At 38.1% G+C, this 144,179-nt stretch overlaps 2 protein-coding genes across 5 annotated transcripts in view; both read right to left on the bottom strand.

The window, feature by feature from the left end:
• Window positions 1-53,062: 53,062 nt before the first annotated feature.
• BEND2 (BEN domain containing 2) lies at window positions 53,063-101,049 on the bottom strand. The gene is made up of 11 exons (XM_007500833.3): window positions 100,749-101,049; window positions 92,308-92,459; window positions 90,851-90,922; window positions 90,593-90,667; window positions 87,687-87,791; window positions 85,026-85,545; window positions 83,914-84,114; window positions 82,934-83,055; window positions 72,987-73,209; window positions 70,328-70,531; window positions 53,063-57,609 (listed from the first exon to the last, which is right to left on the bottom strand). The coding sequence occupies exons 1-11, from the start codon at window positions 101,047-101,049 to the stop codon at window positions 57,398-57,400; spliced, it is 2,187 nt and encodes a 728-aa protein (XP_007500895.1). The 3' UTR covers window positions 53,063-57,397.
• Window positions 101,050-109,283: 8,234 nt separating this feature from the next.
• The window catches only part of NHS (NHS actin remodeling regulator), a 440,898-nt gene continuing 406,002 nt past the window's right edge, over window positions 109,284-144,179 (bottom strand). For 2 of the 4 annotated variants that reach the window (XM_007500834.3, XM_007500836.3), the window contains exons 4-9: window positions 127,503-127,565; window positions 125,442-125,634; window positions 122,420-122,551; window positions 118,384-121,353; window positions 117,946-118,069; window positions 109,284-113,363 (exon numbers count right to left, since the gene is read on the bottom strand). In XM_007500834.3, the coding sequence (XP_007500896.1) occupies window positions 112,742-113,363; window positions 117,946-118,069; window positions 118,384-121,353; window positions 122,420-122,551; window positions 125,442-125,634; window positions 127,503-127,565 (4,104 nt within the window). In that variant the 3' untranslated portion in view covers window positions 109,284-112,741. The remainder of the gene's footprint in view (window positions 113,364-117,945; window positions 118,070-118,383; window positions 121,354-122,419; window positions 122,552-125,441; window positions 125,635-127,502; window positions 127,566-144,179) is intronic. The other 2 variants (XM_007500835.3, XM_056808656.1) reach the window with 1 other exon arrangement.

The raw sequence follows: 144,179 nt of genomic DNA, 5'->3' as shown, positions 1-144,179 counted from the left end.
TTATTTTGCATGCATTTATATGTAATAATAATAAATATAAATAATATATAAATATAATAATATAATATAAATAATCTTCCTTATTCTTTTGAATTCCAACTACTATATATGATTAGATGGCAAGCTCCCTGAAATTAAGATCTGTGTTTTATAATTAAAGAAGCTTATTTATTTTGTATGCACTGAAAATGTATAAATGTACTTATTCTAATCTGGTCCCAGAAAGAGTTAAGCTATTGCACTCCACCTACTATATGATCCAATGGTAAGCTACCTGAAGGTACTGTCAGGGTTTTATAAATAAATCAGCTTATTTGTTCTGTATCCATTTTTAAAGTATAAACTTACTTATTCTTCTGACCCCAGGAAGAGGCAACCTATTGCCCTCCATCTACTATGTGATTAGATTATAAACTACCCGAAGGTAAAGACTGTGGTTTATAAATAAACAGGTTTATTTATTTTGTGTGTGTTTATAATATATAAACTTACTTATTCTTCTGGTCCCAGGAAAAATAAAACTATGATATTCCACCAACTATCTGATTGGATGTTAAACTACCTGAAGAAATACCTGTGTTTTATTCTTTTATTTTCTTTTATGTTCCATCTTTATTTTATTTTAATAATTAATTTCCACATAAGTTTTCCCAAGTTGTGTGATTCGTGTTGTCTCCTTCCTCTCTTTCCTCCTCCCTCCCAGAGTTGACAAGCAATTCAATCTGGGTTATCTATGTAGTATCATGCAAAGCATATTTCCTTATTATTCATTTTTATAAGTGACTGATGTTATAAAAATCAAAGCCCCCCAGTTATATACCCAAATAAAAGGCCTGTGTTTTGTAAGTAAATAAGATGATTGATTTTTTTAAATAAAAAATTAAATTTAAATTTAAAAAGATTATTGATTTTGCATGCATTCATTATATGTAAATTTATAAATAAGCTTATTTTGTATGCATTTACAATCTGTCCTCACTAGCCCCTCAACTGGACAACAAGGAAAATAAAGACTTTATCATAAACATACAAGGTATAGCACAGAAAATTCCCATAATGGCCATGCCCCCAAATGGATGTCTCTGCATTTTCCATTTATCTCTGGAATGGAGTGGTGTGATTCAGCTTCAGTCCTCTAGATTCTTGGTTTATCTTGGCATTAATCAGAGTTCTGAACTTGTAAAATTGTTTTTCTCTATTATTCTGTCCCTGCATACATTGTTCTCCTTATTGCCCTCTCGTTCTCCATCAGTTTATGGAGACGTTCGCCATTTCCTCGGACGTGGTCCCTTTTGTTCTTTGGCACAATATTCCATTATGCTCATGCACCCTTTTTTGTGTATCCATCTCCTAGTAGGAGGACATCCCCTTGGCTTCCCATTTGGGGATATTATTAAAAGAATCACAATCAATAGATTTCTACAAGGAAAACCTTGTCACGTCAAGCACTACGAGAGAGAGTAAGCTCCCTGTTGCTGAAAGGTGGATGAGCTTATTCAGGGAGCTGGATGGCATCACTGCTCAGATCTTTCCATTCTCCAGGATGCTGATTCCAGGAATGACATTCTTGGTGCCGTGGAAGTTGTTTGCTTCATGCAAGGTTTCCTGTGATATATCACTTCCCACATCCAGAGGTTTATTGAAGGCAAGAACTAATGCTTTAAATTAAATCTCCAAAATCTTCTAAAAACTCTCTCTGTTGCTTCTGCTTCCTTTGGCTCTGTTCTCGTCCTCTCTCCTTGTGTTGTCTCTTTAAATATGGCTTTCCAAGGGCTTGAGGATCATGTTCTTTGGAGTTTTAAGTGATGATATGAAAGAAGGCTCAGCAAACTAAGCCTTGAAAATCCACCCTATCAATTATATCATGCAAAGTCTACAAAATGAAGTATCTTCTTGGCTTCTCTTTGTGGGTGCTTTTTTGTCCCGAAACATTTCCATCTTTCATTGGCCTGGAAGTTTGCTCTATGTGAAGCTGGAGAGATTGTGCATTTGTTTACTGACTCTATAATTAGCAAGTGCTTATTAAGCACTGTTCCCTGCCTCTTCCTACTCTATGTAGTATCACAAAATGGTCTCACCAGCTGCCAGAGTGATAATAAGACCCACTCCAAGAGCAACCAAAATGCTTTCTAACACTAAAAAAATTATTAATAGGAGCACAATAAACATGTTGTAGACATCCTCATCGCCATAGCCAAGAACGTTTTCTCAATCATCTTCATCGTTTATTTTCCAGCAATATTTGACACAGCCCTCTCCTCCATCATGAAACTCTTTCCTCTCTTACTTAAAAAAAATCCTTGGGACAGCTGGGTAGCTCAGTGGATTGAGAGCCAGATCTAGAGACAGGAAAACCTGGATTCAAATCTGGCCTCAGAAGCTTCCCAGCTGTATGATGTATGACCCTGGGCAAGTCACTTACCCCATTGCCTAGTCCTGACCACTCTTCTACCTTGGAACCAAAACACAGTATTGATTCTAAGATGGAAGGTAAGGGTTTAAAAATAAATAAATAAAATTCTTACTTTACTACTAAGTATTAATTCTAGGGCAGAAGAGTAGTAAGGGTTGAACAATTGGGGTTAAGTGACTTGCCCAGGGTCACACAGCTGGGAAGTATCTGAGGTCAGATTTGAACCCAAGACCTCTTGACTCTAGGTCCAGCATTCTTTCTACAGTGTTGCTAGCTGCTCCTTCTCCTCTCTTATTTTCCATGAACTATACCCTCCTAGTTCTTCTCTTACCTCTCTGATTCCATTCCTGGCTTCACTTACACGTTCCACCCCTAAGATAGTCCTCATTTCAGATTTCTTCTTTTGTATTCATTCCTATGGGTTCTATTATCACCTCTATGAGGATAACTTCCAAATCTGTGCTTCTAGCCCTCACTGCTCTCCCGGACATCATCTTTGTGTTTCTGGCTGCCCAATGGACATTTCCATTTGGATGTAACACTGTCAGCCGCGGCTCAACATATCTGAAACAAAATTTCATTTCCACCCCTCCAAACATCTTCCCCCGGCAAATTCTCCAAGATTGTGTCTTTTGCTTTTACTCCTGTCCGATGCCACCAATTTCTGTCAATCCCTCCTCAAAATGGCCCTTGTAATTAAGAGCATAGCTTAGATAAGCAAGATGTAGAAGGTAAGCTGTGCACTAGCTCCCCTTCCACTCAACTGTGGCTCCAAGAAGCCATTCTCCAGTGAAATCATCCTGGAAGACGGGCTAAAGAAACCAGGTTGAGGGCAATGCATGGGCTGCAAATCCATCGATGAGTTAGAGGAATGTCTACTCCAAGCCTGTGCCCATTTCACCTATAGGCCATTCTAATTATTCTAAGGAATTTTTTCCCCATTAAAAAACCCTGAAATATTTCCCATTTAATTCTAATCCATTCATCCTTGTTCTGCTTGTCCTCTGAAGACAGAATGAATCAAATCCCTTTTCCTATGACAGCCATTATGCCCTCTTTTAGTTTTCTCTTCTCTAAGCTAAATACACTAAATTCCTTCAATTGATCTTTATGAAATATATTTCAATATACTACAGATTAGCGCTAGATATTCTGGCTAATATGTCACACTCGTGATTTATTTCAAGTCCAGCCAAAGCTCCTGGATCTTTTGCTGAGGAATGATGAAAAACCAGGAAACATCCTCACATTCTGTGCTCAAATGAGATAATGTATGTAAAGTACTTTGCAAACCTCCAAGTACTATATAAATGTCAGCTCTGATAATGATGATGATAATGATTACTTGTGAAGTTGATTATTTGAACCCAAGTGTAGAACATATTTTATTCCTATCAAATTCTCTCTTACTCAATCTGGCCTTATTATTCTATTCTCTCAAGATTTTTTTCAACCCTAAGAATTTTATTCCTTGTATTAGAGAGCTTTATATTAAAAATGAAGAAGAAAAGTTTGTAGACAATGCCTTCATCATATGTCAGAGGGACTTTCGAAGGGACTTTCCAAAGCATTTTGGCCAATGCTCTCTTTTCATTCATGAGGAACCAAAGCTCCAAGAATGGAAATGATTTGCTGAAATTAGGTCACGCAACAAATTAGTGGCGAGTCTGAGGTTAAAAGCCTGGTATGCAATAAATATTCAGTTCATCGGAAATGGCTGCCAAACAGAGAAGTCTATACTGTGAGTCTCTATACAAATGGCAAAGCTGAACACGATGATTACAGCAATACAAGGAAAACATTCTTAAAACACAAAAAATTCAGATCACAGCAGTGTGCCTGACCAGAGATCTAATGGTGAAATCTTACCCTTCTTTTCAGCAGAATGTGACACACACTGTCAGACATTGTAGTTGTGTTGGTTTGTTTTGCTTAAATATGTTTTTCTACAACAAAACGTCATGGGCAGCTATGTGGGACAGTAGATAGAGTGTCAGGAAGATTCATCTTCCTGAGTTCAAATCTGGTCTCAGACATTTACTAACTCACTGACCTTGGGCTTAACATTTAACCTTATTTGCCTCAGTTTCCCCATCTGAAAATGAGTTATAGAAGGCAGTGGCAAACCACGCCAGGATCTCTGCTAAGAAAACCCTAAACAGGATACAAAGAATGAGGCATACTGAAAATGACTGAAAATAATAAGACAGCAATAGGTTATTTATTTTTTCACTTTATTTTTATTACATGGTTAATATGGAATTGTATTTTACATGATTTTACATATGTAATTGATATCATATTGCTTCTCATCTGAATGGGAGCAGGAGGGATTGAAGGAGGGAGAGAACTCAGAACTCAATTTTTTTTAAAAAGATACTCAAAAAATAATTTTCTAAAATTAAAGAGATGGCTATATTCAGAGGTGTGCTGGCAAATATCTATCAACCAGCTCTCCAAAAGAAATAATGCATACATTTAATCTACATTGTTAAAATTTCTCCATGACTCTCTTAGGGTAAGATAAGCAACAAAACAATAAGTCAACTCTGATTTGTAGTATTTACCAATTTCCAAGGTGTAAATGGTCACACTGAAAATTTAACCATAAGCTCTCCTGAGATGATTTAAGCTAGTTCCAATAAATCCCTTATTATATTGATGATGTGCTTATTGGAAGTTAAAGGCAATATAAATAAGATTGTAAATGTGAATAAAATAATAAAAATTATCTCTAAAAAGTGATGTGGAAAATCTACCTTCTTTCCTTCAATTTTGATTTTTTAATTAAATGTCAAAAATTGGTTCCTCAACAAACTAGTATCATGTTTGACTTAGTTGAATAAATAAATTGGTGAGTTTAAGAAAGGCTATTGAAATACTCATAACAAGAAAAATAATATCCTCCACAAATACGATATTTTCAAGTTTTCAGAGTATATGTTTGTGTTTCACTGAGGTCTTTGAATCAATCATACAATGTTTGAACTGGAAAAGACCTTCGAGATTACTTGAGAAGATTGAACTATTAAATTCTGTCATTCTACAAGAGTTCAATCTGTTCATTTTACAGATGAAGAAGCAGATTCAAAGACGTTGAGGCCCACCCAAGGTCACTCATATATATAGTGAATGGTGGATCTTGGAGTCAGAATAAAGTCCCTTGCCTCCCAGGCTCTCATTCTTCCTTCCATTCCCTTCTGCCTCATTGGATTGCCTCTTGAGTTGTGGTGTCAGTGATTCTGAAGGCCAATTTAGGAGAAATCTAAAAAGGGTATATGAAATAGACCACCAGAAATGTCCTTTTAAGACAGCAGCAAATTGCTACAGTGATGGAAATTGTAGGATAGTCTTTATTTTCCAACTTATGGATTTTCTTTTGTTCATCTTTCTTTCTTCCTCTGAAATAAAATGCAAAAAAAAAAATGAACAAAAGTAGGACTGGGTCAGTTGCATAACATATCCATCACAAAAAATGCAAACTTGGGTAATAAGACAGTCATATTATTTTGAAAGATGCTTGTGTAATGTGAAAACTAAAGGGCATTCATGGGGGATTTGCCTTGGAGTCAGGAAAACTTAAGTCCAAGCCTTGTCTGCCTCTGACACCTTCTATCCCAGAGACCCTGGTCAAGACTCTTCATCATTCCGTGCCCCCAGCAACTTCGAATACTGTAGCAGAATAGTCACTGTTGTTGTTCATCCTTCATTTTCAAAGAGAACCAATGACATGAGTTGGATTTAAGTGAGGCAGAGCTGCATAAAGTCATCAGCCTCGGCTTCCGGGTAAACATGGTTGCAATCTAGATGCAAATCGCTTCCTCTCCCTGGCACCGAACGAAATAGACTACCTCAAAAGAGCATAAAAATCATCTTTGGAAGAACGGAGGGACTCTCCAGTACCCCACAGAAACGAAGCTATGTGGGGTTTGAACATTGCCACACTATAAGAAGGAGGAAAAGCTTGCACAAAAATGTGAACTGAGCTGCCCTTCCCACTCTTCCCCCACGGAACCAGAGTAGGGGATCGGAGCACTCACCAGGACCCCAGGACAGCGAGTGAGTGAGGAATGTCTCTGTCTGGGGGGCACACCAGGGTCCTTGGGATCTAAAGAATGCTAGGGAACTACCTATCAGGGCTGTTTCAAAGGAGAACCATGTACACTGCAGAGTGCGCAGACCGCAGGGCCCCTGCAAACTGCGAACAGTGTGGAGTCTCGAGAATCTGTAAAAACTGCCTAAAGCCGAAGCATCGCCCCTCGCTGTAGTGGGGGGGGGCACACCAGGCTCCCTGGAAACTGACAGGGACTACCAGAGATTCACCCCTCAGAACAGTTTTACAGGAGATTCCTGCACACCTGTGAGAAGAGACCACAGAGCATGGGGGCGGGCGAGCTAACAAACCGTGGAGGCTGGGAAGAACTAGTCTGAGGCAACCTAAATCCACAGAAAATCCGCCCATATCACCCAGAGCTCAGACCAAAAAGAAAAGGGGAAAAAACAACCGAAGGGATGGCTCACATGGCCCAAAATCAAGCCTCCAAGAAGAAAGGGAAAAAAGTGACTATTGAAAACTTTTATGTCGGGAATATGCAAGGAAAAGAAGAGAAAGAGGATGAAATTCAAATAAAATAAAAACATGCCCCCCAAAATGGAAATTATCCACAAGGTCTGGAAGAATTCAAATTGGAGCTTATCCAAAAGATGGAAACCTTCTGGCAAGAAAAATGGGGAAAAATTCAGAAAGGGGTCAGCAGCCTGACAGACAAGACCTCACAATTGGAGAAAGAGCTGTAAGCCTCTAACAGAAGGGCAGACCAAGCTGAAAAGCAAAACCAGGCCCTAAAGACCAGAATTAAGCAATTGGAAGACAGTGAGCTTGCAAAACAGCAAGAATTAATAAAGCAAAACCAAGAAATTAATGAATTAGAAGAAAACATAAAATATCTCACTGACAAGGAGACAGACCAGGAAAACAGAGGAAGGAGAGACAACTTGAGAATCATTGGTCTGCCCAAAAACCCAGAGATAAACAAAAACCTCGAGGCCATACTACAAGAAATTATAGAAGAGAATTTCCCCAATGTTCTCAAGCAAGGGGGCAAAATAGAAATAGAAAGGGTTCATAGAACACTCATTATACTAAATCCCAAAAAAACAATACCCAGGAATGTAATTGCCAAATTCAAGAGCTTCCAAGCTAAGGAGAAAAATCTTACAAGAAGCCAAGAAGAGAAGCTAGGATCACACATGACTTAGCAGCAAATACGCTAAGAGACCACAAAGCATGGAACATGATATTTAGAAAGGCAAGAGAGCTGGGTCTCCAACCAAGAATCAACTACCCATCAAAACTGACTATATACTTCCAGGGGAAAGTATGGGCATTCAACAAAATAGAATATTTCCAAGTATTTGCTAAGAAAAGACCAGAACTTAGTGGAAAATTTGACATCCAATCACAGAGAGCAAGAGAAACATGAAAAGGGAAATATGAAAGAAAGGGAAAAGGAGAAAAATCTTATCTTTTCTTTTAATTCAAACTCTCTTTTATAATGACTACATTTATATCAAATTATATATATTAATATGTGGGGAAAATGTAATGTGTAACTCTCAAAAATTGTATACATCATAAGAGTAGTTAGAAGAATCACGCATAGGGAAAGATTGGGGCATCAAGAAGATTTGGTGAAAGGGGGGTAAAGAAAGAAAAAGGGAGAGGGGAATCACTGATGATACTAAGATTTACTTCAAGAAATAGAGGGGGAAAATTAAAAAGAATAATCTTTCCCACACAAAGATACACATGGGAAGGGGAGAGGAAGAATTCTCATATGAGAAGGAGAGGAAGAGAGCACGAAGTGGTATTACTTAAACCTTACTCTCAGTGAAATCAACTCTGAGAGGGAAGAACATCTAGATCCATTGGGATCCTGAATTCTATCTTATCCAAAAGGGTAAGAGAGAAGGGGAAATTAAGGAGGGGGATGGGGGAGGGAGTATAAAAAGGGAGGGAAGGAGAGGGGGGGAGGGAAAGGGAACAAAAAAGGGAGGGGAAAGAAAGGGAAGCATATCAAGGGAGGGGACTAGGGGGACTGCTCCTAAAGTAAATCACTGGTTTAAAAGGTTATAGCTAAAGAAGAAAGGTCAGAATTGGGGAGGGGATATCAAAATGCCAGGGAATCCAAAAGTGACAATCATAACTTTGAATGTGAATGGGATGAACTTACCCATAAAACGTAGACAAATAGCAGGTTGGATTAGAACCCCAAACCCTACCATATGTTGTCTTCAAGAAACACATATGAGGTGGGTTGATACTCACAAGGTTAGAATTAAAGGATGGAGTAAGACCTTCTGGGCCTCAACTGATAGAAAGAAGGCAGGAGTTGCAATCATGATATTTGACAAAGCCAAAGCAAAAATAGACCAGATCAAAAGGGATAGGGAAGATAAATATACTCTGTTAAAAGGGAGTATATAGACAATGAGGAATTATCACTAATCAACATGTATGCACCAAATGGTATAGCACCCAAATTTCTAATGGAGAAACTAGGAGAATTGAAGGAGGAAATAGACAGTAAAACCATATTAGTGGGAGACTTGAACCAACCATTATCAAATTTAGATAAATCAAACCAAAAAATAAATAAGAAAGAGGTAAAAGATGTGAATGAAATCTTACAAAAATTGGAGTTAATAGACATATGGAGAAAAATAAATAGGGACAAAAAGGAATACACCTTCTCAGCACCACATGGCACATTCACAAAGATAGATCATACACTAGGTCACAGAAACATGGCATACAAATGCAAAAAAGCAGAAATAATAAATGCAACCTTTCCAGATCATAAGGCAATAATGATCAGTAAGGGAACATGGAGAGCCAAATCAAAAATTAATTAAAAATTAAATAATATGATACTGAAAAATTGGTTAGAGAAGAAATCATAGAAACAATTAATAATTTCATTGAGGAAAATGACAATGGTGAGACATCCTTTCAAACCTTATGGGATGCAGCCAAAGTAGTACTCAGAGGAAGATTCATATCCCTGAGTGCATATATTAACAAATTAGGGAGAGCAGAGATAAATGAATTGGAAATGCAAATCAAAAAACTTGAAAGTGAACAAATTAAAAACCCCAAGAAGAAAACCAAACTAGAGATCCTAAACATTAAGGGAGAAATTAATAAAATCGAAAGTGATAGAACTATTAGACTAATAAACAAGACTAAAAGCTGGTATTTTGAAAAAACAGACAAAATAGACAAAATACTAGTCAATCTACTTTTTAAAAGGAAAGAAGAAAGGGAAATTAACAGCATCAAAGATGAAAAGGGGGACCTCACCTCCAGTGAAGAGGAAATTAAGGCAATCATTAAAAACTACTTTGCCCAAATATATGGCAATATATATACCAACCTAGGTGATATGGATGAATACTTACAAAAATATAAATTGCCTAGACTAACAGAAGACGAAATAGAATTCTTAAATAATCCCATATCAGAAAAAGAAATCCAACAGGCCATCAAAGAACTCCCTAAGAAAAAATCCCCAGGGCCTGATGGATTCACAAGTGAATTCTACCAAACATTGACAGAACAGCTAATCCCAATACTATACAAACTATTTGACATAATAAGCAAAGAAGGAGTTCTACCAAATTCCTTTTATGACACAAACATGGTACTGATTCCAAAGCCAGGCAGGTAAAAAATGGAGAAAGAAAACTATAGACCAATCTCCCTAATGAATATAGATGCAAAAATCTTAACTAGGATACTAGCAAAAAGACTCCAGCAAGTGATCAGGAGGGTCATTCACTATGATCAAGTAGGATTTATACCAGGAATGCAGGGCTGGTTCAATATTAGGAAAACCATCCACATAATTGACTATATCAACAAACAAACAGACAAAAATCACATGATTATCTCAATCAATGCAGAAAAAGCCTTTGATAAAATACAACACTCATTCCTATTAAAAACACTAGAAAGCATAGGAATAGAAGAGTCATTTCTAAAAATGATAAACAGTATATATCTAAAACCATCAACTAACATCATCTGCAATGGGGATAAACTAGAAGCCTTCCCAATGAGATCATGAGTGAAACAAGGATGCCCATTATCACCTCTATTATTTAACATTGTACTAGAAACACTAGCAGTAGCAATTAGAGAAGAAAAAGAAATTGAAGGCATCAAAATAGGCAAGGAGGAGACCAAGTTATCGCTCTTTGCGGATGATATGATGGTCTACTTAAAGAAGCCTAGAGAATCAACCAAAAAGCTAGTCAAAATAATCAACAACTTTAGCAAAGTTGCAGGATACAAAATAAACCCACATAAGTCATCAGCATTTCTATATATTTCCAACACAACTCAGCAGCAAGAACTAGAAAGAGAAATCCCATTCAAAATCACCTTAGCAAAATAAAATACTTAGGAATCTATCTCCCGAGACAAACACAGGAACTATATGAACACAACTACAAAACACTCTCCACACAACTAAAACTAGACTTGAGCAATTGGGAAAATATTGCTCATGGGTAGAACGAGCCAATATAATAAAAATGGCCATCCTACCCAAGCTTATTTATCTATTTAGTGATATACCCATTGAAATTCCAAAAATATTTTTTACTGACTTAGAAAAAACCATAACAAAGTTCATTTGGAAGAACAAAGGGTCATCCTTTGTTATATCCAGGGAAATAATGAAAAAAATTACAAAGGAAGGGGGCCTTGCAGTCCCAGATCTCAAACTCTATTATAAAGCAGTGGTCATCAAAACAATTTGGTACTGGCTAAGAGACAGAAAGGAGAATCAGTGGAATAGACTTGGGGTAAGTTTCCCTAGTAAGACAATATATGACAAACACAAAGAGCCCAGCTTCTGGGACAAAAACTCACTATTCAACAAAAACTGCTGGGAAAACTGGAAGACAGTGTCGGAGAGATTAGGTTTGGATCTACACCTCACACCCTACACCAAGATAAACTCAGAATATGTATGTTAATGACTTGAACATAAAGAAGGAAACTATAAGTAAACTAGGTGAACACAGAATACTATACATGTCAGAACTATGGGAAGGGAAAGACTTTAAAACCAAGAAAGACATAGAAAGAGTCACAAAATGAAAAATAAACAATTTTGATTACATCAAATTAAAAAGGGTTTGTACAAACAAAACCAATGTAATCAAATTGAGAAGGGAAGCAACAAATTGGGAAACAATTTTCATAACAAAATCCTCTGACAAAGGTCTAATTACTCAAATTTATAAAGGGCTAAATCAATTGTACAAAAAATCAAGACATTCTCCAATTGAAAAATGGGCAAGGGACATGAACAAGCAGTTTTCAGCTAAAGAAATCAAAACTATTAATAAGCACATGAAAAAGTGCTCTAAATCTCTTATAATCAGAGAGATGCAAATCAAAACCACTCTGAGGTATCACCTCACACCTAGCAGATTGGCTAATATGACAGCAAAGGAAAGTAATGAATGCTGGAGGGGATGTGGCAAAGCCGGGACATTAATTCATTTCTGGTGGAGTTGTGAACTGATCCAACCATTCTGGAGGGCAATTTGGAATTATGCCCAAAGGATGATAAAAGACTGTCTGCCCTTTGATCCAGCCATAGCACTGCTAGGTTTGTACCCAAAAGAGATAACAAGGAAAAAGACTTGTACAAGAATATTCATAGCTGCGCTCTTTGTGGTGACCAAAAATTGGAAAATGAGGGGATGCCCTTTGATTGGGGAATGGCTGAACAAATTGTGGTATATGTTGGTGATGGAATACTATTGTGCTCAAAGGAATAATAAAGTGGAGGAATTCCATGGAGACTGGAACGACCTCCAGGAAGTGATGCAGAGCGAGAGGAGCAGAACCAGGAGAACATTGTACACAGAGACTGATACACTGTAGTACACTAGAACGTAATGGACTTCTCCATTAGTGTCAATGCAATGTCCCTGAACATTCTTCAGGGATCTAGGAGAAAAAAACACTATCCACAAGCAAAGGACAAATTGTGGGAGTAAAAACACCAAAGAAAAGCAACTGACTACAGGGATTGAGGGGACATGAATGAGGAGAGACTCTAAATGAGCACCCTAATGCAAATACCAACAACACGGAAATGGGTTTGAATCAAGGACACATGTGATACCCAGTGGACTCGTGCGTTGGCTGGGGGAGGGGTGGGAGGAACAAATTGTGGTATATGTTGGTGATGGAATACTATTGTGCTAAAAGGAATAATAAAGTGGAGGAATTCCATGGGGACTGGAACAACCTCTAGGAAGTGATGCAGAGCGAGAAGAGCAGAACCAGGAGAACATTGTACACAGAGACTGGTACACTGTAGTACCAAATGTAATGGACTTCTCTACTAGCAGCAATGCAATGATCCAGGTCAATTCTGAGGGACTTATAAGAAAGAATACTATCCACATCCAGAGGAAGAACTGTGGGAGTAGAAACACAGAAGAAAAACAATTTTTTGATCACATGGTTCAATGAGGACATGAATGGGGATGTAGACTCCAAGTGATCACCCTAGTATAAATATTATTAATATGGAAATAGGTCTTGATCAATGATGTACATAAAACCCAGTGGAATTGCTCATTGGCTATGGGAGGGGGGATTGGAGGAGGGGAGGGAAAGCACATGAATCATGTAACCATGGAAAAATATTCTAAAATAATTAATTAAATTAATACATAACAACAACAACAACAACAAAAACCAAAGTCATCAGCCTCATGATCTCTTCCAGAGTCATCCAAGTCCATTGGCAAGACAAAGGCTGGGTGGATGCAGGAATAGGATGTGGTGGGTGACCTTGGCATCTTCAATGTCAGATCAAACTCCATGTGTTCCATAGTAGCTGCTTTAGCTGCCTTCATGCCCACTGCAGCAGATTGTTGTCACCCACTCATTTCACCAGGGGAAGTCCTCACGATGTTGGGTGTAGAGATCCCCCCAATTCCCTGATGGTTTGGAAGCCCAGGGGTTCCCTCAGTCCGGTGTAACCTGTATGCTAGCATAGTTTGACCAGAATGAGGATATAGCAAATTCTACAGCTTCTGAGAGCCACAGGTGGGAGTTCGGTGAAAAGTGGAGGCTCAGCAAATCTTTGGCGATACTGGAAGTGCTAGTCCTCCCAGAATACCTCACACCAATGGGGGGGGGGAGTTTCTATCCTGGGAGTTCTCTACACCATTAAAATAGTGTCTGAAAAAAAACTGTAAGTTATTGAATGAATGGTTTGTGAAGATAAAACAAAAATTGAGGCATAGTTTATGGATTTTCTTATTATGTCGTGGATAAATTATGAATCTTTCCTTATTGCTCCTGACATACAACTCTCTTCAGGGTATCAAATCACTAGACTTTTATATAATGTATTAAGTACATTATTTAAAATAAAAATCTCAGAGCCGATGCTGGGTGATCCTGTAGCAGGAAATGGGAAGAACTCTACATATCCTGTACAAAAAAAAAATCATCTATTTAAAACTAGAAAAGACTGTAGGGACCATTTTGTTGTTGTTGAGTCATTTTCAGTTGTGTTGGACTCTTTGTGACCCCATTTGGAGTTTTCTTGGCAAAGAGTAGGTTGCCATTTCCTTCTCTGGTTCATTTTACAGATGAGGAAACTGAGGTAAATAGGGTTAAGGGACTTTCCCAGGGTCACACAGCTAGGAAATGTCTGAGACCAGGCTGAACAATGAAAGATCAGTCTTCCTGACTCCAGGACTGGCACCCTATTATGTTGCAGATGAGTAATAGAGATCTAGAAAGGTCACACAGTGAGCCAATATTCAAACAAAGATCCCCAGGCTCCATATTCAGCATGCTCCTCCCCTACCCTGCTGCCTTCAGCACCCTTTACTTTAGCATGAATATTCAAACTGGAATCTGGTGCCCGAGTCCTTTTTCTCTCAATAAATGGAAGGTTTTACTATTTTCAATCCATCTTGGCCATTTGGAGAGTATTTCCAGAAGCTCTGATGCTCTCCAAAGTTTAGATCCAGTGGTGATTCAGAGGGGAAAAGGACACCATCTAAATCACTGCCTGCTCTCTCCGGAGAACCTGGGTTTTCTCCCTGAGAACTCCCGTGACCTTGCCTGAAAGAGGCTGCCCACAAGATCAGAGGGAGGCACTGATCCAGGCCTCCAGCTGCACAGCTATCCCGACTTCTGGTGGAAATTATTATGAAACATTTATTCAGGGCTTTTGGCTTCTGGAGGTGATTTACAATCATTAATTGCATGCTTTTCACAATGGCCCTGTGAGGAAATGCAGAAAAAGCAAAGAGATTTGCAGATGGATTATGCTGTTAAAGTTATTTCTTCCACTCTTCCCCCCTCCTCCTTTCCCCTCTCTCTTCCCCTCCTCCTTCCCTTCTCCCATGGCAAGGAGCAATTCACTAAAAATAAAGCTAAATCTTCCTTTGAAGTGACAGGTCAAGAAATGGGGACATGGTTGAAGAAGAATCTTTATTTTCTTAAAAAAGTTCAGATCCTGCATCTTCTATCTCAGTTTTAAATGACTTTACAGATTGGGATTAGATTTATTCTCTTCCACCTGCTTTGTATCAGCCTTTTTTTTTTTAAGTAAAAGCTGCTTTAAGACAAATAAATATCTATTCCTAGGAAACTGGTTTCCAAGGTCCTTTTGGTGGAAAGGCTCAGCCTGTGTAACTATAATTTTTCTTCATTCTCTAAATATGACTCCACTTACCTTGCACATAAACTCAAAATATACAAGCTGCTTTGCAGCTGGAGGGAAAAGGGAGAAATATTGGAGGAGGAGAAGTGCTTTAAATAAAATTTTTTAAAAAAATTTCCTTTCACATGAACTTTCCCCTTCTTTTGGAAAGTATTCATTGCAGAAAGGAACAACATAGCCTTCTAGGCCAGCCAGTCAGGAGGCAGTAATACCTAGATCATAGTTTGTTTTTGAATAAATAGTCATTAAAAGTCACACTTCTTCATCTAGGTCCATGCTGGTGAACCTATGGCACGCTTGCTGTACAGGCTGTTCCCCTTCCCCTTTCCTCAGTGCCTGAGGACATTTCTCCCATCCCTCGTTCTCTAAAAGGTTCACCATCACTAGGTTGTTCAGTGCAATCTGACATTTTGGGGACATGGATGAACCACAGCAGCATATGTACAGAAATGTGACCAGGTGGTGAGCAGAATCAAAACTCTGTCCTTTGAGGACCTGGGGAAGATACTTAAAAGATTTTGGCATAGTGGAAAATTATGATATTGGAAGAACCATTATAACAGCCAGGCTTATTTATCCCAGCTTCAATAGGTGGTTCCAAATGGACAGCTGAGGCAAAGACAAATTTTGCCTCAGTTTTAGGGAGAACTTCTTCACAATGAGAGCTGTCCAAAACCAGAATGAATAGGTTGCTTCATAAGGGTAATGAGTTCTTCAGTCTTTCAGCAAAGACCAAGATTTTTTTAGCTTGAAAAGGGTTAATTTTTATGATTTAATTCATTTTTTCCAGTTTATGTTGATATAATTTTCTATAATCATTTTCTGACATTAAAAAAAAAAACTTACCTCCTGTCTTAGAATCAGTACTGTGTACTGGTTCCAAGGCAGAAGAGTAGTCAGGGCTAGGCAACGAGTTAAGTGACTTGCCCAGGATCACACAGCCAGGAAGTGTCTGAGGCCAGATTTAAGCCCAGGACCTCTAGTCTCCAGGCCTCGCTGTCAATACACTGAGCCTGCCCTTTTTTGGAATTTTTTGATGCATATATTTTTAGTTCTATGAAATAATTTTTGGGTAATTTGGTATGGCATGACTGTAAGGAGTAAATTTTATGGTTGCACTGAATATATATATATATATATATATATATATATATATATATATATATATATATATATATATATATATATATTTAAGTTGGTCACCAGGGATTTTAATTCTAAATCCCAATGAAATACTCAAGTCAGAATAGAATTTTACAGTGGTTTATTTACAATAGAAGGAAGAAATCAAGAAGAGAGAGAGAGAGAGAGAGAGAGAGAGAGAGAGAGAGAGAGAGAGAGAGAGAGAGAGAGAGAGAGAGAGAGAGAGAGAGAGAGAGGAAAAAGGGAAGGATAGCTGCCCCAACCTGGTCTGAACCAGGCAGGAGTTCAGAGACCTCAGCCAAGGGATCTCTCCAGAGGCTAGTGACTCCAGAAATCCAAAGGAAAAGAGTCCCAAGAGATGGGCCTTTCTAGAGGCTGGTGCCTCCAGAAAAGCCGAGGAAAAGGGAGTCATCCTTATCACTCATCACATGATTGTCTAAGGGAAGCAGTCTGAGGTCTCATGCTTGAGGTCCTCCATGGTTGAGTTCCACGGCCAAGTTCCTCTCACAGGAAGTGACGAGAAATATAAAGGCAGTTCTTTACATCACTTCCTGTGTCTTATATGTACCAATGGTAGCTTAAACTTGGCTTTGGATGGCCCAGGGGGTCAGTCAGTTGTTTCTGATTTGTCACTTGCTAGCACCTTCCTCCCCCACACTTAATCCTTAAGTGGGGGTGTATATATTCCTGGTGGCTAAAATTCTAAAGACTAAGCAGGTTGGAATGAATCTAAAATTCACACTGCAGAGGTAAATTAATTTAAGTAGAATTGTCATTGTTATTATATTGGCTCAGTCTATCCATAAGCAATTTATGTTTGTCCAATTGTTTAGATCTGTCTTTATTGTGTGAAAAGTGTTTTGTAGTTGCTGTCTTATAGTTCCCGGGTTTGTCTTGGCAGGTGGACAGACCGAAGAATTTTCTATTAACCACAATTATTTTAAATGGGATTTCTCTGTCTATCTCTTGCTATTGGACATTATTGATGATATAGAGAGATGTTGATGATTTATGTGGGTTTATCTTATACCCTGTTAATTTTGCTAAAATCTCTAATTGTTTTGATAATTTTTTGATTGATTCTCTAAGTATACCATCATATCATCTGTGAAAAGTGATAGCTTTATTTCCTCGTTGCCTATTGTCATTGCTTCAATTTCGTCTTCTCTTATTGCTAGAGCTAGCTAGCATTTCTAGTACGATGTTGAACAGCAGTGGTGATACTGGGCCTCCTTCCTTCACTCCTGGCCTAATTGAGAATCTTATCCCTATTACAGATCGTGTTTGCCAATGATTTTATCTATCTGTGGATTTATCATTTTGAGGAACGTTCTTTTCATTTTGGTGTTCTGTAGTATTTTTAATAGGAATGTCTGTTGAATTTTGTCAAAAGCTTTTTTCCACCTCTATTGAGATAATCTTATAGTTTCTGTTGGTTTTGTCTCTGACATGGTCAATTATGCTGGTGGTTTTCCTCAAAGGTTAAGTGTTAATGATGCTGTCAACAGGATTCCTGTTCGGGCAGGGATCGGGCTATATACACCCAATGAGGTCCCTTTTAGCACAGTTCCAGGCACAAGTGCTAAACAAATGCTAGTTGACCATGACCCATAGGGCGTACACCATCAGGCAATTATTAGGGAGGTCAAACTCGAATTTCCTCCCCTCTAACTTCCTTACAATCCCAGGTCAAATATTACCCCTTACCTGAGGCTTTTGCTGATTTACCTGTCCCTTATTCAACTAATAATAATACTGTTCAGCATTTACATGGTATTTGAAGATTTGCAAAACATGTAACACAATTCATTTTATCATCACAACCACCCCGGGGGAGATAGATCTGTTTTACAGATGAGAGAAGCGAGGCAAATTGAGATGAAGCAACTTGCCCAGGGAATAATATAAATATAATAAAAATAATAATAAATAAAATAAATATAAAGAATAGCAAATGTCAAAGGCTGGATCTGAACCTGTGACTCCATGCCGAGCCCTCAACCTAATGAGTGCCCTTCCTGCCTCTTCCTCCAGAAACTCCTTAATGTGCATAGTGTCATTGCTTATCTGTCTGTGCTGTGTCCTCCTCTTGGAATGTAGGGCCCTTGGAGGAAGGCTGTTTCATTTTCCTACTTGTATTTCTTTTTGTTTAGAACTACACAAGTGTTTACTAAGGGTTCGCATCCATTTGTCTTTGAACTGGTCCCCAGCACAGGAAGCACAATGTAATAAGATTGGCCCCCAGGACAGTAAGTTCTCTGGGCCCCAGTTTCTTTGTCTGGCATCCCAGACCCTCCATATTTTGTCCTCCAGCTAATGTCTAGTCTTTTCTGTTTTACTTTTACTCTCCAGTCTCCATTCCCTTTTGTAAACCACTTAGCCCAGTTAGCGTATTCTAAGCGTTCTCATGTCTGTGCCTTTGCTCAGATGAATTCCATAGTCTAGAATTATGCCTTTCCCTGTTTGATCTTGCTTAGCCAATGCTTGTCCACTTCTCTTTTCAAAAAAATGTTTAACCCATTTCTTCTCTTTTCATCAATTCAAAGACAGAAGAGCAGCAAGGGCCAGGCAATGGGAATTCAGTGACTTGCCCAGGGTCACCCAGCTAGTAAGTGTCTGAGGCCACATTTGAATTCCTGAAGATGAATCTTCCCAACTCCAGGCCTGGCACCCTCTCCGCTGTGCCACCTAGTTGTCTTGGCACATGGTCAAATGCGAAGATGTAACAAGGGCTGTTCAAATGCTATTGGAATGCAGAGAGAGAAAAGATGACTTTTGGCTAAGGGAGAGGAGAAGGAAAACTTCATGGAGAGGTTTCAACATTGAGCTCACTCACTCAATCTTCATTAAGCATTCACTACGTGCCAGGCACTGTTCTAAGCGCTGGAACACAGCGAGGACACAACTGCCCATGGCGGAATGGGTAAGGGATTAGATCAGGCAGATCATCGGGGAAAAGCATGTGTGCCAGGTCGAGGAAATTATGAGGAAAGATCTAGAGATGGGACAATGTCGAATGTGTACGGTAAGTAAAAGGGATGCGAGGGTTCAAAACGCGAAGGTTTTCGGATGCAAAACTAGAGTCTTGTGGTGAACTAACATGGCCCCATCAAGAGTTTCCCAACCGCAGGATGTTAGCTAGGTTCTGGGACTGGGGTCAGGAAGCCTTGGATTAAATTCCACTTCCGTCATTTATTAGCTGTGTGGCCCTGGGCAAAGCAGCCAGCTCCTCTTTACCTTGATTTCCTCATCCCTCAAATGAGGGCAATACTAACACCTGCCTCTCAGGGTTGTTGTGAGGATCAAATGAATGAATACCAACTTGTAAAGTATTTTGGAAACCTTAATGGGCTTTGTCGAATTGTTTTAGCTGTGCCCGACTCTTTGTGACCCCATTTGGTTTTCTGGACAAAGACAGGGGAATGTTTTGGCGCATTTTTCCTTTTCCAGCTCATTTTACAGGTGAGGAAACTGAGGCAAACAGGGTGAAGGGACTTGCCCAGAGTCCCATTGTTAGTGTCTGAGACCATATTGGAACTTAGGGAGATGAGTGCTCCTGACTCCAGATCTGGCAGCTCTATCCACTGCACCCTCTAGATGCCCACCACCCTGGTCTAGGTGCTCCTTATATCATGTTTGGATTTATAAAAGTCTTCTAATTGGTCTGCCTGCCTCAGATCTCTCCCTGCTCCAATCCATCCTCCGTGTAGCTGCCCAAGTGACGTTTCCTAAAGGATATTCTACTTCATGGTACTCCAGTGGTTTTCTATTGCCTCAGGATCAAATAGGAAGATCACTGGAATTTGAAGCTCTTCAAAACCTGGCCTCTCCTACTTTTCCACTCATGCTTTAATCTCCTCCAAGCACTTCATACCCCAGGTTTACTGATCTATTTGTTATTCCTTCCACAGGGCATTCCATCTGCCTGAAATGTTCTCTCCTTCCCTCCACTTCTTAGAATTGGCTTTTGCGAAACTCAAATTCTATCTTTTGTAGCTGACCTTTCCCAGCACTCCAGCTCCCGGAGCCATGTCCTCAGATTAGCTTCCACCCAATCTGTGTGCTTCTGGTTTGTAACCACTTTTTCTTAAGACCCTCACCTTCCATCTCAGAATTAACACTGCCTATTGGTTCCAAGGCAGAAGAGCAATAAGGGTTAGGCATCAGGGGATAAGTGATTTTCCCAGGGTCTCAGAGCTAGGGAGTATCTGAGGCCAGATTTGAATCCAGGACCTACATTCTCTAGGTCTGGTTCTCAATCCATGGAGCCCCCTAGCTGCGTAACGTATGTGACTATTTCTTTTCATGTTGCCTCCTCCATTAGAATGTAAGCTCTTTGAAGGCAGGAATTGCTTTTTCTTTTCTTTGTGTTCCCAGGACTAACAAGCACTTTGGCCAGCATAGAGTAAAGTTTTCCAAACATATGTAGATGGATTCATGTTTTCCCTAGAGCTAACACTGAGAACAAAATTAGAGGCTTAAGGAGGAAAGGAGAATCTCTTGCGCTACACGGGAAGTTCCATTTATTACAGTTAAAGACCTACTAGACAGTTCTTTTTCAAATCCATATTCTCACTTGGCCACCATCTTTTCAGACTGGCAACTCTGGACGTGCTCTGTTTAGCTCACTGTGGTTACTTAGAGCACGATGTAAAGGGTATAATGAAGGCTGGTTCTTTCTTGCTCTTTAATTTGGAGAGATACTTGCTGCCTTCCATGGGAACATGAGTCACTTCCCCTCTGGCTACAGACACATCACTAGCTTCTTTGGAGTTGGAGCTATAAAATGATCCCTTAGTGATTACAATGTCTCATCTGGGTCCGATGTGGTAAGTAGCAAGGCTGAACCAAAGTCAGCGGTGCTCAGTGGAACGAGCTAGCCTGTCCTAACACTCCACCCCGTCATCTGACCCTTACGACCTGGAGCTTAGAGCTCTACTTATCACTAAATTCCTTATTTCCATAAGCAAACACTATTTGCAATGACTCTGGAAAGTAAACATTAGCCTTCGCATCTTAAGTAATGCCTACAGTGTTTAACTATGAATTTTATTTTTACCTTGGATTGAATAAATCATAGGACCCTAGAACAAAAAATGGAAAGGGAGAGAAGAACTCTGCTAATTCAATTCCCACAATTACAGAGAGGAAACTGAGGTTTAGACGAAGTTAATTACTTGCCCAAGATCACACAAGGAGTAAGGAACAGAATGGAATAGAACAGAACAGTAACAGCAATATTAACAGTAACAGTAACAGAAGATTCATCCAAGTACTCTGATTCTGCAGAGAGCATTCTTTCCAAGGCACCACATTTCCCTTTACTAGACTATAAGCTTTTTGAGGGCAGGGACCCTGCCTTATTTGGCAATTCTATGCACATAGTAGTTGCTTACTATTTGACAAATGTCTCTCTACCTAACCCACACAGACTCATTCAGTTGTGTCAGTTGTGTCCCACTCTTCATGATCCCATTAAGGATTTCCTTTGGCAAAAGATACTGAAGTGGTCTACCATTTCCTTCTCCAGCTTATTTTATAGACAAGGAAACTGAAGCCAACATTTTTTGAGTTAAGTGACTTGCCTGGGGTCCCAAAGCTGATAAGTGTCTGAAGCAGGATTTGAACTCAGGTCTTCCTGACTCCGGGCTCTCTCTGTCTGACTGTCTCTGAATCTGTCTCTCACTCTCTGTGTATGTATGCATACATGTATATATACACACATATACATGTCAATAATAATATGCCATTGTAATTTAATAAAAATATTTATTGAACCAAACCCTATCCTCAAAGGGCTTACCATCTATTATGAGAGATAAACAAAGTCTACCAACAAACAAAGTAAGATAGAATACGAAAATGTCCAGTTCTCTGAAATTTCAAAAGAAGAAAAAAATACTTCCATCAGGTAAGGGAATAAGAGAAGGCTCCTGAATCAATCGATTCATCAATGAAATGCTTTTAGTAAGTACCTACTATGTGCTAGGCTTTGTGCAACTACGAGGAAGGGAACAATCCTTACTTTGAAGTGTAATGGTTATTATTAAACTTGGAGATTGTATACAAAATTATAATTATTTATTAGTAAAAGTGAGAGAGAAAGAAAAATCACCAGGCCACCTTCCCTAAAGAAACCACTCCCACACTTCCCCACACTTCCCAAGATTCAGCAGCCAGCTGAGGGAGGAGTTAAGGGCTCCAGCTCCAGTTTGGGAAAAAGCCTATCCTTGGTCCCGCCGAGAGAGAGAGAGAGAGAGAGAGAGAGAGAGAGAGAGAGAGAGAGAGAGAGAGAGAGAGAGAGAGAGGAAGGGAGGGAGGGAGGAAGGAAGGGAGGGAGGAAGGAAGGAAGGAAGGAAGGAAGGAAGGAAGGAAGGAAGGAAGGAAGGAAGGAAGGAAGGAAGGAAGGAAGGAAGGAAGAAGGAAGGAAGGAAGGAAGGAAGGAAGGAAGGAAGGAAGGAAGGAAGGAAGGAAGGAAGGAAGGAAGGAAGGAAGGAAGGAAGGAAGGAAGGAAGGAAGGAAGGAAGGAAGGAAGAAGGAAGGAAGGAAGGAAGGAACTTGTGTATTCTCTGTAATCGTTGCTGGGTTGGACCAAGTAGACCAATTGATAGAGCATGCAGAATGAGTAGGGCTTCGCGTTGGGGTTGGGGTTGGGGCTTGTTTTTATGAACTTTGAGTTGGGCATAAGAATGTTGCTGATTCCCTTACTTACCCCTTGGACCCTTTCATTGGCCCCAATGAAGACGTGCTCTCGATGACAGGAAGGCAATATTAGCCCATTCCAATTTCAAACAGGATTTGTTCTTTATGTGAAAAGAGTTTGAATGCATTGAGGAGGGTTTTCCACTGAAGACGATTGGTAGAATTATTATCTGAGATTACTACTGAGCCAAATTCTGACAAGCATTTGATGGTAATGCCACTGAAGTGATTAAAGCATTAGAGATCTCTTAATTAGACTGACCCCTCCCCCATCCCCTCTTTTCCCCCCTTTAACACATGGCACCGGCTTTGGCATCATCCCCAGCCAGATGCTTCAGTATTTTTTTTTCCCTGAAAGTGGTTATGTACATAGATATCTATGGCAATGCATTCTGGGAATTTGGATTTTTCAAAGGAATTATACCAGAAATTATTTTCCAGTGAAGGGGGAAATGAATGGTAAAATATTCTAAGCTGAAGAATTTTTTTAGGTTATTATCCTTTGAATGAATACAATTTGCAATGTTTGATTTCCATTTTGCAGGCAAGAAAACAAAGACTGAGCATACTGAAAACCATTTTCATATCCAAGCAAAGATGAGTTTGAGTCCAAATGTTCTAAGCTCTTGTACAAATGAAGACTGAACTTGAAAGTTTGGGGTGACTGGAATTCTAGGTAATGACAGCAAATGAATATTTGATTTTTTTTTTTAAGAGCAAAATGCCTTTGATCTTATGGTGGGCTTGGAATTTGGAAAAGACATGAGGCCATCACTAGATGGTGCTATGAGACCTCTGAGTCAGGATAGGAATCTCACTGGATAAATGCTATAGAATTTCCCCTGCTGAAAGCCTTCAACACGGAGAAATGGCCCCCACTTCAAATTCTTGGGAGGGCACTTTAATCTTCCAAATTAGCAATTCTCATCCCAGTCACAGGAAATGTTTGATCAAAACAGCTAAGATTTTACAATGGGAATCCAAAGATATTTATATTACTATCTGCTCTAGCTCTCATTCTATGTATCACATACATACTCATTCTAAATGAGAGAGAAATTATGAAAGAAATGTCAAGTAACCAATTCCCCAGGCATTTGGGGGAAGGAAGGAAGACTTTCTTGACTCTTGACATGATTTTTCCTACTTTTTGTTGTTCTTCATTCAAACATTTATTGAGTATCTGTTATCTTCTTTTTTTTTAAACCTCCTATTTTAGAATTGATAATAACTGTTGGTTCCAAGGCAGAAGAACAATAAGGGCTAGGCAACTGGAGTTAAGTGACTTGCCCAGGGTCACCCAGCTAGAAAGTAGCTGGGGCCAGATTTGAGCCCTGGTCCTCCTAACTCCAGGGAGCACCTCTTCTTTTCAAGTGGTTGTCCAAACTTCTTTCCTCCTGGTGCCTCACATGCCTGATGTGATAGACTTCATGATTTGAGGTGCTTCCATCGGACAACCTTTTCCTTGTAGAATAATAAGGGATGGTTCAATTCTTTGTGTGAGATTGGATACTTTTAGCACTTTCTTTCATTGAGCCAGAATGTATTAAGTACCTACTATCAACCAGGCAATTGGATGGTGCAGTGGCTAGAGCACTAGACCTGGAGTCAGAAGGACTTGAATTCAAATGTGAGCTCAGGCACTTACTAGTTATGCGATGCTGGGCAAGTCACCTAATCCTGTTTACCTCAATTTCCTCCTCTGTAAAATGAACTGGAGAGGAAACCGCAAACGACTCCAGCCAAAGAAATCCCCATGTGGAGTCAAAGAGTGACTAAAATGACTGAATAACAAATAGACCAGGCATTGTGCCAGCACAGGAATAATATGAAGATATACATGAAAAAGTTCCTGACCTCAAGTAGCTTCTGTTCTTTTGTCTTCTCTGCATGCAGATAAGACAAAATTCATACAAATAATTGTGAAGGTGGAGTAGGCAACTAATAAATAAATAATAAATGAGGAAGGGTGGGTGGGATAACTCCTATAGGTGGTGGCATTTGAGCTGAATCTTTTCAAGAACTTGGGAATTTTAAGAGATGTTAGGGAAATGGGAGAGCATTTCAGATACGAGGGATAGTCTGTGAAATGATGAATTTGGTTGGAATGATCAATAACCCTGGAAAAGTAGGCTAGAGCCAGACCATTGAGGACTCTACGTGCCAGACAGAAACATTTGATTTCAGAAGCAACAGGAACCCCTGAAAATGTTTTTAGTGAAGAAAAATCCATTTTTCTCCCTTTTTCCACATTTTGGGGGGCATTGTAAAAATATGCATAGTAAAGGCAGGTCAAATTTCCACATTGACCTAGTCAAATATGTATATTTATTTGTTCATATTAAACTTTTATTATAAAAATATGTGTGAATATTTCATTCTGCGTCTTGAGCCTATCACTTCTGTGTGCCAAACTACATGACCAGGTCTTGGAAGTTATAACTGGTCATTGCATTTGTTTTGATAGTGTAGTTATTGTATAGATTGTTCTTGTTCTGCTCACTTTATTCAGCACCGGATTAAGCAAGCATTCCCAAGTTTCATCAAATCTTCCTTTTCATCATCTTTTATGGCACAATATTATTCCATTATTTTCAACTGCCACAATTTGTTTAGCCATTCCCCAAATGATAGGTATCCCTTTATTTTCCAATTCTTTATAATTATAAAAGAGCTACTATAAATACTTTTGTACACATGGGTCCTCTTCCTCTTTCTTTGATCTCTGTGGGTATAGGCCTCCTAGAGAGATGACATCACTGGGTTAGAGGGTAGACAAAGGCTAGTGACTTTGGGGAATTATTGACGTTTCTTGAGCAGAGGAGTAGCATGATCACATTGACTCTCTCATTGGCCACCGTGTCCTGGGTAGATTGGAGAGGGGAAAGACAGGGTAATCAAATAGGAGGCTACTGGAATAATATAGGCAAAAAGGTGATATAGGATTTGGTCTAGGGTGGTCGCCTTTGAAGAGGAGAGATGGGGATGCATGACACAGAGATGTACATCAAATTAGTTAGACTTAATAAATGGCTAGCTATAAGGAGTGAGGGAGAATAAAGAGTAGAGGATAACTTTAAGGTTGTGAACATAAGGAACTAAAAGGATAGCAGTGCCCTATTAGAAAAGGGGAAGCTCAGAAAAAGAGGGGTCTTTTTTGTTTTGTTTTGGGGGGTTGAAGAGATTTGTTACACACTGCCTAAAAGGAGTCATCACCCAGTTGTAGATGTCCAATAGGCATCTACAGTTTGGTGATACAAGATTAGAGTTCCAAAGAATGGAAGGTGAAGAGCTGTATAAGAAGATAGTGGCTGGGTACAGGATATGTCTTTCTGGACCATAACTTAAAATAAGCAAGAAGTCTACTGGTGAGTGATGAAAGTACCTATTAAAGGCTGGAAAACAAAAAACCCAACAACTCTTTGTGTGTGTGTGTGTGTGTGTGTGTGTGTGTGTGATTTATTGTTTACTTAAAAACCTAACAACATGTATATAATTTATTATTTATAATTATAATTATTTTTGTTTTTTATTTTATTAATTTTTATTAATGTTATATTACATTATATTTATATTAGGTATACTATATAAAATTTTATTTATTATTTTATATTATTTATTGTTATTTTATCAATTTTATAAATATTTTCTAAATTAATTATTGTTTATTGGTTATTAAATGGACAATTTATGTTTTATAAGTATATATATTTATCTGGTGTCCTTCAAATATAATCAAAAGAGGTCTACACTAAAAAGCACATAGGAAGAAGACTATATATATAATAGAAGTGTGTATATATATGCATATGCATATATATATATATATCCATAAAGTTAGATACCATAAAGAGTATCTTCAATAAAGGAAGTGTGACAGGTGAAACACGTCAAAGGAGACAAGACGAAAGAAAAGAGCCAGTATTTAAATCAGTCATCTCAAAAGTCTTATCTACAAATGCCCCAGATTTAGGGAATAAACAAGATGAAGTCGAGATCCCAATGCATGGAAACAAATCTGACCTTGCTGGTGGGATACAATAAATCTGTACCTTGAGTGTGGCTCTGGTTGGGCATACCTTATTCAGTAGAAGTAGACTAGGTGAAAGTGGGTGGGAGAAGGTAGTATTATATATTAAGAAGATCTATTTGTGTGAAGATATTCAGAAACCAGAAGGGGAAATATGGTGGTGAACATTTGGATGAAGATCAACAGAGAAAAGGAAAAGGAATTTTGTCTTCCAAGAGTACTATTAAACATATGGATAGAAAAAGGTAATACCGAAGATTAAACCTCAGCCCTGGCATGAAAGCATGATATAATGGAGACGGGAGACTTCAATTATCCAGACATCTGTTAGAACTGTCTCTCTGCCAAAAGCAGAGCAGCTAATAACTTCTTGACTTGTTTTAATGATAAATGTCATCCTTCTAAACACAAGGGGGAATTCCACCCTAGATTTCATTTCCCTAATAAGGAGAAACTGGTTGTTGGGAAGGGAACAAGGGACCTTTGGGCATAGAGCAACCACTGTCTTCTAGAAACGGTGATAGAAGAAAGGAAAGTCGGGCATAAGCTGACATACATCTGAGATTTAGGGAGGGTAGACTTCAAAGGCTTTCCCGGAGGATACATAGGATCCTATAGACTAAAGATTTACATGGAGACCCAGCCCCGAAGGATTTTATTCCCTAGGATGAAACCTGAAGACTTAGAAGGAAACAATCGCACTGAGTAGGAAAAAAGTGAGTTGCCTACAGAGATGGATGGGGATGAACTAGAAACTATCCAACCAGCTTCAGCTTTTAAAAGATATGTAGATGGGTAACATGACAGCAAAGGAAAGTAATGAATGCTGGAGGGGATGTGGCAAAGTAGGGACATTAATTCATTGCTGGTGGAGTTGTGAATTGATCCAACCATTCTGTAGGGCAATTTGGAACTATGCCCAAAGGATGATAAAAGACTGTCTGCCCTTTGATCCAGCCATAGCACTGCTGGGTTTGTACCCCAAAGAGATAATAAGGAAAAAGACTTGTACAAAAATATTCATAGCTGCGCTCTTTGTTGTTGAAAAACATTGAAAAATGAGGGGATGCCCTTCAATTGGGGAATGGCTGAGCAAATTGTGGTATATGTTGGTGATGGAATACTATTGTGCTCAAAGGAATAATAAAGTGGAGGAATTCCATGGAGACTGGAACAACCTCCAGGAAGTGATGCAGAGTGAGAGGAGCAGAACCAGGAGAACATTGTACACAGAGACTGATACACTGTGGTACAATTGAATGTAATGGACTTCTCCATTAGTGGCAATGCAGTGATCCTGAACAGCCTGGAGGAATCTATGAGAAGAACCGCTATCCACATCCAGAGGAAACACTGTGGGAGTAAATACACCAAAAAAAACCAAACAACTGCTTGAATACATGAGTCGAGGGGATATGGTTGGGGATGGAGACTCTAAATGAACATCCTAGTGCAAACAACAACATGGAAATAGGTTCTGATCAAGGACACAAGTAATACCCAATGGAATTGTGCTTTGGCTGCAGGATCGGTGGGTGGAGGGAAGGAGGGAAACAATGTGATTATTGTAACCAAGAAATAATGTTCTAAATTGACTAAATAAACTAATTCAAATGGGAAAAATTATTATTAAAAAATAAAAGCTATGTACAAAAAGATGGAAACCAGGGTGTAAAGGGTGAAATTATGGTTGAGACTGAAAAAATCTAAATTTAAGTGGTCACCAAGGGAAATCCCAAATAATAAAATACCCAAGTCAGCTGTCAAATTTTATGGTGATTTAATTGATAGTGGAGAAGATTAAAAAGAAGAAGGAGTAGGTTTTTTCTCTCCCCGCCCCACCCACCCACCCATCTGATTAGTATTGAGCGGGAAGATCAGGAGATAAGGGAATAAAGGTCTGGAGTATGAAGGAGGAAGGAATCAGCCTGACTTCCAAAGGGGCTCAGCTAAGATGCCTGAACCTGAAATCAGCTCCAGGGCAAAACTTACCACCCAACTCTCCAAGATGTCAGAACACTTAGCATGCTACCAGAGTCGTCTTTCCAGGGAAAGATGAGGGGCCAGGAAGTGCCGTGCCTTATATGGAAGTTTTTACATCATTTTTCTGCATCTTATCTATACCAATGAGGACTTAGCTTGACTTAGCACAGCCCAGAGGTCTGTCCTTTTTTTTGCACATATCTGTTGAAGGCCATCTCCTCAGATAATTAAATCTTGAGTTTGATGCAGACCTTCAAAATCTTGTTAAACTGAGTAGGGTAAAGAGTGTAGAGTTTCCAAGACCTGATTCTGTTATTCCAAGTATCTCCATTGTTACTGATCAGGAAATAGCTAAATCACATCTTCTAAAGAATGGTCTGATAAGGGTGGAATAGTTTTGAAATTCACAAGGGCAAATGACAGGATAAATGCAAGAATGTGCCATGGTCCTATAAAAATTTCCAGAGGGATGAATGAGTTCAGAATGAGTTAACACTAGTAGATGTAACTAAAGACAATAAAAGATATGCTTTTGTTTAATAATAAGGATTAAAGAAGGTTTGGGGAGAGATACCTAGGTGTGTCAGTGGATTGAAAGCCAGACCTAGAGAGGGGAGGTCTTGGGTTCAAATCCAACTTTTGGCACTTTCTAGCTGTGTGACTCTAGGCAAGTCACTTAATCCCCATTGCCTGGAACCAATATACAATATAGATTCTAAGATGAAAGGAAAGGTGTTTGTTTTTTTTAAAGAAGAAGGCGGCTTAGGACTATTGATAGGTGGCTCAGTGGATACAGCACTAGGCATAGAATCAAAAAGACTCATTTTCATGAGTTCACATCTGGCTTTAGACACTAGCTACATGACCCTGGGCAAGCCATCTATCCCTGTTTGCCTCAGTTTCCTCATCTGCAAAATGAGTGGGAAAATAAAATGGTAATCCATTCCAGTATCTTTGTCCAGAAGACCCCAAATGGGGTCATAGAGAATTGGAAATGACTCAATAACAAAGGACAACATCCTGGAGAAGAGAGGATGATAACTGAGAAGACCAAAATGCTCAGTTTTTATTTTGTTTTTTTTTTCTTTGCCAAGGAGAATGGCCTTTGCACTTAGAATAGCAGAAGAAAAATTAGTAAGAGGAGTTAAAAACTAAGAAAAATAAGGAGATAGAAAGAGAGCACCTAATTGCCTTTGCATTCAAGTCAACATTCCCAGAAAAACTACATCCTCAGATGCTGAAAGAACTAATGGATGAGTTGTGATCTGCAATGAGAAATATCTGAAACATCATGGAAAGCAGGAGACATGGTTCAGGGCTAGAAAAGGGGGGGGGGAAGTCTCAGTTTTAAAAATGAGATAATGGAATCTTCCAACTATGAGCTAATGAGCTAGACCACTTTCTGGGAGAATTCTAGAATCAATCATTAAGGAGATGGTTGGTGAATATCTAGAAAAAGAGATAGTGATTACAAAGGCCCCATTTGGTTTCAGCAGGAATGGGTCATGTCATCCTCACCTTGTTTCCTTTTTTGACAATTAATAAACTAGACTGGTGGTCTTGGCAGACAGGCTTAATCAGGTTGGGGGTAACTGATAGGTCTCAAATGCTTAGGTGAGTGAAGATTTCATTCCAAGAGGCACAAAAGCTGCTTGAAGCAGGTGCGTGGAGCACTTGGAACTTGGTCAGATACTGAAGAAGCCAAGGTCATTGACTGCAGCCCAGGCCATTGCCAGGCATCCTGAGTTTTGAATTCGACTTGGATGACTCTGGAAGAGGGTGAGGCTGGTGACTTTGTGCAACTCTGCCTCATTTAAATCCAATTCACAAACAATTCAAGATATCATTCTATGGGATGCCCTTCAATTGGGGATGGCTGAACAAATTGGGGTATTTGATGGTGATGGAATACTATTGTGCTATAAGGAATGAACAGGATGGTTTCAGAAAGAGCTGGAGAAACCTCCATGGACTGATGTGGAGTGAAATGAGCAGAACCAGGAGAATAATAAACACTTTGCTACTTAAAATAAAGAAAAAAATTTGTTTTTAAGAAATCATCTAAGAAATATGAACACTCTAATGCAAATACCAACAGCATGGAAATGGGTTCGAATCAAGAACACATGTGATACCCAGTGGAATCGCACATCAGCTATGGGAGGGGTGGGGGGAGGAAAAGAAAAGGATCTTTGTCTCCAGTGAATAATGTTTGGCGTTAGGATTAGAGACACAAACATTTTCTTCAAGTATTTGAAAGCTAAAATATGAAAAGATTAGGTTTGTTCTATGTTGTCACAGAGGGCAGAACCAATAGGTGGAAGATGTAAAGTCACGGGTAGACAGAGCTGCTATTGTTCAGTCATTGGGTGGAGTCTGACGCCGCTGGCCCTCCTTTCTCCGCTATCTCCAGAATCTGTTCAAGCTCATGATCAATGCTCCCATAACACTATCTATGCGTCTAATACTCCTCTGGCCCCTTCTCCTTTTGCCTTCAATCTTTCCCAGCATTAGAGTCTTTTCCTACAAGTCTTGTCTTCTCATCATGTGGCTGAATATTTGAGTTTCAGCCTCAATATTTGTCCTTACAATGAATAGTCAGAGTTAATAAGTATTGACTGGTTTGATCTCTCTGCTATCCAAGGGACTCTCAAAACTCTTCCTTCAGTATGACAATTTGAAAGCATTGATTCAATTTTCTTTATAGTTCAATGCTCACAGTGATACATAACCACTTAAAGAAGCAAATTTCAGCCAGATAATTAGAGCTGTCCCAAATGGGGAAAAGGGGCTATCATAAAAGGGTAGAAGATTATCCCTTCTTGGAAGTCTTCAAGCAGAATGACCTCTTGTCAAGTATACCATAATGGGAAATGGCTTCCAATTCTCAAATTCTAATTCTGAATATTGAGCGCTGGGACAAGTTCAAAAAGGAAAAGGATTTATAAGAGGATTTGTCAGTTCAGGATCACTGGTCTTCTTAGAGAGAGCAGATTCAGTTGGCAAGAAATTAAGAAGTGAGGTGAGAGAAATTAGAGGAAAACCCAGAGATTTGACTGAGAAAGGAAAGAAAAATAGAGGAAAACCACTTGGAGACATGGTAGTATCAAATAATTTAAAAAAACATTTAGATTTAGATATATTTTGTTAATATCACGAAGTTTTTTTGCCATTGTCCCTCTGCATCCCAGGAGAACTATTGCCCACACAATATTTTAAAGAGAAAAAAAAGACTTAAAAATCAAAATAGAAAAAGAATTAATGGAAATAATATAAAGGAAGGAGGTCTACCAGCACCAGATTTTAAATTGTATTAAAAAATAGTAATTATCAAAACAATCTAGTACTGGCTAAAAAATAGTAAGATAGATCAGTGGAATAGAGCAGACATACAACAAACAGAAGTAAAAGATTATCGTAACCTTGTATTTGACAAGGAAAAAATATAGATCCAGGATTTGGGTATAAGAAATCACTATTTGGTAAAAATTACCGGGACAATTGAAGAGTAGTTTGGCAGAAATTAAGTATAAACAACTAGCTTAAAGATAAGATCAAAATAGATACAAGATCTAGACATAAAAGGAGATAGCAAAAGCAAATTAGAACAGATTAGAAATTAATTCATTAATCAAATTAGAAACCTGATATATTACCTATCAGATTTATGGATAGGAGAAGAATTTATGATCATCATTAGAGATGAAGAGAATTGTAAGATATAAAATGGATAATTTTGAGTACATTAAATTAAAATTTTTGTACAAATAAAATACATATTGCCAAGATTAGAAGGAACTAGAAAATTGGAGTCTCTGGATTAAAGTACATAGAGAACTTTGTCAAATAATGGGAATAAGAACCATCCCCAATTGATAAATGGGAAAAACATATGAAGAGACAGTTTTTGGATGAAGAAATCAAAAGGATGTAAATGGGGGAAAATGCTTTAAGTCACTACTGATTAGGGAAATGCAAATCAAAATAATTCTGAGATATCTTGTCATATCAATCAGATTGCCTAAAATGACATGAGCAAAATAACAAATGTTGGAGGGGAGGTGGAAAGGGGGGGACATGATCCACTGTTGGTAGAACTGTGAACTGATCCAACTATTTTGGAGAGCAATTTAGAATAATGCCCAGAGAAGTATAAAACTAAATATATCCTTAGATCTAGAGATATTGTTGCTGGATCTATTACCCAAGGAGATCAGGTAAAAAGGAAAATAATCTGTATGTTCTAAAATATTTATAGCAGCTCTCTTTGTGCTGGCAAAGAATTGGAAATCAAGGTAATGACCATCAATTGGGAAATGGCTAAACAAATTGTGGTATATGTTTGTAATGGAATACTACTACATACTAAGAAAAGATGAAAAACTTGGAAAGAACTACATGAGATAATGAAAAGTGAAGCAAGTAGAATCAAGAGAATATTATATAGAGCTATAGATTTAATAGTTGAAGAATAACTCATGAATATTCATCTCCAGAGAATGAAATGAGAAGTGGAAACACAAAAGACTTAATTTATATGTACATATCTATTTGCTAGATAATGTCTTTTATGGTGTGGGGAGGGGAGAGGAGCTAAATTTAAAAAAAAAAAACAATTTTTAAAAAAGCAAAAGGAATTAGAAAATTAATACATAAAAAAGTCTAAAAATATGTGTTCTGTATTACCAAAGGTGTAGGGTGGGAGTATCTTCCCATATCTTGTCTTTGGAACTAGTATTTGTTCTTTGTAATTTTGCAACATTCACTTTTGATTATTTGTGGGGTTTTTTAAATTTACTTTGTGGTAAGCATTCTGTATATTGTTTCCTTGACTCTGCTAACTTCACTCTGCATCATTTCAAGTAAAAGTTTCCATGATTCTCTGAATTCACAATATTCATTGTTTCCTTCACTATAGTACTATTCCATTAATTCATGTACCACAATGTTAGTCATTCCCTAATCAATGAGTATCCACAAAAAATGCCGCTGTGTATATTTTGGTTTATGAAAGGACTTTCATCTTCTTCACCGCCCCTTTGGAGCATAAGGCTCATAAGGGAATCCCTGAGGAAAAGGCGATGGGTATTTGAGTGGCATTACTCTCCCAAAATTCTTTCTAAAATGATTTCATGGACTCACAGTTAGACCAGCCATACTTTATCGTGCTTATCTTCCCACAACACTACCAATATGGACTCTTCCCATATGTTGTCATTTTTGCCAAATTTACAGGCTTTGAAGTAACACCTCAGGGTTTAGTAACTCAATGAGTTACTAGGTTACAAGTCTTTGAAAACTGTTTCTTCTCATCCTTTGACAACTTACGTATTGGGAATGGCTTTCAGTTATCTATACATGTGTCTACATATCTATTGTTTAATATAATTTATGCCCATTAACTTTTTTAAATCCAAAGATTTCCCCCCATAGAGCAGTTCTTCTCTCCTTCTCCTGTTTGTGCAGGAGCTGTTCAGTTTCATGTAATTAGTTACTTATTTAAGCCTTTGTAGTTGCTGCAATGTTTTAAGAATACATCTATTACCCATCGCTGTGAAAAGCATACAATTTCCTTCTCTTCTGGGTTGTTGTTGTTGTTGTTTTTATGGTATTACCTTATATTAAGATTATCCCTTCCACACAGCACAGGAGTTAGGAGCAGTGAGTGTCACAGTGATCTTTTTGGCCTTCCCTTTGTATCAGAGAAGTAGTCTGATTTTTTTTTTTGCTTTCTTTTGTAGAGCATTTACAGTTCCTTATTGTAAAATTTGGGTTAAGTATTTGGTTAGAGCTTATATAGTTTCTAAAATTTTTCTGTGTCATCTGCTGGCCTTCAAGGATCATATGAGATTTCTGCAAAACTACCCCAAAATTCCCATTGAATTTCTTATGCTGTTAGAGAAATGTAAGTCAAAACAATCCTGATATCACTTCATATCAGTCAGATTGCCTCAAAGGACAGAAGGGCGAAACGATAAAGGTTGGAAGGGATATGGAAAAGTGGGACACTTCTCCACTGTTAGTGGAGCTCCGAACTGAGAACAATCTTGGAGAACAATTTGCAATTACACCGAGTTATAAAACTGTGGATACCCTTAAAGCCCGCAAAACTATTGGTGGGTCTGTTTCCCAAGGAGATCAGGGGAAATGAAAAGAACCTCTATATTCCAAAATAGTCACAGCAGCTCTCTTTGTGCTGGCAGAGAACTGGGAATCTAGGGAAGCCCATCAATTGAGGAATGGCTAAACAAATTGTGGGGTATGATTGTAGTGGAGAACTACTGAGCCATAAGAAATGATGAGCAGCTTAATTTTTTTAAAACTTGGAAAGAACTACATGGGATAATGAATAGAAAAATGAGTAGAAACATGAAAACACGATACACAACTAGAGATTTAATATTTGAAGAATAAATTGTGAAGGATACTTTTAGAGAATGAACTGAAAAATGGAAACAAGAAAAACATATACACATCTGTTTTCCAGATAATGCTTTCTATGCTGTAGGGAGGGGAAAGAGGGACTGTGATACTTGCAAACCAACTCCATTAATTAAAAAAAAACTTTTTAATTTAAATTAAATAATTTTAAAATAAATTTTAAATTAATTTAATTAAATGTATTTTATTAATTAATTATTATTTTAATTATTTTTATTTAATAATAATATAACATATGTTATATATATAATATAATTAAATTTATTTAATTATAATTAAATAATAATTAATTAAAAATTAATTTAATTTAAATTTTTTAAATTTTCTTTAAATAAAATTTAAAAATAAATTAAAAATTAAAAAAATTAATTTAAAATATTTTCTTATGCCATCCCATAATATAGTGAAACCCTGATGGGGAAAGTAGCATTATGGAAGCAAGATGCCTATATATTATGGAATAGTCTAAGGGTAAATTTTGCCAGACTATTTCCCAGTTTTCTCAGTTTTTTATTGTTTCCCCCCTAAGAAATTTCTGTTTTCTGGCTTATAAAAAATGAGTTGTTACATTGTTTCTGATTTTCCCATCTAATCTATTTAGTTGATCTATCTCTGTGTTTTTGAACCAATATTAAATAATTTTAATTAATATTTTAAAAGTTAGAGGTCTGGAAGTTCTGTATCTTTTTATTCCCCTGATACTTATTTTTCCAAATGGATTTTTATTACATTTTCTAATTCTGTTAAATACCACTTTGATAATTTTATTGGTAGAGCATCAAAACTGTACATTAAATTAGGTCTAGCATTATCATTTTTATTATATTGTCCTGGCCCAGTCACAACTACCATATTTTTCCAGCTATTTAAGTTATTCTATAAGAAAGCACTTTGCAAGGGCAGCTATTTTAGATTTAATCACCAGAAGCGTATACACCCCACTTATCCTTAAGTGGGGGAAGTCTGTGACCCACATATGCGATAGTGGGTGATGAATCAGAACCCACTGACTACCCCCTGGGCAGTCCTAAACAAAACTTTAGCTACAATTGGTCCACATAAAATGGAAGGAAGTCACAGGAAGTCACAAAAAGAAATGGTCTTTAAAAATGCCAAGAACTTCCTGTGATGTCTTTTGCCATGAACTTGATTCCTGGAGGAGCTCTGGATGAGGACTGCTTCTATTAGGACTACCATATGGATGAGAAAGGCTGACTCCCTTCCCTGGCTTTCCTGAAGGTACTAGCCTCTGGAAGGGCCTCTCATTTGGGAGGAGGGCTCTTGGGTAAAGCCTTTGTTAATTGACCCTTGGGTCCTCCAGCTGGAGCTTCTGGAGCCCTGCTAGAGTAAAGCCAGCTCCTTAAGCTATATTTATTACTCTGCCCTCTTTCTCATTTCTCTATTTTATAAATAAATTGCTAAAAATAATTTGAAATTAATTTCTGGTAACCATACTCTTAAACAATTTAATCCAACCTTTTCATTTTAAATCCATACATTCTGGCCCTTACAGTTCCAAATTTTCATTTTTTTGCACTTTGTATTTCTTATTATTTATTTGGATTTCCCTTTCTATTATTGCATTTGGACTTGTTATATAAATGATCTGTTGATTTTTGAGGGCTTATTTTGAAGACTGTAATTTTTCTAGTTATTTTTTAAATTAGCATCTTTGATGATTCCCTAGAATTTTCTCAGAAACTATCATGTTATTAACAAATAAATATAGCTTTATCTTTTATTTATCTATCTCTATTACTTCCATTTTTCTTATCATAGCTAAGGCTTGTATTTCCAGAACTGTATTAAATAATTATGGAGCATCTTGCTTTATTCTTTCATGTATTGTGTTCACTTATAATTACATATATAAAGATTTAAATTAATATTCAATACTCCCAAGTATTATTTTAATACTATTTATTAAAACCCACTTAGAGCAAAGAGCAATTAAAAAAAAAAAAGCAGAGTCAGGAAAAAACCGCTCCTTCCTTCACACTGGTACAAGCCAGAGGCTGCGTGGGCAGTAATAGAAACTCCAAAACCCAATCCATGTAAGGAGATGCACAAACAGAAAAAGGAAAAGGGGATTGTGGGAAATGTAGTCTAGGGTTCAAGATGCTAAATCACTACATTCATCCCTGTGATCTTTTGGGAGACCAGTCTCCCCAGTGGATCATGAAAACATATCTAACTTATAACTTGAACTAGAGGTATATACAAATATTACAGTTTTTAAAGGGAAATTATAGTAGTTTTGGAAAAGGAACAAAACCAATAATAGGTGCATTAACAAAAAGCCAATTGGGGCAGTCCCCTTTGGCATAAGAGTGTACATTCAAAACAAAAGCACTCAACACCCCCAAAGTTCAAATTTGCCATATCTCAAAGTTCAATCTGGATCTTCTGATGCAGTGTGAGGTCTCTGCAGGCATCTTCATGGCACCTTCTAGATTCTGGGAGGTAGTCTATTATTCTAAATTACGCGCAAATTCAAGTCAAAGTTCATAATGATAATATAGTCCCCCCTGAGGAAAATAATAATACATTCCTCCCCTGCGGAAGATACAAGGATACATTTCACAGAGATACATGGTTGAGTTGTAAGGCATATGAATCAAGTATCAAAAATATCAAGGAATAAAAGAAATTTTAACAACTAACCTCTGAGTCAGATATACAATATAAAAAAAAAGAAAACTTGAAAAAATTCTGGGAAGAAAGAAAAAAAAGAAAGAAGAAGAAAAACATCACAACTTACAACAGGTTCTTGTAGTGATCCATGTCTCATAAGCGTACAACAACAATCAATCATTATCCAAGTTAACAGTCTGGACTACAGTAAGCTGTCATATCATAAGAGAAAATAGAAAAAGAGACTAGATCTTGAGACAAATGGGAAATAGAATTCCCTGGTTCAACCCTTTTATTCACTTTTTTGGGATAATGGAGCCAGAACAATCGATGCTATGTTCTTGATATAGAGTGTGGTACTAGGAAGTCCTGCATGAACACATGTTAAACAGCCACAACCTCCAGTCTCACACATGATCAAGTCATCGTGCTTTTTGTGCATAATGTCATCAATTCCTGTAGGATTGGCTTGGTTTCTTTCACTTCTTTGTGCTCATTTGGCACTTTGCAAGTCAAGTTCTGTGCTCCTTTGTGGTCCATTTGTCCTTAGTGTAGACATAGTCATCAAGCAAAAGTCTCATAATAGTTAAATGACTAGTGGCAGGTTGCCGTAGTCCAAAGCTTTTGGGGTATACTTTTTATATGCTAGGTAAATGGACATCTTAGCTTATTGTATTGCAAAAAGTAAAAATAGTTTTAAAAAATCTTTTCAATACTAATGATGTGTGTCAAAAGCAAAAAGATGAAAAAAGAAAGGGAAAAAATCAAATACTGTATGACACATGTAGGAAGAAAACAAAATATTAAAATTGTGTATATTTCATAATTACAGAGGTAAAGTATAGTGATAAATAAGATTCATTTCCTCTTAGGCTTAACATGATCAGCAGTGCAAGTGCAAATAAGGTAAACAAAACAATGTGAGTGCAAATGAGTTAGATAAAGTAATGTGAGTGCAAATGAGGTAGATAAAGCAATAATACATTAAAGAAAATTAAAAAATAGTAAAGGCACAAAATGTTACAAAAGGCACATCAGGTCAATATAGGTCACTAATATAGATTTTCTTCTATGAGGTAGTACTTGTGTTGCCCTACAAGGCAATTTGTCCAAATACAAGGATCAACCAAATAAAGTACAACAAAACAATACAAATCCAGCAACAAAGAAGTCCAAACACCATCAATAGTCAAATTCAATCAGTGTAAGCAATTTTTCATCAACAACATAAAGTACTCCTTTTACATGGCTACAGTGAATTCATGAGTCCCTCTCTCCAATTATTATGGCTGTTGGTGTAGTTAGTAGGAATGGTCCATCATAAGCAGGACCAGTTGACCCAGGACATTTGAAATTCTTTATGTATGCACTATCACCTGGGTTTAAATCATGAAGCAAGAAATCAATGGGGCCTGCTTGAATAGCAGCTCTAAAGTTGTGGAGTTCTCACAATTTTGTTTGTAATTGTCTGATATATGTAGCAATGGTTGTATCCCCTCCTAACAGTGAGGTATAGGCAGGGGTAAATGGTTGTGTCTGAATAGGTGGATGTCCAAATCTGTCCAAAGCATCTCAAAAAATGAGATGTGCAAATCACCTCTGGATCTGTTTCTGTTTCTGAGATAAAATAGGGCCAAAGGTATAATGGCAGGCCACTTTAAATGCATCTCTGTGCACAATTTGCCAATCATGGTCTTAAGTTCTTTATTCATTTGTTCAACTTGGCCAGAGGTCTGGGAATGATATGGTGTTTTAAATTTAGGAATAATCCGGAAACATTAATAAATTTGAGATAAGACTGAATCAGTAAAATGAGTTCCTTTATCTGAATCAATATGTGCTGGCAGACCAAAACAAGGAAAAATTTCTTTCAAAAGGATTTTTAGCAACAAAAGCCTCTTTAGCATGAGCAGTAGGAAATGTTTCAGGCTACCAGGTCAGTTGATCAACTATGACCAGACAAAATTTATACTGTCCAACTTTTGGCATAGAAACAAAGTCAATTTGTAGGTACTCAAATGGTGTGTAAGCAAGGGGATGTCCACCAAAGGCTCTTCCTTGAAAGACATGTTGATTAAAGACCTGGCAGGTAGGAAAGCTGTATATTCTTTGGAGATAATTGTAGTTATTCCAGGCACTATCCATACTCTTTTAACAGAGTCTACAATACCTTGGGGGCCAAAATGGCCATGTTTATGAATGGAGTGACAAATGTGGTTATAGAAAACTCTAGGGAGCAAGGGTTTGCCATCTGATGATACCCATACTCCATTAATCTGTTTTACTTGAACTCTCTACTTCCATTTTTCCACATCCTTGTCATTATAAGAAAGGGATAGATCCAAATTATCAGTAATTGTTAGTGGCATAGTTAGTTCAGGTCCTTCTAAAGCTGCTAGTTTGGCTGCCATATATGCTTGGCTACTTCCCCTGGAGTCTGTGTAAATTGTGAGCCTTTTATCCTTTGCAATGATATAGGCATGTTTCAAATCTGTGAGTTCCGTACACTGTGCACTTACATTTGAGGGTAAAGAAACTGATCACAGAGTATCAAATTCAGTAACCACCACAGCTCCTGTATAGCACACAACATCCCTCATAAATGAAGAACCATCTGTAAATAATATTAAATCTGAATTATCCAAAGGGGTGTCCAGTAAGTAAATCATGTAAAGTTTCTCCAGAAATTGGTAAGTCAGGGAGCAAGGTTACAGGATTAAGAACTCCACAGCATTTTAGTGTGATATGTTCATTATTCAAAAAGGTTATATCATACCTAGTAATCCTTTGGTCAATAAATGCCTGTGTCCTATGTCTTAATAACAATGTCTCAACCTTTTGTGGGCACATTATGGTCAGAGGACATCCCAATACCAGATCGGCAGATTTGGCTACCAATGAAGTCATGGAAGTCACTCCTCTAAGGCATGGTGGTGCCCCAGCAGCTAGTGGGTCAAGCTGAATAATGTGCTACTGGGTATTGAGCATGTCCAAAAAGTTGAGTTAGAACACCTGAAGCTACCCCTTTTCGTTCATGGACATATAAGGTAATTGATTTATGATAATTTGGTATGCCTAGAGCAGGGGCAGATGGTATAGCTCGTTTTAAATTTGAAAGAGCTGTTAGGTGGTTTTTTTTCCAATTTAAGTAGTTCAGGGACTGAGTTTTTCATGAGAACAAGGGGCTTAATGATTTCCCCATAGCAAGGGATCCACAGCTGACAAAATCCTGTTGCTCCAAGAATCACATTCAATTGCTTTTTAGTGGTAAGAGTGCTTAACTTTTGGATATTTTCAATACACTTAGGAGAAATTAAACAGGACCCAGCAGTCAGAATGAAGCCTAAATATTGTACCTTGAGGAGATACCACTGAACTACATCTTTGGAACATTGTGGCCTCTCTTATGTAGCTCTAAGAGGAGATGCTTGCTATCCTCTTGGCATGCTTCAGTGTTTGGTGAATCCAAGAGTAAATCATCCATATACTGAATTAAACAACTGTGTTTAAATTTTATGGCATCTGTATCAGCAGTTAAGAATTGTGTGAACAGGGTGTGGCTGTCCACGAATCCCTGAGGCAAATGAGTCCAGGTGAAATCAAAGATATGCCTGGAGTTCTCATGTATGGTTATAGGAAAGAAAGTAGAGTGCAATTCTACTACTGTAAAGTAGCTGTGCTAGGAATAGAAGAAATAACAGTATTTATGTTAGAAACAACAGAATATATCTTTATAATTTGATTGTTCACAGCTCTCAGATCCTGGACAAATTGATAAGATGCTTGCCATCAGGCCCCATTTGGCTTCTTAACATGCAGGATGGGCATATTGTATTCAAATTTTCAAGGAATTATGATGCCTTGGTTAATCAATGAATTTATTACAGGTGTAATGCCATCAATTGCCTCCTTCAAAAGAGAGTACTGAGGAGGCAATTGATGGCATTACTTCCTTTGTTGGGCTAGATTTTGTTTGAATTTGTACTGCGACAGCCACTTTAAATAGGCCAATATCAGAAGATGATGTAGCCCAGAGAGACTCAGGTATATCAGTTGGGATCTCAAAAATAGGAGTCTCTTTCATCTCATGAGCATCTGAAAGAAGTACAGGGAGTAAAGTTGAGGGTTCCTCAGGCAGTTCCAGTGTCATAGAGCCATCTGAAGAAGAAGAAGTTATTGTGACTCTAAGCTTGCATAAAAAGTTTCTCCTCAGCAAATTTATGTGGCAGCCAGGCATTAAGAGGAAAGAGTATTCTACACTAAGGGGTCCTATGGGCACTATTCTAGGGAAAAGGTTGGGAACCTTTAGGGGTGTCCCTGATACTCCCATGACATCAATTGAACCAATGGAACTGCAATCCAAATCAGTTGTACTCTTCAATAGAGACCAGGAAGCTCCAGTGTCCAAAAGACAATGTTAATAGGTGTTACTAACCTTTAATGTTACATGGGGCTCATCAGTACGGGGTGGGGGGGGGCAGTAAGTAGATAGGGACCACGGGCAGTAAGATGTCAGGATCTGTAAAATCAGAAGTTGTATCCTCTGATTCCTGTGCCCCAAATCCCCACCACCAGCCCTTAAACCTTCATAATCTTTGGATAGTTCCTTGGGCTCCCCCCGAGGGGCAGTAGCACCCTGGGTGGTTCAGGGATGAGCTCCATGAGCTCCACTAAAGATATACTTCCGTGGGATCATTTGATATGAGCCATCAGGTACCTGATTTATGTCCCTAGAATTATGATCAGTTCTAAAATTTTGATTCCTGAAATTACCATTGTGGTTATTATTTCTATAATTTTCTTTGATAAATTTTCCAGTGGACATTTTTCTTACTGCCTGGAACAAAGTCCTACATTCCATAATTTCATGGCCCTTCCTCTGACAGAAGCAGTGGTAGGGGGCTGATAGTTAAGATTCTTGGAGAGGGGCTAGTGCCACTGGTTGAGCATCATGCCCTTTGTCATGTTTATCAAGCCTATCCTTTAATGATTTGATTTCTTTTTTTCAAGGTTTCTATGACATTATTAGCCTCTTCCTGATATTTGCTTTTGGTTTTAGATAGATATTTTTTATGATCTGAAAAAAGTTCCTTCTATGCATATACATTACAGGACTTTTTGCATAAAAGTATGTTACTCTTTGTCAAAGGCTTTCCTGCATTGATAGTATCATGTGGTTTTTGATGTTTTATTATTGATATTACTATGCTGATTGTTTCCCTACTGCTGAACCATCACACACCTGATATAAATTCAACTTAGTAAATAAATAATACCTCGAACTTAAAAACTTAAGAACTTAAAAACTAAGATGTCATCTGGAAACAGAGGCACATGAACTAAAACTAGAAAATAGTGTCTTGAAAGCCAAAATCAACCAGCTTGAAAATGAGGCAAAGGAGATGAAAGATGAGGCAAAGAAGATGAAAGATGAGACAAAAGAGATAAAAGATGAGGTAAAGAGGATGAAAGATGACCTCCATAGAAAATCAGACTAGAAAGATAAGGATGACCAAAAAGCCAGGGTTGAAATCCAGTCTTTAAGAAACAGAATACAACTACTAGAATTAAGTGACCTCACAAGGCAGCAAGACACTATAAAACAAAACCAAAAGAATGAAAAAATTGAGGAAAATATGAAGTACCTCATTCACAAAACAGAAGATTTAGAAAAATTGTTCCAGGAGAGTGTGAATCTTAAAATTTCTCAGACTCTACCTTGGAACATTTGGTTAAGACTATTCTCCATTTTAAACAATGGAGGTAATTAGTGAGGAATGTATGTGAGAACTTTACATTACTCCACCCATACTTAGGTATACTTTAGGGGAAGATAAAGTTGTAAACTCCTGATGGAACAATGAGAAAAAGTCCCCAACCCATACTTATAGTGAGGCAAAATCCCTTAAGCTAGGTCTGTTTTTAGATCTAATACAAAAGGGTGCTAAGTACCTATGAAGGTCAAATTAATCACTAAAAGATCAAGCAACTTACAAGGGGCAAGCTTAGCAAAGAAGTGAGAAGTACTCAGAAGATATAATCTAACCAGAGAAGGTGAGAACTAAAAACTAAGAATGGACTGTCCTAGGAAAAGCATCTACTGTGATTGGTAGATGTAAAAATTTAGAGGAGGTGACACAAGAGAAATTTCTCTTTAAAAGGAGCTGTCTGAACCAATTCAAGGAGTTTGATTTAGTTCAGCTTTGGTAGCTGAATTGGAGGTCAGGAGTCAGAGGAGGATGTTGGGACTCTCTGAACACTAGAGTTTTGCTTGGAAAAATCTTGTGGTGAGTGATTAAAGACTGACTTAGTTTCTCTATTAAAGAGAAAGGCCTAGGCCGTTGGCCTAGGCCCTAGCATTTTCCTACTATTTCCTCTTACTCTGTCTCTTACCCTTTCCTTAATTCCTTCATTTATATTAATTAAAATCTCCATAAAACCCATCTGATTTGAGTATTTTATATTTGGGAATTTTTCCCATGGCAACCACTTATTTTTTATATAAAATCAAGAGGCTAAAAATTATCTTTACAGTTTGGGCAATTCACAGTTTTGAACCCCATATTTTTGCGGTCACAGTTTATGGCAACCACAAAGGGATGATGAAAAATCCTCAAAATTTCTGTAAAATCTTTCCTTTCTCTCTTTATTACTTGTTCTGTCAGTCAGTCTTTTTAAACATTGCTAACTTGACTTCAAAACACAGCTGCAAGAGCAGGTGAGTAAAAAACATTTTGATTTCTCCTTAAATAGAACACAGCTGTTTTAAATCTTAGCAACAGAGCCCTAAGGTCCTGGCTAGGAAAGCTATTACTAAATCTCCTTCCTTTAGGGAACAACTGCCTAAATTAGGATTAAGGGAAACCTGGGAAAAGCTTTTGGCCTTGCCCTGCTCCCCATGTGTTTACTTTAGAAATATGTGGTTATAGCCAGTTCACAACATACTTAACAACTGGCTATTCAGCTCCATGACCAACCTTGTAAAATTTGTATTCGTTGCCTCTCTGAAATTTCTCATAACATGGGGCTTATGGCAAAGTATAATCAACATGCTACTCCCCCTTGGGATTTTGATTGTTATAGCTATAATATTGTATTTCCTTACAAAACCCACTTCTCAGTCAAACCAACCAAGTGTTCCTTCTACTACTCAACAAAATACAGAAATAAATACTTGGCTTGAGCTTATAGAGGAAAGTCAGGGGGAGATCGTAGCTTTTATGAGAAACACTAAAAGAGTTAAGAACATTATCAGAATCTCTGTCCCAACTTGCTCTGGACACTAACCCTCCCAGCCAACCCATTGCTCCTCCTGCCAACTCGGCCTTAGAACCCCCTGCTTCTAACCAACCCACCCCTCCCCCTGCCTCCTCAGCCTCAGAAAACCCTACTCATGCTTCAGATCCTACAACCTCCCCTCTAAGTTCACACCCCACCCATGCTTTTGACCCTACCACCTCCACTCTAAGTTCACACCCCACCCATGCTTCCAACCCTACCACTTCCACCCTGAGTTCATACCACACCCATACTGACCATCCTAATGCTTCCACTCTAAGTTCACACCTGCCAGTTAAAAAAACCAAAAAGGGGGCCCAATGGCAAACACTTCTATAGATTTGTACAGGATCTGAGGGCGGTGAATAATCATGTTATAAAGAGACACTCCGTAGTTTCCAACATAAATACTATTATTTCCTCTATTCCTAGCATAGCTACATACTTTACAGTAGTAGACTTGGGCTAAGCTTTCTTTTCCATTCCTATACATGAGAACTCCTGGCATATTTTTGCTTTCACCTGGAAGGACTCAAATTATACATGGAGTCATCTGCCCCAGGGTTATGTGGAAAGCCCAAGTTTATTTGTGCAAATTTTAAGCCAAGACACAGATAATATAACATTTAAAAATCAAATATGAATCAAATATGTGGATGATCTACTCTTGGCTTCAACAGACGCAGAAACATGTCAGGAAGATAGCAAACACCTTCTTTTGGAATTGTACAAAAGAGGACATAAAATCTCAAAGGATAAAGTTCAGTGGTGTCTCCCTAAAATAGAATATTTGTGGTTCATCCTGACTGCTGGTGCTTGTTATATTTCTCCAAAACGAATTGAGAATATTCAAAATTTAAGTGCTCCTACTACTAAGAAACAGTTGAGAGCAATTTTAGGAGCAACAGGGTTTTGCAGACAATGGATTCCTTGCTATGGGAAAATTACTAAACCCCTTACAGCACTAACAAAGGATTCGGTCCCTGAACCCCTCAAATTAGAGCCTGAACACTTGTCAGCTCTATCAAATCTAAAAACGACTATCCTGTCTGCCCCTGCTCTAGGCATCCCAGATTACAACAAGCCAATATATCTCAATTAATTTTAAGGGTTCTTTAGACATGGTTTTCTTAACAATCTCTGGTCATTTTTGCCTGCCCCTAACACGAGGTGTAAGGCCCACTCTAATAGCTGAAGTGAAATATATTTTAACCCCCAACTCTGGTATTATAAAAATGTGAATGGAAGTTGGGCAGTTAATCCCAGGGCATGTACCCCTAGAAGCCTCTAAAAAGGAGCTCCCCTCATTTAAAACTATTCAGCTCACTACTTAACTTCCACCAGAATGTCTAGATTCTTGATGATGTTCTTCTAAACCAAAAACGAGCTTTACTTTTTTTTTAAAATATTTTTATCACCATTGAAAGATTTGCTATGTTTGTAATAATTGTAACATATATCCATTAGTTCATAGACTTTTAAAAATTCCATATGGCAACTTATGTGAAATATAATAGTGGGTTTAATTATTATTGAAATTAACTGGACTATTGAGAATTTGGGGGATATTGATAACTACATATTTGTACTACTACTCAATTCATTTGCTTTCACTCACAGTGGATCATGGCCAGATATGGAGAGGAAATGGATCTCATTTTTGGTGAGAAAGCCTTGCAATCTATATTTTCTTAGCTGACACAGTGTTTCAATGATTATAAGCTATATTTTTGAATTTTTAAAACTCTTATATTTTTCTTGCATGTGCAATATACTATTTCTGTTCTTTTAAATATTTTTCTCTCCTTTTTTATATTTGAAGCACATGTCACCAGTAAAGATTTTCTTGAACTTTTTTGATTTTGCAGTAATATAAATTTTTAAACTTATACATTTGCTATAATGCTAATGCATGCCAAAAAGCTTGAGACTATAAAAATGATGTCACTATTTGTTTAAAAAAAATCATGGGACTTTACTTAATGATTCTGTCTGATTCCAGGACAATATATACACAAAAGAGCCATTGCACAGGCCCAAAGATAAACCAATCCAGGACAGATTGATGTACTTCCAAGCCAATACAAAGGTCTTGAACCTAGTGTGAAGACTCGAGGTTGCGATGTTTAACATTGTTAAGACATAGACCTTCCTTGTGTCCACACTCACTCTGAAAATACAGACGAGTATCCCCAAACATGGCTCCTATAATCTGGTCCCTTTTCTGTCTTTCATAGTGTGGCAAACTTTCTGTAGTCCTGGCTACTGACTGGGTAAATGCATCATTGTTTAGATCATTTAATTGGACCTTGATTCAAGGACCTGGTATAGACTTATTTTTCCTTTACTTAGAATTTTTATACATAATACTTTGATAGTCTATATTTTCATCCAGTAATTTTTTTTATTTGGATTTTTCTGATATCTTTTTAATTTCTCCTACCAATTGGTTCCTATACCTCATAACTCAGCCATGCATCCCTAAGTGATCCTGTGTTTTTCAATCACCCTTTTAAAGGGGAAATGTCAAAAATATTATTATTTTAAATTGCAAAGTTTAAATTCCTTTTAAGAAGAATTTTAGGTAAAGAAACATGCTATCTCTCAGAATCCAGAAACTGAAATGCTTGGAGAAGACAGCATGAAGATGCCTCCAGACCACAAGCTGCACAAGAAGATCAAAATGAACTTTGGGAGTGGTTGATTGAACATTTATTTGTATCTATATTTTCATGCCAAGAGGGACTGCCCCCTAACTGGCTTTTTGTCAATATGTCTAGCAATTAGTAGTTGTCCTTTTTTTCCTCTTATCCTCAAATTGTTGTAATGTTTAAGTTGATTATGTTTTCATGATCCTTTGGGGGGAAAATTTTTTTTTCACAAGGATCATACAGGGAAATATAAAAATGGAAATTTGAACCCCAGACTTCAATCCCCAGAAGTCCTGGCTCTAGTTCCCGAGATGCCCTCTAATCTCACTGAGATTTCCACCTGGGTGAGACCAAAATTTCTATTTAATTGGCTGTAAATGCCTACTGAGCTCTCTTCCTACTTCTGCTTCTAAGCAGACGCATCTCTCATGATGTAAGTGAAATTAAATGGGCCTTTCAGCCCTCCTCGGCACGTGCTTTCTTATTTTGTATTTTCTTTAATTCTTAACCTATAATAAACCTCATAAAAATATAATACTTCTAGCAGAGAAACTAATTTTAACTGCTACAAGAGAATTATCGAAAGGTAATTAAGAAAGAGGGAAAAAAGAAAAAACAAAACTTTTTTTTAAGAAACCTAATGAGTTAAAATGATATGTATCCCTGTAAGAAAAGAGGTCACTGGTAACTCAAAAATTATTATTATCACCTGGGCAGCTAGAAGAATTACACTTAGAGGAAACAGTGACAAATTAACAAATTATATAGGATGAAATACCAAGACATAAATATGTATATAGATATATGTATGCATAAATACAACTAGAGATAAAAAGAGGTTAATACTAAAGGAAATGGGAAAAGAAATAAAAGGGGGTAAGTTTATATGTCACAAAGAAGCACATGGCGGGAGGGGGGAGAACATCAATACTCTGGAAGGGTAAAGAGATAGGAAATACTCAAATCTTATGTGCACTGAAATTGACTCAAAGAGGGAAGAACAATCAAATAAACTGGGGCAGAAAATTGATTTGAGCCCTATGGGGAAGTAGAAGGGTAATACACGGATTGATGGGGAGGGAAGCAATACAAGGGAGGGAGAGGGTGGGAGGGTAGTTTTAAAAGACTGTAAAGAAAATAAGAGGGGAATAAGAAGGGAGGGGGTAGAAAGGGAACTAAAATCAGGGTGGGAATTAGGGGCACTGATTAAAAACAAAACATTGGTATAGAAGGAGATAGTGAAAGAAGAAGATAGTGAAAGAAGAAAAGGCAGGACTAGGAGTAGAAATCAAAATGCTGGGAAATACATAGCTGATAATCATAACTCTGAATATGAATGGAATTAACTCACCCATAAAATTCAAGTGAATAGCAGAGTGGATTAGATAACAAAAGCCTACCATATGTTGTCTACAAGAAACACACATGAGGAAGGCAGACACACATAGGATAAAAGTAAGAGGATGGAGACAAATCTATTGGGCATCAATTGATAAAAAGAAGGCAGGAGTCGCAATCATGATATCTGACAAAGCCAAAGTAAAAATAGATCTAGTTAAAAGAGAGAGGAAAGGTAATTACATTCTGATAAAAGGCAGTATAGACAATGAGGAAATATCAGTACTCAACACGTATGCACCAAATGGCATAGCATCCAAATTTCAAAAGGAGAAACTAGTGGAGCTCAAGGATGAAATAAATAGAAAAACTATACTAGCAAGAGACTTGAACCTTCCTCTATCAGAACTAGATAAATCAAACCAAAAAATAAATAAGAAAGAGGTAAGAGAAGTGAATGAAATCTTAGAAAAATTAGAGTTAGTAGATATATGGAAAAAAATAAATAGGAACAAAAAAGGAATACACCTTCTTTTCAGCAGCACATGGTACATTCACAAAAATTGACCATGCATTAGGGTATAAAAACATTGCAAACAAGTGCAAAAGGGCAGAAAAAAAAAACTTCTCAGATCACAATGCAATGAAAATAATAATTAGCAAGGGTACATGGAGAAGTAAATAAAAAATTGGAAATTAAACAATATGATTCTCCAAAACTGGTTAGTTAAAGAAAAAATCATAGAAACAATTAATAACTTCATTGAAGAAAATGACAATGACGAGACATCAAAACCTATGGGATGGAGTCAAAGCAATACTCAGGGGGAAATTTATATCCTTGAGTTCATATATTAACAAGTTAAGAAGGGCACAGGTCAATGAATTGGGCATGCAAATTAAAAAACTAGAAAGTGAACAAATTAAAAATCCTCAGATGAAGACTAAATTAGAGATCCTAAAAATCAATGGAGAAATTAATAGAATTGGAAGTCAAAGAACTATTGATTTAATAAATAAGACGAGAAGCCGGTACTTTGAAAAAACAAATAAAATAGAAAAAAAAAGTACTGGTCAATCTAATTAAAAAAAGGAAAGAAGAAAACAAAAAAAAGGGAAAGAAGAAAACCAAATTGACAGTATCCAAGATGAAAAGGGAGACCGCACCTCTAATGAAGAAGAAATTAAGGCAACCATCAAAAACTATTATACCCAATTATATGGCAACAAATATGATGATATTGATGAATATTTACAAAAATATAAATTGCCTAGACTAACAAAGGAAGAAATAGACTACCTAAACAACCCCCATATCAGAAAAAGAAATTGAACAAGCCATCAAAGAATTTCCTAAGAAAAAATCCCCAGGACCAGATGGATTCACAAATTAATTCTATCAAACATTCAAAGAACAACTAATCCCAATATTATACAAACAGACAGAATAAGCATAGAAGGAGTTTTATGAAATTCCTTTTATGACACAAATATGGTACTGATTCCAAAGCCAGACAGGTCAAAAACAGAGAAAGAAAACTACAGACCAATCTCCTTAATGAATATAGATGCAAAAATCTTAAATAGTATACTAGCAAAAAGACTCCAGAAAGTCATCATGAGGGTTATTCACTATGATCAGGTGGGATTTTTGCCAGGAATGCAAGGATGGTTCAATATTAGGAAAACCATCCATATAATTGACCATATTATCAAGCAAACTGACAAAAATCACATGATTATCACAATAGACTCAGGAAAAGCCTTTGACAAAATACAACACTCATTCCTATTGAAAACACTAGAAAGCCTAGGAATAGAAGGGCCTTTCCTAAAAATAATAAACAGTATATATCTAAGACCATCAACAAACATCATCTACAATGGGGATACACTAGAAGCCTTCCCAATAAGATCAGGAGTGAAACAAGGATGCCCATCATCACCTCTATTATTTAATACTGGAGTAGAAACACTAGCAGTAGCAATTAAAGAAGAAAAAGAAATTGAAGGCATTAAAATAGGCAATGAGGAGAGCAAGCTATCACTCTTTGCAGATGATTATGATGGTCTACTTAAAGAATCCTAGAAAATTAACCAAAAAGCTAGTCAAAAAAATCAACAAATTTAGCAAAGTTGCAGGATACAAAATAAACCCACATAAGTCATCATCATTTCTATATATCCCCAACACATCTCAGCAGCAAGAATTACAAAGAGAAATTCCATTTAAAATCATCCTAGACAATATAAAATACTTGTACAAAAAGGAAAAAGACATGTACAAAAATATTCATAGCTGCGCTCTTTGTCGTTGCAAAACATTGGAAAATGAGGGGATGCCCTTCAATTGGGGAATGGCTGAACAAATTGTGGTATCTGTTGGTGATGGAATATTATTGTGCTAAAAGGAATAATAAAGTGGAGGAATTCCATGGGAAATGGAACAACCTCCAGGAAGTGATGCAGAGGGGAGAGGAGCAGAACCAGGAAAACATTATACACAGAGACTGATACACTGTGGTACAATAGAATGCAATGGAATTCACCATTTGTGCAATTCAGTGACCCTGAACAATCCGCAGGGATCAATGAGAAAAAACACTATCCACATTCTGAGGGAAAACTGTGAGAGTAAAAACATCGAAGAAACACAACTGCTTGAATACATGGGTCGAGGGGGATATGGTTGGGGATGTAGACTCTAAATGAACATCCTAGTGCAAATAACAACAACATGGAAATGGTTTCTGATCAAGGGCACATGTAATACCCAGTGAAATTGTGCATTGGCTATGGGAAAGGTGGGGTGAGGGGAGGGAGGGAAGGAATATGCTTCTTGTAACCAAGGAATAATGTTCTAAATTGACTCAATAAATACATAAATAATAATTTTTAAAAAATCATGGCGTTTGGTGAGGGTCAGGGGTAAACACATAAGGAATTAATCTTGTTAGTTCGTGGGTTTATAGGGTTATTGGTGTCTCATGACAGCTAAAATTGTTATATTTCTTATGCATAATTCCTATTTTGAAGAGAAGTCCACATGGCTTGTCACATGACCCCAAAATATTAATGGCTTTTAAGGATGTGGGAGATTTAAGAATATGTTCAGGCAGTGAAAAAGGAGCCAACAGATAAGAAATTGGAAAATAAAGGTGAAAAAGGGGGGTGATTATGGTGACAAGGTGCCAGAGATGGGAGGGGGAATGTTCAAAGACAGAGTAAAGGAACTGGCCCTAATAAGAAGGGTCACCTTTTCACCATAAATGAGAGAAGAAAAGAGAAAGTGGAGATGGAGGAAACAACATTAAAACCTTTTTAAGATGTAAGGTAGAGGAGAATTCTTTCAGGAAAAGTATTGAGGCGAGGTCCTTTCTGGAATATACTTACTGTATACCCACTGGTAATGGACAGGAGTCCTTGGAATTCTTGGAAAAGGCCCTTTAGGAAACTAAAAGAAAATACATTCTTCACCATCAAAGAACACAATTTAATAGAGAAATGATAGGACATTAATAATTATAATCGGAAGTAAAAATGTTATGTGTATAACAGTAGTAAAAATGCTATAGGCATTCTGAGGAAGATACAACAGATAGTTTCTTGACAACCAATGATTTATTCCTCAAACAATTCTTACACAATGAAAGAGAGATACCATATCTGATATCATTAGAATCTGATTTTATTAGAACAAGACATAACATTTCTAGAATATGCAAGAAATAATATCTCCAATGTCAGAAAATCCTCTAACAGTGGTGTTAAACTCAAATAGAAATGGGGCTGTTAATCAGTACATATAGATGTCTGAAAAGCTATATGTTGACTTATTTTTAAAACGTGATGTGATCTATATTTTACTGTATTTTTGTTTTGTTAAATATTTTCCAATTACATTCTAATCTGGTTTTGGTTCTACTTGAGTGTGGTGGGTCCATGAACCACATGTTTGGCATCTCTCACCCAAGAGATGGGGACTTAATGTTAACAGTATTTAGGAAGCACGGGTTATGGGAGAGAGTTGCTTTAAAAATTCCTACAAAAACCATCTTTGGTTACAAATACTATTATTAATTGCATTATAATAAAATTATTTTACCTTTCTTTAAAAGGCCTTAGAAGTCTATAAGCTTTAGCTAATTCTCATATCTAAAAAGTGGACTATGACTTTTATGGAGAAAAAAGGTAAAGTGAGATTTTTTTTGTTCCATAAAAGCATAAGCTTGTTATAAAAGCTGAGAAGGGAAGCAGTTTATTCATCTAGATTTGGGAATGCTTTCATCCTGGAAGCAAAACCTAGCTGCTGTGGCACTCCAAGAAACAAATGGTCTAAAAAGCAGAGTTTCTCAAACTTTCTAAGTTCCTCAGTAATTTTTCATGGTGCCCACAGGCAAAAGAAACAACTACAATTAACCCCCTTCCCCAGCAAGGGCTCCATTTTTTAAGTAGTTGATTAGAAAAATTTAAATATCCTGATGGCCTGATTGCTATGGTACCTCCTAGTACCACCGTGCATAGTTTGGGAACCACAGACTTAAAGTCTTCTAAAAATGCTGTTAATGGTGTTTTCTGATTATTTTTCTGCTAAACATATCTAGGGAGGCAGCTGGGTAGTACAGTACCGAGCGTCCTAGTCCTGGAGTCTGGAAATCTCATCTTCCTGAGTTAAAATCCGGCTTCAGACATTTACTAGCTATGTGACTCTGGGCAAGTCACTTAACCCTGTTTGACTCCATTTCTTCAACTGTCAAATGAGCTGGAACAAAACAGTAAACAACTTGAGTATCTCTATAAGAAAACCCAAATGACGTCACAAAGAGCTGAATAAGACTGAAAAACAACTGAACAAAAACCATCATCTGTTTCTTTACCATTCTATCTGAAAAATGTTCATGAAAAATAAATCTACTTATATTCCTTATTATGCTGGGGTTGGAGACATCTTTTAACTGTATCATCTTTTCAGACTTGTTATTTTGAACAGGCACAATAATATAGAACTGTCTGAAGCCATGAGATTTTCCACTGAGGCTGAAATGGACAATGAAATAATTCTGCATATTATATATATGAAATGAAGTTATAAAAAATAAACAGAAATCAAGCTTCTTTTAAGATTTAAGACTTTCTTGTTTAAAATAAAAATACCTGACAAATGAAGATATACATATACATGTACATCTGAGGCCCATATATTAACTCAAAATACTTTTTATAAAGTTTTCAAAATTCTTAAGACTCTAGGCAACCATGAGGAAATGACTGTGTCCAATTATTCTCTTTTCTTTGTCAATTATCAAAGTATTTAGCTAAGTATTAAGCATATAGCCAAGTAACTCACTAAAAAGAACCAACTGGTTAATAGCAAGGAATGTTTTACAAATATTGTGAAAATTGTTTTTATCAAAACAATTTTTTTTATCTTTTTTATCTTTTTTATCAAAAAGAACATTCACATATCATAGAACTACAGGTGTAAGAAACATGTTTTTAAATGTTATTTCAATAACTTATTTTTAAAGTTGTTATATTTAAGAAATAAGTTGAAAATATTCATTTTTCTATTTGTAAAAAATAAATCCTCTGGAGAAATATTTTAGATTGGTATTTATATTAGTACATTAAGGTTAACTATGAAAAGTTAATAATTAAGGATTAAATGCTAAAATAAATAAAGATAAAGAAAAAGGTAATTAGTTAATAAAGTACAAAAACATTAATAAAATTTATATTACATGTACTAATTGAATAAGCTTTCTTCAAGATAAGTAGACACATTTTGATTCAAATCTTCAGCATTATCCTGAGCTAAAAGGTACTCTGAAAAGTGATGTTTCCTACAGTAAGGTCTTGATGAAAGATGTTTCTTGTCTGGAAAAGTTTAGGATTTTTTTTTTTGTATCTGCCTCAATTCTGAGACTATTTTAGGAAGTACATAGAGAAACACAGAATAGAAATTTACCTTAATGACATTTAACTTGGTGAATTCCTGGTCTACTCTATATCTTATGTGTTCAAAATGTACACTAAACCCTCGATAGCAGATGAAATGTACCCATGCCTGTGGAGTATACACATAAACTGAAGAGCAAATCCAATGGATTTACCAGGAGGGTTTCTCACATCTTCCTCTATGGCAGTTTTTTTTTTTACCATTTTTTGCCTGTGTAGTCATTCTAAATTAGCCCAATTTCACATACCAATAAAAAGTTTCTTAAATATCTAAATCTTTTCATCTTGACTTCTTAAAAAAAGTCTAAAATAGACTTTATTACTATTAAAATACTCTGAATTTATTTCAATTTTCTAAAGATAAAAATATACATCCATTCTACAAATCTTACAATTTTTACCAAAATCACTTGGTTTGGTTGATCTATATAGATGTCAGTCTAAGTCTTCTCTCATCAATTCAAGAGTTCATATATATATATACACACACATATACACTCACAATTTAATTTTGATTACTTTTAAGTTAGTCATAGATTAAATGTCTTAAGAAAACGGATACAAAGAGTTGAAAGCTGATTGCTGAAAGCCAAATTAAACATTTACCTTTTGAAGAATATAATAAGACTTATAAAAATTAGCTCTGCAAAATTTCAACTAGTAGATGGAGTTGATGGCATTGTTATTATTGAAATAAATTGCATTAACATTCAACAGAAATGTTTCACAGATACAAATATCAAGTTAAGAACATCTAAAGACTGACATTTATTCTGTATGGCTGAAACATTCAAGTACTTTCTTAAAATAAGAGTATTTTATTCAGCTAAAAATAAAATCTAAATTTACACTAAAAGTAGGGTTTTAAAGTGGGGTGAAAATCAACATAATAACTCTAATTAGATGCTTTAAGATACATTTTTTTTCCTTTTTCTTTTTTTAAAACCCTGACTTTCTGTCTTAGTACAACAACTCTAGGACAGAAGGGCAAGGACTAGGCAGAGTTAAGTGACTTGCCCAGGGTCACATAGCTGGAAAGTATCTGAGGCTAGATTTTAATCCAGGTCCTCCTGACCCTAGGCCTGGCTCTCTATACCCATTGGGCCACCTAGATGCCCAGAAGACTCTTTTCCTTGAAGTAGTTTCTGGTAAAAAAAAGAAAGAAAGAAAGAAAGAAATGAAATGAAAAGAAAAAATGTATTCATTTATAACTCAAAACTTTTTACATATTAATTTAAAATGTATAACTTTCATAGTATTCCAGAGGCAATCTAGAAAACATACTCGAGTTCATAGAAACATTTCAGAAATCGTACTTCTGAAAAAGTAGTCTGTGTAGTTACCTTTCATTCTTCATGATGACTTTTTTTCTGAAAAATCAAGTAACTCAAATTGAACTAAAAGAACTACAAAAAATTTTTTTCTTCATATTCATTTTCAACATATGTATGATTGCTACTTGGCTCGCAACAAAGAGGGGCCTCTAGCTTAATGCCCTATGTGCTCTCATGAGTTCAGCAAAAGAATAGTCACTGCTTCAGGAAATCTGAGGCCACCTCCATCTTCTTAATTTCAGGAAGCTTCTACTGAGAATCAGAGAGAGCCAATCAAAAGGGAATTTTAGCTCTATATAAACTTTGTAGCGCTTTTCAAGAATGACAGTGAATTTTGAACTTAAGCTCCTTGCTTATGAGAAATGGAATATCTCTCAACTCTTCTACCAGAGAGCTTCTGTGCCTTCATTTCAAGGAAATCCTCATTTTGGCTACTTTTATCCCTTTACACAACAATGTGCACTGCCTTGATTAAAACGTGTTCAACAGAGCCATTTTACTGCCTAAAAATGCGCAGTGTTTTACTTTTATGAAACCACTTATACCTACTATTAGGATTGAATAAGATTTGGATTTAGTCAAGAATCTGTTTCTTCCTGTCATTTGGGTATTATTTCCTGCAATTCTCCTCTGCCAATGCACCAACAAGTTTAAAGATTACAACTTGAGACACATACATGAGACTTAAATGAGATGACTGAACCAATGGCCCATTAAGTTAATGGTATCTCATGTGGCTTTACTCCAGAAGGGTTTGGGGAAGGATTTTTCTCATTCAATGATGTTTTCTTGCAGAATCCAGTTGAGGCTTTCTTATGGTCATGTCGAAGACTTCGGATTGTACTATTGATAGCAGCCACACAAGCTTTCCAGTCGTAGCCAGTTTCCGTGAGGTCGTAAGATGGATAGTTCTCTTGGAGAAAGTCTAGTGGAAAAACAAAGCCACACCACCAGTTACTTTGTGGTAGTGAGGCACGATCTGGAATAAGCACCAAGTTCGCTTATGCTTCATAGCTATTAAAATGTTCACCATGACCGCACCAGTCAGTTTCAACTACAATCATCCAGACACAACTCCATCCAGATCTGTTTCGACCAATCACTTGTCAACATTCAAATGGCAAAGCACACCTTAATGAGATTTGACTGACACAGACTTGGAAAGTCTGTTATCATACAAAGAAACAAAACAAACCCAGGAAAAATCTGTATATGCTTTAAGGTGAAGAGTGATCTATAAAGATGAGAGACAGACAAACTAGCACTAATTTTCAGGAGGGACAAGCCAAAAACTGGTCAAAGGTGTCTGAGGTTAGTAACCTCCGTTGGTTAGAGCTGACCCTGGGGCTTGTTCTCTAGATCAGTCAGGTTTACTTCATTTCATGACCTCAGTTAGGGCCAAGGCTTCGGTTCTAAGAGTGACTGGAAAAAAAATTTAAATAGGCAATGTTGCTTTCTAATGCAAGGGACGGCATGTATATTTGCACGTCCTAGAACTTGATGTGATGAGTTTTCGACCTCTATGGTACCTGTATAGTCAAAACAAATAACATGGGAATTCCCATAACTGTAAGATCCCCTTGGCCGACCTCTGACACTAAAGGCTGAAATTCTGTACCACTTGTGGGAATAGGATTTTCTTTCCTGATACCAACTTTAAATATTAGGCACATTCGAACTTCTCTTAGTAGCTACTTATGCTTTTGTCACTCACAAATTCATATTTTTGAAAATTTCTATTTCTTTGGGTATATTTATATATCCTAATTACTCTATGTACTTATTACCTGCTAGGTAAAGTCATACTTAGAGTTCTAGCTTTTAGGTAACTCTCTCATTGTACAAACGAGGCAACTGCAGCTAAGGGAGGTTAAACGATTACCTTTTATTTGTTAGAAACTTATATCACTCAAATTTCAAATGGGACGCTCTTCTACTGTCCTGATATTTCAAGATTCAGTGAGCAGTCTGTATTTGCCATATTTACACCAGTTATGATTTACAGATTTAACTAAAAAAACAAGTTCTTGCCTTTTCCCTTACCTGTAATGCGTTAATCTTTCATTTCATATTCATCTAATATCTATCTATATTTTAGTTCTATCATCTTTAATCAATTCATTTTCAGAGGCTATAGCCTGCCATCTAGTGATAAAAGGAAACTGAAATATGTTTTTGGAAAAGAATAATAACATCAGAAGTTTTTCATGTATTTTATTCAATCAAGAGTCCTGTACTTAAGTCCCTATTATTAGGAGGGCACAGTTTTAGCTTCTAGGGACAAGACCTAGATTAATAAGTAAGAAAATCGGGGGGCAGCTGGGTAGCTCTATGGATAGCTCTGAGAGTCAGGCCTAAAGACATGAGGTCCTAGGTTCAAATCTGGCCTCAGATACTTCCCAGCTGTGTGACCCTGGGCAAGTCACTTGACCCCCATTGCCTAGCCCTTACCACTTTTCTGCCTTGGAACCAATACTCAGTATTGATTCCAAGACAGAAGATAAGGGTTTTATTAAAAAAAAAAAGGTAAGAAAATCTCTTCCTGTCACATAATTTAGAAAGTAGTAGGGCCATAGGCTACATAGAAAAATAACCATGATAGAAAATAATACACAAAAAATGCACAAGGAAAGAACAAAGTATAATGTCTTCCAAGAGGTTTGGGGGGAGATTGTTTCTGATTGGAAGGAGGGAATGTCATGTAGGGGGATCATAGAAAGTTTCAGGGAACATTTAGCATTTGAGCTGGATCTTAAAAGGATGGTTAAGATTTTAAAAAGTGGGAGTGATGAGGGAAAAGGTATTCCAAACATTAAAAAAACACTATGAGCATTAGGATGGAGCACAAATGAGGAAGAGTTAAAGCAACCTAAATTGGTGGAAACCTTAAATTCAAATGAGATTACTTCAGAAAAGTAAGTATAGGAGAGAAGTTACAAAAGGAGAAGAAAAATCAGATCCAGCAATGCAAAGGAACAGCTCAAGCGGGGGAGGGATAAGGAAGACTCAAGATTCCAAGAAGGAACAGATGAGCTGGGAGAATTTAAGAAACTGCCATCCTACTTCTGGTCAGCTCTCTGCTGAAGTGGACAGTCTGAGAGGAGGACCACTGAGATGGAGGCTGAACCCCTAAATCTCTTTGCTTCAAGCTGAAGACAAAAGTAGACTGGGACTTTATAGGAAGCTGTCTACTGAGAAGATGTCTCTTCCCCTAAACTGTCCTGAACTTCAACTCGTAGCCAGATTATCTTAGGAGGAAGGACAAACCCAACAACTGACCAAAAGGAGGGTTAGGCAGACAGCCTGAACCCCTCAGGATTTGGGGGGAGGTCAGCTGCTAATCTGTAGGGATTCCTATCTCCCACTTTGCTCACCTAATACCCTCACTCTCCCTGCCCTGTATGTTCTCAAGAATAAATTTAGATCAGGTTTGCCTGCTTGCTGATATCAGAGAAGAAGACTGAAGATTTGGGAGAGAATTGTACTGTTCCTCAAAAGGGAGAACTAGTTCAAGACCAGGGCTGAGGAGTGAACTAAGTCTCAAAGGGAAAGGTGGCAGTTAGGATATTGGGAATGCGAATTCCTTAATATGAAGAACTGTGTAATTTTTTATTTTTGTATATTTAGGGCTTACTACATTATGAACATAGTAAGTGCATAATAAATGTTCACTGAATTAATTGAATAATAAGCTTTCAAACACGAGAAATCAGGGCATTACTAACAGAAATAGTAGTGTCATGATGAAGAGGCTTTTTAAAAAAATATTTACCTTTTGTCTTAGCACTGAGGATTAGGCAATTAGGGTTAAATGCCTTGCTCAGGGTCATACATCTAAGAAATAACTGAGGTCAGATTTGAACCTGGGATCTCCTGACTCCAGGCCTGGTGCTCTATCCACTGAGATCCAATGCTATAGCTGAAGCTCCATTAGCTGCTCTGAAGAGTAAGTTTTGGTGAAAATCAGTTTTATGCTGATAGTAACAACCCAAAGCACTTCTATGATGCTCTGAAAGCTATTTATGGGCCAAAGACACATGGCATATCTCAACTTTTAGTGATGATGGAGCCACACTCCTAGAGAGTTGATCTGCCTACTTCCATAGCATTCTCCACAGTGTCATCAAATCAATGCTGAAACCATTGACTGTAGGCCTCGGGTTGGAGTCAATTGAGCTGAAGAGGTTTTGAATGCCAATAGTCTACTCTCATTTGGCAAAGCAACCAGCATTGATTTCATTCCAGCAGAGTTACAAAATAAGAGGTCCAGGGCTCATACTAAAGCTGATTGAAGTCTTCCAGAAATATGGCAAGAGGAGGTTATCTCCCAGGGGAGATCAAGGATGACTCTACTGTCTATCTTTATAAAAGGAAATAGGTTATGCTATGACTATCATGGTGGGGAAAGAAGAGGTCTTTCTCCTAGTCATTGCTGGCAACATTCTTGCTAGAGTCTATTCTTAATAAGGCTGATCCTTCACTTCAAAAATGGTCACTTGAGAGCCACTGTGGCTTCAGAAAGGAGTTGATAATGATGTTTGCTGCCTGACCGCTCCAGGAAAAATGAAAAGAGCAAAATAGAAGTCTGTACACAACATCTATTGATCTGACCAAGACCTTTAATACTGTCAGTTGAGAGGGCTTGCAGAAGATCATGACCTGGAGAAGTTCATCAGGATGTATTCCAGTTCCATGAGAGCAGACTTGCATAGGATCTGGATAATGAATTAATGCTTTTGCATTTTCCCACCAGTGGACTGAAGCAAGATTGCATGTTTGCACCCATGCTTATTTTTTTTTAAATCCTTACCTTCCATTTTAGAATTGATACTAAGTATTGATTCCAAGGCAGAAAAGAATGCTAAGGGCTTGGCAAGTGGGGTTAAGTGCCTTGCCCAGGATCACACAGATAGGAAGTATCTAAAGACAAATTTGAAGCCAGGACCTCCAATCTCCAGACCTGGCTCTCTAGCCACTGAGCCACAGAGATGCCCATGCTCCGATGCTTTTTGGCATGATGTTTTCAGCAATGTCGTCTGATGACTTCAATGAAGATAAAAACAGCATCAAGGTCGGCTACTACACTGATGGTAAGTTATTTAACTTTTAAAGCTAAAAGTCAAGACTATAGAAAAGTAGAGGGAGAGTTGCTGCATGACTTTCTGTTTGCAGATGATTATGCACTCAATGCAGCCATGGAGACTGAGATGCAAGAATATGGATCAATTCTTTGCTACTTGTGCTAATTTTGGCCTGACAATTAACACCAAGAAAACAGGGGTTCTTTTGCAGTCACTATCCACATGTGGAACTATCAGTTACAGCAAATAAAATTTTGGATATCGTGAACAAGTACACTTACCATGGCAATATACTTTCCAGGAATGTACACATGGATGATGAAGTTGATGTACAAACTGCCAGACCTAGCTTAGTCTTTGGGAGGCTCCAAAGGAAGTGAAAGAGAAAAGGTATTATTCTGCCTAATAAAGTGAGGGTCTATGGAATCAATGTGCAGACTATATTGCTATACATCTGTGAAATCCAGTCTACCAGCATCATGCCAGAATATTGTAAAAAAAAAATAAATTCCTTTTGAGAAGAATTTTAGGTAAAGAAAGATGCTACTTCCCTGAATCCAGAAACTGAACTGTTGGAGAAGACACCATGAAGAAGCCTCCAGACCACAAGCTGCACAAGAATGAAATTTGGGTGCGGTTGATTGAACATTTATTTGTATCTATACTTTCATGCCAAAGGGGACTGCCCCCTAACTGGCTTTCTGTCAATACGTCCAGCAATTATTGGTTTTGTTCTTTTCCCCCCCTCTTATCCTCAAATTATTGTCATAAATTGTTTTTATGATCCTTTGGGGAAATCCTTCTTCCCAAATGATCACACGGAGAAATGTAAAAATGGAGACTTGAACTCTGGACTCCAAACCCCAGAAGTCCTTGCTCTGGCTCCCAGAATGCCTTGTAATCTCACCTGGGCTGAGAGTGAGATGGGGTATTTAACCTGGCAGTAAAAGCGACTGGGTTCCTTTTTTCCTGTTTCCGCTTACAAGCAGAGGGCTCTTTCATGATATAGGTGAGGTTAAAATGGGCCTCTCGGCGCACCTAGCATGTGCTTCTCTTACTTGTATATTTTCAACCTTTAATAAAACTCTAAAAATATAATACTCCTTTCAGAGAGAAACTAATTTCCACTTGCCTCGGTTTCCCCTAAATTTTAATTATGACAGTCAATTTTAACTGTTACAATATTGAATTTCTTCCATTTTCAATTGTCTTAGAAAGATTCTGAAGATCACCTGGCAAGATAAGATATTGTACAGAAAAGTCCCTTCTTAAACTCCCAAGCATTCAAACCCTACAGCAAAGATCACAATTCAAGTAGCCTGGCCACATTCTTTGAAGGCCAAAAGTACATTTGCCTAAAAGACTATTTTACCGAGAACTCACATATAGCAAGTGCTCACAAGGATATCAGAATGCTACAAGGGCACGCTCAAGGTCCCTCTGAATAACTTTGGTATTGATTGGGAGACATGGGAGACACTAGAACAGGACCATCCAGCATGGCATGCTCACATCAAAGAAGGTGCTGTGCTCTATGAGAAAAGCAGAACTGCAGTAGCTCAAAAGAAACATTGAATGGGCAAATTTAGCAACATCTCCATCCCAAACGTCTATATGGGCTACTTATGCCTGACCTGTGGTAAAGTCTTCCAAGCTCATGAGTAAGTCATATCTGGTCTGATCAACCAGTCAGACACACTCTATACTACCCTGACACAGTGATGTCATTTTGGACCTCTTCGCGTTTGAAGGACAACAATCAATCAACCAACTGATATAACGGTTTTCCTCTGAAGTATTTGCATTGAAAAAGGAGGATCATTATTAACCTTAAGAAAGCTTTGATTGGTAGAATGGCAAGGCTCTGACCAGGCCTTTAGGTCCTCTTACACCAGAAAATTCACCCTCCTATGCCTAGGGCCCTGTAGTTAACAACTTGGCACTGTATTTCTGAGAAGTTGCAGATGCCTGCCCTGAAGTAACAGAATTTAGCCTTTAATGATTTAAACCACATGGACTATAACAATTATTATTTTCATAAGTCCTTTCATTTAAAAGGGCAGTAATATTGATATCATCATTTCTAAATTACAATGTCTGTTACCAATTATCTTCAAGAGTCTTTCTATATAAGCAGAGAAATAGAAGTCTTTTGCTGGTTTAAATGTTTGTTGAATTAAATCTTATAATATATAACAACCAAACATCTGGAATTTTGCTGTTTTAGGACTTGTAAGAACATGGAAGTAACTTGGTATTCATTACTTAGATACTACCTTGAATCTGCTTTATGTACTGGGTTCAATGAATTACATATGATTCTAACTTCTTAATAAAATATTTTAGACCAAACTTGAAAGACAGGAGAAGGTATTTGTTGCCTATAAAGCTGCTGATTCTTACAATTCTTTCTTGATAACCTTTATATATAAAGAATTCTTAAACAGCAGGCCAGTCTTTCATCCTGTGTATGCAACAGATTCAAAAAGCATATAAGTGTAAGACAATTGCCAGGTGCGATGGATATACATACAAAAATTAAAGCCATTCATCTCCAAGAACTTACAACCAAAATTTCTGTAGGAACTAGACATTTCCATGCATGACTGTTTCTTCCCAGTAGAGTTTTCTGAATCAGAGAATCTTAAAGAATCACTGGATTAGAAAGGGATTTTAGAGGTCTTCAAATCTGACTTTAAATTAAATTTTTGTTTAAATATTTCTTAGAACTCAGAAATTACTACTTTTATAGCTAACATGCCTCCTTGATGGGTAACTGTAATCATTACAATATTCTTCCTTATGCTGAAATAAAATCTCTGTCGCTGTAATTTCCTCTTATTGGCCCTAGTTTTACTTTTTAGATCTACAAGGATAAGATCTTCCACAAAACAGTCCTTCAGTATTTAGAAACAGTTATTAGATCCCACCTGTGTAAAAATGGAGACTTGAACCTAGGACTCTATTTCCCAGGAGTCCTTGTTAGCTCCCAGAATGCCCTCTAATCTCACTGAGATTTCCACCTGGGCGAGGTCAAAATTTTCTATTTAACCTAGCTGTAAAGGCTACTGGGTCTCTTTCCTACTTCCATTTCCCAGCAGACGCATCTCTTTCATGATGTAGGTGAGGTTGTCTAGGCCTCTCTGGGCCTAGACATGTGCTTTCTTATTCTGTATTTTCTTTAATCCTTAACCTTTAATAAACCTCACAAAAACATAAAACTCCTTGCAGAGAGAAACTAATTTCTACCTGCTTCAGTTTTCCCCAAAATTTTAACTCTCACCGTTTGGCAACCTAATGGGACAAAAGACTCTTAATTTTTTTTTTAAGAAGGATATCATAGATAATGATTTCTAAGCCGCGTTTCTCCAAGCCTTTTGATTCATCTCAGCCCTGCTCCGGCTCCCGGCCCTGCTTTCCTGCATTCCTATCCCGGCCCTGCCCACCCCAGTGGTCTCTCCCTCATCTGGCCCAGGCAATCCCAGTCCAGCAAAAATTGGCCTCCACTCCAGACGGTTTTGCTGTTTGACCCAGATTGCAGCTCACCTGCCCACCCCAGCTGCCCGCTCCTGCTCCAGCTGCTGCTCCTGGTCTTTCTCTCACTCACCTGGTCCCTGTTTAACCCAGATTGTGATCACCTGGTGACCTGCCTACCCAACAAACTCTAGCCTTGGAGCAGATCGCTCATCACTCAGGACTCATTTCTACTAGCTGGTAAAAAACAGAGGTATTGGCAGAGGATCTTAGGAGGGGAGAAAGTAGAGGGAAAGAAGAAAGTGATTCTTTCAAAACAGGAACTTAAAAGCATGGCTATGTTACAAGGATATCTTTTAATTGCATTGATCCCTTTATTGACTTCACCTGTGTGTCAGGGAAAAAATTCAGCTCTGTACAACCTTTTAGCTAACTTTGGGGAGGCACCTGAGTGTCTCAGTGGACCTAGAGCCAGGCCTAGAGACTGGAGGTCCTGGGTTGGAATATGGCCTGAGTCACTTCATTGCGGTGGGGCCCTGAGCAGATCACTTGGACCCCATTGCTTAGCCCTTAGCACTTTGCCTTCCGACAATAGGCATCTAAATGGATAAAAACCCAAGGAACTTTAAAGATACTAGAGGTTATATTTTTACGGCATTTCAGACTCCAATGGGTTATAAAAATCTCTGTATTCTACTATTGTGCTAAAAGGAATAATAAAGTGGAGGAGTTCCATGGAGACTGGAACAACCTCCAGAAAGTGATGCAGAGCGAGAGGTGAAGAACCAGGAGAACATTGTACACAGAGACTAATACACTGTGGTATAATCGAACGTAATGGACTTCTCCATTAGTGGTGGTGTAATGTCCCTGAACAATTTGCAGGGATCTAGGAGAAAAAAAAAACACCATTCATAAGCAGAGGATAAACTGTGGGAGTAGGAACACCGAGGAAAAGCAACTGCCTGAATACAGCAGTTGAGGGGACATGACAGAGGAGAGACTCTAAATGAACACTCTAATGCAAATATTATCAACATATCAATGGGTTCAAATCAAGAAAACATGTAATGCCCAGTGGATTTACGCGTCGGCTACGGGGGGTGGGGGGGAGGAAAAGAAAATGATCTATGTCTTTAATGAATAATGCTTGGAAATGATCAAATAAAATATTTTTAAAAATCTCTATATTCTATTGCATTTTACTGTTTGCTTTGTTTAAGATTTAACTTTGTGATTTTAAGTTCATATGTTACTGCATTCAATATTATTCTGTTACACTGAATCATTTTAATGTACTGAGTTTTAACTACTGTTAAATTCTGTTGCTTTTCCCCTATAACCATATTGAACAAATATCATTGTAATTAAACCCATATATGAAAAAACAGCTTTTCTATTTTTGACTTTGTAAATTGTCACATAGAGGATAGATGGACTTCATCAGAACTGGTTACAATTGTATAACAACCTTTGGAAAATTTAATGTGCTCATTAAATTTTAATTAAATTTAATTAAATTAAAATTTATGTATCTCAATTGATTTTAAGGGTTTTTTTTTTTAAACATGATTTTTAGAAAAAAAAATTTTTAACAATCTCTGATTATTTTGCCTGCCCCTACCACGAGGTAAGGCCCATTCTAGTAGCTGAAGTGAAATACATTTTATAATCCCCAACCTTCCCGTATTTCTAAATATGTGAATGGAAGTTGGGCAGTTAATCTCAGGGCATTTGTACCCCTAAAAAGCCTCCAAAAAAGGAGCACCACTCATTTATAACTCTTTAGCTCACTACTTTACTTCCACCAGAATATCTAGATTTCTTGATGATGTTCTAAACAGAAAATGAGTCTTACTTTGTTTAAAAATATGTTTATTACCAAGGTTGAAAGATTGCTACGTTTGTAAAAACTTGTGAAAAATATCCATCAATTCATAGGTTTTTTAAAATGCCATACAGCAACTCGTGTAAAAATTATTGTGTGTTTGTTTGCTATTGTAATTAATTGGGCTATTGAGAATTTTGGGGAAATTGATAACTACATATTTATACTATTGTTCTTTAACAATGAAAAATGCTACCTTGCTTAATTCATTTGCTTCCACTCACAGTGGATCATGGCCAGATATGAAGAGGAAATGGATCTCATTTTTGGTGAGAAAGTCTTGTATTCTACATTTTCTTAAGTGACACAGTGTGTCAATGATTATAAGCTACATTTTTATTATTATATTTTTCTTGCATGTGCAATATACTATTTCAGGTTTATTTTTTTCTCTCCTTTTTATATTTGAAGCACATGTCACCAGTATTAAGATTTTCTTTCATTTTAATTGGGCCCTGATTCAAGTACCTGTTATAAATTTATTTTTCTTTTGCTTAGAATTTTTACACATAAGACTTGGATAGTCTATATTTTATCTAGTATTTTCTTTTTTATTTGGATTTTTCTGATATCTTTTAAATTTCTCTTACCAATTGGTTCCTATACCTCATAACTCAGCTATGCATCCCTAAGTGATCCTGTGTTTTTCAATCACCGACAACACGCGGAAATGTAAAAAATATCATTATTTAAATTGCAAAGTTTAAATTCCCTTTAAAGAAGAATTTTAGGTAAAGAAAGATGCTACTTCCCTGAATTCAGAAACTGAACTGTTGGAGAAGACACCATGAAGAAGCCTCCAGACCACAAGCTGCACAAGAATGAACTTTGGGTGTGGTTGATTGAACATTTATTTGTATCTATACTTTCATGCCAAAGGGGACTTCCCCCTAATTGGCTTTTTGTCAATGCGTCCAGCAATTATTGGTTTTTTTTTCCCCTCGCTTATCCTCAAATTATTGTAATCTTTAAGTTGATTATGTTTTCATGATCCTTTGGGGAAAAAAAATTTATTTTTTTTTTCCAAATGATCACACGGGGATTATAAAAATGGAGACTTGAACCTGGGACTCCATTTCCGAGGAGTCCTTTTTAACTCCCAGAATGCCCTCTAATCTCACTGAGATTTCCACCTGGGCGAGGTCAAAATTTTCTATTTAACCTGGCTGTAAAGGCTACTGGGTCTCTTTTCTACTTCCGTTTCCCAGCAGACACGTCTCTTTCATGATGTAGGTGAGGTTGTCTGGGCCTCTCTGGGCCTAGACATGTGCTTTCTTATTCTGTATTTTTTTTAATAAAGTTCATAAAAACATAATACTCCTTGCAGAGAGAAACTAATTTCTACCTGCCTCAGTTTCCCCCCAAATTTTAACTCTCACACCTGCTTTCTCTTTTCCAAACTAAAAATACACATTCACTTTTGTTTCATCTATTTTTTCATATGGTTTACAGATAATCATAATCCTTGGTTGCCCTCCTTTGTATGCTCATTAATTTTCCAATGTCCTCCCTAAAGTGTGGCACTTTGAATTGAATATGATACTCTAGATCAGTGTTGGTGAAGCTTTTAGAGATCGCATCCCCAAACTGCACTGGGGGGAGGAAGTTCTTGTATTGGGCTGTTGAACAGAGGAGTGGGGCATGAAAAAAATGTCCTCAGTTGTGACAAAGAGGGGAAACAGGACAGTCCCCTTGGGCACACCAAGACACACATGCCGTGGATTGGCCAACATGGCTCTAGATGCTCTGCTACCACTTCTCTTGACCAGAACTATATTTTAGTCCTTATGTTAAGTTTAAAAAGGCAAACAATAGAAATTCCATAATTTTCCACAAGTATTTACTTTTTATATTATCTGCTACTGTAAATATTATAATCATACTTAGTCAAAGAAATGAAACTAAATGGGAAAAATATTTATTATATATGCCAAATATAAAACAGAACTGCAAAATTGAGCCTGAAATTTTTTCCTAAAGAAACCATTTTCAGTTTTCCACTTATATAAGTGATCATTTTTCTTTGAAACAAATTAAATGGAAAAAGCAGGGCTTTATACATTGCTTTACTTCTTAACTTTTACAGAATGTATACATTCTATATTTTAGGGGACAACAATCTATAGGGTGGTACTATATAAACAGTCTAATAAACTGAACAAGTTTAATGGATGAAATTTTTTTCTGTGTTTGAAATAGTCCCTTAATCAAAGTAGGAGTAACAAAAGCCTCATTTGGAACTCCATGATATATCCTTAAAAGGAGGTGAGGGTGAGGTAGAATCAAGATGGTAGAGTGAGAGGAAGAATCTTTGCCTGCTCACCTAACACACTTCCTCCCTAACAAATAAGTACCAGATCAGGAAAACCCCCCATCCCATCTCCCAAAAAGCATAAAAAGTCATTTTTGTAGCCCAGGGCAGATTAAGGAGACAGAAGCAAAGTTTGCTGACACTGGACCAGGATGATCAAGAAAACCCATAGCAGGAGACATTCTAGCACCCCTGGAAGGAAGGTCTAGCTAGAACACGAGGACAGGAAGCAGTAGGGCAGAAAGAAATCCCAGGAAATCCCTAAACTAGCATTCAGCTCAGACTCACTTTCAGCTTAATAGACCCAGGGCATCAAGGAGTGATTATGAGTAAAAAAGGTCCTTGGCTAAATAATAAGCAAAGAACAAATTCCAGAAATCTAACTGTGTGACTTTGAAGCCAACAGTAAAGAAGCCATTCAATTCTACCCTTAAGGCCAGCACATAAGCCTGCAGTAGAATAACAAGTGCAAGAATGTCCTAGACCAAAGAGGATTCAAAAGTTTAGTCACTGAATTTGCAGAACTTCTTAGTGGGCTAACAGTGATCCAATCCAGCAGCCATCTACTGAAATTCAGACATACACAAGCCAACAACCCAAACCCTAAACCAGAATCATGGAATTTCAGAACTCAGACAAAAAGGACTGTGAACAGAGCTTTCTCTGGATCACTGAAAATTTGCAGGGACCCAGACTGAGTTGTGGAAAAAGCACAAGGACACAGAAGAACAGAAGCTCTTGCTCCCTGAGAAGTGTGCAAAACCTAGCACTAATATGAAGTCCAAAATCCAGAAGGCCCCTAGAAGACTGAGCAAACAAAAAAAAGAATCTAATCACAAAGAGCTACTATGAAGATAAGTACAAGACATGAACACGGACAAAGACCTACCTCTGAGAGCATTAATCCTATTACAATCAAGTGGAGACATGCCATGTTCCAAGCTGCCATATACATTGCTTTTCACCAGTACTTCCTCTGTAAACAGGTGGCGAATAAGATATCGAGCTGACAATTCTGGACGGGACTTTCCCTTTGCCACAAAGATCACTGAAAATGGAAGCTGTACATTTCTCCATGGGTAACCAAGAAGTTCTAGAAAAAAAAAAAAGAAAAAAGGAAGATATTTCCATGGTCCATTTTGAACAATCATAACAGGTTTCCAGGACCCAAGACAGTTAAATAATTCTGTTGTTCTGGGCTGAGTTTAACTCAGGATAGTACCATGGTAATTTATGTTTAATTTTGAAATAAAATGAGATGCTTACAGGTCATTCAAAAGGTAACAAAAGGAGATTTATTTAGCTAGATCTGGAGAAGAATATTCAACAAGGATAGGCATTGAGAACTCCTTTAGTTGATTTAAGTGAGTGAAGCTCTCCTTACAATCTATAAGTCAAGCACTGAGAGTCCCTCTGGCTCCTTCTGGTTACACTGTACTCAGGTGACAAGGAAGTGATATCAACCGCCCGAGTCCTTAGTCCCCTGAGCCAATAAAGTCTCTAAGAATGTTATACCTTTTAAGGAAAAATTGGTCTAACCTGCAAGGCAAGGAGGAGTTAGGATACTGTTCCTACACACCTGTGAACCAGAGAAAATAGGAAAATTATGTAAAATATCTGGCATGGGATAAGAACCAGTATATATATTTCTATTTTATTTTTCAACTTAATATAAAAAGGTAGGTTTTCTATGTGAGCAAATGAAATTAAATATCTTATAACTCTAGTAATTTAAAAGGTAGAGCTGTTTTCTTACATCGAAGAGGTTCTTTTTTTCTGAAAATAAACACTATTTCCATTTATATAATTGTAATTACAATTAAATTAGACTAAAATTCTGTACTAAAGCAAATATAAAAGATGTTTTCTACTCAATATTAGGCTTGAGCCATTTTTAAAAAGTCAGAGTAAAAAGCTAAGCCACTGTAGCAATTTAAAAAATATTAATTTTAGGAGACTTCTTTCATTTTTCAGGTTTATAGTCTAAAAATGTATCATCTCATTCTTTCATTATCTTCTATCACCAATCCACAGCAACATAGTAAGCTCAATATGTCCATATTTCATATATGATAAAAAGTTATAAAACTACATTGAACAAAATTGTACTGCCTAGTTTCTTTTTGTAAAGGAATTACCTTTGAGAAACAGAAACTGATTTTATAGGCTATAAGCAAATCTCATGTCTTGAATGGTACAAACTAGACAATATTTCCACTGGAGTTAAAAGTCTAGGAATCACTGCTCAAATCATCACAAATAATCATGACTCCTTGGTATGAATTACCACTCTGGTGCTAAAAGAAAGAGAATCCTGGGGAGGCATAGGGCATAGGACAAATAATTAACTTTATCTCAACTTCCCCAACCACAGATACCATGTGATGGGAAATATTGATATCTATAGCATATCCTTTCGTGATGGACAAATAGCAGGAAAAGCGGCACAACAGTGGCAAGGAGAAAATTGTGCTATTAATAATTTGTTCCAGTTAGGTTTTTCGGGGGTACAAGTACTAGAATAAGGAGAAAAGCCAACATTATTCCACTATTAAAAGCAGATTAAAATTATACTGATCCACTGATTACCTATTATATATTTATTTGGACTTTTGAAAGGAGAAAAGTCTAGTGTACTAAGTTCCTGTTACTTTTAGTATATAGTTGCATCCACATTTGTCACTAATATTTAAAAAACACTTTCAGTAACCTTGTGATGTACAAAAATAAAAGCATTTTTTTCTTCTAACTTACAGAAAGGTAAATTGATGCTGAGGTTACGTGACTTTATTTAATGTATAAATGGAGATTTTTGAACCTTTGACTTCATTCCCCAGAAGTCCTTAGTGTTTCCCCAAATTCCCTATAATCTCTTCTGCATCTCCACGTTGGTGAGATCACGTTATTGGTATTTAACTGGCTGTAACTCCATCCATGGGATCTTTTTTTTTTTTTCACACGGCCAGGCTGAGTTCAGGTACTTCCTTTTACTTTATTATTAATTTTATTATTATTATTAATAAAACTTATTATTATGAATAAAACTTTTAAAAAAGCCAGTGGGAGGAGTTACAGCCAGTTAAATACCAATAACGTGATCTCTCCAACATGGAGATGCAGGAGAGATTATAGGGAATTTGGGGAAACACTAAGGACTTCTGGGGAATGAAGTCAAAGGTTCAAAAATCTCCATTTATACAGGGGAGTGAGGACTTTTATAACTAGCTAGGTTACTACCCAACATTTACACACCCATGGTAACAGATAACTATTTACATGGAAACAAGGAATGATTAACAGAGAACCTTAAGAAGAACATTGCATCTTATCATGACAGTGATTTATTGGATACATCTTGCATGGGGACTGGAGAATGTAGAATAGGGAACTTTACACCTCATATGGGATTGGAGGATCAGAGGGATGATGTCCTCTATTGGAGTTTCCAGGGATATGGGGAAGGTGGACGTGACTAGGGATTTTCTAGCTGAGAGTCTTTGGACCTTTTACCCAGGGGTCCCCTTAAAGAATAAAATATTAAAACTCACGCATAGGTTCTGAAGTTGGCAATTTCCTAGATGGTGACTGAAACACTTCAGATAATGAATTACTGTCCCATGTTGAACTTTGTATTTCATTTGTTCCTAAGGCAGTCATTTTTGGAGATACCAGAGAACTGACTTCTTCATCTTTATCATCACTATAATTCAAGTCTACATAAAGAGATGAATCTGGGGTGACTGGAAGTGTATCTTTGATTTCAGTTTCCTCCTAAAATATAAAACTGTGATTAAAGAAAGCTTCACAACAAACATGCCAATAATAGTCCATCCACCAACCTCAAAACTAAAATAATGGCTTGGTATACTATTCTAGAGATTCAGGAATGAAGGGATTTGGGGGAATAGGGTAGAATTTTTGCAAGATATAAATGGATAGTAAGAGTAACAAGAGGCAAAGAATAGGATGGATAAAGGAAATGTTCATAGACAAAGAATAACTGACACTTCTTTTTTATTATTATTTTTAGAAATTTTATTTGTTGGGGGCAGCTGGGTAGCTCAGTGAATTGAGAACCAGGCCTAGAGACGGGAGGTCCTAGGTTCAAATCTGGCCTCAGCCACTTCCTAGCTGTGTGACCCTGGGCAAGTCACTTGACCCCCATTGCCTAGCCCTTACCACTCTTCTGCCTTGGAGTCAATACACAGTATTGACTCCAAGATGGAAGGTAAGGGTTTAAAAAAAAAAGTAATTTTATTTGTTGTTAGTTCCATCTTAGATAACTCCATCCTTCCCTCACATCCCTGCACTATAGAAGGCATTGCCAAAAGAAATGTATGTATAAACTGCCTTTCAAATTTTCTATATAGTAATTCTTTTTCTAGAGTTGGACATTCACAAGTTTCTTCAAAACTTAATTCTGTAGATGTATATAATGTTCTCTTGGTTCTACTCATTTCACTTTTCCTAATATGATATAGGTCTTTCTGTATTTTCTTGAAATTAATCTGTTCATCATTTCTTATAGAGTAGTAGTATTCCATCACAATCATATACAACAATTTGATCAGCCATTCCCCAACTGATGGGCATCACCTCAATTTCCAGTTATTTGCCATCACAAAGAGAGATACTATAAATACTTTAAAAGAAAAAGTTCTTTTCCTTTCCCCCCTCATGTCCTTGGAAGACCCAGTTGTGATATTGCTGGGTCTATATATAGTTTGGGTCTAAAGGTATATATAGTTTTATAAATCTCTTCACATAATTCCAAATTGATTTCTAAAATAGCTGGATCAGTTCACAGTTTCACCAACAGTGCATTAGTGTCCCTGTTTTCCCACAGATATTTGACACTTCTACAAAATGTCATATCACTCAACTGACAAACATTTATGAAGCACTTACTTGGTGTTAAACAGTGAGCTCAGGGAAAGGAACAAAAAGAAAAAAAGAAACAGTGCCCATTCTCAAGTTTTCATTGTAATGAGAGAGACAACACATAAATGAATGAGTACAAACAGATAAATATAGTGTAGATAGAAGGTAAACTTAAAGAGGAAGTCTCAGGTAAGGCTGTCTGGAGATAGAAGGGGGCAAATTGTTTAACATGAAGCAGTACCAAGAGTCAGTACAGTGGAAGAGAAGATGGAGGTATGTGGCAGGCAATGCTTGAAATTTATTCTCATTAGGATTACCTCAAAATGAGAATAACATTCATACTCGGGCAGTTATATCAATCTACCTTACCTATAGGGAAGTAGGAAGGAAGGAGGAATAAGCCAGGGGGAGAGAGGGAGAGTGAACAAAAAGGAGGAAGAACTGGGGGGGAAGTGGTGGTTGGATGTAAATATTTGTGAACAGGGAAAAGGCTGAAAGGGGAGAGAAAGAAGGGAAAGGGGGGAAAATTAAGACAGAGGGAAATGCATAATTAGTAATAACTGTGAATGGAATAAACTCACCCATAAAAGAGAAGAAGATAGCAGAGGGGGTTAAAAACCCAAATCCCACAATATACTGTCTACAAGAAACACATCTAAAGCAAGGAGACAGACAAAAGTAAGAGGCTAGAGCAAAATCTATTATGCTTCAGTCAAAGTAAAAAAAGCTGAGGTAGCAATTATGATCTCTTACAAAGAAAAAGTAAAAATTGATCTAATTAAGAGCTAAGGAAGGAAATTACATCATGATAGAAGGCACCACAGACAAGGAAACAATGTCAATACCAAATTGCATAATACCCAAATTCCTAAAGGATAGGTTATATGAATCACAGGAGGAAATAGTAAAACTTTACTAGTGAAGGATCTCAAACTTTCCTTCTCAGAAGTAGATTGATCTAACCAAAAAATAAATAAGAAAGTTAAATAAAACTTTAGAAGGAGAAAACTGAATGACAATAGAAAGGAATATACCTTTTTCTCAATGGTATGTAGCACCTTCACAAAAACTGAACATATAATAGGGTACACAAACCTTACAACCCAAAGTAGAAAGGCAGAAATATTAAATGCATCATGTTCAGACCATAATACAATAAAAATTATATTCAATGCATTTAATGAAGGAAAGGATTTTATACAGATATTAAATGGAATGTAGGAGAAGCAGAGATGACAGGCAGGAGCAGTTGGAATGTTCGGGAGCAAAGGTTTCTGGGAGAGCAATGAACTCGGGGGGGAGTTCAGTTCTGAATCCTGGAGACAAAAAAGTTCCTGGACCCACTTCAGGACTGGCACAAACCCTATTCTTGAGGATTTTCCCTGTCATATCTGAAGTCCACGGTGACTCTTTACTGATCCCATCTCTCTGTAAATTCAAGAACTGCCTGAGAGGGTTTACTCTGAAGGGTAAGCTGAGTCAGTCCCAAAGCCTGAACCTCTTCATCCATGCCAGCTACACTTAGAAATATTGCTGCATCTTAGTTTAGCCTAGATTAGCTAGCATAGAGGAATCCATCAAACAGAGAGGGCTTCCAGGCCAGTCCCTGCTGTTAGTCAAGGGCTGAAAGGACCTTCCATTGACCTGTGTTTTTAGCTAAAACCCTGTTGACCCTCTTCCCTAACCTCACCCTTGTCCTATCCTTAAATAATCCTTAAATATTATATGAAATCAGTCAGATCAATATCAAGAAGAATCAAGAAGGTTGGTGGGTGGAGGTTTTTTATCCTGGAGAAAGAGCCTTTCTCAGACCAGGTTACATTAAATTTCTGAGTTGACTGTTACTGCTCTTTCTCAGGCAGCTTTCTATTCAGAAGAGGACATCATGGGAGAGGCTAGGTTCATCAAAACTTCCTAGCCAACCAATTATCCCCTAAGGTGTTCTCTATCCTGACACAGATTGCTGAAACAGTTTGACCACCAAAGTGCTCTGGCCTAAGACAGAGAATAGACATTTTTGCTCTCTGTCTCTGGGAAGGAATACTGTGGCAAGTTAGGTTGCCCAAAATACCTGATCACTAGTCTCTAACAACAACCAAGGGTCTCTCTCCCTTTTATTATTAGAAAGACTAAAAATTAATTTGAAACTAAATAATCTTATCCTAAAGAATGAATAAGTCAAAGAACAAATCACAGAAACAATCAATAATTTCATTAAAGAGAACAAGGAAAAAAATACCAAAATGTATGGGATACGTCAGTCGAAGCTAAACTTATGGGGAAATTTCTATCTCTAAGTAATTACATCAGTCAAATAGAGAAAGAGCTGATCAATGAGTTGGGCAAGCAACTAAAAAAACTGGAAAAAGAACAAATAAAAAATCCCCCCAAAAACACCAAATTGGAAATCCTGAAAATCAAAGGAGAAATAAAACTGAAAGTAAGAAGACCATTGAATTAATAAAAAAGACAAAGAAATGGTTTTATGAAAAAATAAATGGTTATTTTTTTATATTTGGTTAATTTGATTTTTAAAAGGAAAGAAGAAAATCAGTATAAATGAAAAAAGTGAAATCACAACCAATGAAGAAGAAATTTAAGCAATTATTGGGAGTTATTTTGTCCAAATATATGTCAATGAATCTGACAATCTAAGTGAAATAGAATATTTATAAAATATTAACTGCTCAGATTAATAAAAGAGGAAATAGAATACTCAAATAACCCCATCACAGAAAAAGAAATTGAACAAACCATCAAAGTGTGTAAAGGAAACTCCTTCCTTCCAGGGTTGAGAATTTTCTGCTCATCTGAGCAAGCCCATTAGCAACCCAGAACTAGGGGTTATGGGTTCAGGTCATAAGGACTATGAGGTTCCTGAGATGTGATAGATGAGCGCACAGGGAAAGGAAATGATGTGGAGAAAGGAGGGAAAAAATGAGACTGTAGAGGAGATCAGGTCTTTCTCTAGAGATTTTTGGTTGGGGGCTTTTCTACGATTTGGCATTGGTCACTCTGGGTGGAAGACATTCTTGTGGGTTGGTAAGATTAGGGTAGAAGGCTAGGAAATATTTTTCTATTTCCTTCCCTCTTTATTTCTTTCTTAGACAATATTTATAGTAAAATTAAATTGTTAAAAGCTACTATCATCCTTATGACTTAAGGGTTAATTATTTTATAAATGGTGACCACAACAATCTTTTTTTTTAGCTAATATTGTATTTTCAAACCAATTTCTAAATATTACAAAAGAAAATGAATTCTACTAACATTCAAGGGACAATTAACTCTAATATTACATAAATTATTTGGAAAAATAAGGAGAAGGAATTCTTTCAAACTCCTTTTATTATACAAATATGGTACTGAGACCTATGCCAGGAAGAGCTAAAACAGAAAAAGAAAACTAGACCCATCTATGTATTTAGAGAAAAGAAGTTAAATGCTAGCATTATATCACAAGGATCATACAGCATGACTAGTTTTATATCTAGGAATGAAGGGACAGGTAAAAATTAGGAAAACTATCAGTATAACTGGTCTTATCAATGACAAAACCAACAGAAACCATAATGATTACCTCAAAGATGCAGAAAAAGCCTTTGAAAAAATGCAATATCCATTCCTTATTAAAATACTAAAACAACATTTTAATAAAAGGTTCCTTTAAAGTGACAAAGGGCATCTATCTAAAACCATCAGCAAGTATTATCTGAAACAGGGATAAACTAAAATCTATCCAAATAAAATCAGGGATGAAGCAAGGGTGCCCATTATCCCCATTATTATTTAATATTATACTAGAAATCCTTGCTATGGCAATAAGAACAGAAAAGGAAATTGAAAGAATTAGAATAGGCAAAAAGGAAACTGTTTGCAGATGATTAAATGGTATATATATAAAGACTCCAAAGAATCAACCAAAAAACTAACAATGAACAATTTTAGCAAATTTACAGGAGACAACATAAACCATCAGTATTTCTATTTACCACCAACAAAGATCAACAGCAAGAGTTATAAAAGGAAATTCCATTTAAATTAACTGTTGTTATAAGGAAAGCGTATAAGTTTGCAGAGAGAAGTGGCATGAGACCAGCAGGAAGATTCTAGAACTTTGAAGGAGGGTTAGACTGGGACCAAGGCTGTTAGCTGTCTCTCTCTGGAGAATCTCTGGAAGTGGTGGCTGCAATTTTCCTTGGTGGCTAAATCCTGTCCTTTCCTGCTTGCTGTTTTTGCTTGCTGTATTTCATTGAGGCAGTTCCTGGTGAACCTGATCCACTTGCAGTGGTTGTGAGATCGGGTCTGAATCCTTTTTGGATCTAAACCCTCCCTGGCCATAGCAAACTCTCACATAGACCCTTTCCTTAAATCCAACTAAGGGGGTCAGGGGGGCTAGTTGAAGGTTTTAATTAAGATCAGGGACTGGAGATTTAGGCAGTTAGGGAGAATTAGAGTAGGACATTCACTCAGAATAAATCTCTATGAAAAGATATTTAGATCTGATGGGTTTAGACTGTCCCTGTTACATAGTGGTCTGTGTTTATTATCTCAGGAAAGACTCAGCCTGGACTAGGCCTCTCAGTCACAGATAGCCTTCCCAAAGTTTATTCTTCTGATATTGGCCCTACATTGTAACATCTAATTCTATCCCCCAAATCCTACCATCATTTCACTGTAGACAATATAAATACCTAGGAATACTTATGAAAACAAATGCAGGAACTTAAAAAACAATTACTAAAAACCTTCCACACAAATAAGTCAGACCTAAACACCTGGAAAAAATACTTATTGCTCAGGGATAGGCAGAGCCAATATAAGTCACTCCAACATAAATTAATTTACCTGTTCACTGTCATGTCAATCAAACTACCCAAAAATTATTTCCTAGAATTAGAAAAAATAATAACAAAATTCATCTAGAATAATAAAATGTCAAAAAACAAAATCAAGGGAATGAATGGAAAAAATATGAAGGAAGGAGGTCTAACTGTACCAGATCTCAAGCTATACTATAATGTGGTAATCATCAAAACAATCTGGTACTGGCTAGGAAACAGAACAGTGGATCAATGAAATAAGTTAGGAAATCAACATGCAGTATTTAATGACCACTGTAACTTAGTGGTTGATGAATCCAAAGACCTGAGCTTATGAGAAAAGAACTTGCTATTTGACAAAAACTCTTGGGAAAACTGTTAAACCATGTCAGAAACTGGGCACAAATCAATATCTCACATCACACATCAAGATAAAAGTCAAAATGGATATTTGATCTAGAAATAAAGAAGGAAACCAAAAAAAAAATTGGGGGAACAATGAAAAGTTTATCTGTCAGACTTATGGATAAGGGAAGAATTTATGACCAAATAAGACATAGAGAACATTATAAAAAAGAAATGGATAATCTTGATTACATTAAATTTAAAAGTTTCTGTACTAACAAAACCATGCAACAAAGACTAGAAGGAAAAGAACAAATTGGGGAAAATTTTTTATAGCAAGTGTCTCTGACAAAGGCCTCAGTTCTCAGATATCTGGGCCAAATTAAGAATACCTAGCATTCCCTAATTGATAAATGGCCAAAGGATATGAGTAGGCAGTTTGCAATTAAAGAAAAAAACTATCTTAAATCATGAGGAAATGTTACAAATCACTACTGATAAGAGAAATGCATATTAAAAAAACTCTGAAATACCTCATACCCATCAGATTAAGTAATGTGACCAAAAGAGAAAATGATAAATATTGGTGGGGATGGAGGAAAAACGAGACACTAATACAACCATTCTAGAGAACAACATGGAACCATGCTTAAAGGGTCATAAAACTGCATACCCTTTGACTCAACAATACCTCTACTGGATATGTATCCCAAAGAGATAGGTAGGAGAAAAGGCCCTATTTGTACAAAAATAGTTTTAGCAGTTCTTTTGGTAATGGTAAAGAATTGGAAACTAAGGGGGTATTTATCAACCGGGAAATGGCTAGACAAGCTGTGGTATATGGTTGTAAAGGAAAACTATGGCAGCACAAGAAATAATGAACAGGATGACTTCAGAAAAATCTAGAAAGAGTTATATGAACTGACAAAGTGAACAGAAGCAGAGCACTGTATACAGTAACATAAATGTTGCAAGATGAGCAATTGTGAAGGACTAAATTATCATCATCAAAAGAAGGTTCCAAGATGACTCCAAAGGGCTCATGATTTAAAAAAAAAAAAAAACATCCCCAGTCAGAGGAGGAACTATTAGAATCTGACTTCAGATTAAAGCATGCCATCCTTACCTTTATTTCCTCCAAGAGTCTTTTTATTGTATATGTGATATGCATCTTCAATGGGGACATAAGGAATATGGAAATATATATTGCATAAAAGAACTGGTATAACCTATGTTAAGACTATTTATTGTCTTGGGGATGGGAGGGCAGGGCAGGAAGAGAAGGAATGTGAATTGTAAAATGTCAGAAAATAAATGCCAAAAATTGTTTTTCCATGTAATTAAAAAAATAAAATTTAATAAAAATCCAAACCAATAAACAAACAAAAAAAGCTGTCTATAGAAGGTAGCCTTTGAGCTGAGTCTTGAAGAAAGACAGGGATTCTAAGAGGTGAAGGTAAGAAGAAAATATTCCAGGGAGGAGGGGGACAGACAGTGTAAAAACACGAGAAATATAGCAAATATACCAATATCGCTGAAAGGGTTAAGTAAACCAAAGAAGGGGAAAGGTAGAAAGGGGCCAGACTTTGAAGAGCTTTAAATACAAAACAAAGGCATTTGTATTTGACCCTAGAATAGTGGGGAACTACTGAAATTGATTTTGAGTTAGGAAGGATAAGGAAAAATATACCCCTACCTTTAGGTAAATCACTTTGGTAGCTATCTAGAAGATGGACTGGAGTAGGTTTAAGGTGTGGAAAGGAAAGTAGACTGACAGTTGGTGGGGGAAGGGGCAACTGGGAGTGGCAGTTGGGACTTGTGACTAGGACTTCCTTCCTGGTGTTGGAGGAGAGAGGAGCTTATTCAGCCCAGTCTGGAGTGGCATGCTTTTCTTGGTTCAGCCCAAAGACACAGGCTTCTGAAGGTTAGAACTGTTCTTGTTTGCTTTCTGTCTACTGCTAAGATTCTGAATTAGACAAAGCAGGACTGATATAGAGTAGACGGGAGTGGGAGAAACCCTCCGCCAGTCTCTGGGGCCTGGCCGAAACTCTGTAGCTGAGGAAAGAACTCCAATCCCAACTGTTTATTAAACTTTATATTATTTGAATTCGCAGTCAGATAAGAGGACTATCTTTTCTGGTCATAGAGGGAGTTGAACTTCAGTTCAGTCATTCCGGGACAAACAGTCCTTATCAGACTCCTGCTGCTTCCTCTCAGCAGGGGGCATCTCTCTCCTTTGCTTCACCAAGCAATATTCCCTCTCTCCCCCTCAACTCCTAAAAACCTCCCTTTATCTACCCTGTTTTCCAATCCTCCATTTCCTTTCCCAATAAATATTACAAAGGAAGGGAGAAGACTAACTGGAAGACTGCTCTAATCTTTCAATGAATGGGTAATGATAGCCTGAACTAGAGTGATTAGCTATGGAATTAATAATGAGGAGGATGGCACTGATTTTCAAACCTGGGTGATTAGAAGAATGGAAGCTTGGGGACTGGGGATTAAGTCCTGTTTTGTAAATAGTGAATTTTATATTCCTACAGGCATTCAGTGAAGCCTTTTGGCTGAAATCATATCAAGCTTTTTACCTTTAGGATATAATGCAGAAAAAAAAATATTAAGGAGGCTCAAAATCTAAAAAGACTACTTGTCTATAAAATACACATTATCCTCATCACTGTTTCACCATGAAAAATTTATATCCTCTGTCGTTTAAAGTTGTGAAACAGAAGTTTAGTCTTCTAGAGCAAAATGTAAACAACAAACTGTATAGAAACTAGTCTGCTATATATGAAATAAATAATGGGGATTTATACATGTATAATCAATAATAATGAGAAATAGATGGACTTCTTCACTAGAGGACTGGATTCCAGTAGACTATATGCTTGGAAATGGGCCAATGGCCATTTGCCTCATTATTTTGGTTAACAGAAAAAGTAAACGTTGATTCTGGCACTGTAGGTCTACACTGACATCTTATGAGGAATAACAACAGATCAGAATATGAATGAATATTTTTGTTTCTGCTTTTGAAATAAGGCATTAAAGATATCTTAAATTCATCTTACTGACTTACTATCTTCATATCGAAGAGGAAAAAAGGCAGCATGCTCTCATTATAATTACTTTTTAAAAACCCTTGTCTTGGTATGGATTCTAAGAATTCTAAGAAGGGTGGCAAGAGCAAGGCAATCAGGGTTAAGTGGCTTGTTCAAGGTCACACAGTTAGGAGTGTCTGAGGCCAGATTTACAGCCAGGTCCTCTCAACTCCAAGCCTGAAGCTCTGTCCACTGTGCTACCTAGCTCCCATTCTCATTGTTTTTTTAAAACTTCCCATTACAGTAAAAGGAATTTGAGTTTGGCATGAAGATTATATATTATTTATCATGTTAGGAGTGACAGTTATAAACATTATGAAATATTACGTATGAAAATTAACTTACAGGGCTTGTTTTGGTTTCACAGCATAAACAGCGAATCATAGCATTTACATGTGTAATGCAGGTTTTCCAGTCTTTTCCATATTCACTCAGATCATAGTTAGGAAAATGTGTTGCAAGAAACTCTGTAGATGGAATTAGCCATTTAAAAATAGACAGGAATGTTTTAAATTATAAAAAGTCAAAAACTCTTTTAAAAAATTTAAATTACAACTTCTCCCAATCTGATTTTTTTTCTTTATCTCCTGAGAAGAATCACAATTAATGTGTTTGCCCTTCAGAGTTCTCTTTAGTTTCTCCATGAGGTTTCTTAAATGATAATCTAGAGACCAAGTCTTAAGTTCTATTCAAAACTTTGGTAAAGAGTTGGCATACTATAAGTTTCCAAGTCATTTAATGATCTAACTTAAGATCAAGTATAAATAAAGCTAGAAATACAGAATTCTATAAAGGTGAAGACACTAATTAATACTTGTTGGTGCTTTATGATCCTAATTTAATCTCTTTATTTTAGATGAGGCCAAGATCATAAGGACTGTTAGGGGAAGACTTGAATCTCATGACTCCTAGGTTCAGTGTATTTGCAACATTCCCTAGCTGCTTGGAAATATAAGCAACAAGTTTAGCCAGGGTAATGTGTCAACAATATGAATCAAGGTCATCCTATCAACTTTTCTGGTTGAATATGTTTCTATTTCACATGCTGTTCTCCAATGGCAGATAGATATTAATTATAGACTTACTTTCAAAAATACAAGCTTTGTGCACTGAAGAACTGGAATCAGTTTGCAAAAAACCCCGCAAGGATCTGCTATTAAATTTAGTTCTTGATAGATATACATACCCCTCAGGTTTTTTGTTTTATTCAGATTGATATTTTTAATAAATAGTTAACCTTCATCAACAGACTTGATATGAACTCACCAAAATTTACACAAAATTCCCAATTTATTAAATTATTATTTCACAAATACTTTACATACCTCTTATTGCAGCAACTTTATTGGGATCCAGAGTTCTTCGACCGCGGGCACTGACACTCATAATGCTACATAATAGTGTTTCCTTGGGGAACAAAACTCGAACCAAGTAGCGTGCTGCATACTTAGGTCTGGTCTTTTGACGAGCTTTCATCAAATATGTTCCAAGAACCTTCACATTCCTCTTTGGATCACCAATGTACTCTAATAATTTAGATTTGAGGGAAAATATTTAATTTTTTTTTTAATTAAAGGAACTAAAAGGCAAGGCTAAGGTTAAAAGGCTCAAGTGAACTGAACTCTCCATTGCCAGCACCCAGACTTTAATTTTTTTTTAATACTTTTCTTTTAAAAAAGCCCTAACCTTCCATCTTAGAATCAATATTAAGTATTGGTTCCAAGACAGAAGAGTGGTAAGGGCTAGGCAATGGGGGTTAAGTGACTTGCCCAGTGTCACATAGCTAGGAAGTGACTGAGGATACTTTTCTTTCAGTTCTTATACTACCACCTACTTTTTTATTTTAATGTTCACTTTATTTGGTAACTTCTTTACTGTCATAAATCTTCATCTTTTTTTTGCCTGATCTAGATTTTTTCACCATCTCAAAAGCCCCTTGAATATTATGCTAATCCTTCTTGTTTCCAGCAGCAGTAGGAATGAGGAACTATACCCTTTCAAGGTATTCAAGACTCTCTCCTCATTTTTCTTTTTTCTATTCCAAAACTACAAAGTCAGAAAAGCAATGGGTAATTTTAAGTCTCTCCTACTTTTACCAAACCATTTTAATTCAATGGATTCTTGTTGACTAATGAAGAAAAACTTATTACTTATTAGTGGAATCAAAGATTTCTTGATCTTTGGTTTAAATTAGGATTGGTTTAATTAGGATTTTTATAGAATGAATCTTTGGACATGTATAGTTACTTCTGAAATCAAATTTTAATGTAAGTCTAAAGGGAGTATCCTCATATGCTGTGGATTGGGTTTATTTCTGCCATAAAGGATTCTGGTGGTGAAAAAATCAGTCTTCAGAATAGAAATAACTTCTGCTATTTCCCTTTATGGACAAACTATAAAGAAGAGAGACTGCCAGTGTGGATGGTTCAAAACTCACCAAAACTAGGATTGATGCAGACAGAAGATGAAATTACTTCTTGACTAAAACTTGCATTTTCCTGTGAAGATGGAAAATCCATCTTCACAGTATTCCTTCCCAGACAGGCTTGTGGTTTGGTTGGTACCACTGTGGTAATTACTGAAGAACTTTTTGCAGGTGAGGTAGTATTTTCAACAACTGTCTTGATCAACTTGGATTGTAAAGAAAGGTCAGGTGTTTTGTTGACTACTTCTGTGAATGGTTGATACAGTGAATGTGTAGAGACAATTGTAGGAAGAGGTGGACTCTGTCTGAGATCTTGTTGCTGTGATTCAATTTTAAGTGGTGTCTGAACAGACTTTCCCACAGAGTTGGTATGAACATGGTTTTGTGGTAGCACTACTGCCAAAGATGGGCTATGACCTCCCTGTCCAAGGGGAGAGATGTGAATGCTGGATTCCCTTTCCACTGGTTTTTGTACTCGAATTTTTCCATGAGGTACATGATTAGAACTTCTATATGTAAATCCAACTGGCCTCTGAAATATTAGAGTAACATAAATCAGTTCTGAGAAAAAGTTTTGTGAGGGAGAGTTAAATGAATGTTGGACTACCAAATAAACATATGCTCTAACAGTATAATTTTATATTGCTCAAAATGTTTCTGGAAGGGATCTTAGAAGTCATTTAATGCCCCCACCCATCTATCAACAACTCTATTAACAACGAGGAGTAATTCACCCTTTCGCTCGACTATTTTTAATGGCAGAAGTCATTAAGTAGTCAATTTCATTTCTGGAAAGTTCAAATCATTACAAAGTTCTCATATGTTAAGGAAAGCTGACTCCTTGTAAGTGGTTTTAGAATGCGTTTGATTCTACTTTTGAACAGTCGATAAGCATGACCAGTATTTACTATGTGCCAGACATTATCCTAGGTGATAAAGACAAAAATGAAATGCCCTCTTGGAGCCCTCAAGAAGCTTACATTTTATGGGGGAAAGAATACGTACATATATACCTATACACACAAAAGAGACACAAAATACGAGGTAGTGGGGGGCAGGGTGGAATTCTTGGCTGCTGGAAGGGGAGAATAAATCAGGAAAGGTTTCAAGGAGAAGGTGGCATTTGAGCTGAGACTTGCTGGAAGCTAGATTCTAAGAGGTGATGGTGGGAAGAAGTGCATTCTAGGTAAGGAGGACACACAAAGGTATGAAAATAGTCAATGAAATAGTGTATGAGAAAAAGCAAGAAGGGCATTTTGGATGGACCAAAGAGTACGAGGAGAATAATTATACTATGCCTGGAAAGGTAGGTTGAAGCCAGGCAGGGAAAGACTATAAATGCCAGAGGAGTTTGTATTTTATCCTAGAGGTGTGTGTGTTGGGGGGTGGGGGGGGTTAAGCTTAATAAGCAGTGACATGGCCAGCTGAGTTCTTTGGGAAATTTACTTTGGCAACTGTATGGAGCATAGATTAGAGAGAAAAATTAGAGACAGGGAGGCTAACATATTAGTATATTAGTTCAGGTGAAATGAGATGATACCCTAACCTAGGGCAATGGTCACATAAGTGGCCAGAAGGGGACGACTGTGAGAGACATCATGGAAGTAGAACTGATAAGACATGGCAAATGATTAGATATGGAAGAAGGGGGGGAAGGTAGACTAAGGAACTTAGGATGACCTGGCTAGCTGGAAGGATGGTATTACTCTCAATAGATATAGAAAACTTCAGTAAAGGTTTGGGGGGGAAAGATAAATTCTGTTTTGGATATGGTGAGTTGAGACATATGGAACATTCAGTTCAAAATATCCAATAAGCAGCTGGAGAGGTCTGATTGGAGCCATAGATTTTGAAGTCATTTGCTTAGGATGGTAACTAAGTCCGTAAGAACTGAGGAAATCACCAAAAGAAAGAATGTAGAGAAAAGAAAGCCCAGGAGAGAGCCTTGGGGCATGTCCATAGTTAGTTGACATGAAGTATAATTCAGCAAGGAGACTAGGAAGGAACAGTCAAACAAGTATATGCAGAACCAAGAAAGAACAATGTTATGAAAACTCAAGAAAAGAAAGATGAGAGGATAGTCAACAGCGTCCAATGCTACACAGAGGTCAAGAAAGATGAAGATGGAGAAAAGGCGATCAGATTTGGAAATGAAAGACTACTGGTAAATTTCCAGAGAGTATTTTCACCTGAGGGAACACGTATAAGAGAGTTTTTTCTGGGAATTTATCTGTGAAAAGATATAAGACAATAGCTTGAAAGGATGTTGGTTAGGAGAGGAGTCTCTCCCCCACATATAACAAACCTTCAAATATCTGAGGTAATAAGCTTGCTTTCAGATATGCTGAATTTGAGGTTCTAGCAGGACATTCAAGAGGCCCACAGGGAGGTCAGTAGGCAGCCAACGACACTGATCTTTTACAGCCTGGTAGAAAGGTCAAGGCTGGCTGTAGTGGTGGTGGGGAGAGGAAAAGCAGAGAAAGAGAAAAATTTTGAGGAATAGATGTACAGATAAATACCAGGAGGCAGAGGAGCTTGTAAAAGAGCAGTACAAGTGCAGTACAAGTGTAAAAAAAAGCCAGTTGTAAGTTCTGGATCATTTATACTCATCTGATGTCTTTAGGAACTTTGAGGGGTTTATCATGACAATAAAAATATTAACATCACACTCACAGGTTTGAGAAGCAATGGCTTCATCCGAGTACGCTGCATTTCTGAAACCTTTCCATGAAGCAAGTCAAACTTCTTATCTAATTTCTGGATTGCATCATACATTGCCTAACATAATAAAAAAAAATTTTTTTAATGGCTCTTGTTTCAAAAGCAAAGTATTGAAAAAGAAAATACCATTAATACCAACATATTTTAAGCAAAACTATGAAAATTCGTATTCAAGAGTTAACCTTATCATTAACTACTTTATTTCATAATCATGTTGTTATTTAAAGATGAAAAGAGTCTTAGAAATGACTGATTCAAACCACTTCATTTTTACAGATGAAAAAAACTATGTATAGCAAAAATAAATAAATAAATAAACAAACACACCCATAAGCATCAATACAAGTACCACCTGAAAACTCAGTTCACTACAAATTGATTTTGACAAACATTAAAGAATTTCTGGGGGACAGCTAGGTGAAAGGCAGGCCTAGAGATGGGAGGTCCTGGGTTCAAATCTGGTCTCAGACATTTCCTAGCTGTGTGACCCTGCCTAGGTCTTACTATTCTTCTGCCTTAGAATCTAAGACAGAAGGTAAAGGTTAAAAAAAAAAAGAATTTCTTAATATTGGAGAATATTTTCTAACACCTATAACTATCCTTTTCATGACTGAGCACTTTTATATCTCAATGTTAAAACAATTATGTAGGTGTCTGAAATCACATAAAGCTTTAGTGTTACCATAAAAATGTATCCCACCCTAACCCAACTTACCACAATAAATTTTGTTAGATCCCATAGGTTCAAAGGTTAGGACTACCTGATGACAGAACTTAACAATATCCACTTCCATTTGGCTTTGTTCCTTCCAGACAGCACTGTATAGACCATATACAGTTTTCCTATATCATGTTAAAGGGATTGTCTTAATCTTTCCCTCTGTCTCCTTAAGAGGCAAGAGAGCAGGATTTCTAAATAGTTCAGAACTGACAGGAGTCAGTGAGCCAGAGCTGAGGATTCCGTTACCAGGGAGGCCAGGCCTGAGGAGAGGAAGTGGCTGGTCCTCTGACAGGAAGTTAGGGGGACAGTTGGTCAGTGAGGAGATAAAGGAAGCAGCCACAGACAGCTGAGGGTCTTTTGCCTCTGGGATCTCTAGAGAGCAGGAGGTCTGTCTCTGCTCGCAGTTGGATACTGACAGTTGGGCTGCCATAGAAAACTGACTGAAGGGGTGAGTGAGTGGTGGCTTATTTTAGGGAGTAAGGTAGCTAGTGAATAATTTACAGATAGTAGATAGGCCTGGTGTGCCAGGCAGAAGAAATTGTCCTGAGAAGACAGTTAGAGATAGTTTTAGGAAATTTCAGGTACTATTAGAAATTTTAGGTATATTTATAGGGTATAAGATTAATAATCTCTCTTTTCTCTTTTACTATCTGTACTTCTTTCTCTAATTAAACAAAGTTTCTGTTAAACTACTCTCCTCACTTTGTTGAACTCCTTAATTTAGCCCTTACAATCATATACAGTCACATGTACAAGGTTTCTTTGTTTTACATGGTAATGCAAATGAGTAAAATACAGACACAAAGAAACAGGTACTTGAGGGGAAACTGCCTCATTTCTACACTGGTGAACACTAGTCTAGTTCTAATTATTCTCTGGATATGGATTTGGAATAAAGAAAAGTCTGTTCTTGCCCAGACTCTGATCCTCCCTGGCTAGGAGAGTCCTGAGAGATCAATGAAAATCCAAGACAGAAATGGAGGTGTAGCTATGTCCTATAGTAGACCAATATGGCCTGGCCATCTTTCTCTAAAGAGATATGACATAAGTTCTAAAGATCAACTGCTTCTGCATTCAATAATATCAATAGTAAATTTGAATAGTGACTTTTATTCTATTGTGCTATAAGAAATGTAAGATGTAAGTAAGATGGCTTCAGAAAAACCTAGAAAAGATTTATACAAGTTTATGCAAAGTGAAGTGATCAGAATGAGGATGACGTTGTACAGAGTAAAAGCAACATCATCAGAATGATCAATAAGGAAAATTCTTAGCTACTCTGATCCGGACAACAATCCAAAAGAATTCCAAAGGACCAGCGACAAAAAATGCTATCTACCTCCAAAGGGAGAACTAGTGAACTCTCAATGCAGACGGCTTATTTTCATTTTGTTTGTGTTTTCTTTGGTGTCATGGCTAATATGGAAATATGTTTTGCCTAACCTTACATATATAATTCAAATCAAAGTGCTTGCCTCTCAAGAAGGGGGAAGAGAAGGGAGGAAGAATGTTGAACTTGCAACTTTTTAAAAATGATTGTTAAAAATTATTTTACACCTAATTAGGAAATATTTAGCAAAACGTTTACAAAATACATAATTAAAAATAAATAGCACTTTTTAATTAACATCTCATTTTATTGTAGATTTTTTTGAACCCATCAAATCTTAACGATATAGTGAATTTCCTTGCAGTACATTAAAAATATCAGATATAATGTAATTTTTATCCCTAAAATGGATGATTTTTCAAAAATTTTAGTGGAGTGCTATTTTGCTTTAAGATGGTAAAATGACTTTCAAGTTGAGAGTTATCTCTTACTTGCAAACTAAAAATTGGTTAAAATCAGTAAATTTAAAGAATGGAACAAAAAAGAATAAATTAAATTTTAAGTATTATAGCTGGAAAAGACTTTCATTCCAACAGATAGCTTTATTAAAATGAAAAGGCAAAGTCTGACTGAAATATATAACATTATTAATTGAAACTGTTACTCTTAAACTATGCTGCTCTAACTAGAAATTTTAAAAATGCACCATGTCTAGATATAATGAAATTCTAATTATCAGTAAAATGTATATGACATATAGAATTTCTAAAAGTTTTGGAAATAGCCTAGGATTCATAAATTTGATACCTGGCAATAGTTCAAGACTTCCATAAGTGTTTTTTGATAATCTCCTGTGTAGGAAGCTTCAGAGACAACACTACCCTGTTAATATTACAAAAGCAGAGAGTTAATATTTGATAGAATAACAAATCAAATGAAGCACTGTATTTAACAAAATTGACTACTTCATACTGTACATTTTTGACAAGCAAAATCATGGACTTAAATTACTTATCTTTAAGATAATAAATGTGTACTTGGCAATTAGGAATTTAAATTACTTACATATTCATAATCTGGTTCGTATTCATACACAATACTTCCACTATCCTCATAATCAGGTTCTTGAGCATTCGTCTAAGAAAAAAAGTATTAGAAAATTAAAAGAAAAGATCAAAGAAAGAGTTGAAGAAAAGTTCAGGACAACTGTAAGCTTTGAAGAAGCTCTGAGAAAGGCCTGTTTATAACATCAAATAGAAGACCCTGACTACTTCAAAAATACATGAAAAGGTATTCTTGCAGAATTATTTTCTCATTATCACTATAATGGTTGAGTAGCAGACACCTTTTTATATGAATGTAGCTCCTTATAGACGTCAGAGTATTAACAAAACAAACTATAACTAGAATGAATGTATCTTAATCCTAAAATATTTCTACTAGTGACAAAGAACACACAGTCCATATTGAACATAATTTAAAGAAACAAATAACTTCGGGAGGAGGAAGGGAAGAGGGGAGGGAGCCAACATGAGTCATGTAACCTTGGAAAAAAATTTTAAATTAAATTAAAAAAAAAATTTTAAGAAACAAATCAAACAGTGCCACCCTGTGGAAAAAAGAAAACAATTTGGATCTCTATTAATTGGTATCCAAAAGTATACATTGAGAATTCTTTTCTGCCAAGTATTAAAGACTAAAAAAAAAAAGGTGAAGCAAATGTTTGTAGCTACATTTCTTCTTAAGTTATGTAATAGAAAAATAATTGACCTCGCAATATTACATACTGAGTAAACAACTAGGATAAATTTAATAATATTTTAAAATAATAATCCAGTCTTAACATTTCATAATGCTTTCACAAAGAGTACTTCAAAAGCTCAAATACTTCATGTATCTCTTACGCTTTTAAAGTTTCTAAAACCTTTATTTACAATGGCTATGTGAAATAGTGTCAATTGTCCCCTTACACAGAAGAAACTGATTCAGAGGGGGTAAAGTGGCCTGCTTGCATATAGTGACACAGAGGAAAAACAGCAGGAACCAACACCTGAACTCAGAGTCTCCTGCCTCCAAGTATAAGACTTTCCATCCTATCATCATATTGCTAAGTCAGGCAGATGGGAAAAAACATTGGACAAACAAGTTCTAATTCCAGTTTTGACACTTAAAGAACTATCTGAACCGGTTACTATGCCCGTTTACTCACCCGTAACAGACCTGTGCTTCTGCTTACTGCACTGAGGTGTTAGGAGGATCCAATGTGTGGTAAAATGCTTTGTAAATTCAAAAATGTTAATATACAAATAGTACAGTTCTCATAATTAGTTGAATCTTATAATAATTCCCTGAAGGCATTATCCCCATGTAACAAGAAGAGAAAACTAAAGCTCAGACAAGCTTAACAATTTTCCCAGGACCATCCAAAGTATTACAAACTAGAAAGAGAATGTAATTAAATAATTTCTCTTTAAACCTATTTTTAAAAAGGAGGGGTAATATTAGAATTTTGAAATACATACCATATTATTTTCCATTGAAGAAGCAACTCGTCTTCTTTTATGTAAAACTAGATACTCCATTTCCTCTGTGTTGTGACCATTTCTCTTTATTTCTGATGGATGTTTTATTTGTGAAACGATTTGGTTGCTCAGTACTGATAAAAGCTCACCTCCTGAAAAATCAAGACAAAAAACTGGTTTATATATTTACTACCAAAATCTGACTAGCTGAAGAAAATCCAAACATAAAACTGTTTTAATCTTCATTAATTCATGTTTCTCTAATTTCTAATACATTACAAATTCAATTCAATCCATTAGACATTTATGAAGTTCCTACTATACACCAGGCCAAGAAAAAAATCTAAACAATTCTGGCTTTCAAAGGGTTTCCATTCTGTTGGAAAGAAACACAATTCAGAAATGTAAAGAGCAATGTGCATACAAAACAAATTTTAAAAGGAATTTCAGGAAGGCACTCAATATTGGGAATAGAAGAAGTGGCACTTGAACTTGAAAGGAGCCCTGGGGTTCCAAGGTGTGGAGGAGGGATAGAGAGAGAAAGCATCCTAGGCATGAGGGAGCCTGGAGAAAGGCTGAGGTTAACAGGAACAGGAAATGGAGTGTCATAGAGAGAGTTCAGAAAACAGGCCAATTTGACTAGAATGGAAGTATGTGATTATAAATTGTGTTCTGGAATAGTTTGCAAAAGTTTCCCTATTCCTTTCTCATATTCTCAAAATAAATGGCACCCAATTTACTGTCAAGTTAATTTTGTACAAATGGAAAAACAGGAATATGAGCCAGGAGTTGCTGATATTTTTCCAAACACCCTTTCTTAAGCAGTAATAACGAACTGGATTTTTCCTCACCACTTGTTAATATCCCCTCCCCTCCCTTTCAGATATCTTGAGAAATGAATTCCTAAAAACCATGTCACGCATCATGAACCTCTTCCGAGTACATCTGATCTGGCTGACCTTTTTTCTCCCACCATGACCCCACCTTTTTATGGTTTGCTTTTGAGTTTTGGTTTTGTTTTGTTTTTAGAGTGCAGTTTCTATTTCTTGTGCTAGATCTAGGCCAGAATCCAAATATCCACTTTCACAGATGGAAAAAATAGCTAATGAAATCTTGACAAATATTTTAATTTTTCATTTCAAGAAGGATGAGGAATACAAAGACTCACCAGATACGGTGATTACAAAATCACTGGTAACTTTGGAGAGAGTAATTCCACTTGAATGATTACATCAGAAGCTAGACTATGGAGAAAACAGATTGAACTCTGAAGGATGGGCTTCTCCTTCTAACATCTGACCAGGAAAGATTGTAAAAGTCCTAGGCTGGCACAAATGTTGGGCTTGATGATAATACATGTATAACCCTGCTTACCATCTCCAAAAGGGGAGAGTAGGGAGTGAGTGAGATAATTTGGATCTTATAATTTCAGAAAATGTATGCTGAAAACTGTTATTACATGTAATTGGGAAGATAAAATATCTTTTAAAAAAAAGAACTGGAACAAGGAAAAAAAACAAAAGCAAATGTCTTGCTTGCTTGTATCTGCAATCCCAGTAGTTTAGTAAAGAGTCTCACTCATAAGTGCTTAATGATTTTATCATTCATGACAGGCCCAATGGAGATTAAGTTAAGATCTTCTTGGTACCACCTCACCTTAGGCCCTCCTGCATTTTGTGGTATCTGTCGTAGGCTCTGGAATTGATAAGAAACAATATGGTATAATGGAGTGGACACTATACTTAGGAGTCTGGAAGACCAGAATTTCAATGTTGCTATGAATTTTAAAACTACTCCATCCTCTCAGACCTTACTTTAGAAGATCTGATTTAGCTATTTCCTGATTAGTAACAATGGAGATACTTGGGTTAACAGAATCAAGTCTTGGGAACTATACATTTCTCCACCCTACTTAGTTTAACAAGATCAGGAATGCCTGCATCATATTCAAAGATTTAATTATCTGAGGAAATGGCCTTCAACAGATATGTGCAGAAAAAGCAGACAGACCCCTGGGCTGTCCTAAGTCAAGCTAAGTCCTCATTGGTACAGATGAGACGCAAGAAAGTGACATAAAACCGTCTATATAAGGCACGTCACTTGCTCTCTCTTCCTCTTTCCCCGGAGATGTGACTCTGGCTGGCAGCGTGCTAAGCGTTCCGACATCTTGGCATGGTGGCAGCTATTGTCTGGGTTTGGTGGTGAATTTGCCCTTGAGCTGATTTAGGTTCAGGCATCTTGGCTGAACCCTTTGGAGCTCAGGCTGATTCTTTCCTCCTTACGCTTCAAAAAACCTTATCTTCCTAGAGCCCCTGGTCTTCCTCCTGGCACTAGCCAGGCAGGAGAAAATCTTATACCCTTTACCTTCTTCCTTCTTCTTAATTTCCTTCCCCTATATCAATTAAATCACCATAAATTTTCCAGCTGACTTGTTTACATTTCTTTTATATTTGGGATATCCATGGTGACCAAATAATTAACATAGTTTAGGTCACAATGCTAAATTATCCTTTACATAGCTTCACTTACTGTGTGACTCTAGGTAAGAAACTAAACCTTCTCAAGGTCTTAGTTTTCCTCATCTATAAAATCAAGATAATAAAAGGTTGTAAGAATCAAATGAGATAATACCTCTAAAGTGCTTTTCAAAAATCTCAAAGTGCCAAATTTTATAGTTTTGAAAGAAGTGGACTTCAGGAACCTCTATGTGACAGGGGCGCTTTTGAAAGGGGGGAGAGGGGGAGAGAAAGCTCATGAGTACCCTCAACATAGGAGGAAGGCTCACCAAGAATGAACCATTTGGAACTTAGATATGGCTAAACAATAGTTCATTTTAAACATCTATGAGAGGTTTTAGAAGATTGTAAACATTCAATTTGAGTCCAAACTATAGAAGAGAAGGGAAAAAAGCAAATATAATTTTAGGCTACTTCATAGAACATTTAGATTTGGAGAAATGTTCATTCTCCCGTAATCTCCTGTGGTCAGACCACATTGGTTCTGTGCTCCATTCTGGGGCCACATTTTAGGACACGACAGGCATTATTAAGATGGAGCATATTAAGAAGACAGCTAAGGTCTTAAAAGGAGAGAAACAATGTTACAGGAAAACTGGTTGAAAGAAATAGATAGGGAAATATTTTATATTGGAGAAACAAAGACTTAGGAGAGAAGTGTTAGCTATCTATCTTCAAGTATTTTAAGACTAATAATGGATGGACATAGAGAAATAAAAGGCAGAACATGTAGAGAGGTAATCTGACTATCTAAATTGCACACTACTTCAAAAACCTATCACACATCAACATCTCAGATAAGTAAAAATTGCAGGTGATTTCTAAAAGCAACAAAAAGAACTTTGGTAAAGTATTAAAAAAGCTACCATTACAAAAGATGACCATACCCTAAGGAAATTAAAACATCAGAAGGTCTCTCACATATCAATGTCCCTGTAGATAGGACACAGACAAAAAAAAGCACAAGATGAGAAGGCACTGTGGAAAAGAATACATTGGATGGAGTTGTGATCTGACCCCAATAAAGGCAGTATCCACATAGATAAGAATACACATTCATCAAAGTACCAAAACAAAGCATAATAGTGATATTTCACCTTGTAATAAATTAGTAAAGAGCATGAAAATCAAAATAATGTTGAAAACACTGAGCACATTATTTCATTTCTATGGACTTTAATTACTTTGCCTGTAAAAATGAAGGGATTAAGCTGGATGATCACTAATGCTCTTTCATGCTCTAAATTTTTATGATTTTATGACTTAAATGAGAAAATGCTGGCCAGTAACAAAATTTCTTATTGGAAATTTAGACATAATGACCAAATGGGATTTGAGACAAGGAGCAACAGTCATTACCATTACCTTGAGAATCTGCTTTTAGAGTCAACATGTCTTTTGCAGAATGTCTTTTATCATGATTTTTTGTTTCAGAATTTTCTATTACAATAGATTCATCCTTCTTCCTACTTATAGTAACAATCTAAGACTAAGTAGAAACAAGGAAGTTTCAATGCCACATTACCTCAAATCCTTGCTGAGTTATGGATCATTAACAAACTTATCGTATAATAAATATTTATTAAACACATTTTATGCAGTTTTCATTACTTCACATCATCGCTGAATATATTTTAATGCTAGTTATAAAAACAATGATAAATTTTAGGAATAAGTGGTGATACAATAATGGTAAAATACTCAAGCATCTTAACATTTTGACTTTAAAAAAACACTCAGAGACCAAACCCTGTCTGTACTTGTTGCTCTTACTTCCTTTCCTCTTACTCAATTCTCAAAACCTCGAAGTCTGGTTTCCAACTGCATTACCATTTACAGTAATTCTATAAGCAATTAGGAACTGTTCCCAAGAAATGACTTAGCTGTACATGGCCTTTGACCCAGACTCCCTACCAGTCCAGTACTCCTAGGATATCAAAGAGGTAGAGGTCATTTATATACAAAAATATTTATGTCAATCTTAACACTCAAGTGAAACTGGTCTCTCTAAAAGTATCAATGAGCAATTAATTACTATATCTGATGGCCTTTTCTCAATTTTCATCTTTAACCTTTCAGCAGCATTTGATACTCTTGATACTCCCTCCTCTTCTCCAGGTTTTCTAAAGTTATCATTTCTCCTCCTACCTGTCTGCCTCTTCTTTCTTAGGTTCCTTTCTGGATCTTTCCCCTTAATTATAGATATTCCCCAAGGCTCTTACCTGAGCCCTCTTCTCTTCTCTCTCTATACTTTTTCTATTAGTGATCTCAGCAGCTCCTGTGGGCTCAATTATCATCTCTAAGCAGATGGTTCCCAGATCTATATTATATATTCAGACCTAGTTGGGATTAAATAGCAAGAAGTGGTGGAGGGAAAATACAAATTTAAAGGATGGCCAGAGACCTAATTCTGCCAGATCATTCTAGGAGCATTTAAGGGCAGAAGTAGAATAGGACAATAGAGACCAAAAATAGACATGATCTGTCAAGATTTCTTTAGTAAATAATGTTCACCATCAATCATTGTGAAGCCACCACATTTGAACATCATAGTCCCTGGAGATCTGCACAAGGAAGTAAAAACTGCATAGAAGAAAACAATAAGAAGAATAATTAGAATAGATCAAATACAGGAGGGCCCACTTTTCCAAGGTTCTAATGTATGAGTTTCAGTTATCCAAGGCACCAGCCCATCCACTAGGGCAACATTCTTGGCAGAGGTCTCTTTGGCTTTCACTTTTTTCCACTTTCAATTTTAGGGGGGGTTTTGGAGGAGGAGGAGAATAGTAGACCATGAGGGGAAGGATTGGAGAGAGAGCATATCTATATGAGGTCAGAAGGTGCTCACTTATAGCTGTGGTTTCAGTCATCTATCATAGTCTTGAAACATATCCCCTAAGGAACTCTGTGTGTGTGTGTGTGTGTGTGTGTGAAGCATATACTAAAGGCAGCATAATCAAGGCCTATAGAATTCTCAATTGATTTCTGAAAAAGGAAACAATACCAAACAACTAGAAAAAATTATGTATATCATTACTATTAAAAAAGAAGTCAAAATGGTATTGACAACTTTTGATCCATGTCTATTTTTCATCTCTACAAAATCTTTATAAGAATAATTTATATATATCTGGATAGTGTTCTTGAAAACATGAGAAGGAAAAAACTATAGGCTTTCATAATTATTCATAACAGGGGCTTGCAGAGTAGTCTGTCACGTGTCTGGATTTGCCTGCATTGGGGGCACCATGCAGCCACAGAAGCTAGAAGATAGAATATGGATGGAGGCACCAGAAGCTGGAGCATCTCTTGGCTCCCATCCCTCCCAATGGTCTCACTTCCTGGATGCCAACCCAGTGTGGTCCCCTCCACAGTTGCCAAAGATGGCTATATAACTAAGCAGGCACTGGGACTGATCAGAGAGTGAGACCACTGGGAGAGATGCGAGCCAAGAGGCTCTCCAGCTTCTGGTGCTGGCTTTTCAATCTTCCCAGTAAGCCCTTCCCCTGGATCCTTCCATTGATCCCCTGCCTCCATACATGTCCTATCTCCTAGCTTTTGTGGCAGCACGGCACCTCCAATGCTGGCAAATCCAGACACGTGACTGTGACTACTCTATCCAACCACTGAGGTGAGTCTTCCAGGACTGGACTGGGTTGGAGGTCCCCCAGATATTTAATTCATGTACTCCAGAACATTGTAGAATGTCCTACATAAAATTAATAATCACTCAAGAGATTCAAAATATTCACTAAGAAAAAAAAAACAAATGGATGAATGACCAACTGGTCAACTGTAGGGATAGGTAGCCTATTGATCTGACCCACCAGCATATCATCTTGAAAAGATACCACAGGGGACACTGAACCAGACCCAAGATTGAATAGGAAGAAGAGAGAAGAATGGACTACATTTGGGATATTACACAGAATTTTCAGTGACCTCAACCTTTTCCCTGAAACAAAATCTCATCATTTTAACATTTTTCCTGTGATACTATATGAATAGTAGAAATATCAATATTTATAGTAGAAAAATCAAAATTGTTGGTCATCCAAAGAGCAATGAGAAGATAAATATATGGAAAGGATAAATAAACAACAGCATACTACTCTGAACAAGAGGCAGCATTATGCAGTGGAAAGAGCACTGGATTTGGAATCAAGGCACACAAGTTCAAGTCTGCTTACTTTCCTTGTGTATGATTACTTTTCTGAAAAGTGTTGGACTGGTCCAATCAGGTGACACTTTTTTTTGGCCTTTCTAGTGTATCCCAAGCAATTAGCACAGTGACTGAAACATAATGGACTTAATCAATACTTGTTGACTTTGTGTATTTCAACATGAGGGGTCTCCTTTGTCAGCTCAAGAGTATTTTATACATCTAGAAAATTTATTTTTTTATTTTTATTTGTATCCCTAGCACTGAACAGCACATAATAAGTGACACATAGCCAATTTGCAACACTCAAGTGTGGCTTAAACAAGTTTAAAATATATCCAGGAAATATTTAACAAATATAAAAGAGAACATGTTAATGTGGTTTCCTAAGTGCAGATGTAAGGTTTAATGGCTCCTGTTTCTATTTGGGATACCACTGGACTAGATAATCAACTCTACTAGTGGCTAGAACTCATATGATTCTTTATGTATCCCCAGTGCTTTGCACAGTGACTGGCACAGAGTAGATGTCTACTAAATGTTTGTGAGCTTAAGTATATTTCACCATGAGTTTACTTTGTCACTCTATTATTCTATCCTATGCATCTTAAACTTTTTTTTTTTGGCCATTCTTAGTACACTAGATAGTAGCACTGTGATTGTAACTACTCTGTCAGTAAATGCTTGTTGACTTGGGTATTTAAACATGATGTGTATCCTATTTTATTTTAGGCATGTAAAGACTTTTTTTTTTTAGCTTTTCTTATTAATTCCAGCGATTAGCGGTCTCCAGCTCGTAGCAGGTGCTTGATAATGGTTGTTGACTTAAGTGCATTTCAGGATCAGTTTCCTCTGCCACTCTATTATATGCATCTAAAAACTATTTTTAGGGATCTGGGTGGTTTCTTTGTGTTGCCGGTACCTAAATAAATGTTTATTAACTTGACTGATGCTGAAAAAAAAGAGTTCCCAGGTTGCTTACTGAGGTCCATGACACACAAAAGGGTACAGAGGCACTTTTGGACCAATCCCCTTCCTGGATTATCACTGGGGGCCTCGGTTCCGCGGGAGTTTTTCTACCCCGGGGGACCAAGCAGAGACCGCCTTCTGTCCTGGAACGTTTAGTGACTAGGAAGCAAGAGCTGTTCCGGTTGCATGAAGCTCCAAAGCTGGCTAGGCCCTTTTCTGGTCACTACTTACTAGTTTAACCCAATCCTTTCCTCCTAGAGCCGCAGGGAGGTGCAAAAATTCTGGTTCCGCGGGCGGTAAATGCCTCCCGAGGGCACTGAGTGCGCACGCGCACTTCTATCTCCTCCCACTGTCCTGGTCTCTCTTCCGGGTCTCACCCACTTCCAATTTGTAATCCAGTCCAACCTTAGAAGTCTCAGGGTTTGGACTTTGGTCTTGCGGGGAGGGATATGTGTGTGTGTGTTGGGAGGGGGGGGGGGAGTGTTCCCCCGACAAGGAAGGTCAAGAAAGCTGAAAAGAGAAACTGTGCGTGCGTGACCCAACAAGAAGCAACAGACTGTATTCCCGATCAATCAGCGCCCGGATACACCCTTTCGCGGACTGGCCAATCCAGAATGGCTCTGAGAAAAGGGGCGGGACATAGCGAACCTCTTTCTAAGCATTTCCCTAAGGCCGTTGCGAACGATAGTGGAGCGTTTTCCTTCCCTCTCCTACGCCCAAAGGCCGCTACAGCTGGAGAGGGGAAAAAACATCCTCTCCTCCCAACTAGTAAGACATCTGCAACGCTGCCTTACCTTGCTCGTCAAACATGTCGAGACGTTGGCACTGGTTATTCTGCCCCTCCAGCTCGGCCTCTACGCTACCCTGGGCTCGGGTTTCCGTTGGCATAGGTGGGTGGGGCTGGAAGATGCCGTTGAAACGGAAGGGGCTCGGCGTGAACACCAAACTGTTTAAATTTCTGCGGCTGCGCAATGGGGCTAGTGCGAATGGGACCTCAGGGCACAAGCAGAAGCTAAAGCGGAAGCAGTGTCTCTTGGTTTCTTTCTGTGAAGGATTTAATAAGGTTCCTTTCAAATTGCTAGCGTTTATAGACATTGATTAACCTACTCATGTCCTTTTTCCACCCCAAGTAGAACTAGGGGGGTCGAGCAACTTTCCTCCTTTTCCATCCAGACTGACATTCCCAGAAACAGGAAGAAGGGAGTTAACTTAATAGAGGCAGGATTTCAACCACTCTTTTCTTTGGAATACCATACCACTCATGAACTCACAACATTGATCCCGTGTAATAATCCGCCCCCAGATGTGATATCCATAAAGTGATATCTGTTTTTAAAAAAATAAACCATGCATTTTAAAGAACAAGTGATTTAAGAATATATTTTAAATGATTTTTATAAGAAAACTTTTATGCAAAAGTAAAATATCAACCAGACATAGAAGTATTCACCTCTAGAGCTTCATTTTACTAGAACCACATATTTTACTTCATTTCTCTTGAATAAAAATCAAGATCTTTAAACTTAGCTTATACTGAAAATCATTAAGTAAATGATGTGTAATGGAGTTTTTCTCATGATAAAAGGAACATGTAAGTGGGGTGACAAGAACCATTAAACTTTTAAAGTGAAAATGTTTGTAACTAGGTTATGTCCAAGCCTGGAGTATTTTGCATGTGGAAGGAGAGGCTCCTAAGTGGTGAAGAGAATGACTTTGTTTACCTTGTGTAACCTGTGTATGTTGAGGAGGGACTAAGTTAGAAATTATAACTTAAAGACTATCAATCACTGAAATGACTTCTATTCTATTGTAACCTAGAGCAGCAGTATTTGAAGGAGCAGACAGATACAATTCTGTTTCACATTCCTTTGGACACTAGAGAGGAGTACCCAGTCTCTTGGCCCTTCTTTTTCCCTCAAAGCAAGACCTAATGTCTTCTCAGAAAGGGGTGGGGACAGACTCCAATGATTTCTATCCAGGACACCCCTAAACTGTGAATCTATATGTTTTGACAATGCACGGAGACATACATATCTTACATGAATACACACATATTACATATAAAAAAATTTTAAAGTTGGTGGATATTTGTGTAATATGTAGTTTTTTATATATATACATATAAGTATATATAAATATATAAAAAGATATATATAAATAATGTAATATTTCCCATATTATATATGTAGATTGAGAATAGTAGTGTTTTTCTTCTTTGTGATGATTTGATTTTATTGCACTTTTCCAAGTTGATGAAAACCACTACAAAAGGCCCTTTATTTGGGTGAGGAAAAAAAAAAGAATGCTGCAATTCTCATTTGAACTGAGATGGCAAAAATATTTCTCATGCCATGGTATACCCCAGAGAAATGAAAATTAAGATCAAGAAGCCTATCTGCTTTGACTTTCAGACTTCTCAGATATAAATATGTACAGTACATTTATTCTTTTCCTCTCATAGCATACTATAGATACTCAATAATTTTTTGTTTATTGATTGGAATAGGCCTCTAAACCAGTGGTTCCCATTTAGTGGTTCACAAATCCCTTGAGATTGCCTGATTATTACCAAAAAAAATTGTTCCTTTTTGACAATAAGCATATGCATGTTTAGAGCATGATTTGTTTCCCATTATGATTGTGTGTACAATGATTTTGCAGAAATCACATCGAATTCTGACCATCTCTGACTAAACCCAGTATGTTCTGCAGTTTCTCAACCTGTTATCAAGTTGTTTCCAAACCACCACAAAGATTCCATTCCAGCACAAACTAATTTCCAACAGATGGTCAGATACATGTGTATACCCTCACTTAAGAATATAAATGTATTTTGCACCAGAATAGCAATGTCTTCTTTTCTGTTGTGCTGGAGCTATATCTCAATAGCTGTGTAACTATGTGATCAAAATGTTATAAGCATTTATGTTCTTAAAGTGCAATTTCAGGCTGTCTGAAAACTGAAATCACTGGCTATGTACATTACAATTCATCATGAAACCATCAAAAAAGTTCTGTAGAAAAAATTTATATTGTAACTCATTGTAGTATTAAGAATGTTTTCCAGCTTAAACTTATTTTCCACTTATGTTACTATTTTTTATATAGAAGTGTATCAAATGAACTGGCTGGTAACACAGGTCACTTTTTCAGTATAGTGTCTATGAGAATATAATTGTGTCAGTGGTAAAAGAAAAGAAAGTCACTTCTGAAGAGATTTTTTCTTACATAGGTTAGTATATGAAGATATATATATGTATAGATAAATAGTAAACATATACTCTGAATATAAATATATGTTCATATTTACAAACATACATAAACATTGACTAAAATGAAGCAATACATGCAATTGCACTTTAAATACATTTATTGTTTAAAACAGGACTTGTCATCAACCAGTAGAAAAACTAAGTATTTTATAAAGTTGCTCTTCATATTTTGTCATTTGACTAGGTGGCTAAGAATTATATAATGAATTTTTTTCATCTGAGAAAAAGAATTTGTAAAATTCTCCTTCCATTTTCTACCACATATTTTTACATGAGCATTTTCATTTTATTATTGTTTTAAATTAAAATACAGAAATAAGCTTAATGCAAAAGCAAATTTAAGACCTGCATTTGTCTAGTATTGAATCAGATATTGTAAGCCTTTTTTTTTCAAATAAAAAAGTCCAACATTGAAATTAAGTTTACCTATGATTAAGATATTATTTAAACATCCAGATTGTAACTTATGTGGTAGAGGCATGAAGAGAGAGAGAGGACTTGTAAGCCAAGATGCAAGAACCAAGGCTGGGGACCTGCCTGTCAATCAAGGAGAAGGTTCCAAATGGGATGTTCCCAGGAGTGGCAGTTGGGGGTTTCTGGCCACAGAGGCGAAGAAGCAGAAACTAGACTTGGTCTCGGGCTCTCGGACTCTGGGCAGTTGAAGCTGACCAGGGGAGAAACTTTGGGACTTGGGTTTCTCTCTGGGGTTGAAGCTGGCTGAAGGACCCTTGGGAGGGCCTGGCTTGACTTTGAGTTATTTGACCAAAGGAGGATCTGATTCTGTCTCTCTCTGAGATTTTGACTGACTAACAGTTGGAGAAAAGCCAGGTTGAAGGAGAGATTTTGAACTTTGTTTCTCTCTGGGGTTAAGCTGAGAGACCTTGCTGGCTTTGTGAAGAATAAGAAAGAAGATTTTAAATAGCTGTTGTCCTCCATCTCTCTAACTGTCTTAGAGTCAGTTTGTGACTGGACTACTTTCTCAAACCCTCAAATTCTTCCTCATTTTAGATTAGGGACACCCTCATCCCTCTTACCTCAGTTTCCTATCCTGTTATCCCAATGAACCCCTTGACTTGAAAAGGGGGGGAGGGAAGAAGTCAAAGGCTTCAAGAAGAACTGGGAGGTGAGGGAGGCAGAAAGGAGAGGGTTGGAGAAGGGAGGGAGTGAAGGGGGGAGGAGGTTAGAAAGATATACTGGCCCATCAGCCATCAGTAGGGATCAGTAGGCAAACTCCAGAGCATTCCCCAGAGCAGTTCCCCTGTGTGGCAGCATCCCTGTACTAGCATCCCTCAACATTTCTCATTCCTACCTTCATTACAACCAAGCAGTTTCAGGTTCCTTTAGCAGCTCTCTCTAGTCACAAGCCAGAGGACAGCAGTCATTGCAAAAGAAATAATTTCCTCAGTTTAATATACTATTTCACTTATTTCACTAAATAGGTTAAAATATTTACATTCAACCAAATTTAAAGAAATTTCATATGAAGTCTTAAAGATAACAGTAAAGTTATGAGCTCTTTCTGAGTTACTTTTAATTCTTACATAATATCTCACATAAAGTATTTATATTCATATTTTAATTTTATATTCATGACTTTCATAATTATAGGAAGAACAAAATGATATAATTATAATTAAATAATTTTAATTTGGAGATTTGGGGCAAAATTTTTTTCATTGTAGTTATTTGAAATCACTTAATAAATCTAAAAGAATATTGTGAATAGTTTATGTTATTCCAGATGTTCAGAGCACCTGTTATTGTTGAAGAGTTCATGGAAAAACAATTGGGAACCACTGCACCATCAACTGTTTCCAACTCCAAGAATTTGTTGTAAAAACAACACCAAAAACATTATGGATACAGAAGTATTCAATACCCATCCTGACCAATTATAGAAGGTACAAAATACCAGTTGCAAACTTTTTTTATTCCTTTCTTGTTTCTTTTCTTCCAGATTCAAAACCTTTTTATTCTGTCTTTGGACTTCATTAGGTTACAGGAGAAACCAAATTGTGGTGTGACATATAGATTTAGTATGACTACCTCTCTAGAGATGGTTCAGTTTCCAATCATTAGTGGAGTGTGGGGAAGTTATAATACAAAATACGCTATTGGAAAATTGGGGAGACATGATCTGCAAACTTATGAGTACAGAGTTGGGGAGGTAACATAAAAGAGTTTTATCTTATGGAGGCTTAATCAGAAATATTTTTGGAATGCCCTATATATTGTAGGAAATTAATGGAGTGCTCCTCTGCTTCGGACTTTTCTTTGTATGTCTTAGCATTGCAAAGATCCCCTGGAGAAAAATTAGCATTTTTTGGTTCTTTTGGTCTAGACTATATTTGCACAGTTTTCTGGTTTATTTCCTTTAAAATTTGATTTGGACTAATTTGAAAGTTTTTGGTGGGCTGAATGTTTTTATATTGATATCCATTGTGCTACTGTGACAGTTATAAGTAAGGAAACTACAATGACTATGTGTTACATTAGTATTAATGTTTTTAATGTGTAATACATTTTGATATTTGTAGTTAAGAACAGTAAATGACCAAATCATATATCTGAGAAGAGAGTGACTATTTTATAATATGACTTTCAGGATTGTTTGTTGCTATTTGTGTGATGAAGCATCAAATAAGTAGGAAGGGAAAGTATTACTAGCTGAAAATGAGCATTTCTTTCAATTATGAAATTACAAAACATCTGAGAAGGGGTCCATAATCTTTGCCAGAGTACCAAATGGGTTTAGACACACAAAATTGTCAAGAATCCCTTGTCTAGAATCATGCATCTTCTAGTCCGAGTCTATTATGTTACAGATGAAGACATGGAGGCCCAAATTGAGTAAGCAATTTCATTCTTTAAAAAATAAGAACCCCCCCCCCAATCTTTTAGCTTTTTTATTGTTCTTTCTGAGAAACTAGTGGGTTAGATTAGGGGTTTATCATCATTAAAAATATCTTTTTAACTTTTTGCTTAATGTTTGACTTCTTAATGACAGATTGATGATAAAAGAATTTCTTCTTACTTTCTTCCTTTGAGCTTTTTCTTCTTCTTCTTGGAATACATTATAGGTAAACCTTAACCAGCCTTGTAAAAGAATTCTTTTGATAAATTGTGAAAATTTATCTGTTTTTACCATAAGTTTTTCTTGTCTTCCTAAAAGGAAGAAAGCATCTATTCTCCAAAGAAGAAGGCAAAACTGCCTGTCTAGCAGTGCTTTATCCATCTGATTTTGACTCTGACATACTATTCTATAGCCATTCATTCTTGCCCACCTATGGCTACCCCACTTATAAAAGTACATTTTCTTTCATATATCAGGCGAATCAGCAATTACTAATTGAATACCAGTTCTGTGCCTGGTATGTAATATGAGATGCAAAAGAATGGTAAGATATCATTTTTGGCTGCAATAAGTTTACAATTCAGCTTGGGAAACAAGGAATTCATAGGTGAAATAATTAGTGAACAATATCATAAATGAAAAAGCACTATGCCTCAATATAGTCAAATACTAGAATAAGGCAGCATATGACATAAGAATGCTGTCTAAGCCTTCACTTTAAGGAGAGAAACTAAGACAATTCATTTCAGGAAGCCTATTCCAATCCAGTAATTCAGAAAATTCTTTAGACATAAGTTGAAAGACAAGTCTTTCCAAAAAGCTGATTTGCCTCAGTTTATCTTCAAGAAACAATATTTCATACTGTTTCAAAATAGGAGGGAATACCTAAGGGGGAAGTTGACCAGGAGGCTCTAACTTTGCTGCTTTCTAATAGAACCCAAGAAGGAAAAGACATAAGGAAATCTGAGCAAACTGACTTTTACAATTCAAAGGTTATAAAAGAAAATTAAGACTGATCCTTTAAAGAATAAACGGTGTTAAGAAGGATGATTTCAGTAAAAGCTGGAAAGATCTACATGAACTGATGCAGAGGGAAATAAGTAAGACTAGGAGAATATTGTAAATGGTAACAACAATATTGTACGATGATCATCTGTGAAAACATAGCTACTCTCAGCAATGCAATGATCCTGGACAATTCTGAAGGACTTAGAGAAAGATAGAGGATGCTATCCACCTCCAGAGAAAGAACTGTTGGAGTCTGATGCAGATCAAAGCATATTATTTTTCACATCAGTTTATGTTTGAGTTTTATTTTATTTTTATTTATTTATTCTTAAAAACCCTTACCTTCCGTCTTGGAGTCAATACTGTGTATTGGCTGCAAGTCAGAAGAGTGGTAAGGGCTAGGCCATGGGGGTCAAGTGACTTGCCCAGGATCACACAGCTAGGAAGTGGCTGAGGTCAGATTTGAACCCTGGACCTCCCGTCTCTAGGTCTGGCTCTCAATCCACTGAGCCACCCAGCTGCCCCCTGGGTTTTATTTTGAGGTTTTGGTTTTGTATGAGAGTACTCTTACAATGATGACCAATAGAGAAATGTTTTGCATGATAATACATATATGACCCAGATCAAATTGTTTATGCTCTCTAAGTAGGGGAAGGGAAGAGAGAGTGGGAGAAAATGTGTGCCTTATAATTGTGGGAAATGAATGTTAAAAATTATTAGTACATGTAATTGGGGGGGAAAACCTTTGACTAAAAAAGAATAAATGGTGTTAAAAGAGCAAATGTAGCTGTGGTAGAAAGATTATTAATGGCATTTGAGGACAAATTGCCAAGAAAGACTCTATGCTAAATTATCCTGAAGTCTGGGCTATTTTCTGGAAACAAAGCCTTAGTGCCTGGAAAAACTCAGTATTTTTGAGTCCCAAGAAAAATGTTATTATAAAAATCACATATATTTGTGACTTAGGTTGGGACAAAGCATCAGGGGCAGCAAAATAGAGGTCAGGGAAAGGTAAGGGATTTTACCCAAGCAGATGAATATCTTAAAAGTTTTCAGATGTGTTGTTGAATTTATGCCATTTATGTAGACCACAGTTGTTTGCAAACTGCTTGAAAACCCCTATAAATCAAAAGAAATCTCTGGTTGGTTTTTGTTTTGTTTTTTTTTTTAGCTTGCTTGCTTAATTAATTAAGTAAGTAAGTAAGTAAGTAAGTAATCTCTGGGAGATAAGCATCTGGGAAAAGTCAGTGACAGAGGATGTTTAGGGAAACATGATAATAACTGGAGGTACCTAAGTAGTTCAGTAGATAAAATTCAGAGTCAGAAAAACCCGAGTTCACCCCCCTCCCCAGTGAGTTAACTTCTGTTTCTCTGTTTCCTCTTGTGTAAAATGGCACTTGAACACAGTTCAAACGTCCTAACACATGTAAAAACAGAAATCATTGGGAGTCAATTTTGATGTGGCTGGTTAGTGGACACACAAATGGAAAAATGTTCCCTTGGGTTGAGGACACTCACTCCCCCATCAGAGGAGGAAAGACTATTGGAATTTTGGTCATCATATGTGAACCTTCAGTTTCTCATGAGTGAAACAGAGGCCAGGCTTCAAGGCGATTCACTGTGTGAATGGAGGCTTTTAGGAGAGACAGTAGAGAGAGGTAAGGGCATCAATGTTTCTGGTCCAATACAATATCCTTAAAACTCTTGATACACTGCAGAGATAAACACACTACTAGTCTGGAGGCTAATTCTTTTCTTGAGATAAAACTAGTAGGTAGCTGCACTCAGCAACTGGATTTGCGACTGAAAATTGCTGGCTCAGTAGTTATCTTTGGGCTTAATGGGTTTGTTTCACTATTCTCCTTAGACTAATGCATTTATTTCTGTCATATTGTGAAGAGTAAGGGTACTTGCAGGTAACTGATCTTGGTTTACAAGAAAGTACTATGCTGAGATTTTCCCTGGCTTTATTGGTAGGGAGAACAAAAACCTCCTTGTGCCATGGGAGTCTCTGGCACAAGGCATTTCAATTATTTTTAGCTGGCGCTCTCACCATAGCACTTCCCTAAACCACTATATTATTACCAAATGTATCTGGGTATAAATATATTTATGGAGCTTGTTGTTTGGAATGATCAACCAAAATGTGATAAGGTATAGCCTTTTGTTTAGGACAATGAAGAGAGGGGGGATCATCGAATTGCAGTCACGTTTATTTGCAGTTTCTATACACACTTTCTAGGTAATCAAACTTCTCTGACATTTTTTTGAGAGGGGTTCACAATGAAACTGTCACCGTTTTTACTAAAAATAAATACAAGACTTAAAGTGTTGCACAGCTCTAAAATATACAAAGGCTTGGATTGAATGTAAACTTTGAAAACATTTTACAAAAGAAACCATCTTTGCAACAATTTAAAAAGTTTATATTTACAAATGTTACAAAAATACAAAATGGATGCAAGTCCATAAACCATTGTCTTTTCTGCCAGCACGAACTGGTTCTAGTACCAAAATAGTTACACTGTAACCTTCTTAATTGTTTTAAATCTTTAAGTCATAACCTATTTCTCTAAGTCTGCCACCATTGCAGCAAATGCACTCAATCACTGACCTTTGGCAAAAGCAAACATGCAGGATGCTTTATATGCTAAAACTATTCCATGTCCTCGATTCAGTAAAAAACAGAAACAAACAAAAAAGCAAAATCAAAACTAAGAAAGAGGGAGAGGTTTGGTTGTTTTTTTTTTTTAACAGAATACAGAAACAGTTGCATAAACTTCAAAATCATTTTAATAACATCAGTGCAAACAACAGAACAAAAGTTTGGAATGATGTTTCTCCCATTACCTAATGCATGTACCCTGCTTCAAAATGGCAGTGATGTTTAAGTCAGTTCTCAAACTTTGTCTTGAGTGCTTTAAAGCCATGTAAAATGTTCCATATCACTAAGATTTCCTGGGTTTTTTTATTTCTCTCATTTATTTTTATACTGAATATTCTTTTCTATAATGGATTCACAATCCATATCTATTTGGGCTTTTAAATCTATGAAATATAAAATAGAGAAACTTTGTCATAGATCTTTAGATTAAACAAAATAAGTAAAACTATAATTATAAGTGTTCTGTGATCATTACATATAGAAGATATCTTATTGCCTCACAATTCAAGTCAATATATTTGTTTTAAAATATACGATACCGTTATCAATTAAATTCATATCAGTAATAAAAAAGGTGACATTTTATTAAAGCCAATTCTGATGTTTCCTATTCAGGGTATGTTTTAGAATTACTTTTAAAGCACACACAATGCATTTTTCTTCAGGCTAAAGAACCATGCTGTAAAAGAACTTCTATTAAAAATCTTATAAAAAATGTCCTAATGTGACTGGATATGATGGTCCAGTCACCCTGTCACATTTATCTGAAAACACTTTTTTAAATTTGTGCCAACTGTGTACTTTTCAGAATATCCCACTAATTCATTCCTATCCCCAATATGGTATCAGACCAGGCTGCTTTTCTTAATTAGTATATCTGTATGAGTGATAAGGGTCCACTTTCAAACCTCAACTCACTTCTCCTTTTAGTGTAAATTTGAACACTTTGCAGCTACTGTCCCATTGATATCTTTCACCAATTATTTTTTCTTTTTCAAGGATGTGTATATACACATGTGTACATACAACTGCATAATCGTTCTTCATACAAGGTTGGCAAGAAACTCTAAAACACACTTTGGTAATGGACAGTAGTAGATGAGATCAAGGTTCCTTCTTTCCAGAAAAAATAAAAAAAGGCACAACACAAGCCAACGTGCCTAGTCTCCTAACTTCTTCTAACAAATCTCTAGCCTTTTAGATGAACTTCCTTTTTGACAATCTTACTTTTCATCTTTGACACTCTCTTTCCTATGCATTGCATGAATTGAACCAAAGTAATAAAACCCCTTTCACACACCCTACTTCCCCAATCACCACTTACTTAAGCTTAAAGCCAGCTACTTATGTAAGATTTCTTTGTGCCCCTATTCTTTTTCTATCATTCTAATCTCATTCTGTGCTGTTACAGGCCATGTTCCTTCTCAACCAATCCTCTGCACTATACCTTCTCGCATTCCAAAGCAGATTCTAAGTAATAGTAACCACTTACATATCTGACAAATCATCTCAAACATTAGTTGCAGTTAATGTTAAAATCAGAGGTGTACATCCATTTGTGGATTTCAACTCCTACCTCTATTTCTTTCAGTTTTAAGACAAGAAAATTCAAGTAATTTCAAGTAATTCAGCTTGTTTCCCTGCCTTCATTTTTATCAGAAAATGTACTCTGACAGATTTCTATTCCCACCCACCACCCTCCCTTTACCCCACCAAGCAGTAATAGTAAAACCAGACAAAGTCGTATGTTGCATTGTGAACCAGAGCTTTCCCCCATTCCCAGTTTAACAATGAATATAAATAATGCATATACATACCTATATCCCAGCTACATTTTTCACAGTGTCATTTCTGTTAATATTTAGGTAGCATGAATGTCATCAGCACAAAGAGAAAGCTTCACTGAAAACTCATTGCAGATACTTACTGATAAATCAACAGCTCCATTGCATGCTTATATTTTTAAAAAAATATATTGTTAGTTTAAGAACTTGGAACTAATTTTCTAAAATGTTTAAATATTCTAGTCATTAGATTCGGATTCTTTGTACTTCAGTAGCCTAATATAAAACATAACACAAAAATGGATTTCTATTCCCCCTGCTCATTTTTATTAAAGCAATTCATTGAAAAACAAATGGCTAAAGGACACTGTCAAATGCTTTTGTTTAGGGCTTTGCATTGAGAATGATGACTTCGGTTCTTTGTTGAAAAAACTTAAAAGCATGCTTGCCATTCTTCCCAGTTACCCACATGGTAAATCACAGCTATGCTTTGCTATGAGCTGGTTGGTGCTGAAGTTTACAAGAAAGATGGTGAGTTTCCATTGGTAAGGTTGAAGTGAACGGTTCAGCAAGTAACCTTGACATTTTCCTATTTTCCAGACGGTCACAATTCAAATGTGAGGCTTGATTCTCATTCTGAAAGCCCTACTGGCGGACACTTCCACATGATGTTTGATAGGGAAATGGTATTCACAGAATACAGTTAGGCCATTTTATTCCTTTCGGCTTCACTGAACAGTATGCAGTCAATCATTTGCCACCTGTCCACTCTTCTCTAATAGTTCTATTTACATCTTTTATCAAAAATATGGTATTTACATGTGTTTAGTTCATTTCTTTAAACTGTGTTTCAGTTCATTTTAAAGTAGAAAAATACCAGTCCTGGAGAGTCATTTCACCTCTCTCCAGGGAAGCACAACAGTGAGGAAGGGCGGCCAAGAGAGTTTCCCCGCACTTTGTATGGAAATTGGATTTTTAAAAATGACGCTGAAAGAAGAAGGGGATTTGGACGAAGCCAATGAAGCTAAAGATGGGCGCGTGGAAGACAGTGGATGTTCCTACGAGAAAACGCAACACTAAGCCAAGAATGACAGAGCTTAAGCACTGTGACTTCCCCACATGGCAGCCGAGTTCTCCTCGCCTCTCCTTGGGCCAGCCCAGAGCTCTCACTGCTTAGGAGGCTTTCTTAGCTCACAGTGAGGCCCTATGTGGAACTCTGGGAGGACCTGTCGTCATGAGGGCTGCCGTCGGAGTTCTCAGTCTCTCCTTCGGAGATGGCTTGCATGGGGGTATTGTATAACCTGCAGCGGACACTGTACCGGCTGCTGCTGGCCGCAGGGGGCGCCCGGGAACGTCCAACCCGAGACGAAGCCGACATGGGAAAATTCTTGGCGGAAAACCCTTCCGCGTTAACTCTTGGGGAGCACGGCGAGAGCGGGGACAAGGCTTCTGCCCCCGACGACGCCTGCGGAGGCTCCTCCATGCTGGGAGGGGAATCCAGGGGGAGCTCCCCGGGGGATTTGGGCAAGATGGGGCTCTTCAGGATTTCTGTGGCAGACATTCGGTAGCTGGAATCAGACCGACTGCCTTTTTTAAGAAGCAGCAGCTTAAACTCCTCGTTAGATGTGTTGGACTTCTTGGCATTTCGATAGATCAGCCCGGGAGATCTCTGGCTGTTCGCTGGAGTGGCCACATTGCCGCTGGGTGACAGGGTGTTGCTGGGGGCCGCAGCGCTGCTGTTGCTGCTGCCGCCAGGAAAAGCTCTTGCTTTATTTCGTACAGAGATGTCCCCGGAATCTTTCCTGCCCAGCACTTTCCTCTTTGATCTGGAAGAACAACAGAAGCATCTCCATTAAATTGAGAGTCAAGGCCCGGCCAATGACAGCCAGCAGGCACGGCTTAAGGAAGGCCCGCTTCAAGATGGAGACAAATAAAAATGCTCAATGACGCCTCCGAAGTCAGAGGGTGGGCGTGGCCATATTCCTGGGCATGGAGACCTGGCGGAAATTCTGGGCAACCAGACCTCCCATTCCCAATGGGGACATGATCGGGGGCTACTAAAGACAGCCTGTCCAGAGGGCTGCTGCAGAGGTACAAAAGCTATTTTCCCTTTGATGTTCAACACTAGCCCCTACTAGAGAAAATGATAATGAATCAGTGCAAAAGTCATTAACTACCAAGACAAAGTATGAGGAGCTTCTCTTAATACTTCAATTGAAGCGTCTCCGGAATTCTTCCTTTGAATAAGCTCGCAGAGGTCAATCGCACAGAGAGATGGAAGGGCTGAGAGATCACCCGGTCCTCCAACCCCTCTGTGATGCAGATGAAAGGTGGAAGGGAGCCCAGGAGCTGAGCTGCGATTGAAGTCTAATTTCTAACTTTAAAGCCACGGCTCTTTTCACTGTCTCATATTTAGAGATGCTTTGAATGGTGTAAAGGATACCAATGCAGCAGGTTGTTATGAAAAATCCTTACCTTCTGTCTTAATAGAATTAATTCTAAGACAGAAGAGCAGCAAGGGCTAAGCCACTGGGGTTAAATGACTTGCTCAGGTTCACACAGCTAAAAAGGATGAGTCCAGAATTGAACCTAGGTCCTCCTGATTTCAAGCCTGGTGCTCAATCCACTGGGTTACCTAGCTGCCCTACAGCATGCTATTATTAACTTACCGAATCTTCTATTCCTTGACATCTCATTTGTAAGGTTAGAGTTTAGAATTAATTTGGACATAGCCCAGGGAATAAAAAAGTCCTGGTCCCCCTCCTTACAATGGAAAGAAAGCAATCTTGCTTAAATCTATCCGAGATGTGTTACTACTACAGTGTGTGATCCTTAGGTTTAGAACTGCATTTTAAAGATGGGAGAGAGGTGTGGGACTGGGAGGATGTATTATCTCAATGGTGAGACAGGGACATATAATAGAAAAATTAGATTTACAAACAAGAGATAGCTGAGTTTGAATCCTGCTTCTGACATTAGCTCTGTGAAGATGTCTAAGTTACTTAGCCTCTCTGTACCTTAATTTCCTCATCTTTAAAATGGAAACAATAATACTTGTACAATTTACTTAATAAGGCTGTTTAAGGATTAAATGAGATATCTATCTAGCACTGTGTACATTTTTGAGTGCTATAAATATGAAATTCTTATTATGAAATTACGTAAGACAAATATATATAAGATTTTATTATATGTAAATGCATACATATGATGTCATATTATGATTATGAGTTCAACCAACCTTGTCATCTATTACTCTTCTGCATCTTATCCAAATGGATTTTTGGGGTACATCATTAATTCATCAATTAGTGACCTCATCAACAATAATCTGAACTAATTTGGTTACTTGTTAGTGCAGATTAGGGAGGAAAATATTTCTCAAATGTGATTAAAAATACTCATATAGCATATTTTTTAAATGACAGCTTAAGATCGAACTAAAAAACCTGTTTATGATGATACTGGCACATTCACGGTTGATGCTGACTTTATTTAAGACATGGGCATGATTGATGCCTTCAACAATACTGTTACATTTCCCAAATATGTAAGAGATTGTAATATGTATTAATTGAAAGCTTAAAGTAAAATGCTTTGGAAAATATGAAATTGGATATTAGTTAAAAAGATCTAGATAATTTCATAGAGAGGACTATTTCTGTTTTGAACATACAACATCTTGAATATAGTGGCTCAGTACGGACTACACTTTGTCACCCAGCAAAAATTAAAAGAACAACTACTAGGTAAAAGGCATTATGCTAGGTATTGTGTAGATTTCCATTTTACAAGTGTCAGCTAGGTGAAATAACCCAGCTTCACAAGGGAAACTGTAAACCTTAAAATTTCTTAGACTTATAAATGTTGGAAATTTCACCATTGGGAAATTTCATACTTGAAAAATTTCCTATTGAGAGTGGGAACTCTATTGGAATGTGAACCCCATTGGCATGGGAGGTTCCTCCTCCTCCCTTCTTAATATTACTTTAGGACAGAAACCTTTTGCTGAACAATGGAAAGGGCTTTGACCTGTGCTTAAGCATAGAACAGGAATTTCTTTGAGTCATGATTGATTTTAGAATTGATACAATGGAGATACTTGGAATGACAGAACAAGGTCTTGGAAATTGCAATCTCACCCTACTCAGTCCTAACAGGATTTAGGAAGGGCTGCAGCATAGATCAAAATTTAATTATTTGAGAATATGACCTCCAACAGACATGTGCAAAGCCACAGACCTCTGGGCGGTCCTGGGTTAAGCTAGAGCCACCATTGGCACAGGGAAATTGATGGACAGTGATTGGTAGATGTGAGAACTGAGGGGAGGGAACTTGGATGGTTTCCTTAAAGATAGAGGGGTCTGAGGACGGTGGTTGGTTGGAGAGTTTTGGCTCTGAGTGGTTGGAGAGGTGCTCTGAGAAGCTTGCTCTGAAGGAAGCTGGAGGTGGAGGCCCCTGAGACTGTTTCTCCATTTTGGTCACGTGAGCAATAGGGACTGATCTCCTTTCTTTGCCCCAGCTATCTAAGGGCTTGGGCCTTTTGGCCCAGCCTAAACAGAAGGGGTATTTAAGCCCTATTCCTGTCTCTCCCCTTTCTCTCTCCCTCTCTCTCTCTATCTCTAATTCCTTTCTTCCTCCTGTCTGTAATTAAACTCTATAAAAGGTTGACGGCTGACTTGAGTTTTCATTTAGGAATTACATAGCTGAATTCCTTGGCGACCTTAAATTAATATATATCAGTCTTTTAAAGTGATTTCCTTGTCACAAAACCATCTCATTGGGAAGTTGTCGCACAGTGACTTTTGGTTGGCTCAATCTGTTTGCATGTTGCGCTAATACATGAACGTGGATTTGGTCCCTAAGTGGACTTTGACTGACCATGGATGCTGTCTGGTTGTCAGGTAAATGTATGTTAGTAGCCATAAAGAACAGGTGAGAGAGTGTGGAAGAATCAGCCACACTCCAAAATTCATTGCCATTACTGGAAATACCAAGAATCAGGAACTATAGAACTGAAAAATGAGGTTTAAGAACTAGTCCAACCATCTCATTGTATAGATAAGGGAACGAAGGCAAAAATTTCCTATGGTCATATAATTAACAATAGAGCCAAAAAGATCCATACTTCTAGTGTAGTGTTCTTCTCACTATGGCATATTGCTCTTCTGTCTGTATTGATAATAGGTCAGCCATTAACATTATTTTTCTTATTTTTATTTTTTTTAAATCCTCACCTTCCATCTTGGAATCAATACTGGGCAGTGGTTCCAAGGCAGAAGAGTGGTAAGGGCTAGGCAATGGGGGTTAAGTGACTTGCCCAGGGTCACACAGCTAGGAAGTGTCTGAGGTCAGATTTGAACCCAGGACCTCCCATCTGAAGGCCTGACTCCCAATCCACTGAGCTACTCAGCTGTCCCCCATTGACATTATTTTTTGTATATCATCAATAGCATTGTTATAGAAACATGCTCTTTAGGCAGAGAAAAGAGATTATCATATAGCCAAGCCTTTCCAGACAATCCTATGTCAAGAAAATGAAGTATGTTGTTAGTGAAACATTGTTAGATGGTATGTTCTGATTTTTATTTAAGAAAATACGTGGAGCAGCTAGGTGGCTCAGTGGATAGAGAGTCAAGCCTCGAGAAGGGTTTGAATCTGGCCTCAGACACTACCTAGCTGTGTGACCATGGGCAAGTTACTTGATGCTTATTGCCTTGCCCTTATTGCTCTTCTGCCTTGGATCCTATACACAGCATTAATTCTACAATGGAAAGAAAGGGCTTAAAACAAAAAAAAAGAAAAAATGATCAACATAGGTATACAATATCATAAGATCTATTTACAAGTACTCAGGTATCCAAGCACTCATTCCCCAATGCATGCTCCGTATTCAGATTTTTTGGTAGTTTAATTTTCCTTCCTCATTATTATTATCATTGCTTTAGATATTTTCAAAACTATGAATCATTTTAATCTCAGGAGAGAGATGAAATCCAAACTTTAAAACTAGCGGATGCTTCAGAGACTGATTTAGGACTTTCACTATAATTTCCTCTAGCCAATCTGAACTTATTTTCTGATAAATATAGTCAAAGGGGGCAAAAGCCAAAAGCTTTGGTAAGAAATTTTGTTTTAAAATCCTTTATAAAGGACTGATTTTATATAAAGATTTATATTGCTCAACTCAGTCATAGTCTTGGAATTGTCAAGCTTGAAGGAACCTTAGAGGACATCTAGCCTCACTCTTTAATTTTATAGAAGGGATTTATCAATTTGCAAAAAAAAAAAAAATCCTTGACTGTTCTACATCTCTTAACAGGCTCTCATATACTTTAATCTGCATCTAAGGCCATTTAGAGACATTAGATCTGTTTTGTGTTTGACAATTTATCAATACTGCCTCACCTGTGAATGACTGCAAAGAGGTCCTCAGTTGTTCGAGGTTTGTTTGGAGACACAAAAACATCGTCATCAGCCTGAGAGTCCTCACTAAATGGTGAAATGATGGAGTCATCACTTGGTGAAGATTCTTAAAAAAAAAAATAACAGAAAAACATTCTCATGAAGAAGACTCCTAACATCTTGGCAAAAGATGATTCATTATTTTATAAAAAGCAACAGAATTTACCTGACTGTCGTGTACATAATCCTGGATAATTTTCTGATCATACAATAACAAAGTTTGAAATCTTTTTCAAATAAGTGGAAATAAGTCAGTGAAGCAAATGTGCCAATAACGTGTAATATTATAGATATTTTTTTTAAAAATGGAGTCAGTAACCATTATATCTAGAGAACAAAGTAATTTCTTGCCACTGAGAACCAAGCTAGCCAACTACTCACCTTTTAGTGACACCTCCTCTGTACTTGCTCGGGTCTCCTCTGTCCTTCTGTCATCAGAGGCACTTTTGGTAGAAATACCTGATGCAAAATCACTTTCTTGCTCAGAATGCTTTTCACTGAGTGAATTTATAGTTGTTAGCTCTGATTCATAGCAACTATGCCCAGGCACTTTGTCATGGTGGTGGCTCATAACAAGGTGATGCTTAAGTTGGCTATCCATGTCTGTTGCTGCTCTGGTTAGTGAATCAGTCAGAGACAAGGACAAGGTTTTATCCCCAGTTTCAGCTTGTGCAAGATTGTCCCAGTCTACAGAAAATGTCTTCTGTACCTGCTCAGTATTGCCATCTTGCCCAGACCCTTGAGCTGCTGTTATTTTACCATTCGAACCCCTCTGAAGCCCATCTGCAGATACGTCACAGTTTTTTCCTAGTGCAGGTTCTGGAAAAGATTCCCTAACTATTGTCATTTGGTCCTTTGTGGCTTTAGTCTCTAGAAGATTGTTACTGGCTGCGGGTACAGTTTCTTGATCAGAATGATTCTTCACATTGGATATTGAATTTTTTTCTAAATGCATTTTATCAGGGCCTGTCTCTACTGGAGATGAGTCAACAAAGGACAAAATGATGTCTTCTGTGCAATATTGGCGTGGTATTGATTTCTTAGCTCCGTGTGGCCTTGTTTTGCTTGGAGACAAGGTGGCCACCATGATAGTAGATTCCTGTAAATAAGGTAGCTCTGAGTTATCGTCGTCCTTTTGTTTAATTTCATCAGACTTATTAACTGACCTAAGGTTAACAGATTTCAGGACTGTTGGTGTAATTGCAAGGGATGGTGGGGGAATAGTGTTGAGTGTTTCTCCTACCAAATTCTGCTTACAATGAGTAAATGCATGGATTGGATGTCTACTGTGATAGGGCTTGTTCAAGACATTATGAAGAGCACTTAGGTCAAGATGGGTAGGAGGTATAATTGGAAGTTCAAGATCTTTGCTTAAAGACATAGTTCCATCTTTTGGAGAGGGGTGTTGAAGGGAGGATTTCCTTTCCGGGACTTTTGGCTTTCTCTTACTACCTCCAGGAGACAATGGTCCAGAAAAGAAAGCTGTGGGGAAAGAAGAGGTTGGGGTTTCAGACTGGCTTGAGTAGCCACTCGAAGGCGATGCTAAGCCCGCCAACTTCTCTGGAGAAGCTAATTTAAACTCATTGTCGACAGAAGGGAGGGATGGAGTAGTGGCTCTAGATTCAGATTGGGATGTTTGCGATTCTGAACTCTCTGGTGATTTGATGCATTCAATGACAGTGGTACCTGTAGCAGTGCTCGAATTGGATAATGACCTATAAGGATCATTAGTTTTCAAGTCATTTAGAAGCCAGAGATCTGCATAATGAGTTGATTCAGCACCTTCATCTTTGAATGATGGAATGTCTCCAGTGTCCAAATGAGGCTCCTTTATTCCATGGTCACTCTGGTTCATCCAGGAATGTTCCTGTTTGCCGGTTAAAGCAATACTTTCCATTCGAGACGTGGTGTTAGAGAACTCAAGGGGCAATTTCATTTCCCTGGAACTGTGAGGCAGGTGCTGCCCACTGCTTATCTTTGGTTCTTTCTTTTCAGGAATGTCAGCACTTCCATCAGACTTCCTCAAAGATGAACTGCGTTTTGGTGGGGCTGGCTTTGCCTTTGGTTTCTTGAAAGAGATGCTTGGCCTTCCATGCCTCCTGTGGTCCAGGTAGTCCTGCCAAGTACAGTCTGAGAAGGTGGGAGGAACACCAGTGCCCTGGCCACTGTCAGGGCCTGTGGCTGCATAGTGGCACATGTAACTCTTATTACCTTTGAGACCACAGTCAAAGTGCATGGAGGTGTAATATCCCTCAGTATCCACTGAAAAATGAGAGCTAGTATCTGCTTTGTCAGATGGCGATTTTTCTAGAAAGCTATCGTAAGTGGCCATACTTGTGAAGCTTGGGCAGCCCAAGCTGTCTGCCTTGGGATGCTCCGGGCTAAAATCCTGGCGGCATGAGGCATCATGATGGTGATGCAGGTAGTTCCACTCGCTGTCACTGGTGTTACTGTTGTTGGGGTCATCGAGCAGGTCTGCAACCGTGGAAGTGAAGGAGCTTGCCCGATGGCCCCGCACTTTATCCAGATGGTCGTTATAGTTTTCTGTCACAAAGACACTCGAGTCTTCATTGGCGTTAGGGGCTATGTTCAATGACAACTCCGAGTCACAGTGTGAAGAGCCAGTCAGTGGAGGAGAAGCGGCAGGGGGTATGGTTTCTGAGGTTTGGGAGGGGCATGTGGAGCTGCTCCCACTCCAATTGCCACTGGATGACTGGTGATCATCCTTCTGATCCATGTGGCTGCTAAGGAGAACTCCAGCTGTGGAGATGGAGTGAATTGGGCTCCCAAAGGTGTCGGAATTGGATGAAATTTCGCAGCTCCCGGAATCAGCCATCCTGGACAACCTTGACCTCCCTCTTTCATTTGACTTGTGCTGGGGGCTGTGGAGGTGTTGAGAGCAGGTTAATCCCAAGGAGGGCTGGTGTTCCTGTGAACCTTGGCTGCTCATGGCATCGGTATTCTTGTTTGGTATCCTTTCCTGGTTGTCCATAAACGTCTCCTCTTCATAGGCTGAGGTTTTAGCACCAATGTTATGCTCAGCATCACTGCCTCTAGCACCCTCACGGGGAAGACTCCGTGATCGAATGCGGCTGCTCACCGCAGTAGTAAACATGGTGTTGCCGTTGTCTGCCAACACCGAAATGTTGCCAGCAGAATGAGAAAGTGAAGCTACAATGCTCTGTCCTCTCTGCGCTCTGATTCTCCTTCTGGATGGAGCAGCAATGAGAATCTCCTCAGTTTGGCATTCAGAATCCCTGGTGCCCGACCTCCTATTGATATTACTGGAGAAGTCTGGATTTGCATGCACAATCACATTCCGCTCCCTGGCCACTGGCGATTCATCAGAATCTAGGACACATGGAAAGCACAGTGAGATACTCCAGACATCTGCAGACCAGTGGCTTTTCTTTGAGTAGCCCCCACGATTTTATTATGGTATTAGAACTTTGGAGCCCCCTTCCTAAATGAAACTCCCCTCAGTTATTGAACAAATACCTGGAGACTGAGCCGAAATATGATGTTTTATTGTCCTCGGAAGAATAATTGAGCACCGAAAATTCTGGGAGAAATTCAAATTCCTCATAGAAAAAGGAAAATCTTACTCCCAGAAAAGGCCGAGTTTCAATTCTTTCTGAACTTTTCTTTTCCTATTCGTTCATTCTACCTTTGGTATGATAGCTAAATACTGTTGCTTCACATTTTTCAAAAAGCAGAATATCATTTAGTGAGTCTGTCATATGACCTAGCTTCATTTTATCCTATTAGTTGGTTCCAACTGCCCATTTGCTACTAATTAGCAAGTCAGAACCACAGGACTCAAGAGTGGATGAACACATAAAGAACCAAAATTCTATTTCAAAGTAGATGACCTCGTCATAGAAGAAACAACAGGGAGAGATACTCAATGACTTGAGATAAGGTGGAAAGTATCCTTATATATATATTTTTAACAAGGACATCAGTGTTAAGACTTAAATAGCTTACTTGATAGTTTAGTTTCTTGAAGAACATTGTCTTACTCATCTGACAATTCCCACCCAATTTATGGGGAAAAAAAACTTTACTGAACCTAGTTTACTTTTAGTGCCCATAGTCTGACTGTAACAAAAATAACAGCAACAAAACCCCCCAAACAGTGAATTGATTTAAAAGCTGAGGACTGAACGTGCCTATTTATTTCACTCGATAAAATCCCACCTCCACAGTGAAGCACAGGGCTTTACGAACAACAGAGTCCAGTGTCAGCGATACAAAAAAGAACAACAACAAAATAACCCAATCGTTGCAAAACTACAACTACAAAAGCGTTAGCATTTCCTGAATCCGAAGCTACTGGAAAGCAGACTTCCCCTTGAAATCTCAGCAACTGAAGGCAGTTAGAATGTTAACCATGAACATTTGTATTATACTACACCTATTTCTTGTTGCACTCTTCTGGGGATGCCAGAGATGGTTTTCCGCCTCCTCAATTTTCGTCTCCGCTGTAGTACAGATTGTGAATGAACAAGAGAGCAGCGTATACTGGCCTCTCTGTCAAAACCAACTCCTGCAAGCCACAAATAGGTCTCATTAGCCTTTAGAAATGGTAAACAAATTTTCATTTGGTTGCAACACAGTGATATTTATTGATTGGAGGTAAGTGAAGAGTTTGGATTAAGGCTGTGAGCAAATATAAGGGAGCCTTTATTCAACTCTTATTGAAATTGTGCTGCAGTAGTACATTAAGCTTTACTTCTAAAGGCAGCTCCCCTCAGCAGCCTACCCTGCCAAAAGTAACAGAACCTAAAAGGAAAATGGAACAAAAGTAAAGAAAACTAAACAGGGGGAGGGGTGGAAGGGAGAGAAGTGAATCCTTAAAAGCTCAGCACCTTTAATCACTGCTATTTATTGGTCTCTTTCTTTACTCTCTGCTGCTGCTGACACCTTTTCAGAGAATAGCACTAGCCAAGATGTTAACCTGGATCAGTTCAGCTAACATATCCTGACCCATTTTTTCACTAAAAGAGTCTTTGTGAAACAGTTTTCTTCTCCCTTTCCCTCACTCCCTGCATTGACACTGGGAGGAAAACTAGAAGTCTGGGGAATTTTGTGAGTAAATTCCCCCTGTTTTATTTCCATCTTTCTAAAGCGACAGATTTTTTTTTTTGTGGGGGGGGGAGTCTGGCTTTTGTATCTAATAAATATTAATAGTCATAAAAGGCAGAAAAACATGAACTCATAAAGAATCTGTCTACCATGTCAAATATAAAATTAAGTTCCAAAGTTGGGATGGTCCACTTATTAAAAACAAACAAGCAAAAGCCCATGACCACCCAAACTATAAGTAATGTGGATCTGTTTAGGTTCTGTCCAAATTAGCGAGGTGGAGGTGGAGAACAGAAATTCTGTCAGCGTTCACCAGGGGTTGTCCCAAATGGTTTTGACCACTGATAGCCATGGCATTATAGATTAGAATTTAAATCAGCTCATCTGTTGTACTCAAGGCTGGAAGTAAAGCACCATTATCTCACAAGAAAATATTGGATGCACTACTACGAACTGAAATTGTATCGGCATCATGGCCACTTAGAGTGTCTGCTTAGAGTTCAAATTGAAAATTGGTTGTTATACAGCAAATGGGAATCCGAGATTGAGAGCTGGGAAGGACATTGGATTAATGGAAGTATATTATTGTATCATTTTAAGGATGCCATTATTTTTTCAATGAGTACCTGAGGACCAGAGGATTCAAGTGACTTGTAGCCAGCAAATACTTGAGCCAGGTCTTCCTGAACCTAATTCAGTGCTCTGGCAAGTGGTTATACATGCATACATACATACATACATACATATATATATATATAAATACACACACACATATATATATACACACATATATATATAATGTTGCAAGCTGTTAATGATATTTTCCTTTCAAAAATTCAAAGAAAAATGATAACCTTTCTGGTTAGCCGCCATCCTCATTTTAAAATTGTAGAGAGCACAATTGTACATACATGTATTTTACATTATAGAAACATGTAGAACATTTAACAAATAAATTTCATGTAAAATTTTGTTTTTTGAAGCTTATTATGATATATATATATATATATATATATAACTTAAGCTTTAGACAACTGGCTCATAAAAAATCTGCATCATCCCTAGATTTGTTAAATCACAGAAAGAAGACTGATAGACTCATCGTGTCAAATTTGGAAATGAGGGCTTATCAGCAGTTTTACCTTAAAACAGAAAGAAAAAAAAAGGACCCATACTGTCATTAGCGGAAGCTAGTAATTCTCTTAATTGAGAAGTTCTTAAAGCTGTAAGTTAGTGTAAGAGGTCACTGTGATAATACTTTCTGACAGCCAAAGTTTCCTGGTCCACCCCATCAAGGATACTGAAAAGTAGATAAGTATTCTTGGAAGTCTTCATTTTCCTTAAGGCTATGCAGGAGGAATAGATGGGTCATCATGAGAATCAGCTCCTCAGTCATTCATTCATGAGAGCAAGAGAGAGAGAGAGAGTGAGAGAGAGAGCCAGAGAGCCAGAGAGAGGGCGAGAGAGACAGAAAGACAGAAAAACAGAGCCAGAGCCAGAGATCCAGAGCTTTGCATAATATTAATGGAAGTGATGGCTAGTGCAAGCCTGTTTGTCTCAGGGCATCATGCCATGCCCCCCTTAGTTACATGCCACAGCTTCTTGGGGTTCTTTATTATACTGTGAAACTGTAACTATTAATGAAGTTAAAAAGGAAAGGAAGTTATTTTCTGAGTTGGAAAGGTTCGAGTACTTTAAAAAGCTTTCCACTCAGATCACCATATTCAATTTGGGAATTTAAAACTGCCACTGAAGATCTCCCAACAGACTTTTCTTTGAGCCAACAAAGTAAAGAGAAATAAAATAGGGTTTTGGAAAAGAATTCAACCTTCACATATAATATAGAGAAACCTTCAGAGGAAACCCAATGCAGTACTCTATAAGGGGCTTCAAAACAAAGCAAATGCATGCCTACCTTTCTCTGGACAACAAGAAAACAGATTTTAGGGGGGGTCTACATCAGCACTACTTGCAAACTGGGGGTTGGCTCCTTTTAACTTTCTGGACTGCACATGATTATCATATGATTAACCACTGCAGCTTTCTCAATTATTTCAGTCAGCTTAGGGCCAAAGGGCTAGTTAGTGATGTTTTCCCCCTCTGAATGGGAACTGTTCATCATTTACATAACAAATGTAGCACACGCACATTGATACCGCATCATGTGGGAAAAAAGCATGTTGAGCATCTTTTGGCTTATAATGGTACAACTGCAGATCTAATTCTGTGACTACATCAGGGTTTTGGGTGGTTGGAAAGTAGCAGCAGCCCAAGTTCTGAACACATTCCGCACAAAACGCTCTGACCTGAATGCTCCTGTGTTAAGGGAAAGCCACATAAAAGAACTGTACCCGTGACATTGATGGGGATAATACAGGAAGAAATCACTTGAGCATCTTGTTTCATTTTTTCCTCTGGTGTTGGGAGAGGTAGTGCTTTGCTCCAGTTGGTTTGCTTATCCAGTGTTGAAGGGATATTATGTATTGGATTTTTCGGCCTCTGTCCTAACATGACATCTGTCTCCTCGTCCTCTGGGGGATGGGACTGCAAATAAATACATTTACAATTAGTCGGTCCAATTTAAAAACAACCAGACATGAACAAGTCTGTTCTTTCGTCAATATCAAGAAGCAGAAGAGAGCACAGAGATTAACTTTCAGGAAGAAGAGGAAGAAGAGTAATTAGGAGAAACGGCACAAAGATTTATAGTATTAGTTCAATAGTCAGTCAAAACAACATGAAAGGACAACAGAAATGTCCCAAATAGACATGCTTTTTAGAGTAAGATTTCAAGAAAGTATTAGAAGGTGGAAAAAAAGCAGCCCTGCGTAGGGAAGCTTCAAATGAAAAAAGCAAAATGACAACTCAATGAATTACACATTCTATGTTTTGAACTTGGGAGTTTGGGGAATTGATAATACGGCCATAAATTAGTATTCAAAGTCATTGGAGCGTCCAGATAGACCACAGCCCAAAGGAAGCGGATGTTAAATGCCTATAGAATAGGCATTTGGGCTCGTTTTCGAAGAAAACACTGTCAGACTGAACAGGCAGCACAACCCAAGGGGCCAGATTCAGCACTGGCTGCAGCACTTTGGCCCAATAGCCTCAAAAATTCATACATGTTGGGTCTGCACCCTTCACTCAGGGGCTGCAAAAACCAACAAAAACATCTTTTATCTATTGGAGAAGAAAATATAATGGGGGGGGGGGTGGCTCAGGGGGAGATTCCGATGTGTTTCTTTGTCAGATGGAAAAGCAGCAGAAAATGCTCTTCCATCTTTCACTATTTTCTGTGCGAGTAGCCATTGGAAATTCCACATTAGGCAACTTTTTGCCTAATCTCCATACTATGATTTGCCTTAGTGTTAGGGTTGCAAGGCAGGTTACTAAGAGGGTTCTCGTCTTTGGCTGGCTGTTTTCATCATTTTCTTTTTGAAAGGGCCGCGGACTAAACGAAGGTACGGCATTCATGATAGCCCATTTGAGAGCAGGTTTAAGTGATTTTTTTTTCGGTCAGGCTTATTCCTTGTACTTGGAAAGAAATCTCGTTTCCAGCTGCATTGCAGGTTTGCAGTTTGACAAATAAACATCTCCTAAATCCACTCAAAGCGTTAAAGATCACAATCTGAGGTCACTTCTGTAAATTAACTTTCAGCACCGCTTCCCTCGTCAGAGGTTTCTGCAAAGACCCCCTAACCGCCCATACTAGAGGCTAGCATTTCCCTGCTTTGAAGAATGCGAGATTTAGGGTACATTTGCAACCTTCTTTTTCTCTTCAGCTTTTGTGCAGATTCCCAGCCATGTGAATGGCTCAAATAAACTTCAAGCACAAAAGACCGTTTCCTAGGTTACTTCCAAAAAGAAAAAAGTGCGCTTGTATGTTAAAAAAACCAACCCCCCAGAGCCCACATTTAGTGGCGGCTCCTTCCTTGAATAACAATGGACTCCAGAAACAAAGGAAGAATCAGAATGGGGACCTGGCTCCCCTCGCTGCCAAAAGTCCTTTTTAGGAGCGGTGACAGGGACAACTGGCCCGGGAATCCTTTTGTTCAGATTTCATCTTGATTGGAGAAGTTAGACTCTTTCAGCTCTGGCGAGCTGGAACTTTATTTCCCCATAAGCTAACAATCTAAAGGCAGCATCAAATCGGAGCTTCTCGTGGGTCAGGCCCCCAGATCTACCGAGGAAGGAAAAAGCAAGGAATCCAGTCCCTTCCCTGAACTTTCTTTATCCAGAATAGGAAAAGCATCGGTTTTTTTTTTGTTTGCTTTTTTTTTTGGATTGATAAAACTGTTGCAAGACAAGCTTTTGCGAGAGAAAGTTAAAAGGAGAGAAGCGAGAGTTAAAGTGTCAGGCTGACAGGAAGGCAGAGAAAACAGGGCTCTGAAGGAATGCAGGGCGTCCAATACCTTTCTACTCCAAGGGGTCATGTGGCAACACTCGGTGGGGGAGGACGAGCGGGTGCTGTCAAGCTATAAAGGTGAAATTTAAGAAAAAAACAAACAAAAAGGAAAACATTTAACAGTTAGTAGCACAAAATAGCTCTGCTTAAACCAAGCATGTGACATTAATGAATGGGTCCCCTGCTATCAGGAAATGTTTTTTAGTGATTATTATCAATTCCGTGTCTTCCCCTTACAGCTGAGAAATTCTGGACACACTCAAGAAAAAGCTAATTTAGAATTTTGGAAAGACTGAATCACGTCTTTGATCCCTGGAAATGGCTTTATTCTGGAGACGGCGTGGTCAAAGATTTCTGCAGCCAGCTTGCCCAGAATGCATCTATTCTGTAGGCTCTGTTTAGGGATCAGTGTACTAACTGGGTGCTTCTTTTCATCTGAACTATCTGGACTGGTTCTTTAATACTATACTAGCTCAGCTTTGCATTTATTAGGGCACCCATACTATCCATTATAATAGGGAAAGGAAAACATCAAGAGGGTGAATGATTGGGTCAATGCTACTGGAGAAAACAGCTCATCATCTCAGATTCTTATAGCATAGCATTTAAAACTGGAAGAGACACATTGAAGTTCCTCATTTTCTAGATGAGGAAACTGAAGTAAACGGAGTGAAGTCACTTGCCAACGACACATCGGTAGTAAATAGAACTGGGATTTGAACCCAGGTCCACGGACTTCAAATCCAATGGCCCATCCCAAGGCATAAGTGCAAGTTAAACAAACAAACAAAAAATAACCCAACAATTACACTTATCAAGCCTCTTTAAAAGCAATAGCGCTGATCTATGGTATGCTATACCTGAGTGTTCTTGAACTTCTGGCAGAATTATGCTGCTCTTGGATATCTCAAAGCTTAATTCCTCCCAGATTTCAAAGTTCTAACAGTAAGCATTAAAAACAAAGCAAATATTACCTCCCAACGTGCATGAAATTTGATTTGATCTCTGAATCCGATTTAAGTGGCCCTTTATGATAGGTGGTTTCCCAACAGGTCAAAGCATATCTCGTCTCCAGGCTCCTAATTCCAATGGCCCTTTCGACCCCTTGACCTGAATGCTTAGTAAACATTTAAACACCTGTCCAAAACAGACCTGGTTATTTCCCCTCTTCCTTCCTTGTTGTTGGAGAGGGCAATGCCAGCCTTCCGCTCCCTCTGGCTTGCACCTAGGAGTCGTCCTGGACTCCTCGGCTCATTCTCAGGGGTCAAGCTATTGCCAAGGCCTGCTGATGACCTTTGTGGCATCTCCCAAATATGTTCTCTCCTCTGATGGTGCCACCGCTCTGGTACGGGACCTCCTTGCCTTATATCCGGACTGATGCACTAATCTGGGGTGGATCTGCCTGCCTCAAGCTTCTCCTCACTGCAATTCATCCTCCCGTCAAGAGTCATTTTCCTAAAGTGGCAGCCCAGCCGTCTGGCACCCTGCTTCCCAATAACACCCTCTAGTAGCTTTCCCCTGCGCCCAGGATCAAATACAAACTGCCTGGGCATTCAAAGTCCCCCATCATCTGGGCCCCTCCTCCCTCTTTAGTCTTACACCTTACTCTCTGACATGAACTTTTCCCATCCAGTGACACTGTGTCCTGCCCATTCCACACACAAAACACTCCATCTCTCCACTCTGATCATTTCCCCTGGTGGTCTCCCATGCCTGGGATGCTCTCCCTCCTCTGATCCACTACTCAGCAAGTAGTCAGAGTAAAACCTTTACCTTCCCTCTTAGAGTCAACACTGCCGATTGGTTCTGAGGCAGAAGAGAGTAAGGGCTAGACGGTGGGGGCTCAGTGACTTGTCCAGGGTCACACAGCTAGAAAGTGTCTGAAGCCACGACTTCTTATCTCTAGGCCTGGCTCTCAATCCACTGAACCACCCAGCTGTGCCCTCAGAGGCAGGATTTGAAGATGGAGCCTCTGACTCCAGCTCCAGTACCATATTTCAGTGGTAGCGCTAATTCTGTTGATTGGCTTCTTCCCTGAAGGAGAGTCCTTCACATGGCTTGTGAATTCTTCTATCACATACAGTCTTACTTCATCTAATACTCCAGAGAGCCCATGATTTCATTGGTCAAGGTATCATGTTCTATCCTCTCATAACAGATTACACTCTCTTTTAGCCTTGAGAGACAATTTTTAGGAGTTTTAGTAAAAAATACAGCATTGTCTGCTGGCCAGCCTTCAGGTGATGAGCCTTTTGGAACCTAAGCAAGGCTGATCTGCCAGTGTAGCTTTTGAGAACCACAATGAGGCGGTGTAGCAGGGTATAGGGAGAGTTTTGTAGAGTTAGAATTTATTAACAGATAATGGTTATATTTTTATTACTGTGAGTTTAAAATTTCTTTATGATATGTTTAAACATTCAAAGCAGACACGACTTCATCCAAACCAGTGATTAATCCCAGCAAGATTGTATGAAGAGCTCCATGTGTGGTGCTTGGGATCTTTTACCTTCCTCCAGTAGTTCACAGATTAAAGTCTGGAACCACTACCTAATGGGAAGTCCACCCACACCTGCAGGCACCTCCACTCACAGAATCAGAGTTTGGGAATTGGAAGGGAACTCAATGGTCATGTAGTCTCGCTCGCATCAAAAGGAATCCCCATGAAAACACCTTCCCATCTCCCAAACACGTATCCGGTCTCTATTTAAAGATCTCCGAAGGGGAGGAACCCACCAGCCTTTCTTTTCTGAGGCTTTAATAGCATGGATGCTGAAGAAGGGGGGGTTGTGGCACTTACAGAGGCCATTGCTAGGCTGGATCTTCGCCAGAGTTGCTTCTTACATTCTAGTTAAGGTGGCTAGTCTGGATGGGAGAGATAGGAGGAAGTCCTATTATTCTGAGAATGCTTGGGCTCCCTTGTTTATCGGTGGCAGTTGATGGTCTTGGTGGCAGCAATGATGAGTCTCTTCTCCAGAAGGTTGGTCTTCTGGACGTTGACTATGGTAGTCATGCTAGAAGCAAAGTCCCCCGAGTATGGAAGGGCTCCGCCATTCCTGAGGTTTGGGGGCTTCATTACTCACTGGAGCAAGGGGTCAGCAGTTGCTTGTAGTTGTATGAAGGAAGGTGGGGACCCTTCTTTCCAGGGGTTGCTCCCCTGGATCCAAAGTCTGGACTGGAAGCCCATAATCTATTGGAATTTGCAATGCCCTTTCCCCTAAAAGAACACTAGCCTTTATGGGCCAGGCAAAAGGGAACATACAGACAGATGAGGAAAATCTAACCAGCCATAGGAGAAGTGGAGATTAGGAGTTACTGATATCTATCCACCTGTTCTCAGCTAGTTACTCTGGATAAGGCATATAGATGTTGTTAGAAAGCCTGTGGAATACAGGGGATGTGACAGAAACCAGGAATCATGATCTTAACAGGGTGAATGTTCTAATACGGATGAACACAAAACTAATCTATCTAAAGAGAGACTTTATTTCCACAGGATTCTACTCAGTACATAAAAATACTATTTTACACAGCCCTTTGGAGTTTTCAAAATGCTTTACATACAGGATCACATCTGAGGCTCACAATGACCCTATGAAGTAGGCATTATAGGTATTATCCTTATTTTACGAATAAGAAAACTGAGGTTCACAGAAACGATGTGATTTGCCCGGAATCATACAGCTAATGAGTATCAGGGGCAAGATTTGAGCCTAGGTCTTCCTGGATCCAGACCCATCATCCCACCCAACATAGAGTATTACATCTCACTGAGTTACTGCTGCCATCTTTTGGCAATAGTTTAATAAAGTAGTGGAGAATACTGCCTTGGCAAGGGCCAGAATTGAATCAGGAGGGAATAATCTAGCTGACAGATATAAAAACATACCCCTTCCCATTCCCATCCCCTGGCCAATCCTCTACTGTCTTTGTTACTCCTAATTCCTCAGGGGCTTGGACAATAAATGGCAACAAGGCATCAGTCCCTTAGCTATGCGCTGTTCTTCTCCTGGCAATATCTGTTCTCACTTCATTCTCTTCCCTACTGCTCTGCACCAATCCACCTGATAAATCACTGCTCAACAACAGGCAGTAAATAGAATTCTATGTTAATAACAGCTCGTTGTTCTGTAGTAATAGCTAACATTTGCTTTAGGGGTAACAGAGTTCTTTTTTCCAAAACAGCCCTGCCCAGATATTAGGAAGTTAATTTTACAGAAGAACAAGCTGAAGCCTAGAGCAGGGAATGGAACTACTCACAGCCACAAAGCTAGTAAGCTTTGGGAGTCAGAACTGAACTCGGGTCTTTTGATAACAAGTCCAATGCATCATGCTGCCTCTCAGTGCATAAATACCACATTGCTTCTCTCAAAGTGAGAGTACTGCAATGAGATAAGATTACCCTGGCTGTAGTGAAGGAAAGCACTTTTTTAAACTTTATTTTAAAAATTATTAATTTAAAACAACTCTGAGGTACCACCTCACACCTTTCAGATGGGCCAATATGACAGTAAAGGAAAGTGATAAATGCTGGAGGGAATGTGGCAAAACTGAAACACTAATGCATTGTTGGTGGAATTGTGAACTGATCCAACCATTCTGGAAGGCAATTTGGAACTATGCCCAAAGGGCTATAAAACTGTTCATACCCTTTAATTCTGTAATACCCCACTATTGGGTCTGTATCCCAAAGAGACTAGAAAAAAGGGGAAAGGACCTCCTTGTACAAAAAAAATATTTAGAGTAGCTCTTCTTGTGGTAGTAAAGAATTGGAAATTAAGGGGATGTTGGGGAATAGCTGAACAAACTGTGATTATATGGTGGTAGTGAGATACTATTGTGCTATAAGAAATAATACGCAAGATGATTTCAGAAAAAAACTGGAAGAATCTACATGAATTGATGCAGAGTGAAATAAGCAGAACTGGGAGAATATTGTACACAGTAACAGCAATATTGTACAATGATCAACGGTGAAAGACTTCGCTATTCTCAGAAATACAATGATCTGGGACCATTCTAAAGGACTTATGACAAAGAATCCAGAGAGAAATCAGTTGTTGGAGTCAGACACAGATCAAAGTGTATCATCTTCCACATTAGTTTACTTATGGTTTTATTTGGGGATTGTGGTTTTATATGAGTATTCTCTTACAACAATGACTAATATGGAAATATATTTTGCATGATATTACATGTATAATCCAGATCAAGTTGCTTATCATTTCTGAGAGGGGGAGGGAAAGGAGGGAGGGAGACAATTTGGATCTTAAAATTTCAGAAAACATATGCTGAAAATTGCTTTCACATGTAATTGAGAAAACAAAATATCTTTGAATAAAAAAAGAAAAGAAAAAATCAATGATTATGGGCAACTAGGTAGTTCAGTGGATTGACAGCTAGGCCTAGAGATAGGAGGACCTGGGTTCAAATATGGTCTTAGACATTTCCTAGCTGTTTGACTCTGTGCAAATAACTTCACCCTTATTGCCCAACCCTTCTTACTCTTCTGCCTTGGAATGAATACACAGTATTGATTCTAAGATGGAAGATAAGGGTTTTAAAAAAATCATTGATCACTTTCTCTTTAGTGCTGCCAAAATGCACTGTCTTTTTTTCTTCCTCTGCATCTGCCATTTTTTCTTTGGCTTCAGAGGGGAAAAAAATCTGTCTGTAGAAACACACATATATCTATATCTATATATCTCCTGTCATATTTTATTTTCTTCTAGTTTTTATTTTGTATTCTAGTGGGTGGCTTATTTTCATTTGAAACTATGCAAATGACATCTGTTTAAATGTTTTTACAAAAGTTGCATGCAATCCAGCAGGAGAGGTAAAAACCAGCTTTTCTGTTTCTGATCTGATACCACATGACATTCAAGTAGCTATCTTTCAGGTGGATTATTAATATCAGCTTATTAATTATGATAAAAGATGTTTACTAGAAAGTGGAAAGGACTTAGATTGAAACAAAGGCTTGGGAGGGGAGTGATTGTTCATGGGGAAGTTTTTTTATAAACCCTTACTTTTCTGTCTCAGTAACAACTCTTAAGACAGAATGCCAAGCAAGGGCTAGGCAATCAGGGTTAAGTGACTTGCTCAGGGTCACACAGCTAGGAAGTGACTAATGTCAGGTTGAAACTAGGTCTTCCTGACTCCAGGCTTAGCACTCTATCCACTGTGTCACCTGGTGCCCTATTCATAGGGATTCTTTCTAAGCTTGGAGTGGGAACACATGGGTTCTAGGTCTGGCTCCAACACTGGCTAGCTGGTTTTCCTTAGGTCCAAATTCTAATTCCTTCCTGCCTCAGGGTCCTTATGTATAAAGTTAGTGTGACAATATATGTTCAATTTCTATTCCATAGATGTGCCACGTGTCCCATTGGGAAGCAGCAAATGTTAGAGTGGAGAAAACATTGCACAAAACATATTACATATTAGATGACATGCATTATATAAATGTCTGTCTGTCTATTGATGGTGTGGTGAGGTCACTTTAAAGAAATCTTGTGAGTGAATTTTTTCATGTTAGAGCTTAACAAACCAGTTAGTTCTCCATTAATTAGTCATTGGGTCTAGAGCAAATCTCTGCATCACCCCTTTCCTTATCTGCACAAGGACAATATGGATTAGATGTTCACTAAGATCCTACCCATCACTAGGAAATCTATGCACATACATTATATATAAACACATGTGCAGAGCTTTCTGGAAACAAAACCAAAAGAAGCAATAGATTCGAGATCTTATCTGGGGATGCGTGGTAGAGTCTTCAAATCACTTAATAATCACAGCCCATTAGGGATGAGGCAGCAATATCATGCCAACTGATATGAAGATCTGAGGCATCAGGCAGTAAAAGGAGTTTTCCCAAAGGGAGAGGAAGTACTAAGTTAGTCCCAACATGATTTTCCCTCTCTTATTCTAACCCTAATTTCTGTACAATTATCTCATCGTCCCTGGTTTCTTCCTTCAGATGGATATGGTTTTATAATAAATGTTGAAGGAAATGTGGCAAAACTGAAAAACTAATGCATTGCTTATAGAGTTGTAAATTGATCCAACCATTCTGGAAGGCAATTTGGAATTATGCCTAACGGGCTTTTTAAAAGATTGCATGCCCTTTGACCCAGTCATACCACTACTGGGCTTGTACCCCAAAGAAATAAAAGAAAATGTTTGTACAAAAATATTTATAGCTGCACTTTTTGTGGTGGCAAAAAAATGGAAAACAAGGGGGTGTTCCCTGACTGGGGAATGGCTGAACAAATTGTGGTAAATGATGATAATGGTGGCAAAAAAATGGAAAACAAGGGGGTGTTCCCTGACTGGGGAATGGCTGAACAAATTGTGGTAAATGATGATGATGATGGAATACTATCGTGCTGTAAGGAATGATGACCTGCTTGATTTCTATATGAACTAGAAAGATCTCCATGAACTGATATGGAGTGAATTGAGCAGAACCAGAAGAATATTACACCGAAACTGAACATTGTGGGATGATCAAATGTAATTGACTCTGCTACTAATACAATGCAATGATGAAGATCAATCAAGTGGAACTTATGAAAAAGAATGTTATCCACATCTAGAGAAAGAACTGTGGGAGTAGAAATGCAGAAGAAAAACATACGATTTATCAATTGTTCTTAAGGGTATATGATTTGGGGTCATGGTTACTAAAAGATTATTACAAATATGAATAATATGGAAATAAGTTTTGAGTAATAAGACATGTATAACCCAGAGGAATTGCTTGTCAGGTCTGGGAGGGAGAGAATGTGAATCATATAACCATGGAAAAAATTCTTTAAAAAATATAAAAAAATGGATGTGATTTTAGATAACACACACTCACCCAGAGTGAATAAGTATGCATGTACACACATACATATATATAGGTACACACAGACATGTGTGTGTCTATGTGTGTGTATGTGTCGCTCAATCTTCATTTCCAAAAGGACCAGGGACGTTATAGGATGCTGTCTTGATGCTCATGATAGGATGCTCATGAATTGGATTTCAGAGAGGCACAGATGCACTAAGTTGTCAGCCTCCCTCTCTCTTCCGGGGTCATCCAGGTCTAGTGGTGAGACAAAAGTCAGAATGACTGGCGATGACTGGGGAGGCAGGGGAGGACTGTGGCTTCTTGGAGGTCTGAGTAAGCTCTAGGTCCTTCCAGCTGCTGCTTCAGCCTCTTTCATGGCCAATGGAACAAATTGGTTCATCTGCCATTCAGCAGGGGGAAGTCTTCACATGCTTGGAGTGGTCATAGTCCTAACTTACTGACAGGCTTGAAACCTGGCAGTTACCTTCAACCTGGCTTAAACCATCTGCTGAGATGCTTTTATCAGAGTGTGGTTGCTGTGCATGCTACAGCTTTCTGGAGCCACAAGTGAGAACTGGGGGAAAGGCAGACACCAAAGGTAAATGGGCAGTGCTGAAAGGGGTTCCGCAAGCTCTCATGCTAGGGGTGTGTGTGTGTGTGTGTGTGTATCTAGATACAATATATGCAATATGTATTCAGAAATCTGTCTATTGATAGTGTGGAGAGTTTGCTTTAAGGAAATCTTATAAGGAGAAGAAGCTAAAATAGAGCTTAACTAGAACTTTGGTAAATTATTTTGGTGAGAATGCAGCACAGTCTCAGTGGATTGAGAGTCAGTTCTGGGGAAGGGAGGTCCTGGGTTCAAATCTGACCGCAGACACTTCCCAGTTGTATGATCCTGGGCAAGCCACTTGACTCCCATTGCCTAGCCCTTACTGCTCTTCTGCCTTTAATACACAGTATTGATTCTAAGACAGAAGGGAAGGGTTTAAAGTTTTTGTTATCTGAGTGAGGGAATGCAAAATGATATGGAATACAGTTGCGTGTATACATGCATGTGTGTGTGTGTGTGTGTGTGTGTGTGTGTGTGTGTGTCTTACGCTATCACTTGGTATTCAAGAAGTGTGTGCTATTTCCTCAGGACTTCAGATGGCTGCATTGCAGTCACCTGCGGCTGGTTTTTCCTGTTGGGACCGGAGAATCGGAGATGGGGGCCTGGGGCAGACACTATTACTACTGACGATCGGGACCCAGCATTTGGTGGATGCTCTGCAGTTTGAAAAGGGCAGAAAGCACGTCCCACTTGGCCAGGGTCACTGCGGTGTGAATTCCAGCCAGGTTTGGATTCCTCCCCTTCTGTCTACTTTGCCAATTAGTGTATCTAATGCCACGGGCTGCTCAGCTCCTTCCACACTCCAAAGCCACGGAGCTCCTAAATAAATAAATAAGCAGAACAAAGGCAACGGAGACTTTGAAGTATGTGGGGAAATTCTCTTTGAACTTCCAAATGGCACAAATATCTCCGGCAGAATGCTGGTAGGGGAGAGCAGAGGTAGAAGAGTGAGTGACTAACCGCTCTTTATCACCCTGGAGCCCTCAGGCTCAGAGGCAGACTGGCACTGGGTGGCTCTTTCAGTCCATCCTGAAGCTGAGTGAAAGCCTGCGAAGCATACTTGAGGCCAGATATGGAGGTAGGGGTGGCCGGGGAGCAGCCAGGCAGCACACAGCCATAGACCCCCGCAGAAAAATGTCACTATTTCCACACCAGACTTGGTTTTGATTTGAAACGACACAGCAGAATTGGCAAAATGTGTAAGAGAGCAAGAATGAGATTAAAAATAGTTTTTAAAAAAACTTATTTGTTTTCATGTTACCCTTTGAATTAAGGATGCTGATGCAGCTGTTGCAATTGGATTTAATAGAGAGAGGCTAAATAACATTGATAGAGAAAACTGGGGCTAAATGCAAAGTCCCATTTCAAAATAGTTTTTAAACAGAAAAGGGGATATTTCATAGCCAGCAGCCCTGGGTAATGTTTAATTATGCCCAAAAGAACAGAATGTGCAACATGAACACCTTTCTAAATCACATTAATATGCCTTCTGATGTAAAAAGTGCTTGATTTGGGATTCCCCTGCTCTAGTTTTCTCATCTGTATAATGGGCATAAAAATAATAATTTACCTCCCAAAGTTGTTGAGCATCAAATGAGAAACTATTTGTAAAATGCTTTGCAAACCTTAAGTCCTCCATAAATGCTAAACATTTCTTCTTCATAAGACTAAATATTAGCCAGACCTCTTGGGTTAACATTTAGATTAAAGGCCAAAGATTTGAATTTACTGTGATACCTACTCAAGAAGGAAAATAGAAAACTAAAGCTAAAGTTAAATGTTCCCCCTTAAAAATACAAATGAAAGGGGACAGCTGGTTGGTGGATCAGTAGATTGAGAGCTAGTGCCAGAGATGAGAGGTCCTGGGTTCAAGTCTGCTAGCTGTGTGACCCTGGGCAAGTCACTTAACCCCCATTGTCTAGCCCTTACTGCTCTTCTGCCTTAGAATCAATAGATTCTAAGACAGAAGGTAAGGATTTAAAAAAAAAATACAAATGAAAGAGGCAGCTAGGTGGCCTAGTAGCTAGAGAGTCAGGCCTAAAGATGGGAGGTCCTGGTTTCAAATCTGGACTAACTGTGTGACCCCAGGCAACTTTAATTGCCTAGCTCTTACGGCTCTTCTGCCCTGGAACCAATACTTAGTGTAGTCAAGGGTTTAAAAACCCCCCGAAAACCTTCAAATAAATGAGGAAAAGGTATGCATTTATAGGGTTTTGTTTTCCTTTGAATTATTGTAAGAATTTCTTCCAATTCCGGCTCTATGTCAGTCAATATAAGGAGGACATTAGATATAAGAAGGCCATGGAGATTTGGGGAGGTGTCAATGGATATTTAGGTAGATAATGTGAGGATTGGCAACTTAGAAAGGTGAGGATATCTCCTAAAAGTTGTCATCAACCAAGAGAAAAAACAATGGCTTTATTAATCCACTCACTCAATAAATGTTGAAGCTCAACAGTAATTGAGTATTTCAAATAATACAAAAACCAATACCCCAGTCCCTGCTCTTCAGGAGCTTTCCGTTTGGGAGGTGACAGGAGAAGTGCTCTGCACTCACGCAAGAGAGCTCTGAACAAAAATAAAGAAGTCCAGGAGAGAGAAAGAGCTTCTGCCTGCGAAGGTGTGCTAAGACTTACTCCTGGGGATGCCAGGTCAGCTAAGCCTTGAAGGACGAGTTAGATTTCTACAGGTAGAGACGAGAAAGAGGGCAGAGGGAAGTGCAGTAACGAAGGCACAGATCACATCTAGAGAAAGATGGAGCAGAGAGGGGATAGGGTGATAGAGGGGGACGGGGCCCGGAGAGCAGAACGAGGCCACAGCAAGGAAGGCCACCCTCAAATGCCAGGCAAAGGAGTCTGAATTTGACTGAGCAGGAAATTAAGAACCAGCAACCTTCTTAGTTGTAGATGTAGAGAACCTTCTTCTCCTTATATGAATGTTAACGACTGGCTCATGGTCCCATTTTCTATTTAAAGTAGAACGAGCAAAGATGGATTGTGTCCAGTTTTGTTTTGCTCTTCAATGAACAATTTTATATATTAAAAGCAGAGAAACCTTTCAGCTTTTCAGAGCGCTTTGCTCCCAACAAGCTTTTCAGTGGGAGAAATAGGAGGACATTCGGAGAGTTGAGCTCTCCTGGGACAGATTCAGCAGGTCCCTGAGCTCAGGAGCACTATGGCTAAACTGGGTCCTCCCACCGCAGATCATACCTTCTTGTGGATTCCAGCGTGCCCAGAACACCTTTCAGGACGAGATTTTTGGGTAAGATTCAAGCAACACTGCAATGTGAAAAATCTGGGGAACTCTATTTCCTGTTGTGGTCAAGGATACACTCTGGCTGACTAGAGAGATACGAGGGGACACCCCAGGGTGCCTAGTAGTAATGGGGAGAGAAATACTTCTGAGAGACAGAGAAATACTATTAGAGAGACATATTCTGGGGTTGCCTATGGATCAGTACGGATGGCTAATAGATCAATATTGTTCCTACCCTCCTCCTCCCTCAACCTCTCCCTTTACCCTTCTTCTGAAACCTGTGGCTTCACCTCCCCCCCCCCTGAGTGGACTCTGAGGTTTATGAGGAAAAACTCTTTTCTCTTCCTTTCTCAAGTAAGGGGGTTTATTGGGAACAACCGGATGGAGAACTGAGCTAAGATGAGGTGAGAGGGATGAGGGTTTCCCTAATCTATAAGGAGGAATAGGAGGATTATGGGAAATGCCAGTCCTGTCACAGTGTGACACAAAGTCTGTCAGGGAGACGGAGGACGCGGGTTTAATCTTCCTTCTATCTTCAAATTCAAATCTCACACATGCCATTCGGATTCAACAACCACCATCAGCCACACAAAAGCAAGCCAAGAGCCTTCAGCCTAGGGCAGAAGCGAACAGGGGTCTGTTCAGAGCTTCTTCCCCTTCAGCCTGGCTCGCCTCCCGCGGGCTTTCCTGGGAACATTCCATTTGGGAGGTTCACCTAGATCGACAGCCGAGGTCCCAGCTTTCTGTCTTGCCCGCACAAAAGTCTCTCTTCCTTCACCCCTCCTCCACAAGACAGAGTTAGCCGGCTCACCTAAGAGGGTCACTGGGTATGGAGCGGAGAGAACGTTGCAGTGGGATGCACAGGACCCGGGCTCAGAGGGGAGGGGGCTATGAACTGCCTGTGTCAATCCGGGTAAGTCATTTCATTGGGCATTCCTGCTCTGCAGTGCGAAGGGGCCTTCCCTTTCTATTGGTCTCTGGACTATAGTCCCGCCTCGTATCTGATGTGTGATTGGTCTCATTTTTGTCTCGGGATTCTACTTGCCTAGAAGACTCAGGTCTTGACTCTCAAGGCAGAAAACGCGGGATTTCTCTGGTAAGAGGTCCTATCCCCGGGCTGTGGCCAAGGAGACGCGGGTATTGACGCGGGTGCCTTCTGCTCCTCCCTTCACCTCAGTGAATAAGCACTAATTCCTGATAGGCTCACGACCCACCGCTTTCTCCCTTAGGCCGACTGATGGTCATTGTACTTGTGTGATTTGTCTTTCTTTTTTCCTTAAAATATTTTGCTGCTATGGCTTGGTTCTCTGTGAAAGGGGCAAACCTGCAGTCCTTAACGTCCTGTTAGATCTTTAAGATGACGTGGATTTTTGGACGTTTTTCTCCTAGCAAGACGAAAGGAATAGAGCGCTTACCTTCATTTAGTTGTCAGAAGCACGCCATTATAAACCCAGTGCTGCGGAAATAAGTTAACCTTCAATCCCAGAGTTAAAATCTTAGATTGCAGAGTGGGGGTGGGGGGGTGGGGGGGGAGGGTAAGGGGGAGGGTGTATGTGTAACTTGGGGGCTTAGTGGATTAACAGCCAGGCCCAGAGATAGGAGGTCCTGGGTTCAAATGTGGCCCCTGGGCAAGTCACTGACCTTACCCTGATGGCCTAGCCCTTGTTCTTCTGTCTTAGAATTGAGACTAAGACAAGATAAAGATTTTAAAGGCAAAAAAGGATGGAAAGTGATCTGAGACCTGCTTTAGTGCTGCCTGCCACAATGATGCTGAGCAGCTTTCTGTGGCCACAAAGTTCTGAGGCGCGCCTCTCCATCGCTCTGGTCCCCTGCACCCACATTAATGTTTGCCACTTGAGTTCCAGCAGCTGTCCCAACGGCAGCGTGTCCAGCTTCCCCAGCAGTGTCTGGTACAGTCCATTTGGGCTTCCGTACTGCCCCGAGTTCTGCAAAGAGCGGCTTGCACTGCATCCTACCCCCTCTGAAAAGCTATTCCCACTTTCAGAAGAAAACGCCCTCAGGCTGTCTGTCCTTGGATCCTAGGTGCTGACTCACCCACTCCCAGAACCACAGGTGACAGGGACCCAAATCTGACTTCTGCTCTCCCTCCTCACCTCCTCCGGGCTGCCTTGGCTTCCCAACCAAAATTCTACCATTGGCCATTTCCAGTTTATCCTCCATGCTGCTTCTTTGTCCATACTTGTTTTCGTGTTTGTGTCCCCCATTAGACATCAAGCTCCTTGAGAGCAGGGGCTGTCTTTATCTTTCTTTTCATCTCAGAGGCCTAGCACAATAGGCACTAATAAATGTTTGTTGAATGACTAATAGAAATGAGCAGAACCAGGAGAACAATTCATACAATTAAAACAACATTTGGGGAAAAAAACTTGAAAGACTTTAATGACAACTAATAACCAGAATTTCCAAGCATTAATGATGACAGGAATCACACTTCCCTCTTCCTGAGCTAGTTTCTTGGGGTTTTGCTCTAACCTTTCACTGGGCATTCAGTTAGATGGCATTCTAAGGCTCCATCTGCTCATTATTATTATTATTATTTGTTTGCTGGTTGATCGTTATTAATGTTAGTAGCTAACATTTAGAGAGTACTATGGTGTTTGCCAACCACTTTGAGCATTTTATCCCTGTTGTACCTCACTCCAGTTTTGTGAGGGGGGTTTTTTATTAACTCCATTTTACAGACAGAGTGACCAGGAGAGGCTATGTTACATCATTTCTGAAGTGAGATTCAAACTCAGAGCCTTCGGGCTGCAAATACAATCCTCTACCCACTCTTATTAACTAAATCTCTCTGCTGAACCCTTCTGCCCTTATTCCTACATAAATAAGATCGGTGCCTCTTAAAAGTGTGTTTGTAGGAAGGAGGATGGTCTTGTGGACTAAATCTTGCTAGGCAATTGCTCTCCCGAGTTTGCAAAAGCCTGGGGCTCAAAGGAACAATTTATTTTTTCTGGATAGATATGGCCCATTTATAATCCAGCCAGACCAGACCCAAACTTTAAAAGCCCTTTTCGTCTGAAGGCACAGATTTTAGTGGGGTTGACAGGAAGTGCCCTGGCCAAAAAGTCATGTTCCCAGCATCCTCTAGTCTCATGTTAACCTTTTTGTGTCCTGGACCCCTCTGGCCATACAGTGAAGCCTTGGGATCCCTCCTCAGAAAAATGTTTCTTAAATGTATAAAGAAAAACACAGGATTACAAAAAGACTAATTATAATAATAGTTACAGAAATATAGAGAGTTTTAAAGTCTGTAGACCATGAGGACAGTGAGGTGGCTTAGTGGATTAAGAGACAAGCCCAGAGATGGGAGGGATGTCCTGGGTTCAAATCTGGCCTCAGACCTGGCCTAGCTAGGTAATCCTGTGCAAATCATTTAACACCCATTGCCCAGCCCTTAGCACTTTTCTGCCTTGGAACCAGGATGCAGTAGAGATTCTAAGATAGACGGTAAGGGTTTAAAAAAAAGGCTGCAGACCTCAGATCAAGAGCCTCTGTTCAAGAATGTCCTTCCCCCCTCCAGAGGGCATGTTTTCTCCCTCCCAATATTTGGAACTCAGAAACTCATTCCCACTATGCTATAAATGACTGATATGGCTTAATAATTCCCCCCTCCCAAAGGGAGTTATATTTAAGAAAGAATCTCTAATTGTAAAATGGAGACATTGGTAGGCTAGGTGAGCCGTATATATATAGCCTTGATTTCCTGAAATCAGGTAATTGAGTGAGGCAGCTGCATAGCTCTGTGGAGGCAATTTCATGCTGCTCATATCTTTGTCACTCTCACTACGTTTTCTGTTCATAAGCATTCCATTCTGTTCTTATCTAAATTGGCAGGTGGGTTTCCTGCAAGTTTTCCTAGAAGAACCTCTGGTTCAGATGAAGTGAGAATCAGCTGAGCACTGCTTTGTCCCACCTGTGGGAGCTGGGGCTTCTTCTGGAGAGGTCACTCGAGAAGGGGGGAAGGCTTTTCTCCGTGGTGGGCTTCCCCATTTAGGAGGAAAGTTGGGTCCTTTTACAACAGAGACTGATCACTGACTGAAGATAGGTCCCCAAAGTATACGTTAAATGGCAGTCAGCCAGGGGCTCTGGCTAGCATTGGAGGAGAGGAAAAGACGCGGGCTGATCCATACCATTCCAGAGCCTCCCCTCCCCAGGCCCCCACCTCTATCCCTTTGGAAGTGTCACTAGAGACAGTTAGACTATTTGCTTTCTTCTCTAGTGAAGCGGGTCAGAGAGGACGATGTCGAAGTGGGATAACGAGCCAGAGATTATGTATGAGCATCCAGAGTAACTGAAATGTCATGGGGAGGTCGGAGAATTTCTCCTGTTGTCATCAAATCATGACAAAAATGGCCTTTCCACTAAGAACTGGACTTTTGAATGGAGATGCCACTGAACAGGACTTAACACTTTCAATCAGAGACCCACCCACTGGGAAACTAGCAGTATCAAATGCCTGGTAACTTCTCCTATCCTTTTGCATTACATCACAGAAACCTTAAAGGTGGCCTGACTATATGGTCTTTAAAAAAAAAAAAACCCTTACCTTCTATCATACGTAGAATGAATAGTGCTTCTAAGCAGAAGAGCAGGTATGGCTAAGCAATCGGGATTAAGTGACTTGCCCAGGGTCACAAAGCTAGGAATTATAGGAAGCCATATGTGAATCCAGGACCTCCCATCTTTAGGCTTGGCTCTTAATCCACTGACCCACCTACCTGTCCCTTACTAGATGGTCTTTCCCAGACTTTCCCCATTGGCCAGACTGTGGTTACATTCATTTTGTGTATTCAATACTCTCATTGTTCTCACATCCTGATGCTCACAGTCCTGGTATCAAAGATGATAGGACAGAAGTCTGAAGACTAGAGCAGTGATGGCAAACCTGTGGATGCGTGCCAAACATGGCAGGTAGAGTGCTTTGTGTGGGAATGAGCGCCACCCTCCCCCTGCCACTTCAC

This window comes from Monodelphis domestica, chromosome 8 (assembly GCF_027887165.1).
Source record: "Monodelphis domestica isolate mMonDom1 chromosome 8, mMonDom1.pri, whole genome shotgun sequence".
NCBI classification, from domain to species: domain Eukaryota; kingdom Metazoa; phylum Chordata; class Mammalia; order Didelphimorphia; family Didelphidae; genus Monodelphis; species Monodelphis domestica.
The sequence above is the reverse complement of the archived record's forward strand: the minus strand, read 5'-3'. Positions and strand labels throughout refer to the sequence as shown.

What these genes read in the sequence shown, in the direction of transcription:
- BEND2 (XM_007500833.3), bottom strand. Translation starts at nt 101,049, where the DNA reads ATGTCTATAAACGCTAGCAATTTGAAAGGAACCTTATTAAATCCTTCA. An exon ending in CGACATGTTTGACGAGCAAG is followed by an intron (nt 92,460 to 100,748) that starts GTAAGGCAGCGT and finishes TTGATTTTTCAG; the next exon opens with GAGGTGAGCTTTTATCAGTA. An exon ending in AAGTCTTGAACTATTGCCAG is followed by an intron (nt 87,792 to 90,592) that starts GTATCAAATTTA and finishes TTATTATGTTAG; the next exon opens with GCAATGTATGATGCAATCCA.